The sequence below is a fragment of the Natator depressus genome, chromosome 8 (assembly GCF_965152275.1).
Source record: "Natator depressus isolate rNatDep1 chromosome 8, rNatDep2.hap1, whole genome shotgun sequence".
In the NCBI taxonomy this organism is placed as follows: domain Eukaryota; kingdom Metazoa; phylum Chordata; order Testudines; family Cheloniidae; genus Natator; species Natator depressus.
This window is the reverse complement of record NC_134241.1, coordinates 81275703-81419881: the sequence shown is the minus strand read 5'-3', so window position 1 is coordinate 81419881 and position 144179 is coordinate 81275703. Positions and strand designations below refer to the sequence as shown.

The following is a 144179-nucleotide window of genomic DNA, read 5'->3' as shown; positions in this document are numbered from 1 at the left end:
GGGTGATGAGCGTCATATTAACATGTAAACAGATAGATTAGCTAGCTAGATGTAGATGGGAATGCAGCAATACTGTTGCTGGTAGTATTGGACTATATCTGAATACAATTTACATAAATTAAAGCTGCTTGCTCTGTGATCAGTTTTTCTATAGGCAAAGTGAGCCTCCAACGTCCACCTTTGTTTACCTGATTAGATCCAGGCCCATCAATTCTCTCACTTCCATTCATATTCACTTCCCATTTCATGCCTAAACATCACAGGAAAAAGTAGGCTACATCAGCCACATATTCCTGCTGAAAGAAAGAAAGAAAGAAAGAAAGAAAGAAAGAAAGAAAGAAAGAAAGAAAGAAAGAAAGAAAGAAAGAAAGAAAGAAAGGTGCATTTGTCAGAAGAGAAGAGACGAGTATTCCCATCTGTCGCTTCATTGTAAAGCACAATGTGGGAACAGTCTTCTCAAAAGAAATTCACAACATGCACTATGTACATTTCCATAGGTATTCAGCAAACTAAATTCTGCAAATGTATGTGACCTACTTTATTTCAGACTATTTAACACCTCACGGTATCCCTACTGCCAATCAAAATGACAACTTCAAATGTTATATATGCCCTTATCTGAGAAGAACTGAACAGTTGATGGATGACTTGAATAAGACTCAGAAAAGCTGTAGGAGAAAATGAGATGTGTAAGAACTAGATTTTACAGCACTGTTGCACAGATGCATTGCTGGGGGAAAAGTACTGTTCATTCTGTTGACGTTTGGCCAGACTGAGGCATACAAGGTAGACTGGTGCCTCTGAGCATAAATTTAACAAACTGAGTTACAATTTAAGATCATTTTAATATTCATATTAAGGGCAGCTGAGAGTCCAGGTAGCACCTTTTCTGAGTAATTACAAAAAACCCAAATAGCAAAGCTTCATACAAAACACTGAGGTGCTAGGAAATAACTGTCAGCAGTCATAACGTATGATGCACACTAATTTTATGGATGCAGATGCAAAGAGAAGGGAAGCCAAATGCTTTTGGAGTTAGCTACTGCTGTGCTCTCAGTACAATTTAAAGAGGTCTGCGCTGACTACTGGACCTTATTTCAATGGCTTTGTACCAAGGAAAGTGAGCCTTGCTGTCCAGTACATGCAAGCTGCTTAGTGGCATGTAAGCATGAATTTAATAACCAGAGCACATGTATAAATTAGAAATATAGTTAGATTTTTGGGTTCAGTATTACTCAGTGGATGTGTGCTAAGATAAAGGGATATGAAGAAATATTTCTGGATTCCTTTTGACAACTCTACTGCAGGAAGGGGAAGGATGGTTTTGTAGTTGAGGTACTCGCCAGGGACTGAGGAGAACTGGGTGAAATTCCAAACTCTGTCATGGACTTCCTGTTTGATTCTGGGCAAGTCACCTCATCTGTCTGTACCTCAGTTCCCTGTCTGTGACAACGGGTCTTGTTTCTTTAGCTTGTAGGGTTTTTGGGGCAGGGGTTTTCTCCCACTATGTGAACATACAACATTTAGCACCATAGGGCTCCAATCCCAGTTGTGGCCACCAAAGTACACATAATGATAATAATATTACATTGGCATGGCTGAGAGCTGGCTGCGTCTTCAACAGATTCCTTCAATGAGCTGTGGTTAAGCGGAAAGGCTTACATCATTGTTTGAGGGTGCTTCCCTGCCTAGTGTGTGTTCGATTAGAAAAGGATTTGGCTAGTGCACCCAGCATTACAAACTCTGCAAAGATGGCACGAAATAGATTTAGAGCAAACTTCCAGTTTATTTTTCCAGCAGGGATTTCTCTAGTTCAGTGGTATACAACCTTTGCAGAGCTGAGAGTCACACGTCTCATGAGCCCAAGGGCCACAACTAATTTACGTATATATATTTACTAAATCTGCACAGATGTCGTGTCAGATAGTATCCCCATGATGCATTTACAATATGGAACTTGAATACTTCAGATATATTTTGCTATCTTTAAAACTGTTTTTTCTTGCTTTTTATTTCCCTTTCCCCCCATTTTATTCCCTTTTCTCTATCCATCTGCCACTTTCCTTCTCTCGTGTAGTTTTCTCTTTCTCCCTTTTATTAGTCTTCCCCACTTTCTTCTGGCCTTTTTCCTGTTCCCATTTCCCATTCCCTTTCTCCATCCATTCCTTTTCCCTCTCCATTTCCCTCAATACCTTTTTCTCACTTTCATTGCTCTGTTCACTACTCCCACCCCATTATTACGCAGTTCCCTCTCTCCACTACCCCCTTTTGCCCTCCTCTTTCATTCTTTTGTTCTCTGTTGTCCTTCTCCAGTCTCCTTTTTTTCTATTATTCTTCTTGTCTCATTGTCTTCTCTTCCTCCTCCTTTATTCCCTGTCCACACTCTCCGTGTCTTTTGTTACATTCCTGCTCTCCTTCCTCATTTCCTTCTCCTTTACAGCCCATCTCCTCCAATGTCCACTAACTCATTCCCATTGTCCCACATCTCCTACTCTTTTTCCTAGTGGCACCTCTGGAAGGCTGGATCATGGAGTGAAAACAAAGCTCCTCTCCATTACCTAAACCTCTTGGTTGCTAGCATTTTGTTCCTGTTCCTACATCACACACATTCTACATAAGTTTTCCCAGTGTCAATAAGTCAAAACTTATACCAAACTATTTCCACTGTGTACTCTTACAGCTCCAGTCAGAACAGAGAGCTCAGAAGGAGACAAAGCACAAAAGAGTTAAGGTTCAGAATATAGTTCACTTATAAAAACATAAAAATATCAGTTATATGGTAATAGTTTCAGTAATTATAAATATTTGTAGCTATATTAAAAATAATCCTAAAATTAAACTCCAATGAAAGCTGAAGTTCCTACACCAATCTTAAATCTGTTCCAATATCTCTGGCTTCCCGCAATCATGCAGCAGAGAGTTTAACCACTTGCTACACGAGTTTTGATACATATTTGTGATATAGCAATGTATTTGCTGGGGGGATATGCACATTCCTTTGCAACTTGGCTTTTCACAAGGGTTGAAAGATCTACCAATGAAGACTGCAAGGACCAACTCCTGGTCCATTGAATGCCATGTGGGTTTTACCATTGGTTTCAATGGAACCACAGTTTGGCCCTTTCAGTTGTGTGGTTTTTTTTTATTCAGTGTGTTGGATGGAGAAGATACAGGTCAATCTATGGCTTCTATGTGGAGAGTACTTCCTCCAATCTATGGACTATATTCAATATTCTTTCCCCGGTCACTTGACAGCCCTTGAAGAATTATGTGATGTGGAGACAGGTTACAGTGGGATGATGAGCTTTTTCTCTGTCCTATATTTATAAATGAAGATGGGAAGTACAGTAGTTTCTGGCCATTAGTGAGGAGTTACGTTTTTTGAAGTTCAGTTATATGAGATTTGTTTTGCAGCTAACAAGATAGTATATTGAAAGAGTGAGTGCCTATGATCTGTATTGCAAAGGGAGTATGGAAGTCAACACTAAAGGTGGTCCTCAGTGTACACTTGAAAGCTTGGTGGAATATGGGAGCAAGGTTGAAGTTAGTCTTAACGTTGAGGAACTCCAAAATGGCTAACCTAGGTCTAATGTGGCAGTTTTCATTGGGGATTGGTGTCTGCTACAATTTTACACAAAAGACTTGAAATTCAAGAATAAGCAAACTATTACACCAATATTTTTCAGAGGAGGAAGGTAACTTGAGTCATTTTACATGTGCCCGTGTGTGTACACACAGACAGAATGATGCTTTCTAGTAGGTCTCTCAACTCATGTCAGAATGGTCTAAAAAAATCTAAAAAATACATTTTTGCAAAAGTATCTTGTAAAGGGGCTGTGCTATTAAGAGCAACTTTTCCAGCTTCTTATTCATTAATAAAAGTTATCTATACGTGAAAGCTGAATCTTTTTGTTAGTTAACAGTTGTCAAACACTGTCTAGCATGCTTAATGATACTTTAAAAATATAAAACAGTGCTAATTGGTGTCTAATCTGAAAGCAATTCTCATAGTTTAAGCCTTCTTTCACTCTTTTGCGGGAATACTTGTGTGTTTTTAAAGAGGAACTGATTGCCTTGTCTAGGGAGTGAATTATTTTATTCTTCTGTATTAACAATTCATGAATGATGTCAATAGCTGCAACATGATCTTCTTCTCCCTGTCCCACCAATAACCTCAGCTGTGTCCTGGAGTCATGCCACATCATGCCACATCAATCAATGGTCTTCATGGTCTGTAGCATAGACATATGAACTGTGGCTATGTTCTCTTTTGCTCTCTTGACTTGTGGGAGTTGGAGCTGTGCAAAAATGAATTAACTGTTACAAAGTTTCCCAGCATCCTGCTGTTTATGTGATTTGTAAATTACATTACTAGAAAGAAAAAGGAATATGTGTTTTCAAAGTGTGGGCAGAGATGGTGATAGCCCATTGGGGGCCCTACTTTTGGGGACCTTCCCTCAAACAACACATACTAAAAAAGCGAATACAGGGCCCCATTGAGCTGCTTGGGGCCCTAAGCAATTGCTTAGTCTGCTTACGCCTAGCGCTGGCTCTGAGTGGGGGTCATGACCAGGTGTCAGGAATTCACCATAACTATGCCCTTTCCCTGTTGCCCATTGATAGGGATGTCCTAGCAAAGCCAGAAGGACATTGTGGGGAATCAAGGAGTTCTTTATAGTATTGGAAAATTTGAAAACCACTGGATTAGAAAGCTAAAGAGCAGCTGAAGGGGGTCAAATTTTCAAACCAGACCATAAAGTTGCACACTCCATTTCTGTTCATGAGCAAAACCCTGCATTTGCATCCAGAAATGACATTTAATTATACACACACAAAACTGGGTAAACAAACATTAAAATGCCTGATTGGAAAAACAAAAACAAATGCAAGATTATATGCAGACAAAAATTGTATGCTCAAATTGGAAGGTGTAAATTTAGGCCTTGATATCGATCTGAAGTATGTACATGACTTCCTCCACTTTTGTCCTCTTTAACTTCAATGGGAGTGCTCACAGGAGCCAAGTTAACTTAAATGTTTGCAGAATCACAGCCCAAGAGGCTAGATTGAGACCACCTGCAAAAACTGTGGCATGATTCTCATCTGATTTACCCAAGTTTTACACTAGAGTAATTACACTCACTTAGTGTATGGCATGGTGCATAATAGATAGATAGATACATACACACACATTGAGGGACTCTAGGCTTTCCTACGTATATAACAAGTCTGTTCAACAGACATTTCTCTCAGTTTCATGATTGCCTTTGGTATGGATGCTTGAATGGTTAGCCACAGTGGGGAACATATTGTGATTTAGAAAAAATAATCTTTTTTATGCCTTTCATTAAAAACAACATTTTTGATGACCGGAGCATCCCTAATAAGGCTTTACAAACAAAAGGTAACTTTGGTTGCCAGACAAAAAGAGTGAAGAAGCAAATAAGTGAAGCTAGTTTGAACAAAAGCCGCTGTGGCCTCTGATATGAAGCATTTGATCTCTCTGGGGAGGGAGGAGATACAATCTATCAAAAACATGTTTTGTAAGGTAGCAAGCCATATATCTGAAAATATAAAATCTGAGACGACTCCTCTTATAAATGAACTTGGGAGAAGAAGAGCTTGAAGACAGAGCAGTTATAAACAAAGGACAAAATGAAAGCAGTGGCAGAACTGCAGGGCACGTGAATAAAGAGGTAGGAGATCACCAAAAGGGAGCATGAGAATAAATATCAGTCAATGGGATGGGTTACCCAGGGTAAAGGGTAGACTGCCTCAAAAACTAAATCCAAATTTCTTGAACATCTTAGCTCCTAATGATGCAGAGCATGGTACTGTTTTTGCTTTTCTATTCATAGCACTTATAGCCGCTATTCATAGTGTATATTATGATTTTACATTTCGTTTTTTTCTCTTGCTGCTTATATTGTCTTTTGCTGATTTCTATTACAATAATTAATAGAGAAGTTGTACAATAAGAACAAAACCAGGTCAGTTCAACATGACTGTCTAGAGTATGTGTCCTTAGGATCCTTTCCCCTATCATGTTGATTAAAGTACGTTCAGATGCATTCAGTACTCCACTAATATATTTCAATCATATTTTGATTAAATTCTTAATGTGTGCCTAAAGACCACAATGGAGATCAGCCCCCCTTAGCCCCCTGCTATCTTAGGCACTGTACAAACATATAGTTAGATACAGTCCTTGCCTCTGAGAACATACAGTCGAAGTGGACAAGACAGATACAGATCAGGGGAAAGGGAGCTGAGAAACAGAGCTGCACAGGAATTAAGTGACTTGCCTAGATTAACATAGGAAGTCCATGGCAGAGCTGGGATCTGAAGTCAGATTGCTCAAGTCCCAGTCCAGTGCCTCTTCTGAAAGATATTCTACAGCACATGTTATACAAATTTTCCATGCTGACCCCCTTTGCTCACAGTACTTTTTTGGCTTAGAGTCCACAAAATGTGTTCTGCATATGAGCAGCAGCAAAGTAAACTTCCCCACACTAGCCCGTCAGTTGCTAGGGCTGACCATTTCCTCTTAGGACAGGACCATTCTTTTTGTTTTCATGACTGCACACTGATTAACATTAACATCAGGTCCCTGTGGTCTCAGTGGCACACTGGTTTTATGTATTGTGGCATGACCTCCTCCTTTCTGGGGCACCCCTTTCTGAAACCGTGTAGCAAAGTTCTGTAGCAGTTAATGGATTGCAAAATCATTTAAGAGTATGTGATTTTGGTGAAGTCTGTCTCAACTGTATTTTAAGCAGAGTCTACACGTTTAGCAGTTTTTCATATACTTGCGCTGTGAATAGATCAAATGGTAAGATATACACAAATGTTTGATTTACTTTGTAGGAATGAAATGCCACCTGGCATGTGTACTCAGTTTGAAAGGAACCCTGGCTACCTCACATTCCATAGACATGGGTTGCAAAAAGCTCCCTTTGTCTACACATTCCTGGCATGGAAATGCCACAAAGGCAATCAAAAAAGAAAATTAAAGATTTTTGTTTCAAGAAGGAGATTTCTGTGGCTAAATTCTGTTTTGGATTATCTGATTTCTGAATCACAAGTGAACATGATTAAAGCTAATGGAAATTACACATGCGCATCCAGGGAAGTGTACACCCTAACTGTGCACATATCTGCACTAAACTGTGCCCAAACATTATTAAGTATATTGTGGGGTAACCCTGTTAGATTCTATTTTATACTTTTAGGGCAATCATATATTTCCAGTCGAAGTTACTTATTTTAGTTTGAGGGAAAACAACAGAACAAGATACAACAAAGTAAAGTCTTCACATGAGAGCACAGTGGTTTTCAAAGATGATGGGTTTTTTTTAGCCACCCGGCTCTCAGTAATTTCAAATCTCAGTGTGGGTGCATACGTCACCTTTGGAACAAACTACATCTGAACTGAACACAAAATGGCAGCTGCCTCCAGCAGACAACACAGATCTAGATATTTAAAGTGCCTGTACACAGAAACAAAATCACATCGAGTAGCTCCATATGCCGCAGCAGGGATAAGAAGTCTTTTCTAGCACTGACTTATATGATTATATGAAAAACAGTGGTTAAGGGCTGCATTTTACCTCAGTTTCTGTGTGGATCCCATTAACATTAATAGGAGTTCACTATGTGTACCAAAAAAGAATATACTGTAGTAGATATTAGAGTGTGCTTCAGTTTTAAAGGCAGATTGCTGCATGACCTGATGCACTAAAATAGTTAAGTCCTGGGTTGTTTCAAAATGCACATTCTCTTTAGCTGTCTTTGTTTGTTATCGCTGTTTATATCTTCAGCCCTTATTGTCCTGGAACAGCTTTGAACAGTTATAAAAGTAAATGATTTGAATATGACTCAAAAGAGTAAATAAACCCTTACCCTGCAATTGTTCTAGGCACCCGAAAGAGCAAACAATTATTTTGACAGGTAGACAGGAGACAGGTCAAAGTGGTCTGCTGAAAGTTTGCTTTCAACAGAGGTCAGCAATGTAAAGCTTTTTTTATTTCATGATGACCTGACAGCATTCACAGATACAGACTTCATTCCCAGGGAGAATGTTTGATTTCTCATAGGCAGCTGTTGGTTTGTCCATATCTTTTCAGTGGTGTTTTGTGTGTGTGTGTGTGTTAAAAATAAGTGTTTGTTTCTGAATCATGCTGAAAAATCATTGTGAAATCAATATGAAAATCATGATTAATTTAAATCCTTACCTGTCTTTGATGCGGCTTCAATTTGGACAATGAAACTAGGCAGGTCAGGTTCACTTTATATTTATAGTCAGTTTCACTTTCTGCTTCTCATTGTTGCACTCACAGCTTCAAAACTGCAGGTCTGCCAACCTCAAGCCTTCAGAAATCATGTCTCAGTCCCCACAAAACCACAAGATTGGCTTAAAAATAATAAGATTTTAAGTAACAAACTTTGGCTTCTTTTTATTTTTCTTCTGGTCTTTGAGCCTTTAGTGGGCACTTGAAAACCACAAGGGCTAGAAGTTTACTGTTTTTAAATGAAAACTGAGGTTCTCCTGCATTCACTTGATTCCAGCAGCTTTAAGCAGAACACCAAATCAAATATCATAAGAGCTGGCAATACTGAAACTGCAGGGGAATATTGGAATGTCAACAAAATAGTTTTCATTCAAAATATTCTGTCAGTGTTGTGTGGGATGAGCCAGTGTCCCTGAAAACGTGGAGTGTCCCTGAGTCCTAGTCCCTGTACAAAGAATGGTGTCTTGTGCTTTCAGTACCCCTTCCTGGGCAGACTGGTCTACTTGGAAGAGCCACTGAGCAGCTGAGCCCGTGAAACTGACACAGAGAGAGAGCGAGCAGGAGAATGAGTGCAGTGGATAGAGAGGAGACAAAACAGCAGCAGTTAGAGAGGAGACAAAACAAAACAGAAGTAAAAATACAGAAAACCCCCAAGAGGGGAGCAAGAAATAAATGGAGAAACCAGAACAGAGGGATTATAATTTTAAAAGGTGCTGGCTGGAGAGATGACAGTGTGAGCCTCCTGACACAGCACCTCACCCAGTACAAGGCTGCCTAGTGCCCACACAGGAGGGTTAGATACACACACACACAGAGCTGCCTCCATACATAGATTTTGAAGGACATTCTGACCCACTGAAATGAGCTACCTACAGCATTCAGGCTGGATTATTCTCTTTATCTATAGATTGCGGATGTATTACCTTCCCTGGCCTCCTTTTAAAAGGGGCCTGCGAGCAACTTGCTCTGAGGGAGGAGGCCCTTGTTAGTGCAATTCCATTGGAGAAGCTGGTAGGGAAGCACAAGGCACAGAAAGTTCCTTACAGTTAGTTACACAGTGATGTACAGATCACCTCGGTAATAACAAGGGAGAAATCGACTTGCTTTCTAAGGGCCTGATCCAAAGCCAATTAAAGTCCATTGAAAAACTCCCCTTGACGTCAGTTGGCTTTGGATCAGGCCCTACAGCCAAAGCAGCACCTAAATCCCCAGCATGACGTATAACACTCTCCTGGGAAGGAACGTATTGTCTGCAGAGAGCCTCCAGTTGTACAGTTCATAGGAATGCAAGGATCCAGCAGAGCCTTTAGTGTCTCACAGCACATATCAGCTCTTCATTAGCAAACATTCTTCCCTTTGAAGATAAGGAAATACACAAAGGGCCAGATCCCCGGCTTGCGTAAATCATTGGAACTCCATTAAATTCAGTGTTTAAAATCCTCTTTTCTGGAACCACAATACATAGTAGACCAAGCTCATTTCTCGTGTAATTCGGAACACTCTTTCTTATAGTTCTTTATGAGACAGATGGGTCCTCAGGTGAGATTTAAATGACTAGAGGGCTTTGCACACTAGTTTAGGTTAAGCAGAGCTTGTTCCAATTATATTTTTTCTTGCCTTGCTAGATGAGTTCAAGTAGCTCTCCTTAGATACACCATCATTAAACAGCCAATTACAAGTCCATCTTGGTAATTCATGGGTACAGTAAGAATTGCAGTTCTTGGCTCAGGATGACAGTAATGCAGCAATGCAGGGAAATAAGGAAAGTCAGATCTCCTTCCCTTGCACAGCCTCCCAGCATGTCATCTCTAAGCAGAGTGTGTGTGTGGGTGTGAGGAGGGAATCTGTGTGGCCTCTACTCCCCCACTTGATGTGACCAACTAAGCAGGGAGGTGTAGAACCTTGACTCCAGCCAGGGGAGCACCAGGGGACACTAATTACTTCTTTTCTGGAATTCACAGTTCCTTCCTGGGGCTCCTCTTAGGCTGATGCATCTATATGCCACCTCCTCTTAGGGTGATGCATTTATATGCCACCTCATATTCAGGGCATCAAGCAAAGACTCAGTCTAACGCTTACTGATGAGTGTTGAAAGCATAAAGAACAGACTCTTCCCTCACACTAGTTTTACACCAGCATAAATCCATTGAGTTCCCCTGTGTCAGTTCTGAATACAATGCTGTTGGTAAGAAGGGAATCAAGTCCCTGGAAAGATTCCATTTGGACATGTTCTCACGGGATTCTCCAGAAACTGCTTTACTATAAAGGTAATTTGTGTGGGGATTTGTGCTGAAGGAGGAATCTTTGTGGTATGGGTCCAAGGCTTAGCCCTTAGAAGCTGCAACATGATGGACCACAAGCGCGATATGTATAAATGCAACGTAAGGCAACATCATACACTTCTCCACTGAATTCTAGAGGCGCTGACTGAGCAACACGTGTTTAACTTAAAGTATTAACTTAAATTCCATTGAGGTCAATGGGACTTGCTCAAGTGCTTCGTTGAATTGGGGCCAGAGTGAGGTAGGGTGAGGCTCCCAACTCTCTCCAACCTCTCTCTAAGGACACCTATTCCCCCCCGGCAATATCTTCAGCAGTGACTTCCTGAATCTCTCAAGCAGTGACTTCTGCGAAGATCAAGAGCCCACTACCCCGCCAGCCAACCCTCATGTTCCCAATGGCCTTACCTCCCTGACTGTACAGCACAAAGCTGCTTCAGGGTTTCATGCCAGGAAGTCACCCCCAGCAAATACAGAGAAATAGTTGGGGGTGGTGGGTGGGGAGAGGGCGGGGGAAGGGAATCTAAAGGTAGCTATCAGAGGCTTACCTGTTTAACACCTATGTTATGAAAAATGCCACTCATATTAAGCCCAGATTTACTCCACCCTGAAGATCTATCACGCCATTACTGTACCAGTGGATATGCTGACTCTTGTAGCTACCCAACAGAGTTTTCAGAAAAAAAAATATCCCTATATAATTCCTTGCTCCCATCTTATCCATCTATCTATCTACCTGGGCGTTTAGACTGAGCTCACCACCATGATATCTGAGCAATTCCTCGGCTAGTTTATAGTGTGCCCCTCATTTTGGTTTTTTTCTTACACCTAGGCTGACTGAGAGATATGATCTTAGTGCCATTTCTTCAGATTAGTTAGCTTTCTAAGCGTTTTCCAGCAGGTGGCACTAAAACACTGGGCCAGGGTACAAGCTGTATAGCTTACTTCTCAAATCTCATCCGTTGGTAAAAGCTCTACAGGGTCAGAGGGCTGGTAGATGGAAAAGAAGGTGTATTTGCAAACAAAGAATATTTCATCCTTGAAAAAAAATGAACACTGTATAAGTTTAAACTACTAGCAGCATCTGTCTTGAACTTGCCCTGCTAGTTGAGAGAAATTACATCCTTCGTACATGCACATAAGTGTGTGCGTGCGAATGCTGTGGGAAGGTCAGAGTATGTATATGTTTCCTGCAAAGAAACAAGTCTTATGTCTGGGTTATGTACTATCATAATGAATCTGCAAGAAACCAGAATTAAAAATGTATTTATCATCCTCAGGGATATATTCTCCTCTGGATGCATGGGGATTTGTGTGCACACTGTAAGCCCTATTAGTGTTAATGGGAATTATGTGTGTAAATCCCCAAATCCCAGTGCACAAAGATGAGAGTGTCCCCTCAAGGGTCTGAAATATGTATTTGAATTAAACCTGGCTGTTGGGAAACTCATCGTGCTGCTGCTGTTATTATAAATTTATACTTACTAGGACTAAGTTTCACCTGAAACAACAGAGCCTGAAGTGCTATTTGTTCCAGCAAATTATTTTGTTAGATGTGATAATCAGTTCACAGCAGGACTGTAAGTGGCTACTCAGATTGTTGACAATTCTGGGTCCCGGCCAGCTCAAAATAGCCTCTGAAGCTGTTCCAAAGGTCACAGAGGATATTCCCAAACCTAGCTCCTAAGGGGAGGTATCCCTGGGTAACAACCAAATAATGCTAGCTCCAGTTTTCTGCCTCTGCTCCCACTGCCTTTTCCCGAGGAGTGGAGTTACAGATCTGCCCACCTCACTCACTACTTATGACAGTCAGGCACATGAGAAGTACATCTGTGGCTGAGCCCCCTGATATTTTACTGTGGAAAGTGGGGGGAAGAGTGAGCGTGTCAGGGAAGGGGTTTAAGGGGACTGGAGGCCCTAAACAGGCTTTTTTTGGCTGGCAGCTCTACTGGAGTTTAGTTAGGGTCACAACAATAGCATCATGTGGCCCAAGGATTCTTTCTCCTCCCCCACAAACAAACATCAGCTTTGATATTGGTTCAAAGAAGGTCCTGCTCTTCTGCTTACCTTCCAACCCCAATTCAGAGGTAGTGGCAGAGTTGGGCTGTGTCATAAGGTTCATGCAAGCTACTAACTAGGCCGCAGTACTCCTTCAAGCTTCACACCCTGGATTGTGGAGAGGAAACAGGATCATGAGAACAGTTACAAAATTATGGGAGGAAGGAAATTCACGGACTATCTTCTCTGCCCTCCTTCCCTGAGCTGCTTCCAAAACCCTCACTGGTTCTCTTGGTTAGCTTACCACAGAGCAGCCATGTATATAACCCTGTGGCTTGCACAGCCCAGATGTTTGGCTGAAACCCTTTGCATCTAACACACCAGGGTGCCTACATTTAAATAACATTAACAGATACAATAAAATACTAATTCATTAAAAAGAAATTAATTAATTGAACGTTTTAGATTCAAGCAATTATTTTAAATCTCAGCCTTCTATTGTGAGCCAGTGAGTGAGTACAACAAAAGTTCTGTTAAACCTTGAAATGGAATAGATGTAATTTCATTCCTCATTAAAAACACAGTGAATAGCTGCAGCAGCATCGCGGTGTTCTTTGTAATGACTTGTTTCACTGGTGGATCAAATAGGCTGTTGACAATGGTTGAATGCAACTGACAAGCTCTTCTAATAAGATAAAAAATTCTACATTTTATTGATTACAAAGTAGCAGTGCTAAAATTGTGTTTTTGTCCCTTTAAATTTTTTATTGACTACAAAATAAAGGCCCTTTGCCTTTGAAATTGAACCTTGCCAGGGTATTACAATGAATTATAATCCTAACCTATTTGTGCTTCCTCAAAGGCTTAAAACATTTGCCTTCATGGCAAGCATGTTGTAAAATGCCTGCATTTGCATAGATATTTTACAGGGCCTTCTATCCCACAACTGTAGAGGATTTAAAAAAAGGGGCCAAGTGAACTTAGAGTCTTGGGATATTAAAAGCTATGCTAGAGAATAGCAGAAATTATTTAAAGAGGCTCTTTGATTTGTGTTATGGAGGACGTCAGACTTCTGGTCCCTTCTGCTTTAAAAATCTATCAATCTATGTTCCTGAACTGCTTGTGCACTGAGGTCAGAGTCTCATAACACCGCATGTTAACAACAACAACATTACACTGTGTCTTTTACCCATAAAGCTTCAATGGCACTTAAATATTGAATTCTCTGATACTATTTAAAACTTTGCACGTTCAACCTCAACCCAACATTAATTCAGGGGAAAGCAAGGGAGGAATCGTGTGAGCATGTGCACACACACACACACACTTTCTGCCCACTGCTGTGTGAGCAGGCAGATCTGGGAAGGACTGTTTTTTTAATACAGGCCTCCAACTGCCTGAAAATGGTCTTCTTACAAAAATCAGCCAACGACTCTTTGCTAAGTGTATCCTAGCCATAGAGCAAACTATCTGTCATTGATCTTCTGCCACCTGTATTGAGACCTGCTTCCAGATCAGCACACCTTGTTTGTTAGCTGGAGCATGAATTTTGCTGATTGGAAATTGGATTTAAAATTCCGAGAATGCTGTTTGCCACTAGCTGTGGGAACTTAGTGTTAGCAAGGCTAAATCCCGTGGTTAGGCATTTAAATAAGTGACATGATTCCAAAGTTGGTATCTGCAAGTGCTCGGTCCCCTTCAGTGTCAGGTGACTCCTTTCAGTGCCGAAGGGCAGGTCTACACTACAGCCGGAATCGATGCTCTGAGATCGATCACTGGTGGTCGTTTTAGCGAGTCTTGTGAAGACCTGCCAAATCGACAGCAGATCGCTCTCCAGTCAACCCTGTACTCTACCCCCTACGAGAGTTTCTCCCATCGACCCCCCGAAGTGTCGACCCCACAGTAACTCGACCTTTGTTGCTTAGCGTAGGTCGACTTACCGCGGTAGTGTAGACATAGCCTTGGTATAGATGGAGGTGACTCACGAGCTTGAGAATATTGGCCTAGGTACACGGTATTGTCATAACCAGCCACTCAGCCTTAGAGGTGGTTGGTGGAGAGAAGCTTGCTATGCTGCTGCTGCTCATTCGCTCTTTGCCCAATGGATAAGCAGAGCCCTTTAGTTTCCTGCTTTGTCAGTCTAGCACTTTCAGTTGAAGGGAAAAGAAAAATTTACAGTGCCTCTCAGAAATAGTGCATCTCTGTTGGGTGGCAGCAAAACAAATAGAAGTTGAAAGTAAACGCTTTCTACTGGCAGACCTGTCCCTCTTTCTGTGCATGGAGTTACATTTCCCTTTAGCCAGCAGCAAGGAAAAAAGTTCTGCCAGTGAAATTAGTTATTTAAAAGTGTTCACACTTTAACTCTTTATTTGCTTTATCCCACTACACACAAAATGCAATAGTGTGTTAAATGACCCTGTTTTCTTCTGCCTGACTTTAGTGCTGGGTTAACAGAAAATAGATTTTTCCCTTTAGCCACACAAGAGCTACAGTAATGACAGCAGCAGTGCATGCTTCCCCATATAGTCCTCCTGGGGTGTGCCCTGACCCTGATCGGGAAGGGCCACCGCCAGAGGTGACAGGGCAAGGCAGCGCTACACCATTCACTTAGGACACATACTGCCAGGTACATCTAGTGGAGAACACATCTGGGAACCTCGGATCATACATCTGGTATAAATTAGTGTAGCTCCTCTGCAGCCAAAGAAAGGAGCTACATCGTTTGACTCCAGATGAGAATCAGGCTCTCAGTATGTAGATATCAGGCTCTAAGCCCTGCAAATATTGAAAAACATTGTTCAATACATTGAGTAAATTTTGTTTTACTAATTATCTGATTCTTTTGCAGAGTCATAAGGCTAGATTCTGCTTTCATGGACACTGGAGTAACTCAAGAGTAACTCCATCAATCCACTGAAAGTGAGACCCAAATCAAGCTTATTGAAGCAGACATGTTGGAGATGTTAAAAACTTGGACTGAAAAAAGGGACAACTTTTTTTGTGAAAAGTTTTGTGAAAAATGTTTCCATTTTTCAACTGCCTCTAACATTTCCATTTGGAATGCAGACTCCTACTCTTCTGGATCAGCAGTTAATAAGGGCTTTTGAAATGTTATTATTTATATAGTACATAAAATGTGCAAGGCATGTAACAAAACCTGCATGAAGACTGGGCCCTGCCCTGAAGACCTTACAATTAGTAGATGGGGGAAAGGATGTAACATACACTTCAAAGGGCATGTCCACGCTTCGCGCTGGGGCTGCAAGTCCCAGCTTGAGGAGACATACTTGCACCAGCTCTTGTTGAGCCAGCACTCCAAAATAGAATGCAGGATGGACTGGTCACCCCAAGTAGTCCCCGTCTGAGACCCTAGGCATGTACTGCCTCTCGTGCTCATACAACTGCACTCTAATTTTAGCGCACTACCTCCATGAGAGCTAGAGTGAGCACAGTTCTTTGAATTGCACCCCCAGCTCGAAGTGTAAATGTACCCAAAGTGACATAAGGAAAGTTAAGCACCAATCTGGTTGGTTTTGCATTAGTTTGTTTTTAAAATGCATCCATTTTCTGCAGCTCCATCCTCTCCCCATCTGCCCCAGTGCCCTGACCTTGTTCCTCCCCATTTCGAATAAACTCTCCCTCTCCCTTTCCTTTCTGACCAGCATTCCTCACTGCTGGCTGTAACTTGGTGATAAAGATACTCATATCCTCAGCCATCTGGAACTAAGATCAGAAGACACTGGGGGTGATGTTAGAGAATTAACTGATTGGTGTAAAACAAAAGAAAAAATGTTGTCAGGAAGCTAAGAACTTTTGAACCCATTTAAACAAATAAGTGGCAAAGGAGCAGGTTTGTCACAAGAATACATTTTGCAAGATGCAAGCCAAAACATGTAGGACAGAGAGCAATCAGACGGAGCCTTCTGAAACCAATGTTTGTTGGAAGAATGCATCTGTGTAAGGAATAAAAGTTCCTGTCTTTCAAAGAGTAAGATAAAATAGGCCAAATTCTGCTGGTAGGTCCACCCTTTGCAAATTCACGCCAAAATCTTTAGCTTGCTCCAATTTGAAACACATGCAAGGACACAAGGAGGCGTCCCTGAATACTCTCTTTTTGGTCTTCCCTTTACAAGCATAAAGCTGGTAAAAAAAACATGCTATATAAAAATAACTATGCATTTACCGGTTTCTATGCAGTGCCTCATTTTATTTAGTAACAACTGCCTGGAATTTCCACTTTTCCATCAGCACAAATAAAGTTAATATGTTCCTCTTTCAGTAGCCTCCAGAGACTTTACTCACTGTGGCTCCAGATGGATTTCAGAATTTTCTAAAATTTTGCTGCCCTGATAAATGACAGATGTGGGAGCTATAATTTGGTGTTTAGGCCCACTAAAGTAAAGTGACAGGCTTACACACAGTTAATGGGTCTGATTCTGCTCTCCCACTGAGGGCTGGGTACTTCAAGATGCTGAGTATCTCCTGAAGTCATTGGGAGTGCAGGTCACTCAACAATTCATAGGAGATGCTCAGTAGCTTGCAGAATTGGGCCCTTATATGAGTTTTACATCAGTGTAAATCCTTTTATTTCAGTGGAATTGCCCCTGATTTACTGTATACTAATATAAGTAAAATCAGAATCAGACTCAGTGTTCTTGACCTTAACTGCTCCCTCTCACTGGTCTGGAAGCTGCAGTTTCAGTTGAGAGTGGACTGATTCTCTCTCTCTCTCTCTCTCTCTCTCTCTGATACAACACATTCTGGAAGCAGAGACAAAGTATGTTTCAGATTTACAGTCCCTTTAGCTCTTCTTTCTATAGGAAGGTGGAAATCTGAAATGTGACCAGTGTCAGGGAAAGGATGTTTACTTTGGCCATCATCCAGTAGTACTGTAGTAACTGACAGGCAAAGCATCAGAGGTCAGCTTGCTGGACTGGCACTACAAGGGCTGGAGAAGACATTGTTATGAGCTGGGTTAAACCTTGTTATGGGTTGAGTTAAACCTCACTGAAATTGTTGTGTGAGCATGCCCTTCACTTAAGATAGTTGTGAGAAAGTTAAAGGGCCACACCTAAAATAATAGAACTGGCGCAGGAGTTCTGGATCATGTGGGCTGAGGGGCTTTTTGCTGAGTATTATTTTGTGCACGTGTGTGTGAGGGAAGGGAGAACATACAGAAACTGAGGACAGACACAAACAGTAAGAGAGTCATAGGGAAAAAGCAAGAAAGCCAAGCAGTAGCCTGTGAGCATGGTTTATGACCTTGGAAAAAAGCTAGAGAGACAGCTGTTTGGGGTTGGCACTGGCTAAAGAGGATTCAGTTTGTAAGCTAAAAAACTGTTCCTTTTGGTCTTGGTTCTTCCTGCAATTGAAGAAGCAGGACATAATACATTCCTTTTAAATAAACAAGATTGAATAAAAAAATAATAATACCAGACTCCATCAATTTCGGTTTCCACGTGGAACATCCCTAGGACCCTGAATTCTGACTAGCGGCTTAGGTCAAAAAAGGAAACAATAATATTGCTTTGTTGTCACTGCATAAAACTCTTCATAAAATCATAGAATATCAGGGTTGGAAGGGACCTCAGGAGGTCATCGAGTCCAACCCCCTGCTCAAAGCAGGACCAATCCCCAACTAAATCATCCCAGCTAGGGCTTTGTCAAGCCTGACCTTAAAAACCTCAAAGGAAGGAGATTCCACCACCTCCCTAGGTAACGCATTCCAGTGCTTCACCACCCTCCGAGTGAAAAAGTTTTTCCTAATACCCAACCTAAACCTCCTCCATTGCAACTTGAGACTATTACTCCTTGTTCTGTCATCTGCTACCACTGAGAACAGTCTAGATCCATCCTCTTTGGAATCCCCTTTCAGGTAGTTGAAAGCAACTATCAAATCCCCCTCATTCTTCTCTTCCACAGACTAAATAATCCCTCAGCCTCTCCTCATAAGTCATATGTTCCAGTCCCCTAATAATTTTTGTTGCCCTCCGCTGGACGCTTTCCAATTTTTCCACATCCTTTGCCAGGTGCTGTTCACCTGTCACGTCAGTACAGAAAGCACAGAACAACAGTCACTTGTATCACTTCCCATAAGTATTGCTTGAACTATGAGGGGGAGAAAGGAGTCTACAATTTGTAAAATGCACTCATTCCCGAATGGCTTAGAATGTGATTTAATTACAGGCATCACTTTGCAGTGGCTTGTGTATACAGTTTACAGAGTCTAGATCATTGGCCATCCAGAGATCTTACTAATTCAGAGAACAGTGGCCTCTTGAAAGGCCAATTCACTTTTTAAAAGTCTTTAGGTTGCTTTTGACAGATTTTCACATTATTCACAAAGAGAGAAAGTACAGAGTGTGCTTCAGTTCATCCTTCTCATTGCACATTATACCATATCGAGGTCACCTCTTTTGAACAATTAGGATATATAGAGGTAATTTGAAAACTAGATAAGGGTAGTGTAAATTTTACAGTCCCTAGTGTAGCATTAATTACAGTCCATCGGTGTCCCAACACACTAACACATCCCTCCCTTGTGAAGTGTTATACCACATCTGTTGGCTAAACACCTTCACAGAAAGGCTGAGAGGCACTAGCATTAATGGCATAAGAAGGGGTATATTACAACATGGTGCAGATCAAATGATCAGTTACTGGGATAATTTCAGAACAGGCAAAATTTCCGGTGGCAGAACAAACTTTTTGGGTATACGTTTGATTATTTACTAGTGAGGCTACTGATTGGTCAAGATCTAGAAAAATATTACTTTCCCATCCCCACCCTGAGTTTGTGAAGAAGGAGGGGCTGAGGAATATTAAAAGTTTTATCTTCAGGTAGTTTTGGCTAGCTTCCGTAAGCTATTTTTTAAGATTTCATAGTCTTAATTCACTTAGCTGTCCGGCAATGAGGCAGCAAGGGAGGGGTTACTAGCACAATCACCTTGCTTGGTTGGAGGCTTTATTATGTCCTCAGGTGGAGAGGTTGTGCCTTTAAAGGCACAGTGGGTCTGTCAGCAGACAAAGGAGAGGTTACCGGCTTTTCATCTTGTCCTTCACTCCTGCTGTCCAGAAGGAGCAACAACACCAGAAGGAAAGATAGACCGATCATCAGTTGGAGAGCCATTACAGTGAGAAACATGGGCAGGTAGTCAATTCTCGGCACTTCACAGCGGTGTTGATAATTAACAGGACTTGATAAGGGTTTTTCAGCCTGGGGCTAGGGCGGTTTCTTGCTGATGGACCTCTATGTCGATCCAGTCTCCTGGTTTCAGCAAGTGCCAGGGCTGCTGTATATAACACATTTCGTTAATGCCTGACAATAATTAAGCATTGTGTTATTCATTAAATGACTGTCCATCTGAGCCAGGACCAGTAGGGGTGCAGCCAGTAGTCACATCGGGTGCCCTGTTAGAATTTCATGAGGGCTGAGTCCAGTCTTTCGATTGGGAGTGCCCGTCATATTTATTAATGCTAATGGGAGGGCATTTGGCCACTTTACATTTGTTTTAGCGCAGATCTTGGCCAGTTTATTTTTTAAAATCCCATTTTGACGTTTTACTGTCCCGGCAGATTGCAGGTGGTGAGGGCAGTGGAGATTGTGTTGGATCTGTAAAGCTGCACATAACTTGTTATAATTTGTCCAATAACATTAGGTCCACTATCACCGTTGCTACTCACAGGTATGCCAAATCGTGGTACAAAATCCTTAAACAAAGTTTGACAACAGTTTTGGCATTTGCCTTTTTACAGGGAAAGGCCTCAACCCAGTTGGAAAATACATTAATTAAACTAACACACTTATAATTACAACATTTAGACATTTAAATAAAATCAATCTGAATATTTACAAAAGGTCCCCAGGAAGGGGGATGTGCTGCCTGCCTAACCTTGACAGCTTTACCAACACTATGTTGCTGGAAGATTACACACTGTTGGCAGTATTGCTTAACGTATTCCTTTCTTTACAAATACCCTTGCTGATTGCAGGCAAAACTGAGGAATTACTTCCCATATTTTCCTGTATTTGTTTTATAGGCAGGTCAAGTTTCAATGGCTTCTATCTTTATTATTTAGGTGATTTGCATTAACACAGGCATTCTTGGCTTGCTTTTGGATTTAAAGTTATCAGCCGCTTAGAGACTTTGTCTCAAAAGGACACAATTAACTTCTAACTTTTAACTTTTGCTTTTAAAAACGCATTGATTTGAAAAGGAAAACACAACCCATGTTGGCTCCCCTTTGGCAAAGTGACCATTGATTACACAGAGCCACCTTAAGACTTAGTGTGGGGCATTGACTACAGCTTTTATCTGCTATTTGTTACCAAAACAGATTTAAAATCTTTTTCCATTTTCCTGTCTTTGACTGCCCTGCTGCAGCCACAACTTTGGTCTTTATTTAAAAACATTTTAAATCTTGTAAAGCATTATGTCACCTTAAGGATTAAATACTAAATACCAAAATTAAACAACACTAGTTTCTTTTGTTTGGCAAAAGTATTTGTTGGTTTTACAATTTTTAAAACAACACCAATTCATCTTAAACTTATAAAACAAAGATTGTACACACCAGGAGTGGGTTTTTTTTTTAGCAAATTTGACTAACTTGTTCATAGTTAAATGATTTCACTTAAATAACCTTTTGCCTGGATTATTTACAGAAATTTTTTCCAGAGAAATGTGCCCTTTCTCCAAAGGAATGGCTGCAAAGAAATCAAGAGTTTTTTTCCATAACACCTTCTTTTAATATTTGTACAAAGTTTTACTGATTAATTTCCTCCAGTAACTACAGAGGTAACCTCTCACTTTCTTTTTTTAACTTTTTCTACTGTGGTTGCCCGCTTGTCTGGGCCCAATGCTTTTTTCTTTTTTTTTCTTTTCTTGTTACATTATTTCTTTCCATGGGCACAGGCATTGTTTTACTACCAATTTATCAAGGAGGGTGGGATTTTTGATTAACTCCCCTTTTATTTATTTATACACACCTATTTACATACACACACATTTAGTCCTCATATCGAGATGCATTTTATTTAACAATAACCTTAATTCTTTATGTCCGGACTTAATACAACCTTTCCCTTATTTGAGGTGGTAACAACCCGTCAGCACCGGTGTTTTGCAGGAAAGGATAGTAGCAGGGCTAGGGACAATGGGAAAGGTAGGAAGAACAGCAGCATTAACAGCACAGTAAAATGGGGGAGTTACACTCACTGGCCATAGGAATAATGACTCCTTGCTGAATGCAGGAGGTAAGAACAGGTTGGATTTTCCCTTGGCCTGTTTTGATAGAGGGTACTGCTGCACCTCGGGAAGGGGTCTTGCTGGGTTCAGGCGAATCATAATGGGTTGGGCAGACCCAATGCACCCAACCTGGTTGGCATGATCGGCTCACAAGGCTTACAATGTTGCCTTTTGCAACGAGGAAGGGCTGGGGTTGATCTTTTCCTGTAAACTGCCAGGACCTCATTGTGAGTGGGATCAGGCATGTCCAGATACACACCATTTGGGGTACAGAAGATTATACAATTTAATTTACAGAGCAAGTCTTTTCTGAAAAGGTTAGCAGGTGAACAAGGGCTTAGGAGGTCAAACAAGGACATGACGGTCAAACAAAGGACCGATAGAAACGGAAAGAGGCGAAGAGACGGGGTGGCGAATAAGAGTATTGCCCACACCTTCCGCTTTTGGATCGACCAGGGCGGTAGGGACATTTACTGTATCCAGTGGCCCATCTGCTTGCAATAGTAACACTCACCATCACTGGGTCCCTAGGGGATGTGGACTGTGGGGACCTTGGTTTGGCCTTCCCCTTCTCCCCCTTGCGATGGGCGGCTATTATGGGGTCCCTGTATGTTCTGGAGCTGGAAGGTCATTAACATAGTTTTAATGTGGCGGTGAGAGTATTTGGGTTTTATTCAAATTCTTATTTTTACTTTGTTTACAAGTGCTAATTTTTGCTTCAGTCAGCTTTCTTTGGGTAGACTGTGAGAATTTTATCGAACAGCTTCTCCCTGATTTTATTTAACTTTTCCTGGTCATGGCCTGGATTTTGCTTGGGCCACTGAGCTTCTTCACAAAGGTGACTCAGTGTTTCCCTAGGCATGACCCCTCATAGAAGCTGGTTTAAATCTGCCCTTGTAGGGTTATAACAGTTTATAACAATTTGCAATTCCTTTTTGAATTTAACAGGGTCCTCTCTTATTTTTGGAAAATTTTAAAGTAAATTATACAGTTTCATAGGAGACCAAGGTGCATGTGCAGACATTGAGGTCTCATGACCCGAAACACCAATGCCCTGGAATTGGCGCAAGGGGAACATTTCCTCAGTACGGGGAGACACTGTCTGAGGGGTGAATGTAAGGGGCTTCTGTTGCTTAATATTTCTTGCTGGCTTAGCTGGATTTAAATTCTTTACAATTTTCTTTTTGTCTCTTTTAATTGTGTTGTAAGTTTCTTCTGGGAGTCCTTGAGACTCCTTATTTGAGATTCACAGCACCGTTTTTTTTCCTTTTGTGTCTTCATGCCAATAGAAATATGCTTTACACTGACATTGGCCAGAAGCGCACATCTGAGGTGCACCGTCTTGTCAAGGTCAAAACTTTCCCTCCAGGGGAAACCATAACTTTAAATTATCCCTATCCCTGGTATACCAATTTTAATTTTTCCAGAAACTTTCAAGTGAACTAGTGTGTGCCTTTTGGCGGGTCGTGATTCTTCTTGACTCACCGGCCCCCATTTTTTACCTGGCAAGGCGGGAATCCCCTTGGACCGTCCGGCCCCCAGTATCCGGGGCCTTTTCCTGGCAAGGTGGGGATTCTCTTGGACCCTCCGGCCCCCAGTACCCAACTCATCACACTCACACAGTGAAGGTTTTGTTTAGGGCCTCCACGACAGTCTTACAGCCCCCTTCAGCAAACCCCCAATAAATCTGTTTTATCCTGTATAAACCTTATACAGGGTAAACTCATAAATTGTTTGCCCTCTATAACACTGATAGAGAGATATGCACAGCTGTTTGCCCCCCCCCCCCCCAGTATTAACACATACGCTGGGTTAATTAATAAGTAAAGTGATTTTCTTAAATACAGAAAGTAGGATTTAAGTGGTTCTAAGTAGTAACAGACAGGACAAAATGAATTACCAAACAAAATAAAATAGAACATGCAAGTCTGTGTCTAATACAGTAAGAAAACTGAATACAGATAAAAACCTCACCCTCAGAGGAATTCCAGGAAGCTTCCTTTTACAGACTAATCCCCTTCTAGTCTGGGTCCAGCAATCACTCACACCCCCTGTAGTTACTGTCCTTTGTTTCAGTTTCTTTCAGGTATCCTTGGGGGTGGAGAGGCTATCTCCTTAGCCAGCTGAAGACAAAATGGAAGGCTCTCCCATGGGCTTAAATTGACTTTCTCTTGTGGGTGGAGACCCCTTCCTCTCTCCTATGCAAAGTCCAGCTCCAGGATGGAGTCTTGGAGTCACCTGGTCAAGTCACATGTCCATGCATGACTCAGTTTTTACAGGCAGCAGCCATGGTTTGTATGCTACCTTGAACGTCCTCATGTAGACTTCTTATGTGGATTGGAGCCTTCCTAGATCCATTGTGCATTAAGTGCTTCTTGTTTGGGCACTTAATTTGCACATTCCTTTCTCAAGAAACTGACCATATGCTTTACTAAGGCTACTTAAAAATCAAGCAAGTACACAGCCAATATTCATAATTTCAAATACAAAAATGATACATGCATACAAATAGGATGAATAGATTAAGTAGATCATAACCTTTACAGAGATATATTACATGGCATATGTAGCATAAAACATATTCCAGTTATGTTATATATACATTCATAAGCATATTTCCATAAAGTCTTATGGGGTGCACCATCACACATGGCTAGAGAGAAGTTGCCCTTATTCAAAATGCGCAACTAGCCTAGGCAGCAAATGCACTTTGAGTGTCCATGACATGAGAGGCAGCATTTAAACCACAGCGAATCAGGCACACCCCTCACAGGGAGGATTTCCCCAGAGGGAACAGAGCAAGTTTCTATAATCAAAAATGTGATTTAAAAAAAATGTTTTTAAACAAATACTAAATGAAATACTACTAACAAATTAATGAACTAACTACTTAATTAAAGAGAACCTCTGTAATTTCTGTGGTAGACAAGAAGTGGACACGCTAGCTCTGTCTCAGGCCGAAGCAGTTGAGAAGGAGCTGCCTGGGTGGTTTGCCCATGCAGCCTGATATAGCCTTGGTGCAGGGCACAAGGAGACGAATGGCACACACACAGGCTGAACGGACACTGCTAATGAAAATCTCCAATTGAGGGCACACATGCCCCAAGAGTGGAGGACCCATAGGCATGCTACTTGAAGAATAACATTTTCTCTACAAGTGTTCCAGCCATCCCCATTTCCATCTCTTCCCACGCAGCAGCATCCAACAACTCTCCAGCAAGCAAAATGAAATGTTGGTTCCTCAAACTATGAGCCTATGGCCGCCACCCTTTGGATTGCAGAATTTGATTGGAGCCTGGAAAGAAACTGTGGGCCCTAGGTGAGAAAAGGGTTATGAAAGCTGCTTTGGATCCCTCCTTTGAAATTTCAGGGATGAGCAAAATGAGTAGGGTTTTCTTATGCTTCTGAACACTATGGGCCAAATCCTGAAGCCAATAGGAGTTATCCTGCAAAACTTCAGGAATGACAGAGCACAACAAAATGTGAGAAGGAAGGCTGTGGTCTGTTACAGCATGCACCATAACTTCAGTGAAGGGCAAAGCATGCTGCACTAACCCTAGCTTTTCACTGCCTCCATAGCACCAACAGCTAAAAAGCAGATGTAGATAACCTGCCTTTCACTTTAGCACCAGGCATGTCAAATGTGCTGCAGATGCTGCTAATTTCTTTTAGCTCCTAACTCCTTGGGGACAGGAACCATGACCTGTGAAAGAGTCACAGTGGCTGCATGATTTCTAGATCATTTTTGGGCATGATATTTTTGGGGATTTTGCTAATCCCTCATGGAACAAATTTGCAGATTATGTGTTGGAACCTGATCTTTCACCACTAACATAAATGAGCTGATGCTAAACTACAGGGCTTAAGATGAACATTTAGAAGTGTGTCAAGGGGGAAAGTAGTATTAGAGGGAAAGTATGTGCATTAATTAACAAACGAAGGAAGGGATGAAATTAATGATGGCTAAAAAGTAGCTGAGATACCAAACTTTAAAAAAAACTCTTAAAAAATGCCCCCAACTCTATATAATCAGTAAATAAGGAATAACTAATGAAAAATCACTACTGATAATGAGCAGATAAGGGAATACTGTACTTGGAGATCATGAATATACGCAGATCCATTAGTACAGATAATAAGCATCCTGATCATGCAAATACTTATACATGTGCTTAACTTTATGCACATGAGTAGCGCCATTTAAGTTAATGGGACTACTCATGCATAAAGCTGAGCAAATGCGTAAGTGTTTGCAGGACTGAGATTTAGGTGCTAAAGGAGAGTAAACAAATTGTATCACTGATAATTATTTTTGAAACTCATGGGGAGCCAAGGAGGGACCAGAAATCTGGACACTGTAGAAGCAATATTCCAAAAAAGGGAGAGAAGTTGATTCAGGAAACTACTACCTTTAAGTCAAACTTCTAGTCCCAGAAAAATAATGGAGCAAATATGGAGGGTGGGGGAGGAAATCACTATCTAGAGTATAATTAAATGATGGATAAGAGCAATGTTAGGGGGCTTCTTCCTTCACCCACTTACTTCCCTGGTCCTTCTCGCATGAACAGAGAGCAACAATACCCGAAGTCCAAAGGTGCAAACAATTCGATGTTTATTGGGGTGAACTTCCAGCAAGTATGATTCCAGTTTCCTTCCTTAGTGTCCTCCTTCCCAGCTCTGATACCACAGAGCCTTACACCTGTGTCCTTTTTCCCTTTCCTGCCCTTAGCCAAACATGATTCTAATTTCCTTACCCCCATTCACTGTTCCCATTTCCCCCTTTAGCAAAACGTGATTCCAATTTCCTTACCCACATTCCCTGTTCCCATCTCCCCCTTTAGCAAAACATGATTCCAATTTCCTTACCCCCATTCCCTGCTCCCATCTCCCCCCCCCCCCCACACACACACCCTCACTTCCTGATTGACTGCAGACTATATAGTAAAACTTGAGTTCGGCTTAGCTATACCTTAACCAATCCTTTTCCTGAAATTTAACTAACCAATCCTAACATATTGTAACATGATTATGTAACCAATTATATCCCACCACCTTAATTAGTTTACACCCAGCAAAATTAATTATACAGCAGACAGAAACAATCACAGAACCAGACAGAGATTATACAGACAAACAATAGCAAAGTGGGAACTATAATGACAAAACAATACAGAAGTGAGGATTTCACATCCCAGCTATTGATAAGTGAGTTCTTGCCAGACAGGATGCTATCAAACTAAGTTTCCTTTTACATTTTCTATGCACTTCCCTTTCTCTGGAGGTGATAGGCACTATCAGAACAGGACTGTATTCCTAACAGCCCAATAGCACCTTATTTCAATGTGACTAGGTTGGAATGTGAGGATGTGACCGTTCACTTCCCAGCTTATGGCTGCCTCTGTTGCTTAGCCAAAGGCCTTAGCCTAAGAACAGGGCCTCAGACTGTCACAGTAAGAGAAGGCCCTTACACCGGCAGACAGTGATTTTGATTCTTTCTTTTATACCTCTAACTAACCAAGTGATAAGAATACACCTAAATTCTTAAAGTACAGGCCTTTGCAGACAGGATATAGGATATCTATATCCTAACAAGCAACATGGATCTATAATGAACACATTGTGGCAGACAAGTCTTACAAATTGTTCAGATTGGCTTGGGTTTATGTGCAGTGAAGGGGTTATACAAATACTTATGAAACATACAAAGGATTAACTCAGAAGGAGATTTCTAGGGTGTTGCTGTAAGGATTGGTGAGAGTAAACATCACCTCAATGAAATTCACAGATGGTACTTAAGTTTGTGAGTCTCCACCATACCCTCCGAAATGTTAAAGAATAAGTACAATAGGAAATAAGAATCCTTACCTATTGGAGGAGAAGAAGATACAGCAGACAGTTGCAAAATGGCTGTTTTAGGGCAGCAGTTGCTTGCATCTGTCACATTTAAAGGGCCAGTAGCCCAGTAGCTCCTCAAAAGGTATTCTGGGAAAAAGGTCCTAGAAAAGTGCAACCACACACTGGGAGATTTGGTAATCTCCAGGCATTCACAGATGAATCAGTGTCTGTGTAATAGCCTACGGACCTTACTCAAAGCCCATTGTAGGCAATGGAAAGACTCCCACAGACATTGGAGGCTTTTGGATGAGACTCTGTGTCACACACTCCTACTGCCTGCTAAAATTGTGTCTGACTGTGAGTCTCACAAAACATTTACAGCTATTAAAAACTACTAACAGTAGCAACCAAGGAACAGCTTGCTTCAATTGCTTTAAAGAGATAGGATTGTGTTTCACAAGGAAATGATGTGTAAAGCTTTACAATGGAGAAGTTGTCTGTACAGAGCAGATTTAAGTGCTTCCATCTCCACTGAAGTTGACGAGTAGATGCTAAATAAGGTCAGCACAGTTTGTATCCTTTACACATAGGGAGGTGTAGAGACCTGCGTGTATTGTGAAATGCTTTAGCAAGTTTGACATTTTTCTTGAGGTGAAAGAGTGTCAGTTCACTGAAGAGGGTACAGTTTCAATCCTATATCTACCCTAACAACTTCATTTGATGTAAAATTAGCTTTTCCAGTCTGGTTTGATGAGGTGGCATCTTCACTTGTGTGCACCGGAGCTGCCGAGTGGCACAGTGAGGGAGTTACGTGTGTCTGAATACAAACCAAAAAGGAGGAGCTCAGCTGGTGATGAGAAGCTGCCTAGCCCCCTCTCACCTTCCCTGGATGGAGGAAAATGTCGGTATTTTTAATGAGCTACATTTTGGCTTTTAGATCTCACTTGTAAGATTTCCCAGGAAGGGATGGGTCTTCCTATGTTTTCATACAGCACCTAGTAGGAGGGGGACACTTCTCCCGAGTGGAGTCTTTAAGGGCTGCCACAGTACAAATAATAAACAGTATTTGATGCTAGAATGGTATTGAAGCTGTGGCTCCTGGGGAGAGGTGCCTGAAGCATTCTGCTTATACAGGGGCAGCACTCATTCTGCCAGCGGCCACCCTATGCAGCAGTGCTCCTAACAGCCGGTCCAAAAAGAGCACTATGTGCTACCCACATAATCTGACCTGGCCACACCACCTTGAGGCAGAGGACCACTGTTGGGCTATCCAAGCCTCTCACCTCTTCTTTAATAGACCACTAGGTTACCCATACTGCTTTCCTTGCAACCACACAAGAAAAGACTGAATTTAATTCCCTATGCAGTTAACAATTTATCCAATTTACAAATGAGAAAATGGCCTATGTGAGAAGAGAAAACTTCCTTGTATGGGCAGACCCCCATACTTATGAAGAGTAGTTTGTAACCACATGGCCCATGTAGGGAATATCTACATGTAAAAATAGTACACAATCACTCAGAACTGAGATATGCGAGGTCTGACTATGGTATATGTAAATAATTACCTTGCTCACCTAAGTAACATTATATCCTATAAATAGTAATAATAATCACTATACATTAATGTTGTGCTGTGAATGCCCATGATTGACAAGTGGGACTAATAGTGGAATAAATGGCCACACTGGGATACTGCCATTCATGAAAAAAATTAGAGAATTGAAAAAAAATTGGGAAGGTTTTAAGTGTAATTTGAACAATATTTGCGGTGGTGGTGGCACATACTTGTTTCTTCACAGCAGGCAAAGATTACAGGTGGTCTATTCTGCAGTGTTTCTCTTGCAGCCTGAAACTTCCAAAGCTAGGCTGGCTGTGAGGATAATTATCTCCTAAATGCTGCAGATTCTTTGAAATTCACTTTCAATTCAGTGAGGAATGGAGGTGAAGTAATTATTTACAGAATGAACAGGTCTTTCTGAACCTAGATCTTATTTATAATGTTCTGTAGCACATCTCCAAATGGAACAGTGAACATAAGCTTTCATTGGTTTAGTAGAAACACTCCCTCTCTTCCAGCCAGCACAATTTCAGAGTTGAATCTTAACATTTTATTTTTATCTGTCTTGTTCACTAATTTTACCCCCTACTGGACCCAACTGGAGGTGCCACACACTTTCAAAAACTCTTAATCTGTACGTCTCAAAGGAACTTAACTCAGTCAACAGGTAATAAGCTGGACTGACAAATGGGTCATGCAGATTTCTTATTGGCACCGCAGTTTGTTCATGTTATACAACTCGCCGGAGTATGAGTTTTCTTAGCAAAGCCATAGATAATGTGTAGGTGGTGTTTTCCATTTGGATATTTCTGTTGGTTTTGTTGGTTACAGTCTATGCTTTGGTTGGGGTAGAAGCACACAGAAATGAATTTTATTGTAATTACTCTGAACCCAGAATAACATTTCTTAAATTGCATCTGAAGAGGCGGAAAGGTACATCAACAAAACACACAGACTCTAAAATATGATTCGACATACAGACATATTTATGTGGTACAAGATTTATTGATTACACCCTGTCATATCACAGGACCTCTGCTAGTTTCATTATTATTTCATTACTGATTAAAAATGTGGTTTTTTATCATGATTTTATTTTTCCATTTAATACATATTAAAGAATAAAGCAACATAGTTTGACTATGTGGTTTTATACCTATTGTAGTATACAGTATTCTTCATTTGCTAAAGGTCCAATTCTACAAAGACTTATGCATGTCCTTAAGGTTGCAGGATTGGGATCTCCAAGAGAAATACAGTGTGGTAAAGTCTTCCACATATCTCAATAAAAACTAAATCAGTCTGTCAGTGACAAACTCATTGGTTACCTGAATACTCAACACTAATTACACTGCATGCAGAAACTACTCAGGTGAAACACATGAATCTAAAAATAATTAAACAAATTAAACCATAGGAAAATGGTCAGTACTCAGGTAGCTTAACCAAGGGAATAGCTATTTTCCAAGAGATTTGGGGAGCAACTAGAAAGTGCTGTGCCAGTATCCCATGGGAATTGAATCTGGTTCAGGACTCCTGTCTGCTCACAGATCCACCATGACAGGAACCGTCTCCTCTCTTCCCTACCCTGCTGGCTCATTCAGTGACAGCCATCTTCCACTAGTTGCTGAGTCCTTTCTCCCACCCTCAGCCCAAGAAGCAACAGTATGTACTTGCCACAGAGGCTGGTGTAGACCACAGAGCAGCTGAAGAACAGACTACCACCAGAGCTGGTCAGGAAGTGAGAAACTGGCTGCTTCAATGTGTGGCTGAGGGCCAATTTCAAATATTCACAGTGGTAGATGGCTAAAGGTGAGGGAAAGGCTCATTCTGGCAATAGTATCGGAAATGAGAAACTTGTGTGGGATGGGGCATGTGTTGATAAGGTGACTGATGTGCCCAATACAATTATATTTATCCTCATTATTTAGTGAGGACAAATATATTAAGGTCCTAAGATTTAAGAATTCTAAGAGCCACATGATAGATCTTCTCTTAAGTGCATGGATCTGTCATCAGTGCCTGGGAGGAAAGTAAAGTATCAGAGTAAAGATCTGACCCATGGATTGGACAGCAGAGTTTCGCTCTAAAATATGTTCTTTAATCATAAAGTCCATTGTAATGTAAACACTTTGTGGCATATTTTCTTTCAAAGGTACTTTTTCAATCTCCCTGAGCATACTGAAGTCATTTTACAGTTAGTAGAGGTGTTTCTTTGCCCAGACAACCTTAGTACAGGTTACACATTTCTATATGAGATAACAGATGATGCATTAATAGGGATTCCTGTGAAAACACATATGTAAGTGATATGCATCTGTATATCCCTACAGCTTAAGGAGAATATACAGCTAGCAAAATAGATGCAGCAAAACAGCTATAAAACTTGTTTCTTTATTTCCTTAAATGAACTAAAAGAAACATGTTGAAAGAATCAAACAAAACAGTTCAGTTTATTAACATATTTTACATACAGGTGACCAACAGTAATTACTTCTCTCTGAAAAAAAAAAATGAAAAGAAGATTGCCACTTGAACTTTCAAAAGAAGATTTTGACAGAAACATACAATATGTTTAATGGGAAATGTATTGTAAGTAAAGAGTTCTATGTAAGGAAAATAGATAAAAACCAAGCAAATTTGACCATTGCTAAAAAGCCTTCTTAGTTATAAATAAAATTATTAAGAGGTGTTCTTCATTTCAACAGAAAAAAGACAGTAGTAGAATTTTATAAACAGCTACATATTTACACAGCCCCCTACCAGTTATGGTACTGGGCCTGATTCTTTAAGGTGCGGGGCACTTCCTGAGAAGGCAGTGGGAACTGAGGGGGTCTCTGCACCTCACAGGATCAGGCACTTAAAAGGATGATATGACAGCAGACCTTATAAGAGGACAACATTGGAAATGCTGAAGCAACATGTTTAGACTGCAATCATGCAAAACTTATACGAGTAGGCCCATTGACATCAACAGAATTATCATGGGCTTAAAGTTAAACACGTGTAAGTGCTCGCAGTATCCGGGGCCCGGATGGAAGACTATTTCATGTAATAAAAGAAGCAAAGGAATCTGCTGTATTTACAATATATTTTACACTGAAACTAAGGCACATACCCTTGCATTTACACTTATATTGATTTGCCCTTGTAGCTTATGTTCCTGCATTTTCATTTGACAAATAAGGTCAGGATCCTCAAAATTTGTACCAGATGACAAACTCATAAAAACATTTATTTTCCAAAACCTTCCCAAGTCACAATGCTGGATATAGTAGACATCAATCTTTCAATAGTTAAATAAAATCAGCACCAAATTCTTGTGAAGATATTCACAAAAGAAATTGGACTTACAAAATGTCTAGTCCAAGTTATTTTATCAGACCAGGCCTCAGAGAAATTCCTTGCAAATTAAAAAAAAAGATTAATAATACAACTATATATTTGGAAGGAAGAAGAGAATTATATGAAACCACAAAACATTTTAAAAATCTACTTTAAATTGAACAGAAGCTTGGGCTGAAGCAGACCTGTCTCTATGAACACTTTAATGGAACCCGTTCCCTGTAGATGGTAATACACAACTTTATGTGAACAATCTCATTACCACAAAAAAGGCAACAGGCATGTTTCCACTAGCAAAGTGATTAATAAAATCTGCTGTGCCAGTTGGTTTTTTCTCTCCCTCTTTCTCTCTCATGAACTGCAAATATTTCTAATATTAGAAATAAACCCTAAACTATGAAAAGTCTCTAGCGTCTTTAGGAATTCTACTCCTTTTCTCTTCTTGTTTATGATATTTGTTTTATAATAATCCAGCTTCTCTTGTGTATGTATACCAATTGTACACAGTATAGTATAAATACTGTGCATGAGTGCACATTTAAGTACAATGCCTATACTGGAGAGACAGTTATTGAGTTAAGAGAGGTAACTGTTCACTAGGTCATTTCGTATTTTCACAACGCTACATATTTCAAAATAACAATAATAATGTCTGGTCTCCTCTCTTCTTCCATTGTACTGCTCATACATACTTTTCTTCCATTTACCTTAAGCAGCTGAAACAGCAAGGGACATTTTTGAACAACCTATAGTATTCTTCCTGGATCTGAAATGAAAAGATGGGATTAAAACATGACAAATTTATTAACAGATTAATAAAGCCAATGTTCCATTTTACTTGGTTTTAAAGGTGTTCAATACTAAGGTACTGATTATGGCATTAGGAAAGGACACCAAAGACTAGATAATCTTCGAACACAGTACTGGAATGTGAACAGTAAGCCCCAGTTCAGATCCTAATTGAAAAGAATGAAGACCAGATTTATTCAACCTTTTAAATTATTTCATAGAGTAGTTGCATTGTAATCATTTTTGACATTGAAATGCATTGTTTTTAAAACCCTAAACCTGGGAGAGATATCTGAGAAGATAAGAATTTGGGGTGAAATTCTGGCCCCATTGAAGTCAATGGCAAAAGTCCCATGGTCTTCAGTGGGGTCAGGATTACACCACTTATGCCAGAGGGCATGATCCTGTAAACACTTATATATATGAATAACTTAGCATATGTGAACACCGCTCATTGACCTCAAAGAGCTAATTCAGATGCATGAAGTTACTCATGTGCGTAAACGTTTGCAGGACTAGGTTCCTGATTTTGTTGCTATATATGAATATTCACATACAACATTTCCCACAGGAAAGATGGTACTTACTTTTCTAGATAAAACACAAAGAAATATGAAGATGAACATCCCCTGAAATGCATTGAAAATTGTAAAAAGATACGCAGTGACCACTGATCCCTGGACCACATGGAGCACCCCAAAGATCCAGGTAGCTCCAAGAAGGAACAGGAGAGCAAGAGCACCCCGAGCACAAGACCTAAGCAAAAGAAAAACATTGCAATCAATGTGGTGACCTATATCATTTTCTTCCTCTAATCTTTCCTTTGAAAAATGAATGCTTCACAAAGGTCTGAGAACATTTAGCTTTTTGCGGTTGCATGGTGTATACTTTAGGTTGTGCTGCAGTACTATTGCAAGAATACGCTCACAGTCATTGTAGAATAGTAAAAGGGTAAAACTGGACGGATTTAAAACATTGGCTTTCTTAATCTTCATATAAGTTTCCTCTGGTGTACTGCAGTGCTGTATGATTTGATTTTAAATCTACTCTGAGTGTAATTCCCCAAGGTAAATCATATGTCTGTTATGAAGTATTCTCCCCCCAAAACCAGGAAAAATGTACAGTATGCTGTTAGGTGAGCACATATGCATGGCATCAAAGGGATCTTATGGCTTCCTCATCAGAAAATGGGGCCAGCAGTAAAACAATGCACTCTCTTTAAAAAAAAAAAAAGATTTTGCTTTTACAAAGCAAATAACTTCACATAGTTCCAGCTCAGAATATTGCTGCCTTAATATTCTATACATTGATTGGCTGTGATTTATTTTTGCGAACATATTGTATAGCTCCCTTGCTCCAGCAAATTACAATATGTTGTCTTGGAAATGAAACCACTCATTACTTCCTTATTCATTCTTAGCCCAGTCATTGCAGGACTTCCTTAGAGCAGAAGACATTTTTAGCATTGTTCCTCTGAAAATGAATAATTTTCAACTTCATTAAAACCAACTCACTACATGAAGCTATGAAGGATGAGGGATAAAAGAAAGTAATCAATCAAACAATTTCTAAATCTTAACTATAAATCTTGGGCAATGCATTGAAACTGCAGGAGTGTTTCTAAGCAACACAAACAGTAAGTTGTTTTCAATGTTCCCTGTAGTACACTTCAGCTTTTCCTGCACAAACGGTTTTCAAGGTCCCTATAAATCAGCTTTAAAGAGAGAGAGTTGATGGAAAAATCATAGCAGCATGCAAGGTAAAAATCCTGGGGAAGGAAAAAGAAAAGAAGGAAACATTGAGCCTCATTGTACAATTTCTTCACAGATAATGTGACTCACTGAGAATTTGGTTTCTTCATATATTTAATATATGTCTCTTTACTCAGGGAGAAATCTTTCAGTTCTGATTCAGGCAAAATTCATGAAATCAGTTTTTACCCGAGTAGGGGTTGCAAGATCTGGTGCTTCAAATGGAGTGGAAAATTAGGCCTTTAACCCTTACCACCAGCCTTTAACTTGTTCTTTATAAAGGGCCAGATTCTGATACTCAGCTTGTGTAGAGCTTGTTTACTCTGCAAGCTGTCCCACTCATGTCAGTGGGACTATCTGAGGAGAAAGACATTGCTCAATGTGAGCAAAAGATGGCAGAATCTAGCCCAAAATAAATTTAATGTGATAACAGAGAATTAGTTTTCTTTCTACAAACCATTAAAAAAATCCTTGAGTAGGCAAATTCATTATTTTTGGAATGACTACTTTAATTTCTGATTGTATTTAAAGTTATGCACAGTATAATTTGTGTTAAAAGGGAAACTTACCTTATATTTTCATAACAGCTAACTTCGGGCTTTAACATTGCAGTGTGTTGAAATACTTTGTAAATAATCACCCCAAAAGCCAGCAAATTAACCTGAGGGAAAAAATGCTTTTGTTTTTAGTTCAGACTGATGTGCAATATCAGTTGTATGTTTAAATAAAACAAGTCAGATAAAGATTTCTGTGTACATGGACTCTGAAGAATCTGTTGTTGGGGGCAAAAACCCCTCTCTCTGATCCACTTATATTAAAAACAAAATTATGAGCCCTGTAATAAACAATGATCAAACAGGTTTGTAACTCTATCTCACCTAAACAGTATCACTGACAGTAGCCTGCAAATGTTTTTATTGATTTCATTGAGAAATCTCTTAGATTTTTTGCTCAAATTTTTTTCCTCTGTGGGTGTGTATATATATAAAAATAAAATCCTACAGATTTATCATTGTACTCTATATTGATAAAATATATGCTTTTTCTTGCCAAATGATATTAATGGCATCATATAATCTGAGGTCTTTAGGGTGAGTAAACTTTCAAGCGGAGTAAAAAACAGAGGTTTACACAAAGAATTTCAAAAATAACTTTGATTGAAGGGTTCCTTGCTGGGTATTATGTGTTATATTTATGTTTGTTTGACTGGGGAATAATTTTTTTGTGAGATTTTTTTGGACCTGTTTTATGATTATCGTGCTTTATTTGTGGTTGAAACAGAAAAAAGAACTAAAAAAGAGGTTTTGCAAATGATGCTCAATTTGCTTGCTTGGCTAGGCTTCAATGAGCTTTCATGTTTAAATTTCTACTGCATTTCTTTTCCAAGATATATGGGTTTGCGGTCTTCCTTTTTTAAATTTCTTATTTTGGTTTGAAGCATTTAACATCAGCATCTATTAAAAATGTTAATAAATTAAGCAAGTTTCAGCTGGATGTCTTCCAGATTCTATTTGTAGATGCTTGTGGGTTACAGCTGTAGACTGAATAGAATTAATACCTCCCTCACTTGTTTCTCCAGAATGACTGTGTATTATTTCCCCCCTTCTCTTCCTTTTTTAAAAAAAGCATTATAAAAGTGCAGCATCACTATTAAAGTATCAGTTTAATTTTCTAACATTTGCTGTGTATGGGCTCAGAACAATGTTGATTATGTTGGGGGGAGGGGTGGTATTAGGTATGTTGTTAAATGCAGGCTCTGCTTTAATTAGCCTGCTCTAATACAGTAATAATGTATTTACAATTTGATAAGACAGGAGAGAGAGCTGATTAGTAGTTTAGGGAATTAATTCTTCCCTAAATTGAAGGGAATACCTTGCACTTGCGTAGATCAGGAGATATTTTCTGAAGCTACTTACATTTAAAATTGTAATCTATAATATCTCCCAACCCAGCAGTTTTTCAAAGTTAATTATAAGTAAGTCAGTACTTGTGATAATTATATGCAGGGTTACTTTTTATCATATATTTGCTGGTGAATAATAGATCAAGTAACTTGGTATATACAGTTTGCATAGCCAATCTAATGTATTTCTTAAAATACTGTCTAAAAAGTAAGGTAAAATGTGATCCAAATACTGTACGCAGAGAGAATACTCATGCTAATTTCTCTATAAAGTGGCCTAAGATTGGAGACCTTTGAGTCATGATTCAAAGCATGTGGCCTAGTTTCTATTCGATGGGCCTGCTACAAAACCCACCAATGCCAAATGAGAGCCTTTTCCATTGACTTCAGTGGGCTTTGTAGCAGGGCCTATTGGCCAAATCCTATTATTCCTTGCCCATAGACAAAAATGTCCTGAAAAGTGAGAATGGGGCAGCCCACAGGGAGTAACTGGGAAAGGGGTGTGTTGGTGAGGGAAGATTCCATTTCCCTGGATCCCAATGGGATTCCCCTACACAGACCATTGACTCTGTCTATTGAGCAAGGTACTAGGATTTGGCCCTCTGCACTAATGTGATAACCATTAATTCTAATCATTTGATTCATCAATTAATTATAAAGGGAATAATCTGCATGTATCAAGGGAATGGGTTAGGTTAACGTTGGCTTCATTGGAGTCTGCTGTCAGAACACAGTTATTGTCTCAAGTAGCCTCATAGGAGGTTGTGTTACAGGGTAATGACAGTGAGCTTTACTTCTGAAATTCAGGGTATTTTGCAAGAGTTATTAAAATCCTTAGTAGGTTTTTACCCCATGTTCTAACATTTCCAAGCACTCTGTACATAAAAAATAATGAGCCAAATACATTTGCAATGTGTATAATAAAGTGAGAATGCTCAAAACAGTGACTTGTATGCAAATTTTCCAAACCCTAGCAAGAAACTTCTTGGACTGCAGCTTTCCCTGTTAGATGACCCAAGAGTAGGTGATAACAAAATATTTGCAATTGCCACCAAGGAGCCACATTTTTCCCAAGTAAGGAAGGAAGTTACAGTATGTCTTGTTATAAAGTTTGTTTTCAATATAACAAAGGCTGAACGGCTTGAGAAATTGATGCGTGTCCTGACGGGGGTTCTGTGAAGTATGTATTTGTTTTTGGTCTGCTGTTCTAACACTATATGATCTAATGGGGGAAAGGGGAACTGTAATGTCCCCTAGAGATAAATCAGGTCTGGAAACTGCATTCTCCTGCAAAAAACAGGGGAAACTGCAACGTACACTTATAAAAACCAGGTGCTGCTGGGCAAGTGGCAAACTGAATTCTTATTATTCCACTTTCCTCCCTTAACATCAGACACACAAATTAAAAGCTTCTGACATAGAGCCCAAACCTGCAAGGTGCTGAGCAGCCCCTAGTCCCAATGATTTCAATGGGAACTGAAGGTGCTCAGCAACTTGGAGGATTGGGTGCTTTGCAAGTACAGCTTTTGAAATTACTCTGACTTTTTAGAAATAGCCTATGAAGTTCAATGACATAAGTGGTTCAAAGAAGATAGAGCAGTGGTTCTCAAACTTTTGTACTGGTGACCCCTTTCACATAACAAGTCTCTGAGTGTGACACCCCTTATAAATTAAAAACCTTTTTTAATATATTTAACACCATTATAAATGCTGGAGGTGAAGCAGGGTTTGGGGCGGAGGCTGGCAGCTCGCAACCCCGCATGTAATAACCTCACGATCCCTGGGGGGTCCCGACCCCCAGTTTGAGAACCCCTGAGAAAGAGAAACCGCCCCTACCATATCATCTACAGCGCGTTACCTGTTTCTAAATGCATTTACAAAAACATATTTAGCCAGACCTATCTTACCTTCTAGTAGCATTTATGTGCACTGGTATATTTGTGGTTCTACAGCTTTTTATGTGAACAACAAAAAAAGTGAAGGCATGTGTAAATGAAAAGCCATTGAAAAAGGAAAATTAGCTATAATGTATGTTATAGAGGGAGACAGCTATGTATATGAACCAATTTAATCTCAGATTCCTCCAGCGAGAGTCAGAAATCCAAATGACATCCTGGAATGCTGGCTTTTACGTTAGGATCCATGATGGATCAGAAAGATATCAGACAGCTCCATACTGGGTACACAACTAAGGAAACTCAAGGAGCATAAGTTATTTCATCTTTTGTTGGCACCTTCCAGACATTAGACAGCTGGCTTTAAATGCATTTTGTTGTCATACAGTAATAGAAGTGCTATATTTTGATTTGTCCAAACACACCCTTCTTTGTAGGATCCTCCATATGCAGGACAGGAGGTGTCAGAAATCTGAGATAAAATCCTGGCCCCAATGGCAAAACTCCCATTGACTTTAGTGGTGCCATGATTTTACCTAAGTGTTTTCTGGAGGAATAGTGGAGTATCAAAAGATTTACAGGTAAGAATCGACACTACTCTGAGCCCCATCAGATGCATAACTCACTCTGCAGTTTAAAGATGGCCCTCATACATGTATGTCATGGTCTGGATGATGCCGTCCTGGAGAAAAACTCATAGGATTAAAAAATATGCAAATTCCAAGAAACCCACAGAGGTCTCAACTAATCAGCTTGTCATGAGATGGGGTTTGTTTGCCAGTGGAATCAACAAAGGGATGCCCTTCCAACCACAATTATTCCATGATCCATGGAGAAATCTATTTGAAGTGGTTGTACTCTACTTGCTTGTCTACCTCAGCCCTGAGTTAGGAAGGCTCCCTCTGAAGCCTGGGTGTCATTGCTTCCCTGCCTCTGCTCTCCTACCCTTCCATTGACAGCATGGAGTTGATCTCTGAAGTTTTCTGGGAACTGGTGATATAGGGAGACTGTCCAACAACAGTGGTGTGTGGTGTCTGGGTACAGCAAACATGCCACTCCAAAGACTCAGAAAAGTACTGAAAAATAGCATTATGTTATTGTCTAAGCAAATTAAAAACTTCCTTGTTGATCTCTAACTGTATGTTTCAAATTGTGTAATCATATAAAGATGATCACATAGGTTTTAAAATGCTAAATGCTCCAAGCTGTTGGAGTCCTGCTAATAGCATATTGCTTAGCAACTGCTATGTTTTAAAATGATCATTAATTCCACTGTTAAAATGTTAAAAATGGAGTATTTTATAATGGCAGAATAACAATGTTGTATCCTGGAGTAAATATTATGTTTCTGCTTCGCATTATATGAAACACTTCTGTATTTAGCATCAAATGCTAATTATTTTTTGATGTGTGCCGAATGTTACAATGTATAGAATGTATTAATGCATGCAAAATAACTGCCTGATTCTGCTATCCATACTTATGTTGAGTAGCAGCTTACTCCATAAGTAGCCTTTACAAAATCACTCTGACTACTTGAGGAGAAAGGGTACTACTCAATGTGAGTAAGGGTGATAGAACTGAGAGCTTACTGAGCAAGGAGATTTGCCATCATTTTGCTCCATCAGTTTATGTTACAGCTTTCAGATTTTGCAACCAAGAGAATACTTATTTTTTGTAACGTACAGAATGTGTGGCACAAGAGCAACTGATTGCACAAATATATACAGTGGGTTTCTGCCAGATGCTTTGTTATAAGGAAGAGCATCAGAATAACTGTTAAGATGAAATTTCCCAGGACTATCTAAACTTAACGCTTTATAAACAAACAGAGCAGTAATAGTTTAATTTGAAGCTAAGCTTTTTGAGGCTATTTCAAGTACAAATGTATTTACCGAAGAGAAAGGGAGTGTGTACTTTCATAAATGCTATTCTGGTCTAAGAACACTGAAAACACTGTTTAGCTTTTCACAAGATATTAAAGTCCTTTGAGTTCCAGACTCTAAGGCTCTCCATCATTACAAAGCAGAGCTAGTACAATAAAGAAGGAGCTAATTCTAAAGATTCAGACATACTCGTTCTGATTCAGTCTGAGCACTCCACATTCAAACTTCAAAAATGACGCCCCCAAATCATTCTTTTTTCCTTTCTCAGTCTCTGTCTCAATAATTGATGAAACCATCTATATGCTGATGTCAGATTTCACAAAAAAGAATGAGAACATTTCTCCTGCTGCTCTCTTAGGCATATACTTGAATTTTTTACATACATCAGATTGAATTTGGCTCCTTCAAACAATGTCTGATGTTCAGCACAGTTGTACCTGTATCATTCCCTTCAATGACCCTTATTATCAGTGGTGGAATTAACGAGTCTGTGATGGTCTGAATTCTGCCATGAAGCAAGAGAGAGAGAGAGATCTGTCCGGGTACCTGACTAATGGATGGATAAAACAACAACAGTTAGTGGGACATTATTTCTGAAAGGGTAGAATAGAGTTAAGCTGCTAACAATATAACAGTTCAAGCTTCAAATTGAAAATGTATGCCATCTTAATTGCATAAAATTGCACACAAGCTGGCAGTCAAACAGTCTGGGTTTTGTTTCCTGTCTGATTTCTCTCATTATCATCTCCCAAATGGCTACAACTTCTTAAATGCTTTACTTATACAATAGTAACCTTACACAGCAGTGGAAAATGTAGGGAAAAAACTAAGCATTTGTTTAGAATAAAGGAAAGGTCTGCAGTGGTACATGCTAGATTTTGTGACTCTAATTGTCTAAGTAACTTCACTTATTTAAAAGTATGAATATGTGCTGGTTGAGTTCATTTCAGACCCTGTCTCAATAATTATGACATCTTCTCATAAAGTTTTGTCGCTATGAATATTTCATAATCTTTTTTAAACACCCCAAGCTGTGGATTTAGCAATTTGATAAGTGAGGAGTTGTCAACATTTCTGAGAACCCTTTTAGGGAGGCCTCAATAAATAAATAAGTGGTTTTCTGCATTTCTCACGGGAGTGTATAGCTTCTGTTCTCTGAATCACTCTAGATTCAATGCAGTGTGTCAGTGGATTGCAGGGGGCTAGATCCACAAAAAGGACTTTCAGTATTGCCCTGTTTAATGCCTAGGGGCCCTTCTGCCTAGTGGAATCCGCAGCACTGAGTTAGGCATCCAGGGTCCCTATATGATGCATGGGAAGAGTTAGACACCTAAGAATGGGATCCACAAAAGCTAGTAAGCTGAGCAGGGAACCACTTAAGCTAGCTAATAGGAAATGCTGAGCAGGGGAGTATGCCCTAACACCTGCCCTTCAAAGGTAGTGAGGCACATCTTTCCACATAGGATTCACAGCCAGGAACCCCATCCTGGAGTTAAATGCTGATGCCAGGTCAGTCGTTCCACAAAGGAAATGAGGATATTGACATGGTAGTGGTGCTGAAGTCCCTGCTCTGAGTCAGACAGCATGAAGATTTGGGTCTCCCATGCAGGTGTCCTGATCACTGGACTACCACCACTTTCTCCCCTTCGGTTTTGAGTAAGATTCATTCCAGGAGGCTCTGAAAGCACTTACTGGATGGGGTTCCACAGGTGACATAGGCAGGGAACACCTAGTCTGAGAATCCCATTGAGGCTTAGATACTGATTTAGGTAGCTTTGCACACGCCACGAGCAGAAATTTAGACAAATTTGGAATTTAGGTGCCTAAAGGGTTTGATGACAGTTTTGTGGAGTTTTGAGGATCTAAATTTTGGATATAGGTGCCTACTGAGGCAGTTAGGCTCCTAAATTTCTTTGCGGCTCTAGCCTTGATTTACTAGTTAATTCTGAAATAGCTTTCTTTAATGTTGATCCTGCAGCCAAGGGTGGACTTCTGTGCCAATGCAGAGCTCCACTGACATCCATTGGACTCCATTTGGGTATAAAGGTGGCCTGCTTGTATTCTGTTGTAGGATTGTGGCCCATACTGGTCAGTATATGAGAGAAACTAATAGTTCTGATAGGTATATATGAATAAACTATTTATTAGATTGAATCTGCCCCCTTTTCTGCAAAGAATCTGTACCCTTTGGGACAAGTCTTAGGCACTTCTTAAGTCCCCACACACCTTCATCAGTGCAAAGGGGATTTAAAGCTGCCTTAAAGCAGTGCCTGAAGATTTCCCTTGCACAAGGGCATCTTTAACTGGTGTAGAACTGGCTACACAGGGGTCAGCCTTGCTCCAGGACCCCAGGCATGGTGGGCATTAGGGGGTGTGCAGGCTGCTGGGAGGGAGAGTGCCAGCTGTGGGGCAGAGTGACCAGCAGCATGACACCTGGGGATACTCGAGTCAATTGGCAGCCTACAAATACAGGGTGTGTGTGTGAATACATAGCAGACAGTCTCCTCCTTCCCACAGGTGCACAGAGTGCTGCTGTGATGCACAGGGAATCTGTTTTTTTTTTAAAAAAAACTAGATTTGTTCATTATTTGATGTATTATTTATCAAACACATTTTGACGTATGGATTGCTCAGCAACTATTTGTTATGATGTGTTCCCTGAATATTCACTATTTCAGCTGTGTGACTGGTCACTTAAATCACATGGTATTGTTTCTGATCCCAGGTTGGATGACTCGAATCCAAGGAGCTTTCAGGGGATGGCCATGTGACACTGCCAATGAGAATACTCCTATGAATCTGTGGTCACGGGAGTATTTGTAACATTTCTTCTGCAATCATTTTTGTGAATAAAAATTCCCTCCTGAGAATGTTTGTGAAAGATTAATCGAAGTAGTAGAGTGGAAGCAAATTCCCATTTGAATAAATACTTATGCTCATGAATATTTTTCCATAGAATTCACCCATTGATGTTGGTGTCAGAGAGATAATCACAGCTCATCATTAGGAAAAGTACAGGGGACATCACTCTTCTCCGTAGATTGTCTGAAGCAAACCCACATATTCCTTTTAATGAGCACTTTAAAGAGAGACAAAGTAAAGTAGCTCCAATAGCATTTTAAGGGATAGAAAAGTAAGAGAAAGTCATCCAAATGTCAGTGGCTTCAGTGAAAAGCAGCATGAAGGTGAAACACACATGTGGATATGATTTCCATAGCTAGAAAAGAAACAGGGTGCTGCGTGAAAATGTGGGGGATTGGGCTGGCTGTGGGATGCAGGGTTGCCGACTTTCTAATTGCACAAAACTGAACACCCTAGCCCAGCCCCTTCCCCAAGCCCCCACCTCTTCCCTAAGGCCCGACCCCCACTCACTACATTCCTCTCGCTACGTGGCTCGCTCTCCCCCACCCTCACTCACTTTCAAATTGGGTAGGGGGTTGGGGTGCAGGAGGGGGTGAGGGCTCTAACTAGGGGTGTGGGGTTTGAGGTGCAGGAGGGGGCTCCAGGCTGGGGGGGTGGGGCCAAGGGATTCAGAATGTGGGAGGGAGCTGCGGGTTGAGGCAGTGGGTCGGGGTGCAGGAGGGGGTATGGTCTCTGGGCTGGGGCCAGGGATGAGGGGTTTGGGGTGCAGGAGGGGGCTCAGGGATGGGGCACGGTCTTATCTCGGGTGGCTACTGGTCAGTGGCATAGCGGGGTTAAGGCAGACTCCCTGCCTGTCCTGGCACTGCGCTGCACCCCGGAAGCGGCCACCAGGTCCGGCTCCTGGGCAGGGTGGGGGAGAGGGGCGGGAGGCTCCGTGTGCTGCTCTCACCCACAGGCACTGCCCCGCCGGCTCCCATTGGCCGGCATTCCTGGCCAATGGAAGTGCGGAGTCAGTGCTTGGGGCAATGGCAATGTGTGGAGCCCTGTGGCCCCCGCCACCGAGGAGCCGGATCTGCTGGCTGCTTCTGGGATGCAGTGCGGTGCCAGGACAGGTAGGGACTAGCCTGTCTTAGACCCGCAGCACCACCAACCAGACTTTTAACAGCCCGGTTGGCGGTGCTGACCGGAGCCACCAGGGTCCCTTTTCAACTGGGTGTTCCAGGAGAAAACCAGACACCTGGCAACCCTAGTGGGATGATGTCACAAAGTCTACAAGGGTAGCTTGCACCTGACCTACATTCCTCTCTTTCCTTGGATGCTTTTCCACCAATTTAACTTTGATGAGTGGAATGTTCCTCCAGTTACCATGTGTGAGCATGGGCCTGGAGAAAGTGGCAGTGGGCCCTCCACATGCTGGCAGAAACTAAAAAGGGGCTGCCAGTGGGAGTTGGGGCCTTTCTTATACCACTGCTAACAACCTGAAAGTGCTCTGCATCCACCAGCCTATGGGGTTGTCTGAGAAAGAACCTTTTAACTCTGATAAGCAAAGTTGAAGATTGGGCTTTGTGTGGCAATTGCTTCCATGGCAGAGCTCGTTTGGATTGATCCTCCCTCACATGCTCCATCCAGGGTGAAGCTGGTCACCATATTTGGCGCTGGTAAACATTTTTTTTTACCTGTGGTACCACCATCCCCTCCCCCTGGAGCATCCAGCTATCAGAGTTTGATGTTCTCAATGTAACAACTTAATAGGAGCACATTCCCTTATGGTGGAAATTTGTGGCCTGGCCTCTTGCTCCAAATTTTCAGCTTGGAAAAGAGGCGACCAAGGGAGGATATGATAGAGGTCTATAAAATCATGAGTGGTATTGAGAAAGTAAGTAAGGAAGAACAAGGGGCCACCAAATGAAATTAATAGGTAGCAGGTTTAAAACAAACACAAGAAAGTATTTTTTCACGCAATGCACTGTCAACCTCTGGAACTCCTTGCCAGAGAGTGTTGTGAAGGCCAGATCTATAATGGGGTTCAAAAGGGAGGAAGATAGATTCATGGAAGATAGGTCCATCAATGGTTATTAGCCAGGATGGGCAGGAATGGTGTCCCTAGCCTCTGTTTGCCAGAAGCTGGGATTGGGTGACAGGGCATGGATCACTTGATGATAACCTGTCTGTTCATTCCCTTTGGGGTACCTGCCATTGGCCACTGTCAGAGGACAGGATACTAGGCATAATGGACCTTTGGTCTGACCCAGTATGGCCATTCTTATGTTCTTATGTAAATTATTTGCAGGTGCTTGGGAACAGGTGTATGAAGGATGATTTGGGGAAGACATGCATGAAGGTTTGGGTCTTCCTCTCATGCACAAGTACCAGGGCCTCAATGAGAAAACAGTTACCCCTCCAACACTGGTAAGATTAGGGAGCTATAGTTTGGAGGCTGCATCTGATTGGTGTCCATGGCAGAAGGTAGGTGTCCTCAGGTTTTGTGATTATTTAGCACAGCAGGGTTTATGGATTGCTGAACAACACTACAGTCTGAACTACTGTATTTCAATCAGGATTGCAGCCTTGATCTTTAAATCAACTACCAATTTTTTCCACTTCATCCAGAGAAATGGAGTAGTGGAACATTTTTCTGAAAGGTGAAAAGGTGACTATTAAGACTTACTTTTCTGGAGAATAAAAAAGCTATAGAAAGTCCTTGAAGAAATTAATTGCCACTAAAAGGCAGACTTAATAACCAGAGTAGATATAAAACAAGTGGTTAAAATGGCTTATAGTTTCTGGAAGATGCACTCTAAACACTAGAGACCAAACAATACACATCTGTGTAAGAAATGTAAATCGGTATCTATAACAATGTATTAACCTCTAGGAAAGCTTAAACTCTAAGGAGCATAAACGCTAGCTGAAAAGTGTGAGCTGGTGGTAAAGTTTGTTATGGCAGGTGCTGGAGGTCAAGGAACCTTTTAAATAACTTATTGTAGGCTATCAAGAATACTAGCCATGAACTTCACAGTTAGAACAGAAATAATAATATCAAAATCTGAAGAGACAATGGGCCTGATTCACCATCCCATTAGTCCAGTTGTTGTTGTTGCTTTTTAAACCAGTGGAACTGCACTGATTTCAGAGGAGTTGCACTGTAAAACTGGAGTGGCAGAGTGGTAAATCTGCCTGATATCTGAGGGCTGAGAAATATTTTTTCTGCTGAGCGTATTTTCAACATGAAAGATGTGATCAATCAGAACAATCCAGATTAAAGCATTAAGTATGGGAAATTTGCTACATGGGAAACAGTGCAGTAATAGTTTTGTCTAGAACCTCTTTTGCATTGATTACAGCAATATTACTAATCCTGAATCAGCCTCAAATGCACAGAACTAGTATGAAAGCTGCTGAATACTATTTGATGAATGCACTAGTCAGTTCATTTGACCATTTTTGTTGAATAAATAATTTGACCAAAGCAGCAAAATTCATCAAATAAATTATCTGATGCATATATTTTTTTAAGTAATTGACTGGCTCTAATGAATATGAAGGCAGTCCCTTAATGAAAAGCATTAATCTACTGGTAGCCTGCTTTCATCATTCACATGTCACTCTTCTGAATTGTGCAACTGCAATCTGTATATTTTATTCATTTACCCATTCATTTATACACATGAAGTTCAAAATCCTATGGTCAATCACTGCAATTATTAGAATATTTCTATTGTACAATGTATGATTCACACATACCATGGTATGTAACCTATTGCTTTTCAGCCTCTGTACCAGATAACTGGTGGATAGCTAAAATAATGCTGATTTTTGAAAAAAAACAAACAAACAAAAAAAACCACTCCAGAGGCGATCCTGGTAGTTACAGATCATTAAACCTAACTTCAGTTCCAGGCAAACTGGTTGAAGCTATAATAACAGAACAAGGAGTAATGGTCTCAAGTTGCAGTGGGGGAGGTTTAGGTTGGATATTAGGAAAAAAATTTCACTAGGAGAGTGGTGAAGCACTGGAATGGGTTACCTAGGGAGGTGGTGGAATCTTCTTCTTTTGAGGTTTTTAAGATCAGGCTTGACAAAGCCGTGGCTGGGATGATTTAGTTGAGGATTGGTCCTGCTTTGAGCAGAGGGCTGGACTATATGACCTCCTGAGGTCCCTTCCAACCTTGATATTCTATGATTTATATAGAGGCATTATGATATTTTCTGTCTTGTTATCTATCCCTTTCTTAATGGTTCGTGACATTCTGTTTGCTTTTTTGACTGCTGCTGCACATTGAGCAGATGTTTTCAGAGAACTATCCACAATGACGCCACCATATCTTTTCTGAGTGATAATTAATTTAGACCCCCATTAGTTTGTATGTATACTTGGACTTACATTTCCCAATGTGCACTTGTCCTTCAGATTTCTTTTGGCCCTGTCATAAATATAAAGGGAAGGGTAAACACCTTTAAATCCCTCCTGGCCAGAGGAAAAACCCTTTCACCTGTAAAGGGTTAAGAAGCTAGGATAACCTCGCTGGCACCTGACCAAAATGACCAATGAGGAGACAAGATACTTTCAAAGCTGGGGTGTGGGGGCGGAGGAAACAAAGGCTCTCTCTCTGTCTGTGTGATGCTTTTGCCAGGGACAGAACAGGAATGGAGTCTTAGAATTTAGTAAGTAATCTAGCTAGATATGCTTTAAATTCTGATTCCTTTAAATGGCTGAGAAAATAAGCTGTGCTGAATGGAATGTAGATTCCTGTTTTTGTGTGTTTTTGTAACTTAAGGTTTTGCCTAGAGGGATTCTCTATGTTTTGAATCTGATTACCCTGTAAGGTATTTACCATCCTGATTTTACAGAGGTGATTCTTTTTACTTTTTCTTCTATTAAAATTCTTCTTTTAAGAATCTGATTGCTTTTTCATTGTTCTTAAGATCCAAGGGTTTGGGTCTGTGTTCACCTATGCAAATTGGTGCGGATTTTTATCAAACCTTCCCCAGGAAAGGGGGTGTAAGGTTTAGGAGGATTTTGTGGGGAAAGACGTTTCCAAACGGCCTGTTTCCCAATTATATACCTTTTAGACGTTTGGTGGTGGCAGCGAGATAAAGTCCAAGCGCAAAAGGCAACATAGTTTGTATCTTGGGAAAGTTTAACCTAAGCTGGTAAAAGTAAGCTTAGGAGGTTTTCATGCAGGTCCCCACATCTGTACCCTAGAGTTCAGAGTGGGGAAGGAACCTTGACAGGCCCAATCCTCTAATTTGTCTAGGTCCCTATGTATCCTATACCTACCCTCCAGCGTATCTACCTCTCCTCCCAGTTTAGTGTCATCTGCAAACTTGCTGAGGGTGCAATCCACGCCATCCTCCAGATCATTAATGAAGATATTGAACAAAACTGGCCCCAGGACCAATCCTTGGGGCACTCCACTTGATACCGGCTGCCAACTAGACATGGAGCCATTGATCACTACCCGTTGAGCTCGATGATCTAGCCAGCTTTCTATCCACCTTATAGTCCATTCACCCAGCCCATACTTCTTTAACTTACTGGCAAAAATACTGTGGGAGACCGTATCAAAAGCTTTGCTAAAGTCAAGGAATAACATGTCCACTGCTTTCCCCTCATCCACAGAGCCAGTTATCTGGTCATAGAAGGCAATTAGATTAGTGAGGCATGACTTGCCCTTGGTGAATCCATGCTGACTGTTCCTGATCACTTTCCTCTCCTCTAAGTGCTTCAGAATTGATTCCTTGAGGACCTGCTCCATGATTTTTCCAGGGACTGAGGTGAGGCTGACTGGCCTGTAGTTCCCTGGATCCTCCTTCTTCCCTTTTTTAAAGATGGGCACTACATTAGCCTTTTCCCAGTTGTCCGGGACCTCCCCCGATCGCCATGAGTTTTCAAAGATAATGGCCAATGGCTCTGCAATCACATCCGCCAACTTCTTTAGCACTCTTGGATGCAGCGCATCCAGACCCTTGGACTTGTGCTCATCCAGCTTTTCTAAATAGTCCCAAACCACTTCTTTCTCCACAGAGGGCTGGTCACCTCCTCCCCATGCTGTGCTGCCCAGTGCAGTAGTCTGGGAGCTGACCTTGTTCGTGAAGACAGAGGCAAAAAAAGCATTGAGTACATTAGCTTTTTCCACATCCTCTGTTACTAGGTTGCCTCCCTCATTCAGTAAGGGGCCCACACTTTCCTTGACTTTCTTCTTGTTGCTAACATACCTGAAGAAACCCTTCTTGTTACTCTTAAAATCTCTTGCTAGTTGCAACTCCAAGTGTGATTTGGACTTCCTGATTTCACTCCTGCATGCCCGAGCAATATTTTTATACTGTTCCCTGGTCATTTGTCCAATCTTCCACTTCTTGTAAGCTTCTTTTTTGTGTTTAAGATCAGCAAGGACTTTACTGTTAAGCCAAGCTTGTCGCCTGCCAAATTTACTATTCTTTCTACACATCAGGATGGTTTGTACGCCCATTGTACGCCCACATCTTGAATACTGTATGCAGTTCTGGTGGAGGATTAAAGGCAAGTTTGAAAGCTGCCGGTATATATAGTTTTATATCTGAAGATTCTGTTGCTCTATCTGTTTATCTCAGAAGAAAAGTAGCATTTCTTTTTCAAAGTATGTAATTGTTTTGTGTTTTTTCTCAGAGATTTCTCCACTGATTTTGAATGAATTAATCTTTCTCGGAATAGAAACCTTGGAAAGCCTTATGGAAAGAAACAGGGCTTACTAATTTAAAAGGTATTTCCAAGTCCTCATTGCCTTGGAAAGAGCATACAATTGTTACATTCCCCGCACCTAGCACACTATTCAGGAAGGAGGAATAGCAAGAATGGAAATAATGCCATCAGTATCCATTCCACAGAACTTAGTACTGACTTCATTTCCTAAATCAAGCATTTCATAAGATATTTTCTATTTTCTCCTTGGAGAGTTACCTGGGTTGAGGTTTTCAAAGTAGAGCAGGCAAATTAGTGAATCCCCTGAAGTACTTTGAAAACCTTCCTGTGTATTTCACTTCTTAATTTCTGTTTTACCACCCAATCAAAACTATCAAAAAGTCACACAGCAACAAAACAGTCCACTGTGAATGGAGTACATTCCCTCATGGATTTAGTAGTGTGTGCACACATGGTTATTAACAGGTAATAATCAATGTGTAAGAATATTGTTAAAATAAACAGTGTCAGAAGGCAATTTCATTGCATAAGCAACCACAACAAAACAATTGTTGATGTGATTTCCTGATCTGCTACAGCCATGTTGTGCTGCTCCACGGATGGAAAGGGATTGGAAACTAGTCAGAGTGGTCTCTTCCTGGAGAGGGGAAATTATCTGGTTGTGTAAAACTGACATAGTGGGTCTAACCCATTCCAATCTGTGCCCCATGATCTTCTTTGTGTAGGGGGCATGGCAATCAGGTTAACACTGTATATCACATATTCCACCTACTACTGGATGATTGGACTGCTTCTGGGGTCAAAGGTGACTAAACATAAATTAGAGCAGTTCTGATGCTACTCTAACTTATGCCAAGGGCTGAGCGGGCTCCATAACTGGGGAGCCACAAAAGTGGGGTCAAGTATCTTTGCATCTTTTCTTAGGTCCTGCACCAAGCACAGCTCAGTTGGACCTGAGAATTGAAACTCATATGTATATACTGTGACAATTTTTATATTTGTCACAGTATATACATATATATTTATATTTATATATTTATATTTTTATATATATTTATATATCCCATAGTTTTATAGACTGGAGTTTCCTGATACTAACAGTGAATTAATCTAAGACATAGCACTGCCAAGAAATTAATGATAAAAGGAAAAACTGATACCCCTCCCCCCCAGAGATATGAGGATGGGAATGGCAAGAACAAAGAAATGTGGACCTTGTAAGTTATCCTCTCAGAAGAAGTGGATAGAGTCCATAAAGGAGGCAGGGGAAATGGCATCCTAAGCCCGCAAAGCCCTACGGGATACGGGAGAAAACTGAGTCTTAGTGAGGAGTTGTCTCTCCTCACTGCTCTTCTTGCCCCCTTTCAGCCCTGACAACCTGTCTCCTGCAAAATATACTTCTGCACTACTCTGATGCTGGAGTTACTCTCCACTGGTCTGGTTCCCATGTAGAAGTTAGAATGACTTGAAATTTGCCTCTGGCTTCTGTGCTGGGCTTGGAAGGGATGGGTGAGTGGGGGCTATATTGTCCTGAGGGAGATTGTCCTGTATCTAGTAGAGTTCTTGCAGGAACGATGCATAACTAGCACGACAGAGCTCAAGATTTGGACCCCTAACTTCTGTGGGAATTTTCGGTACACACATAATGCAAGTAGAATTGGGCCAAAATATATCTGGTACTTTATTCAGCATTAAAGAGGTTAATATTTTCACATATGTAGTCATTGCTTAAACTCTTTTGCTTTCACTCTACTCATATTGAGCACTGTCACTTTCTCCTTTTAAAAATCCACAAATTTATCACCAAACACATAAAAAATTAGCTAAGGATTGTAACTGAACTGACAATAGAGGCCATAAGGTCCCCACTATACCTTCTCCTTCTTAGAGCTCCTGCTATTGTCTGATCACTGTCAATCTTCTTATATACAGTGATGCCCGATTACAGATGGAATGGTTTGTTAAACTTCAAGAGCATTTCTAGGTGCTGTAAAGTACCAAAAGATGTCTTATTTAGAATGGAACATATAATACCTGCCAAATTTGCAGGTTTGAAACCACTTCCAATAAGAATTAAAAAGGCCCTCTTCCGATCTGAAATAGGGCTATCAATACTTGACTTGTCTGCCCACGTGAAATAGAGGGTTCTTGTCGTTGACATCGCAATTTAGTTTAAAATAGCTTTGATGATGACAGGGTACATAGGAAAGATAAAACCATAAAGATGACAGTCTAATCTTCTAAGATGACCGATCACTGATAAAAGATTAAGTAACGGAACATTTCAAATACTAGATTATCTGTCTGTTGGCACAGTGTCTGTATACACCTCCTGCTGAGCCTTGCTGAGATACCACTTAAATGTGAAGATGTTGCTTCTTACAGACTAAAAATGCTGCACTGAATTTCTCAAACTATCAAGTTAAAAGGAAGAAAAAAAGTATAAAGAAACAGCCCTGATCTGCCATGGAGTTTTGTTAGTCAAACATTTGTTTTCCAGGCTAGCAAATTATTTCTATGCTGTACATTTAGATGTACAGCATAGAAATAATTTAGAGACACTATAAAAATAGTCTAAAATAGTCAATCCTGCCCTACAGTTAGCACTCACAGATAAACTGCCAATAGTTTAGTGATTATTAAACACCTTTTATTATCAGTTTTATGAACTATAATAAAAAAGGAAAATTATACTTACAAGAATTATTAGACATGCTGGTCCTATAAAACTCCATATAAAGTTATTCTTTGTGCTGAGCCAACATCTGAAAAGTAAACAGCACAGAATGTCTTGAAATGTGCCCAACTCCTGCATATACTTCCTCTGCATTCTTACACCGTTACTGACTGAAACAGACATGTAAAACGCAACTTACACTTCGGTAGTGCCGTAATATTTATATCCTAGCGCTGCTGAAATTCCGACCACCACTGCTGGACTCACGTAACCAAAGATATAGAAGTTCTTGTGTAAGAATCCCTTGTTGTAGATGACTCCCACAACTATAAGGTACAGGTGTATGCCTTCAATGCACATCCATGCAAAAGCAGCTAAAAGGAAATAATGGAGTAATCCAGCAGTGATTGAACAGAAGAGCTAGAAAGTCAACCAGAGAAAGCAAAGTTATAAATAGTAATTAATTTATTACTATTATAATATATGACCTGGAGCTCTGTTTATTAATAATTATGCCAAAAGGGTATCATCACAGTCCAAATTTAACCATGATTTAGAGATACTTGGCCTAAACAGAAAACTAAACGTCTTCATTATTATTTTTCTGTAGCAATCTGTAGGGCAAAGAAAATATATTTAACTTTTAAAATCAAGCTGTGGATATGTCTGTGTCCCCCTGCCCAAATCACATCTACAAATGGACACTCTTGACCCCACAATTGCTGTTTAGTCTATATATCGTGCTGAATTAATCAAGATGCATTTTTCCTTTAGATACCAAAATTAAATTGCCTGACAAATCATTATTTAAAGTTTTATTTTAAAGCCTATGGACATGCTTTTAGTAAACAATGCTTGTAAAATTACACTCCTCAGTCAATCAATACTGGAGAGCTGTCTCAGGAATTTCAAATGATATTTTTCAATCAATTTAATCCTGTTCTTCAATACATGAAAAAAGAGAAGATGTCAAGCTAATTCAAAAATTATAATTATTAATATCTTACATGTACATAGCAACTTTCTCCTGAGAATCTCAAGGTGCTAAAGAGGTCTTTTTACATCACTGAGGTAGATTATGCAGGGATTACGTCACAACCCCCACCCCTACTGACTCAGCCACCTCTGGTGTGGTACACATCAATGCTAACCAGCAGTTTAAGGCAGGAAGTGAAGAATACCATATTCACTTGAAACCACAGGATAATTTAGGTAGGCAGAATATATCTAGCTGAACTATAAGCTTCCCAGGAAGCAGGGCTCAACATTCGTACTCCACTGAAGAGTGTCATGGGATGATTTAGTCGGGGATCGGTCCTGCTTTGAGCAGGGGGTTGGACTTGATGATCTCCTGAGGTGCCTTCCAACCCTGATATTCTATGATTCTATGAGGTCTTAAAAAGAACAGGAGTACTTGTGGCACCTTACAGACTACCAAAGTGACAGTGAATGGTCAAGACTTCACTTTTAGATCTTATCTGATAGATGGCACCTCTAGCAGCACAGTGTCTTTAACACAAGACTGGGGCTTTGATTCAGGACTGACTCTGAGGGAAAAGTGCCATCCATTGATTCACCAGCATTGCTTTGTACAGCACCTAAATGCTTAGTTGGTGGAACTGTTAAAGGCCAAAACCTTAGGGTTGTGAAATAGCTGAAATACCAACCACCTGGAGGCCAAGTTCTCAGATAGTGTAAACTGGCAAAGCACCATTGAATTCAATGTAGCTACATCAATTAATGTGGCTCCATTTCTTGAACTAAAGCATGCACAGAAAAAACACTTTGTGTTCACCATAAGTACTGTGGAGACTAGGAGCTCAATAGCACCAGAACATTCATATTAACATCAGAAACTATTGCATGCTATATGGAAAATGGTACTTTATACCGTATATTTACTTTGCAAAAATGTAAAAATGAAGGAAAGACAAAGGCTACACACCTTATTATTGTTCATATTAATTCCAACAAGAAAGATCAGTTCTGCCAGGAAAAGGCTGCAGCAGAGATTTTTGTGAATTGTCGTTCTAGTGCTTTGAATTTCACTGAAGAACCAGAAGGTAAAAATACACATGGAGAGGCAAATCAACGAAATAATTATTCCTAGCTGAGTGATTCTTGTAAGAATGTTATAATTTGTAACACCCTGGGGGGAAATTATAATATAATAGTTAAGAGAATAACTGTGTACCTTGTCAAAAAAGCATCATTCTATAATATAGTCCCTTTTACCTTTTTACAAAACATACATCAAAACTGTGTGTAGGGTTGCAGTGCAAATGCATACTTTTGATCGTCTCAGAATTATTTTTTTTTGAGGCAGATATAATGCTCTTATTGGAAATGCTCTTATGCTATTATTGGAAAACCAATAATAAAATAAATATTTCAATGTTCTTAACACCAGTGATGTGTTATTTCCTTGCATAATATCATCTGAGTATTGATATCTGGTAATATGACTTTTAAAAAATCTGATCTATTACTAAATGATAAACATATTGGCAATAGAAAATGTATTAATATATGACATTAAAATATTACCCCATCAGTGACTCATTCATATTTGCCTACATAGCATAAGGGCATCTCTTTTCTTCAGTGTAAACATGAACAATAAAAGACTTGGAAATCACAATTGCTTAAATCAAATGCTAGTTCAAGATACATAGCATGGAAATGGTCTAAAATATTATGGGCTATTTTTAATGATTATGTGCACGTATTTTCTGTTCAGAAGGACAGTTACATTGGCTACTTGGTATTCAGCAAAAAGAACCTCTGAAATACGTGACCGCATAAGGACAGGCTGTGGCTGGCCATAAAGTATATCTAAGTATGGATTCTAAATACAGGCCCAGAGATTATCCTCTTTTTAAAATAAACTACACAAGGACACCTCAAAAGTCTTAAATTTGAACGGAAGACTTAAGATGCTATTTAGCAACTAAGACGCACCCTCTATCAGTCTGAAGTGCACAGTGTGGAAGAATTGTCTCAGCACAACGTACTCATGCTAATGCTCTTCTTATCGCCAATTCTGATGACTAAAAAAAGCTGCCTCCCAAGGCTAAACCTAGGCTCTCTATATATCCTGTATGGATTCCAAAAATCTTAGGGGCCTTTTAATGTAAGTGGGGCCCAAAGTGAGGGGTCATTTTCACAATTCTGTGATGTTTGTGAGAGTCTCTGTTTTAATGTTCATGAACTCAGTCCTGCCTTGCTATTCCTATACAATTTTCTGACAGTGCTATTGCAACTCAGGGGATACATTTAAAGGAGACATTCCAGATTTTTAGATACCAAGACAAATATATGACAAAAAGCATTGTGAGAAAAATCCCAGGCCATATGTCTTGCTGACCACTTCAGATACCAGTTAAATCTCATTGTAGCCTTGAAGTGGGTTTTGAAATAAAAAGCCACAGACTGCAGGTTTGGAACAAGATTCTTTCCTGCATCACTGTCCTGTCATACTGCAAAATGGACACAAAGAAATTCAGACAGAAATGGGAGGAATTGTGTTTGCACTGTTCACAATAAACTGTGTGTTTGCTGAATGAGGAAAAAGAGATGGAACCAAAAGGAGGGTTGGGGGAGGGAAAGTAGATTAGTGGTAATGAAAAAAAAAACCACATTAAATGAGATCTAAGTATCTGGTAAAACACTAAGTGAAAAATAGCACTTACAACAGAGCCGCCTGAAGACATCAAAACAGCAAAATGAGTCAGATGATTACATTTGCATGAGGTATGAGTAGTGTTGGAATGTGTCAGCTCACAGCCTTCGGTAGACCAGTTGCCATTCATTGTATCTGCTGAGTAGTTCCAAAATGCACATTTAATATCCTTATCTGCAGTCTGGAAGAGAAATAAGATGTTTTACTGATGGTGAAAGGCAGGAAATTTTCCATCAAGAGACTCTTGTTACATTAGCCAGAACAATTCATTAACCATTGTATTTTACTGAAGGAAGGTTCAAGAAAAAAATAAAACCCCAAACTAGACACAACCCGCCCCCCACCCCAAACCAACCCTCAGAATATAAACCAAAACATAAAACAAGCAAACAAATCTATCCCAGGCAATTAAAAATGGCACAACATTGAAATACCTGATTCACCTACTTAACAGCAGACTAAACAAGCTGGACTGACCCAATTACCCAACCTTCCTGGCACTTAAAAAGGTGTCAGAATCTTATATCTGGTACACAGCTATATATACATACATACATGCACCTACTGAATGGAACAACTTGCAACATTACAGCCACATTGCTGCCCCTATCCTACCCAACAGAACAGCTTGGTTCCATTCTTTCCTTCTCATTTCCTGCCTCTTCATTTGCAGCCCCAAGGCAACATGGGTCTTTTCTGTTCTGTCACACTGAAGACCTTGGGCACTTGTAAAGCAACCTGGGGTGCCTCCATCTACAAGTAATGTGAACTAGAAAAGGACTTGAGGCTTAGCTCACTGCTCGTAAATGATCTTGTGTTGCAATAGTCACAGCACAGGGAGAAAATAGATTTCTCCTCTACATTTTATAAGTCCAGCCAGAGGGTTGGGTGGGCAGGGGAGGAGGAGGAGGGAGTCAGGTTAATGGGTACTTAAGGCCATTTCTGGCCCAACGTCAACACACTGACATCAAATGTGATGCTAGCAACTGCCAAGACCCATATTATTATTATTTGTATTGTGGTAGGACCTCGGAGTGCCAGTCACGGTATGGCATGGGCCAGGGCCCTGATGTGCTACATTCGGTAATGTGCACATAACAAAAAGGTTCTGCAGTCACTACTCCTATGGAAATCTGCTTCAATCTGATTTGAAGTGTTTCCCTTTTATGGATATAGCTCTAATCATCTGACAAACTGTTGGCGAGATTATCCTAAATACAGAAAGGTCAGAAGCCGGAAGGATTCTCTGATCACACTCATAACTTTTTCTCCACCTTTACAGCCCAGTGACTCTGTAGTTATTACTGTTGACATATTCTAGCAACATTTTCCCATGGTAGCCAACATATCCTGCAGGTACAGTTATATCACATCAAATAATTACAGTACTGTTTTCCTTTCTTCAGATGTTGATTAAAAAAAAATCTTACCTTGAAGTACTTTAAAGTAAATGTTATTTTCTCAAGCTCATAGAGTGTAGGTGGATTTGAATTAATTGCAACAGCAATAACTGATGAGCTTACTGTCTCTCTCTGCTCTGAACTATCTTTCGATGAGGAGTTTTTAGATGATGAAAGCAAAGGACCAATATTGCTATACCTCAGAAACACAACTGCAACAGTGCCTATCAATCAAACAGACTGTGTTTAGTAGTTTGTGGGGTTTTTTTTTAATAGTAGAACAAAATTGAAGACATTAAGGAAACAATAAACAATAGACATTATTACTGCTATGGCATAAAATATGCAAAACAGATGGAATCTTTGTGGAATACTTACAAAAATGGTTTAGAGACAGTGAAATATAGCCTGATTTCAAACAAGGTAATAATGTCCATTGGAATTAAAAATGAGTGTTTATATTGGGTATTCCAATAGGGTAGATGCATATTTTTTTCTGGAGCAACGTATACTTGAAGCAGTACTACCTCCGGCTGCAGGTCACGTGTCAGATCTTGTAAGATAAACAATGTTAATATTGAGGGTGAAATCCTGGCCCCATTTTTAAGTCAATGGGAATGTGGCCATTACTTTTACTGCACCCAGGATTTCATGCCTGGTCAGTAGCTGGATAGGAGACATGCAAGGCACAGAAACCCACAGTAATACGTAGAATGCTTCCTCCTGAGTCAATATAGATACCATGTCCTTCTGTGGTGTTTGGGAGTGAGGTTTTGATTGGCTGCAAACCCAGGTAAAGATGGAGAAAGAACCCAAGGTTGGTTTTGCCAGATTTGGGGCACTAATTCTGGTGTTCTGGCAAAATTCTAATTTCTTCTTATTATCCATATTTCAGTGACACCATAAGGCCCCAGCTAAGATCAGGACCTCATTATGCTAAGTGCTGTCCAAACACATAGTAAGAGAGTCCCTGCCCAGATAAGCTTACAAACTAAACAGACAAGATACGATACGCTAGTGCAGGAAGAGGACACAGAGACACAGTGAGTTGTGAAGTGACTTGCCCAAGGTCACCGAGCGGATCTGTGGTTGAGCCAGAGACAGAGCTCGGGTCTTCTAAATCCCAGAAGCCAGTGCCCTACTCATTGCACTACGCCAGCAGTTCTCAAACTTCCTTACACTGTGACCCCCTTCTGACACCAAAAATTACTACACAATCGAGGGCACAGTGGAGGTGGGGCTGTAACCTGAGCTCCACCTCCCAGGGCTTAAGTTGAAGCCTGAGCCCCACTGCCCAGGGCTGAAGCCTTTGGGCTTTGGCTTCAGCCCCAGGCCTCAGCGAGTCTAACGCCAGCCCTGGCAACCACATTCAAATGCGGTCGCAAACCACTTTAGGGTCCCAACCCACAGTTTGAGAAGCGCAGTACTACACCATCTCCCACAGATCATTTTGATACATTATGCCTGCCAAAATTCTCCACCTTGTTTCAGCTAGACATTTTTTCTTCACTGCCTGTCCTAAAGTGTTATACAGTGGTGCCATGTGCTATTACACAGCTGATGTTTTTCAGTTTAGGGGGATAGATTGTCATATGTGAGGGGATTTCACATAAATGGTATATTATCCCTCTAGGTTCTCAGTATAGCCACCATCACTTTCGTACGTCTCTGTATGGTACTCCCACCACAGCAATCAGGGTAACAGCTTCTTGGTTTCAAAGGACATTTGGCGGGGTATTATTCAGGAGGGGTAACTGAGTCTGCAAGTCATTCCTTCCACTTAATCCAACTCTGACAGCTTGTAAGCTTGTCTACTGTCTTGGCTTTCTTTTTGCTGAGGAGTGGGTTGAGATGCGTGGGAAGGTTGGGAATGGGAAGTTTTATTGTGCTGCTGATCAATTCATTCCTTGGGGGTTGGGGTCAGTCTGGATGGGTTAGTTACACTTGGATCTTACTTTACATATTTTTAATATACGTACATGCACCTCAAGCTTTAAGATAACTACAGCAATATGCTTCCTTGTAAAGTGCTTTAGATGTGCCAGTATGATCATTAGTATTTTAGTACATTTAAAACATAGTTTAATTAAAAAAACAGAAATGGAGGGCTGTACTCATACAAAAACAAGAGGCATAATTTTCCTGTGGTGCATTACACCAGTGGAAGCTGTAGAGCAGATAGGATACAGGGCTAGACAACAAGATGTTACAAATGCCTTTCTCTATTGCTATCAACATCACAACTGCACAGTTAGTGAATTATGCATCTGATTTTTGTCAGCAAGTAGGTACCAGGAATGCTGCTTAAACCAAGCTATTGTTTAATGGCTTTTTCTTACCATTAGAATTAGGTGATTCCTTTTTCTTTGGAGATATCTTTATATAATCTCCTCCCATGCGTGCATGAGGGTGAATATGTTTCGTGTGGTGCGAATCAAAAGCCAAAACCTTGAGAGCTGTAAAAAGAAAAATACTATGCAAATCACTTCCATTACAGTCTAACATAATTTTACAGTTAGGTTAATAAATGTGACATCGGATTGCATAATTATTGTGAATTTTAAGAATACACCATTGTGCCAAATATTTCAAGGAGAAATGCTATTAATATGGTACATGTTTGCTTTAAACCTCTAGACTTTGTTATTCTAATGCATACATTTTTCTCTCATACCTTTTATTCTTTCCATGAAAAATATGGTCTTTTATTTACTTTGCATTAAATTAGGCACTGGAAAGAATAATGTAGGTTACTTTAGGAAGAGCTATTGCTTTATTAAAAATTCATTTCTGAAAGGGACCACAAATCACAATTATAAAAAGCAAAGGATAAAATGCTCCATTGAATAGTAACATTTGAAAAAGCCGATTTCTGAAAAGTGAATACCCTCACAGTTATCATTCCCTGGTATGAAATGCACATTGCACCATGACATAATGATGTGTGCTGTCAACAAACAAAACAAAAACAAACAAACAATCATTGCCCCTCAGGACAAAAACTACATTAGAGGACACTGAGCTCTTTACTCAGTTCATTATAGTGCAGAGTTTCAATCACCAACAGTGGGGAAAAAAAAGTCAATCAGGCCTTAAAGAAAAAGAAAAAAAATCTAAAACTTGACTGATGGGCTAGAATCACTAAACTGGACCATCTGCATTGCTTATAGTGCAGCACACAAAAACAATATGAGCTTTTCAATAGACCAGCTGTCAGAAAATGTTTGTCAGGACATAAGAAATAGTTCTTTGCGGCTGAAGTTTTGGATAGCCTGTAGTTAAAGAAGCTGTGCCATGAAATGCAATGGAGAATGAGATATTATTGTGGGCCTGGTCTCAAAAATAAGTTTGTGAGAAACACATCAGCATTGTGGGTAAGATGTTCGTAGTGCTGAGTAGTAATGGGAAAACTTCAAAAGGTTTAGAGCTTAGGTTCAGTTTGGATAAGTGCCCATAAATTCAGATTCTCAAACAAAACTTTGCCAGAAAATGACTGAAATTTTCAAAGCTCTCCATTAGGTCCCTGTATTAGCATCTGCTCTCTTTCGGGTGTGGCCTAGTAAACCGCTCCCACAGTTGGCCATACAACTGGGTCCATCTGTGCTACAAATTACAAATGCAACAGGCTCCCTGGAGTGTATGAGACAGAATGAACCACTGTGTTCTCTCCCTCATTTCATCTGACAGCAGCAAATCTCACTGAAGTGAAAGAAGGAAAAGGATCTGTTCTTCCTCAGAAACTGAGGCAGGTTTTTTCTCAGTATCATGGTGATATCATTTTAGGGAGTGGTCTGTAAAGGGTGAGATTGATGTGACCAGGGGAGAGAATACTGGATTTTACTACACCAGACCAGGAAACCGGGTCAATCAGAGGATATATGAGTTACTCTGGAAGGAGCAAAGCAGAATGGCTGGTCACAATCAAAAGAAGGGAAACAATAATTTAGGCCTGGTCTACACTGCGGGGGGCGGAGGGAGAGGGGATTGATCTAAATTACGCAACTTCAGGTACGTGAATAACATAGCTGAAGTTGATGTACTTAGACCTACTCACCGCGGTGTCTTCACTGCGGTGAGTCGACTGCTGCCGCTCCCCCATCGACTCTGCCTGCACCTCTCGCAGTGGTGGAGTACAGGAGTCGACGGGAGAGCACTCGGGGGTCAATTTATTGTGTCTAGACTAGACACAATACATCGACTCCCGCTGGATTGATCGCTGCCCGCTGACCCGGCGGGTAGTATAAACATACCCATAGTCTTAGGATAGAGTCTCAAAAAGTGCTCAGCACTAGCCTTACTCTGCTCCCACTGAAGCCTATAGTAACACTGTTATCTTCACTTCGTCACTGACTTCAGTGAGAGGAGATAGACCAAAGCTGAGAACTTTTGAAAATCCCACTCTTAGTGTCTTCCTAAGACCACAATACAGAAGACAAGCAACTGATACGTGGAGTGAGATAGTGGAAAGTCATGAAAGCCAAGTTGAGATCTTCTTCAATATGCTTCTCTGAGCTTTTCTGAAACTCAAAACACAGCTGTACCATCACCAACACAGGGCTGGGCCTTCAAGGCACAGACTAGTTCAAAGTTTGTTTATATTGCTTTTCCTGAATCAAAAATAAAACAAAACATGGCTTGTAGAGTTCTGTTAGCAACTCTAATTTTCATTCTGTTGGCGTTTTTAATGCATCTGTTCAAGATGTACAATGATTTGCTAAAAGATAACTGCCACTTTGGTCATGAGTGAGGGTTGAACTGGGAAAACTTCAGAGCTGAAAGCATGATCCGCTACATCATCCCTCTAAGAACCAAGCTAGATCTTCAGCTTGTGCACCCGGTCTTACCTTCATTGAAGTCAATCGAGTTAGCTGATTTACATCAGCCGAGCGTCTGGCCCAAAATCTGTAGGTGTTTTTTGGTTGCTCATACAAACCAAAATCTGTGGGGTTCCCGTAACACTACTTTAATCTCAACAGTTTATACTGAAAAAACTTCATAGTGTAATTCACATCTAAAGTATCACTTACATTCATTTTCTTTTTCTTACCCATTTCACTTGCATTAACATCTAGCTGTGTTGTCTTTTTGAAGCTCTGTGACATGAGCAGCGTTGCCTGTTCCGCAGTATGCATCAGCTTAGTGAGACTTGTTCTCCTGTTATCTGTAGGGAGTGCTTCCCAAACTGTAATTTTTTCCTTTTGAACAAAATTGTTCACGGTGTTAACAAAAACCTGTCAGTATAAAAATATTTTTGAGCACAAAAGCCTTATGCTATTTATAAAAGAAAAAAATACAATAGTAAGGCTCAAGTCACTTACATTAATAGTCATATTAGTAAGTGCTTCCTTGTCAGAAATTGTGTTATTCATGGTACTTAGTGATGGGTAAGATACAGATAATGCTTCCACATATGAAATCACATCTACAGGTGAAAGTTGTCCTACAGTGTTCCTATTGATTTCTTGCAGGAAAGCCAAGGGTTCTTTTATAGTCCTAATCTGAAAGAAACAGGAAATCAGTATACTTAGGAGATTCCACTGGCAATTCAACCAGCAAAGCCACAACAGGTGACTTTTTGAGAACACAAGAGTTGCACAAACCATGGGGAAATAAATTAAGGATTTGTGTGAATTAGTGAATAAGGGCCAGCTTCTGCACCCAAACAGGGCACAGCAGGTCAGTGGGTCTACTTATGGAGCTACTCCAATTGATTAGGCATGCCAGAATTTGACCAGGCAAATAGACATGGTAAAAGTATAATACATAACCAGCATACCGTCTTAATTTATTTTGACCAGTATAACTCAGTTTTATTTAGAATAATGCTCCATTATGTACTAGTAAATGTTTTGTTGCATATTTTGTAAAAATAATTAAGTCTTAGTAGTACGGCAACTTACCTACAGCCTCTTCTGTTAAATCTTTGCTGAGAGGTGGAAACAGATAGCCAGTTTTTTTAAAAATGAGGACTATAAAGCAAATTACCAAAATTCTATTGCATTCTTAATCCTCACTGCTAAGGGCTGAAAACTATTAAATTACTTCCCTACTGAAAATATTAATATAAAATAATTAGATGGAAATGTTTGTACACAAATGTTTATAGTAGTAATGGGCTGAGACGATTGAGATCTGGATCTGTATGAGGTTTAGGCTAGGGTTCTGAATTCAGTGTCATGGCTGAATCAGAGAAGGGTTTCAGATTTCCTGGCACTGAAATCCAATGAGATTTCATCCCTAAATAGTAGAAACTTAACGAGATCATCCAATTTGGTGAGATTCCTGTGACCTCAAAGGTGAATATCCCCTGAGATAGTGCTCTCGTGAGATCCGGACTTTATCGTTGGTTGCATCCTAATGGAACTGGAAAACAGGCCTCTTCCTGTTTTTGATCTAACTCAGAATCAAAACTACAGGGGTAGGTTCAGATCCAAGGGCTCAAATTTAAAGCATTAATTTTTCTTCAAAATTGAGATTCAAGGTTTTGACTCAGTTTAAACACAGGTTTAAAACCCTAGTTTAAATACAGGTTTAAAAACAGACAGCCATTCGGTTTTAAGTTCAGATGTTGTACTTATTCTGTCTTCTCTACTTAATTTACAGTAAGCATGTTAATATAATGTATACCTTAAAACTGAAGAAATTAAACCTCTTATGTTAAAAGACTGGGTTCTTTTAAATCTGATCATTGAGGCAAACTGCTTGAGATAAAAAGCAAACACGCCCATGGTGATTCACTTACTCAGTCAAATCAGAAACAGATAGCCTTGCGGACTCACCAGTTTATTTAATTTGCTGTTTGAAATGTAAGCTTCTGGGTAAAAATCTGGTTCCCCAGTTCTTTCACATGCAGCCTAACACACAGTGTTTTGAAGGAGAGAAAAATATTGGTACCCAAGTGTATTATTGCTCTATTTTATATTTTGTCACTTGCCTTCACTGCCTCTATAAATTATCTTTCTAGGTTTCATTCAGAACAAACAAATAGCTGCATATAATTAAATGTAGAAAGGTGTAATTTCAAGAATTTGCCATTCAGAAACTGTTGAGTGATTACCACACTTCTGAATTCTATGCAAAACATGATTTAGTTCACTGGAGATACAAACAAAACAAAGCTTGCAGGCAAATTAACACTGCGATTCAAATACATAACCCATTTCAAATAAGCTGGAAGTATTAAAAAGACTTCTATATATATGCTTATGTTCAATTATATCTTCTTCAACCATTTGTTAAAAGCGCCTCAATAGATATTATAATCGAAATAACAGTTTTAAAAGAGAAAAAATAAAAGAATTTGTAAATTAATCTATAAACCATTGCTACTTACTTCAGCTAATGTTCTAGTCATATTTTCAGTTATACAGTCATTATGTAACTTGCACTTTGCCTTTGGATTTTCTGTAGAAATTAAAAAGAAGACTAATCAATTACAGTATAACAGTTCTTATATAAGAAAACTCAAACCTCTACAGTATTTGGAACTTGCACATGCATATGGATCATTCACAAGCATAAACTATTAGGACCTGATTCTGACCTCACTTACTGGTTTGACTTTGCCACATTCTCTGCTGGTTTCAATGGGAGCAACTCCACTTACTTCAGTGGAGTTTTGCTAATTTACACCAGCAGAGAATTTGGCCCATTGACTCATTGTTTACACTGGTATGAGTGAGAGAAGAAATTGGACTTGTACAGTTTAGAATACACATCAACACAATGTCAGGTTGGGTCTTCAATACAGAACAGATTTCATCATATTGTTCAGTACAAATATATTGCTAAGAGTACATCTCAATGATATTCTTAGAAAATGTAGGTGTGAGTGTCTTGCCTCTTTTTCATGTCTGGCTGATTAATCTAACTGAAGATAAAGAGACACTGGTGGGTTTCTCAGAAGATGTAGTTCTATAATAACACATAAACCTTTATAATATCATTTACCTTGGCAGGAAGTGCCATCATTTGGCTTAAACTGTAATTTTCCTGTGGATGGTTGATAACCTTCCTTACAGGAGCAGTTATATCCTCCATCCACATTTTCACATTTCGCATGATCTCCACAGGCAATAGTTACTGCTTCACTGCACTCATCTATATCTGCAAATATTGTGAGAAATTGAATTTTTTATTAAGTATTTAAAGACTAACACTTGCTGCCTTGTTGATAAGTTATGCATACAGCAATTTCACATCAAGATTTCACAAAATAACATTAAAGAAAAAATAGCAAAAAGCTAAAAAAGCCAAATTGAATGGCAAAGACATCTGCTAATTATATCACTTAGGGTTTGGGACAATAAAGCACAATTAAGCATCTCTTTAATATTAAAAATATTCTTCAATAAGAGACTGCTGATTTTTTGCACAGCTATAACAACTTCTTTGTTGTTGAAACTGAACTGAAAAAACCTTCTTGTACATATACTGTATTTTTCATGTTTTAAAGGTGAGTTTACAAGTTAATTCAACAATATCAAAATACTAGACGATGTATGATGAAAATAATCTAAAACCTAATTTTTCTACATATCATACTAAAATAGATTGTACTACCTTATTATTCAGTTAGGAAAGACAGAGGAAACTGGTATACACAGCCTTTTGATTTAAAATCAATGCTTTATTATTTTAGTATTTAAAGGATCAATTTGCCTGTCTGGTTAATCTAATATTAAAGTCAAAGGCTCTTCAAAGTGCTTGACTTGTCTATTTTATCCACATTTAAACTTAATTTCCCTACAATTGATGATTCCTTCCTAATTAATTTGGGTAGGTAAGTTCAGTAATTCAATTAACAGAGTGAGAGTGGGTCAGAGAATTAAACTGATGAATTGTTGGAAGGAACGCTGTGAACTGATGGATTTGGAAAGGCAGGGCAAAAACTGATTTGATGCATGGGAAAGAGGGTCTTGCATTATATCGACTGACTGGGGATAGCGACCAAAGAATTCAACTGACACACTGAGTCTTGGAACTATACTGAGTAATTGTGAGCAGTGGGGTGGGGATCTGAGAAATTATGTACTGGGGGAGGAGGGAAGAACTGAACAGGCTGGAAAGAGGAAGGACCAAAAAAAGAATTGATTAATTTGTAGTTAGAAGCAAATACATGTATAGATTTAGAAGAGGAGGGGCTGAGAATTGAATTGAAGGCTTGTGGACGTGGAAAACAGAACTGATGATCTGGGGAAGGGGCCAAAATTAAACTGGTGAATTGGGGATAACTGAATACATTGGACAGGGGTTGGGGGGAAACAGTGCTTGTGGGAGAGTGCAAACATTGATGAATTGATTGAGGGGCTCATGCTGATAAGAGGGGCTTAGGAGAGAACAAGTGAAGAATGGATGGGGGGACTACAAAATAGGCTTTTAGTTTTGAGGAACTGATCATTGGTTTTCAGTGCTGGTACTGTTTAGATTAGAGAGTGGATTTCTGGTGACAGTGATTCTGTGAGGCAGAGAATGTGTGAGGCAAAAATGGGTAAGAAAAAGAAGAATGACTGGATTTGGCACAGAAAGGGGAGAGTACTGATAAGGAGGAGTGGGAATACATTTGTGGAAAGTAGAAGTCAGGGTATGTGGACTAGAGAGAGAAGGGAGAAATTCAGGGAATAAAGAAGAATGGGAGACATTTGGAATTGGAAGGAAGAGAGAAAGTTAGGGAGGGGTTAATACAATAAAAAAGAAATATTAGAAGAACAGAGGAAGCAGAACAATGAGAATGGAGGGAGAAAAAAAGATTTTACTTGTCTGAGTGCGGGGAGGGAGGCAAAGATACATAAAGGCATTTGAGGAATACTCAAAGGGTTTCTGCTTTTGGTGGGAATCATTTGTTGGTAATTTAATAGAACATAATTTGCCAATGGCAAGCATGTCTGGTTAAAAAAATCAGATAAATGTTTTAAAAAAATCTTTTGTACATGGAATTGTACATGGCATTTGAACATTTAATGGAGGAGTCTAATAACCATCTCACCCCACTTTTTTTTATTGCTTTGTCCACGGTCCCCCACAGCCTCCTATCTTCTACTGGTTTCGACTGAGGCCTTCCTAGACAATTACAGGGTGCCACAATCACACTGGAAGGCATTAAGAGTTATCTTGAAAGATCAAGTGTGAGACTAAGTTGCTGACATCTGTATTATGTTGATAATTCATTTCTATACTTAATTAACAAATATTGAGTCATTTGACTTCAGCATATGGGCTTTTGCATTATTTATATCTGAATGGTTTTTTATGACCTGCCTGCTGAGGTGTCAACCATGTCAAATCTCAGTGGATTGATAAAAGTGAGGAAAACAAAAAGAGAAGTACCATGTGAGATATTCTTACACAAAAGGTAAATCATAATCAAATGCTGTCATTTGAACTCATGGGGCCAAAGACACTAGTCCCGGCATTTAAATAATCCATTCACATCAATTAATTGGATGGCTCTTTTTTGGAGCATGTAAATGTCACTCAGTGTCCCACTACTGTAACATAGATGCACTTGGATTAAATTGAAGAGCCAAGGGTGAGAAAACAATGACAACACCAGTCTGCATAATGGTTCCACAGATGAGCCTCACCTCCAGGGATTTTCTTGGCCTTCTCAGCTATGTAGAGAAGGATGTGTAAGTCCTAACAAGATCTCCAGCATGCAGCTCATTGTGAAATATCAATAAATGACAAACTTCACAACAACCTGAAATGCCTGATTCGAATGTGTGCTAAAATAATCTATTAATAGTTTGATTTATAACAACACTTATAAAGTTGGTATTAAAATCAATAGATGACTAATAGCAACCTTCCTTTCCTAAAAATTATACCTCCTAGAGATGTGCATAAATAATTGAACGTATTCGAGATCATCATTGCTAAGTATCAGGTTGCTATGTCACTTACCATTACAAGTTTTTCAAGGTTATTATACTTGTCTTGCAACATATGATAATTTGTTTTTCATAAACCCAAATCATTTATTTGTCATTATTAGGTATTTATATAAATTACCTTTCCTTTCATACTGTTGTCACATATTAGTTGTAATGGAGACCTTAATGAGGAAGCAGGATTTTAAAAACAGAAGTGGAAGCTCATGGACAAGGCATCAAAGATGCTAAGGACATACAAAACGACTGAGGAGTATATACAAATAGTTTATCTGCAGCTAAGTTGTCTATACTGAATGAATTTATATGAAACCTAGCTAATAGAGTGTTTACTGGAGAAAATAGTTACTGGAGTAGATAATTAAAGGTACTGATCACCTTCACATTTTCTTTAAATCAATATGATTTGCAGGTGCCATCAAGGATTTTACTACCATTTCAAGGTAGATTGTATGTTGCTTTTAAAAAGGTTAACAGTGTCAATTTAAGTTTTCTTCTGTACTTTTTGCAGGGTTTTGAGGGGGTCATTCTATTTTAGATGAATATGCAACTTTAGACCACACAGGAGACAACAGCTTGTCAATGCTTTTAGAAAGTGATCCATTTCCACCTGAGGTTTATAGCTAGGAGCCCATTCATTCTCCGATTATCTACAATCGGAGCAAGTTTGGGCACCAAAAGCCCAGTCTTGTAACTCTAACTCACATGAGTAGTCTTTAGTGAGAAGATTCATAAGTGATGGTTGAAGGACTGGGCCCTTTAACGAGAAGACCATTTGCCATGGCTCAGCAAGGAACCCTCCCTTTCAGAAAATATTCAAAACAAACTCTGGAACTGAGCTTCGAAGCCTTTATAATAGCTCTGAACAGAAAGAAATTTTAAAGCAAAATCCCCCAAAATAACACCACGAGCACCAGTTAGCTAGCATGAAAAGAGATGTATAACTTTTTATTATCTTTCTGCTTTTTTGTCACTGCTCGTTTACTACAGCAGGCAAGATAATTCCAATTAATATAAAGGTAGTGAGAATGGTTATTATGTTCAGTCTTGCCAACTACGGGATCATAGCTATATTTCTTTGATTCTTCATCAGCCAGTCAAGATAGCTTGATGTCTCCATTATAAATTATGCTTATTATTAGCTTGTAGGGTATTGAAAAGTCCACTGGTAAAGGACCAGATGTTCCTTTCGGTTCTGTACTGTGGAGGGGAGCAATGTACACAAAGTGGATTCCAAATTGTCCTAAGAAGGGCATATGCAAAGTGATAACAGCTACGTGGCATAATGCCATATCCCTGCACAAACGGCATTCTAATGTGCTATGACAAAGAAGGGCATACGGCCAATCAGCTGGGGGAAAAGTCAGGACCCGAATGCAGAAGTGCATGCTTGGAAGTATGGTGCAACTTCTTCCAGAAATTGTGATGCAGAGATGTCAAATTCATTCTGGACAGGAAAAAATTCTATTTTTGACCCCTCGGGCTGGGGTTACAATTTAGGGCTCCATTTCCCCATTGACCCACAGCAGAACATTCACTAATATACAAAGATCAAGGGTGGAAAATGGCTTTTATGTAGTAAATAAGCTTATAATTGTTATTTAGCTTATATTGAGCATCACAAGCGGGAAAATATCCTCATCTTCAGGACCACCACTATTTCTACTTTGCGGTTTTTTCATTCTCTATTTTCCCTTCTCAATTTCTCTGTCCCTTGTCTTTGTGACTCTCGTCCTTTCTTCCCTCTGTTTTTCCTTCTCTACAGCAACCTCCAGTTTTCTTCTCCCTGTGGGTGTTATCATCACCCCCTTCCCTAATCTATCTGATATAATGATCAGCCATGAAAAACTTACCACTGATATGTAAAGTGTCATCATTAGATATTAGAGTTAACAGCCCAATTAGATTAATGGTGGGGAACTGCCATCTCCCAGAACCAGTGTTTCAGGCTATCTTTAGACCCAGGAATACAACATTGCATCAGTTATGCTTGCTTCACATTTGAAAGGTTAACATGAAATCCCAGATGGATAGAAACTTTTTGTTTGTTTGTTTAAAGAAAGCTTAGATTGTGCAAATTCAGAATAGTCCTGTGGCACCTTATAGACTAACAGACGTATTGGAGCATAAGCTTTCGTGGCTGAATACCCACTTTGTCAGATGCATGTAGTGGAAATTTCCAGAGGCAGGTATAAATATGCAAGCAAGAAGCAGGCTAGGCAAAATGAGGTTAGTTCAATCAGGGAGGATGTGGCCCTCTTCTAGCAGTTGAGGTGTGAACACCAAGGAAGGAGAAACTGCTTATGTAATTGGCGAGCCATTCACAGTCTTTCTTTAATCCTGAGCTGATGGTGTCAAATTTGCAAATGAACTGAAGCTCAGCAGTTTCTCTTTGAAGTCTGGTCCTGAAGTTTTTTTGCTGCATGATGGCTACCTTTAAATCTGCTATTGTGTCTAGGGAGGTTGAAGTGTTCTCCTACAGGTTTTTGTATATTGCCATGCTGCTTTTACAGATCCAGACTAACACGGCTACCCTTCTGATACAAATTCAGAATGTGTCTTGGGGCCACATAAATACATCAAGTGACAGCACTGTCCTAGTGCAAATTAAGCAGCTCTGACTTGTACAGCATAGCCAACACTACTAGATTCGTATTATAATACTGGTGTCCACTCCAGACATATGGCACTGCCTGCCACCTAGGTACTCCACTAGGGTGCTATTGTCCGTGTGTAGAAGACATGTCTGAGACCTCTCCCCCCTGTAGCAGATCCATGGGTTACAATGTAATCCTCTATGGCTTCCTCGATAAATTGCAAAACTGAATTTATTTATTTTGTACCTGTATTTAATGGCATAATATGCCACGAGGTTATTTTTGTTTTGGAACATGTCAACTCCATCCACACTGATTTGCACAAAAGAAGAGGAAAGCCGACAATCAAGGACCACTAGAGGATTACAGTAGAATGTCTACACTCTGAAGAGCAGGGAAAAAAGTTTATTATTAATTTATAATACCTTAGGCATGGAACAGGACCCCATTGAGCTAGGTGGTGTACAATCACAGAACAAAGAGATGGTCCTTGCCCCATCTAGATATTTACAATCTAGGACAGAGGAGGGCAAACTATGGCCCGCAGGCCACATCTGGCCCGTGGGACCCTCCTGCCTGGCCCCTGAGCTCCTGGCCAAGGAGGTTCGCCCCAAGCCCCTCCCCCGCTGTTCCCCTGTCCCCAGCAGCCTCAGTGCACTGCGCTGTTGGTGCAACGCTCCGGGCGGCCGGGCAGCGCAGTTGCAGAGCTGCAGCCTGACCCAGTGCTCTGGGCAGTTCGGCTGTAGCGCCACCAGCCACTGGTGCTCCAGGCAGTGCGGTAAGGGGGCAGGGAGTAAGGGGGAGGGGTTGTATAGAGGGCTGGGGAGTTGGGGGTGTAGATAGGGGTTGGGGGGGTCAGAAGGCGGGGAACAGGGGAGTTGGATGGGGAAGGGGTCCCGGATGGGGCAGTCAGGAAGGAGGGAGGGGGTTGGATGGGGGGCAGTTAGGGGCAGGGGTTCTGGGGGCAGTCAGGGGACAGGGAGAAGGGGTGGTCAGATGGGGCAGGGGTCCCGGGGGAGCCGTCAGGGGGTGAGAAGTGGGGTGGGGTCGGATAGGAGGCGGGGGCTGGGCCATGCCTGGCTGTTTGGGGAGACACAGCCTCCCCTAACCGGCCCTCCGTACAATTTTGGAAACCCGATGTGGCCCTCAGGCCAAAAATTTTGCCAGGCCCTGATCTAGGGTACGACTGCTTTGAAATCAGGAACTTCAGCATGTGTAGGCATATCCAAGCTAGCTTGGATCTAGCTAACTTGAATAATAATAGTGAAGCTGCAGCAGCACAGATGGCAGCATGGATTAGCCTCTTGAGTACATAGCTAGCTAGACCAATGCTAGCTCAGGTATGTCTACACATGCTTTAGTCACACTTACGGCTGCAGCGTAGACATAATCTTAGTACAGGAAAAGGGACAACAGATGGATATAGACAGACAAATGTAATAATAAAAAGTAATCTTTCTCAACTGGCAAAAAAGTAAAGCAAAGCTAGGAACAGTCAAGTAAAACAACTTTGAAGACATGATTTCTGAAGCTTATGGTAAAAATCAAGACATCTTATAGAAACAGGTAATTTTTACAGCTCATTGTGCTCACAACATGAATCCCAGATAACCTCAGAACAGATTCACAGCAACATAGTAAAATGGAAACATGATATCAGGATGTGAGAAACATCAATGAAATTTTGACTAGATCATTCTCTAGCCTAATATGCAACTATTTTGCTTATATTTGGAATGGTAAGAAAAGACAGACATTGTCAGGACTGTCAAGCTTTGGAGAGAGATATCTGGAACTAGATATAAATCAGCCCAAAGATGATATACCTGTGTAAAGAGGCAGTGGATTTATTGCTTGTTTTCCCATTCCCAAAAGATTATCACAGCACAAAAAGAAAATTACCAAAGGATTGAAAAAAAGAGAAATAGTTACAATTCTTCCAATGAAGGGCAATCCTTAAAGACTGCACAATTGTTCAGAAATAATATTTTCCCAGAGAACATTTCCTGTCTTGTAATCCTAAACGTGATACATCAAACTGCTACAGAGGTAGAAACTGAAGGACTGCACAGAAGGTAGGGTAGATACTCATCCTACTCACTATCTTAAACCAGAACTGAAAAGAAGAATCAGTGAGGGATGAAGGGCTGTTTGGAATATTGCCCAGAGTCTGGTGCTGAGGTGTGAGCAAATTGAATGTGGCTGGGACAAACCCTAAAGGCCATTCTGCTGGTCCAGGATCAGTGGATTGCCTTGAATTCTGACCAAATCCCATCTGGCCCCTGCCAGGCCCATTGTGTTGGTAGAGCCAGGAGAAGGTGGCATAAGGTGGAAAGAATGTGGGCCACCATTTGGCCTTAGATCTACATTCCTATATAAAGCTACTGCATTCAGGTTAAATCCTGAAGTTCTGTTGAGGTCAATGGGACTTTTGTTGAGTAAAGATATTAGGAAGAAGTCTTTAGTTGTTGAGACACAGGGGCTTGAACTGGAATACCAGGTCTGTGCCACTCTGAATTATGGGAAGCTCTCATCCAAATTGCACAGATCAGGGCACCTGAATTTCTTTTACTGGATTTCTCTAATTAACAGGATGCATAAGAAATAAGTGACAATTTAAAGCTACCTGGCTGACATTATAGTAACTTACCCACACAAAAGGTTCCATCATTAGTTACAAACTTCTCTTGACCACTGCTAGATCTGAAACCAGTTGCACACATGCAGTAATAACTCCCCACAGTATTGGTACAGTTGGCGTTCTCTCCACAAGGTTGTGTAGCATTTTCACATTCGTTATCATCTGTCAAGACACAAATTACATAAACATAATTTTCATTTGCCAGTTAAATAAAATAATGGTTTAATCTGGACTCCAGTATTTTTTATTTATCGATGTTGAGACTGACATGCTGATTATTTGTTTAACACTGGCCTCACAAATGCCAAGGACTTAATCATGCTCAAAGCCACATAGGTATCCAAAGTAAAACCAGCCATGTATTAGAGGAGAACAGAAATGCTTGTACTAAACTAATGTTCTAGCAGGAATCCCCACTTCCAAGCCACATATCAGGTCAGATACGCTCATGTTTAGAAGATCTGCAAATAGAGACCTGGTGTGATGTCCTGGGTCTCAAACCCAGGCCTGAGAGTGCCCAGACAGCTGTCGCATTCTCACCTCCACCCAATGTCTGCTGAAGGCTGGTGGGTTGAGAAGCTAATAGGACAACAGCCTCAGCCAAGGCACCACACACAGGTGCCTGGACTGGAGGATTGCCAAGCTCCACTGATTGGTTCAACCATGCCACGTAAGCCAGAAGGAGGCATAGGAAGTTGTCTGAGCAATTAGGTGATTCCCTGTTGCTGCTGCATTGGATCCTGCTTGTGCCTGATTCCTTCATTCTGCACCCAACCCTGTTCCTGATTCCTTTTCTGCTCCTGGCTTCCCCCTGCTTTTGTTCCTGCTCACCACCATGTTCCTGCTCTGTGCGGGATCTTTGCCTCTCTTCCAGTTCCTGTCCTCTTGCCTAACTTCTGACAATCAGTTACCAGTCCCAGCTCTGGCTCTGGTAATTGGCAGTTGACTCTGGTGCTGACCCTTGACTTTGTTCACTGACCTGGACACCTGCTGTACCCACTAGACCTGACTTCTGCTCTGATCTTCAGACAGTTGTCCCAGTCCTCAACATGTGGATGGTGTCCCGAAATCCACATATGGAGGATGGGCCATGGGCAGGTGCCAAAAAAATGTGCACAGATATACAGTATATTGTTCTCCACTTCCATCCTTCTTGAGATTTTTTGGAAAAGAATGCATTATCTTTGCTATGGAGCCTTCTCTCCTTAGGGTCCTTGGGACAGCGAATGCCAAAGAGCAGAGGGCTTCTGCCAGGGGCAAGTGTCCTGACCTAGATAACCTTCATCTCCCACAAATTCTGGAGGATTCACCAACTATAAAGGCAGGCCCACTGGTATATTTCAGAAGGGGGCCAACACATGCTCCTAATGGAACAACAGGGAAAGAACTTCATAAGGGTATCTTTCTGAAGATTACCCCTCTAGACACCTTTCTTGTGGGTTTTATCATGGGGGTGAGGGAGGAGAAGGGGAATGATCTAAGTGATTTGACAAAACATACTAAGAAGCCAATTGAATCAATACACACAATACAATTATTTCTTCTATATTCTTCCATACACACTGCATTCTGGATGTTCTATACAATTAAATAATCCTCTGACCAACTTTAGGGAACAGTGCAAAACCTTCCTCTTCAGTAAAGTATATCCACTATAGCAAGAATGACACAACACTGATACCTCCATCCACTCAAATGTTCCTCCCAAAACTCCCCCCCAAATCCTGAAGCAAAAGAAATAAATTAATCAAGCAAGAGCTCCCCAGAACCAAAAAATACTCCAAGAAGAGTTTTTCATCCTAAGAGAAGGAGGCCCTGGCTATTCTCATGAAGTCCACTAGGGACTTTGCTCTTTCTGTTATATGGAAGATGCTCAGAGCCTACAATGATGGGGAGCAGTATAAAACCCTAAGATATAGCTACTAATTGCAGAAATATAATTATATTAAGAGGCATGGTAGCAGGGAGAAAAAATGATGGCAAGTGTTGCAAACCTAGACTGTTCTCAGTGGTAGCAGATGACAGAACAAGGAGTAATGGTCTCAAGTTGCAGGGGGGGAGGTTTAGGTTGGATATTAGGAAAAACTTTTTCACTAGGAGGGTGGTGAAACACTGGAATGCGTTACCTAGGGAGGTGGTGGAATCTCCTTCCTTAGAAGTTTTTAAGGTCAGGCTTGACAAAGCCCTGGCTGGGATGATTTAGTTGGGGATTGGTCCTGCTTTGAGCAGGGGGTTGGACTATATGACCTCCTGAGGTCCCTTCCAACCCTGGTTTCTATGATTCTATGAAATAAGGTGTTTTCAGACACAGGTGCCAGCAGATAAGGACGATACCAGTGTGCCAAATGAGTTGTGAGAGTGGCAAGAATAGAGTGAGCTGACATTTGTAAGGCTATAGCAGGGACAAATTTCTGCCTTGTAACTTATTCTGAACCCCTGGAATAGCTCTTGCACAGGGACCTTTTCAGATGTAAAGTTAATGGGAAACCCTTTTACTACATGTGATTTAACACACCTTTCAGTTAGTTCACAGTGCAAATGCCACTCAGGAACATCAAATGGATTTACAACATTCTCCAGGGGACTTTGGGTCAATGCTAATGAATGGATTACACTCATTATAACTAATATTGTAATTTAATTTAATAAGGAATCCAAGTGTAAAAGCAATTTGCTAATGTATGTTAACAATATTTATTTTATGGCTTTAGCAGCTGTACTTCTGAGAAAACAATAGAGAAGGGTGTGTGATTTGGCTCTCACTTACAGAACACTGGTGTACACCCGAATTAACTGCAGTGAAGTAATGGAATTGCATCGGGGGAAAACTGGTGTAAATGAGATCAGAATCAGAGCCCAGAAACTAATATTTTAAGATATGAGTACTTCATGATCTGTGGCATGTTTCTCACTCCAATGACAAGCATGCTAGAGTACATGCCATAGAAAACTTTAACCTTCACGTTGTTTTCCTTTAGAACTCACCCTCTTGGGGACAATGACTGTGACAATGGAATTGCATTTTGTGTGTGTGTGTGTGCGCGTTTGGTGATCTTGCTCAGCATGACCTATGACTGTGATGCACACTATCCATTAGAATCCTAGCCTTTCAGCTGAAAAAATCAGTGTGGCTATGAGTGCGCCATACAAAGTCTGCTATTAAAATCGAAAACTATTGTGTTGGGGCAGGCAATGCAATGGTTTCTAGAAGATAAGACGCAGTGGTTTTCGAAAATGTAGGGTGGAACCCTTGGAAGAACAGAAGCAGGTAAGAAGACTGGCTACATGGAGATTTATTCAAGGCTAGGGGGAAATAGGGCTGAACAGACAGAGGTCATTCCATTTTGTGAGTGGAAAAAACAAAAACTCCTGCCTGTGTTTTCTAGTGTCTCAGACATAAGAACGGCAGTCCTGAAAGCCTGGCTGTATGACAGCTCTCAAGTGGCCCAAACACTTGAGGAAACAAATCTCTTTTTTAATCACCCTACAAGCCTGGCTTGTTTTCATTCATCTGGCCTGACTAGCTAATGAGCACAGAATTTTAGGTTGCTTACACAGAGGCATCGCAGGAACTCCTTACAAGGAAGATCATAGAATCATAGAATCATAGAATATCAGGGTTGGGATTATGAGAAGATTATGAGAACTAACTTCCCATATCACTTAACGTCAGATTTACATGGATGCAACTCCATTTACATCAATGGTTCTAATCCTGATTTGCTCCCGTATCATCGACAGCAGAATCAGGCCTGAACTATGTATAATTTGATCCACATGTCTATGAGGGTCCTAATAACGGTGTACAAATATTTGAAGTATCTCAGTACCAAGGAAAGAGAGAAACTATTTAGTATTGAACCTACAAGTGCTGACGTGATGCACAGCAGGAAGCAGATGACTATTGCTCTCCAGCACTATCTGTAAATGAAGGCTATGACTATGTACAAGCGTGCAGAGAAGTAAGTCTTAAGCCTCTTGTATGTTTCCTCTTTACTCTGCTGTAACAGTCCAGGTAAAATGAAGTGTAGGATATAACAAGACAGAAAATGTGTGTGTCTAATGACATATAGGAGTTAAGTGTGAGCCTTAGCATCCTTGAAGACAATGGACTATGCACGTGCTGTTAAGATACTGGATTGGAGCCAGAGTTTACTGGATTGGAGCCAGAGTTCTGAGCTCCTTGCAGGATAGAGCTCCTAGACCAGAGGAATTTGGTGGTCACACTGCATTGTTTTCGTTAATGCCTGATAAAATTCACCAATTGTTCCCTGCCATGGTCATTACCTTTCCCTCATGCTTGCACTGTGCAAGATAAACTTTTCTGATGTGGGACAAGGCATTAGAAATAGGAGTAATAGGAGAAACTATTACTATTGGAGTTGGGGTGGTCATTTAGACTTGCGCAGAGTGGGTGCAAAATCAGAATGGCAGCATTTTACAACATTTTGCATATCGGTCAACAGTGACACAGGGTGTGCAGTAGAAAATTAGGCCAAACATGACCTTAGCCATCTCTAACCTGGCCACCAACTCTGCTTTCAGGAATACATAAAGTTTGACATAATCTAGATTGGAATGAAAGAAACCTCAAAGTCATCTGAAATGAAACCTAGCAATTTACATGTCAAACACAAGCAAAGCGAGCATCTGAAGTGCTAATATGATATCAATGAAGACTTGACAGTAAACTTTCATTTAGCTTTTCCTACAAGCTCAGATTTCATATATGTGAAATTTTGAGTAGACCATGCCAGGGATATAATTTAGTGGACCAGGTCCTGCTCCCATTGAAATTAATGGCAAAAGTATCACTGACATCTGTGGAACAAAGGGGATGCTTGCTATGGAAAAAAAAATCACTGAATTCCTGCAAGGGACAGAAAGGGGATGTGTTTTCAAGAAAAAAGAAATTTCACATAAACTTTGAATTGTCATATTTAAGTATTCTGCTTGACTTCACAAAAATATTTAAAAATCACTAACAACAAAACATATTTTTCAATTCTTTTTATAGTCAAGATATTGAGCTACTGTATAAAAATATCCAGTGTGAAGCCTAGGAGTTTAAAGATGTTTTCCAATTTTTACATAATTTATAATGCTATCAAATTTGTGGTTTATAGGGAGTCAGACAAAAATCAGGATTTATAGATTAGATAATCTCTAACCCCTTCTTAAACAAACTTGTTTAGCAATATGGACAGAAAGAAGGATATGCTAAATGATGAACAGGCATATGAGCCATTTGCTTTGTTGCTGCATAATCTAATTATGACATGTGCATGCACAGTAAAACAACTGCTGGCAAAAGAAACCCATGAAGCATTGCAGGCAATATTTCAGGAATGCAAACTGAAAATCAAGGGAAAGAAATGACACAAGCGAAACAGGTATTGTTTAAAGATTTTTTTTAAATAACTGAGGAATAAATATGAATGACTTTTAGAAACAAGAGTGGTCAAATTACAAGGGTAATTCTTGTGCCTGAATGGTAATGTGTCATTCCAATCTATTTGATACACAAGATGTTCACAGAATCGCTGATCAGTCTTGAATTCATTTTTTTAAGCAGAGTTCTATAATATTTGGTATGCACTCAAATTGTTATAATTAAATATCACAATGGGAGGAAACCATGAATAATTTGTGACTTAGTTACAGGAAATTAGGTTTAGGTAGCCCAAAGACCAAAAAGGACTGTACATGGGGGCATGTACATGTGTTACTATAGGGTAGGGTGGTTTTTTTTGTTATAAGTGTAAAATAAAAGTGATTATACATGCTGGTCTCAAAAATACAAAGATAATGGACATCTATTTTCAGAGAACACTTTATATTTTATGATGCATGGGCATATTTATAGTCAAACAAAAATCCAGTCAGTTATTGGCCAGACTCAATTTCTCGGCTAGTTTACAGGCTATATATAAAGATGTTCTAAAAGAATAGGTCTGAGACACTGATGTGCTTTTACTTGCCCGCTGCATTTTGAATCGGGGTGATGTTATTTCTGTATGAACAGTGCATGACATTAGTTCATGAATTAGTTTTTGGATTAGAATTATAGGGTCTAATCCAAAAACCACTGATGCCAAATATGTGTCTTTCCATTGACTTCTGCAGGCTGTGCATTGGACCTCCCCACCCGCAACCCCATAGCTTGTACAACTACTGTTAAAGAAAAGCTATAACTATGTCTTTCAATGCAGTTATGAGAAAGTTTTACATACGGAACATTTCTTATGCATGAACTCTAAATTGTGGATGAAATACAACTTTTGGTTTAAAATAATAACTTATGTGTCTTGATGCCACCATGTTACTGAAAAATGCATCGTTGTGCTATTCAGCATGACTTTAACAATCTGAATTTATAGTACAAAATTCTCCATCCCCATTCCACTCGATATTTCAGTTTCTCTGGCATTACCCAATTTTAGTGCACCATGGAAACTAAATTACAATCTCCAATATGGCTATATTGGAACTATTACAGTTACAAAATGATATCACTGGTCAGTAATATGGCAGTAGCTAAATAGAAGCCCCTGAAGTGCCAACCCTAGTTTAAACATATGGTTTGATTTGAAAAACCCTTTTCATTTTTTTCTTGAAAGAAAGCATGAACTTTCTGGGGGGAGGGATAGCTCAGTGGTTTGAGCATTGGCCTGCTAAACCCAGGGTTGTGAGTTCAATCCTTGAGGGGGCCACGTAGGGATCAGGGGCAAAAATTGGGGATTGGTCCTGCTTTGAGCAGGGGATTGGGCTAGATGACCTCCTGAGGTCCCGTCCAACCCTGAGATTCTATGATTCATGGCAGTTAGCCAAGCAAAACGACTGCCTTCAAGGATTTTCATTAAAAATTAGAGAAACTCCATGATAAACTTTGTTACAGTGAGAACAGCTGGTTAGCCAAGGAGTCTCAGGTTCAGACCTGGCATATTAGGCCTTAGCCAGGAAGCAATGGCATTATTTTTCTTATTAGAAATTTTGAAATGAACCACTTTCATTTTTTAAAGAGAGAGAGAGAGAGAGATTAATACTTTTGTTCTCCCCCAACCACAAAATATTTCTACAACAAACTCAGTCTTCTTGGACCCACCCATAGCAAGCCGCTTGCTAAAATGATGCACTGAGTTTTAAAAATCAACAATTGAACAGGCACAGTAGCTACTTGCCATAAAGGCAGTTACACATTTGATGTTATTATGGCTCATAAGATACACAGCTCATACTGCTGCTAATGTTACGCTCGCACCTTTGTCATCAGACTTTCCTCCCTCCCCGTATCGCCTTAAAAGAAGCAATTAAAACAGAGGATCAGATTGAGCCCTGATTCAGGCCAGCGTAAACCAGGGTCCCTGGTGGTCAAAAACCTGTCAGGATGGTTGTGACAGCACAAGCCTGGGGACTAGCGTGGAACCATCACAGTCTGAAAAATGGACAGCACTGGCTGGGAAGGGAATGTAGCCAAGGTGGCTGGGGAATACACTGATTCATTGCATTCTGCTGTTCTCCTTTGACAGCAGCCTCGCCTGCTAGAGCTCCTGAAAAGCCTCTGGGGGAAACTTAAAGCTGACCTTCTCCAGCATAACCCCCAAGAGAAAGCAGTGGTTGAAGTGCCTCACTTAACCCCTCAAAAGCAAGGAAATGAAGGCTTCCTGTAAAACAAATTCCAGTGCTACTCACCCTGCTGTGCTTTGCCTGTCTAGAGGTCTCAGAACAGCGAGCGATCTTACATACAGTGCTCATGTGCTGCAGTACAGTATATCTACAGTTGTAAGAGACTGACCCGAGGATGGCAATCTGCCTTTCTTTTCTGCAATATGTTACCATTAATGTTAATTTAACACAATTTATTTATGATTCTTAAAATATTCAGCATTTAGGTTTGGTTCAAATCAGCAGGAAAGAGCAGATGCTTAGATGAACCATTTGAGACTGCAAAACTGGGCTGGAAATCTCATTAGGATTAATGTCTTTCATAATGGGCCTGATTCATCTTTGACCTCTGGTGCCTTTGCACCAGCTATGCTGGCACAAAGGGAATACACAGCAGCCACACAGCTGCTATGGGAAATACCTGTGCCTCTTTCCCGCTGTGCTTTCATGGCTGTGCACCTCCTTGCAAGAGTTTATGGCACTGGAGATGCCCCAGGCATTCTAATAGCATGCTGAGGTCTTTTAGGCGTGTGGGTATAATGGTTCCACATCCCAGTTCCAAACTAACCCCGGAAAGCCCTGGAATCAGTGAGGCACAAGTCTGCCCTCTCAGTCCCTGCACCAGGCTCTGCACTGATGCATGGGCAAATTGAGGCCAGTATTTCTTGTGCTTCTAGCTGAAAAATGGGGCTGCATATTCCATGTAAACAGACTCTGAGGTCCTGGTTTGAACCTTGAAGTGCAAAGCAGACCCCACAAATGAAGGACAGTGGGGAGGAAAAGGGTTACACTTTTTTGAAACCAAAAAAACATTCAGGATGGTTTATTCAGAGCTTGGGCAAACTCTGGAGAGGTTCTTATGTTACCCAAAAAGCTTTCCTCATTATTGTTTGTAAAATCAGACATTAAAAATTAAATGTGAAATGCATTTACTATTGGGATAAATGCTAGTGATGAGAAGTGTCATTTGCTTAGCTGCACAGAACAATGCACTTCTCCAATGTGTGTGGAGTATCATGAAAAGAAAATCTATAATCTGTGATCATTCATATGTGGAGAACAGATTGAAAGAAAAAGAAAACATCGTTAAAATGCTACTCCTTGACTGGAAAGAAAACATTTACCCTGCAAAGCATCAACTGGGACTCAAGAAGAAGAAGCAGGTTCTCAAATTAGTCAGGTTAGAGAAGGGAAAGTGAGCATGGGTATGGGGGGGAGGGAATTCAATCATTTTAGGATCCATGTGAAGTCTGGAACAACTGCGTACGATCTCACTGTTCCCACACAGAGAGGGACATGTTTATTTAGCAGCGTCCTGGGCACTGTCACTCCTCTTCCCTCAGAAAGTCCCGTGAATGTGTGTAGGGGAAGGAGATGTGTCACACCCTCCCCACCTTGGCATGATTCACCAAAAATGTGTGGAGGTCTGCAGCACTGTAGTGTTGAGGGTGGGGGTGGCAGGAATCTCAGAAGCAGCAGTGGACCGGAGAAGACTCGGTAGCCCATCTCCTTTACAGCTGCTTGGAAGCTTATGGGTGGTTCCAGAATTCATGTGAAGAAACAGAGTCCACTGCCTGTTTCACTTAGGTGACTCCTAGCCCCCTCCCTGTTCAGAACAATTTGAGGAAAACTTCACGAGCGGACATCACAGAGAATTCCTCCCTCTGCTGTGAATTTTCCCACAGGAGGCGGCAACTCCCCCCACCCTCCAGGAACCCAATAGCATTGGCTGTTCTATGAATTCATCACAAAGCAAGCAGAAATTTGACTTCAATGGCATTATGTTAATTTACACCAGCAGAGCATCTGGTCCGGTGAGATTGTTACGACACAGACTGAAAGAAGAAGAGAGAGTGACCTGTTTGTAAAAGCTTAGTTATAACAGAAAATGATGAGTCACAAATAAAATTGAAATGCTGGCAGTCCAGGTTAGCAGTGAGTTGTCTGAATTCTCAGTCTGTGACTGTGAGGAATGGATTAGTTCTCTGGAAAATGGGCTGATGGAGACTTGACAAGAGGAGATGAACAATGATCCAATTTCTACTGAGCAGTCACATGCATCTTCTATACCTGAGTAGTTACAAATACACTGAATTTATTTGGAGAGGATGTGAGCAAGTGAGACACCGTCATGCGTGTCTAAACATTTTGGTCCCACACCAAAGATTACAGAAAAGAACACAACAGCAAGCAGTTTGATTTTAAAAAAAGAAGAAAAGTTTATGCTCTGGGCAACACTCTCCCAAATTTCCAGACCCTGATCACCACCAGCCAGGAAATGCATCACAACACTCTGGCTTACAAACCCTGTCATTGCAGTGTGGATAAACAAGTTTATACCTTGAATTAGGCAGACATACCTACAGCTTTATCTTACAAGCTATTCATAACATAAAACAGACAACAAAGGGCTTGAGATAAACAACACTGCATTAGGCCAACATATATACTCACATTTTGTTTATATAGGTTCAAATACTGGAGTCCTCAGCCTGTCGACATTAGGCCCAAATGGCAGCAGAAACTGCCCATTTCCAATTTGCAGGTGGGAGCTGGAGTGGGAAGCACTGAGGAGAATTTCACAACTCCTTGCCTGCTAGGAAGCCCCCCTCAGGAGCACGGAGGGGAGTTTTGAGCGGGACTGGAGTTGGGCTGAGACCTAACTGTACTCTAACCATGCGGTATGAAATGGACTGTGCTCCCTGGCTATAATGAGCTATATGGGACTACTCACATGCATAAAGTTAGGCACATCCTTGCATACACTGCTGAACTGGGGCCTACTGGACGCAAGGGAAAACCACATTCTGTTCTGGTTTGGTCCATTATAGAGTTAGAGGCCAGACATGAAATTTGGATCCAGAGTCAGGTGGGGATTCTGAACTCCCTCAAAGGATGGGGATGGGTGTTTGGATTTAGCTCAGGCTCATCTCCACTGAACTCTGAAAAAAAGAGCATTTTCTTGCATGAACTGCACTATCACTCCCCCCAGGTGATATGATGTGAAATGGCAGTACAGCCTCCACATTAACCTGGAGTGAATGGATCCACAATTTATTCATATATTTATATTTTAAGTGTGGGAAGAGTCTGGTACCGAAGTGGGGTCAGATCTATAACTCATGGAAATTAATGGAAAGGCTCCCATTGACTTCAGTTATTTTTTATCAGGCTGGTGGAGACAAAAATGGCACAGAAACAGAAGGAAGAATGAAAAACATATGGCCCATACTCTTCTCATCACAAATGGATCAAGTTTCCAAGTTCCTTCCTCAGGGAAACACAATCTGGCATGCACCCTTTGTCAAACATCCCACTTGGGTACTGGACACAACATGCCTGAGACATTATGGCAAGAGAAACCACCATCAGATGCCTGGATTTCCTCCACTGAAAAAACTGAATTAAAACAAGGTGATGTACTTTGGAATTGGAGTACATTGGATGTGGCTTGCCAGCAATATACAGGTGTGAATGTTTTTCTGAACACTACCAATAAGGGTTTTGGAAACTTCCACGCTTATTATATTAAGTCATTCTCAATTTGTGTTTTTTTTTTTGTTGATAACCAACTTATTTTCATTAAATCACATCTTCTAACCAAGAAGTAAAGAAGCATATGTACATTCAGAAAATGTTTTCTTTTAAAAGGAAAGTGAGAAGTGAAGCAGTGTCTAGAATTGAGAAGGATTCTTTGGTTGACAACAGTGTCCACTGCAGCATTAAATATGCAGTCCAAATGAATGATTAATTTCAGCAGGGTAACTAGAACAGTATTTGTTTTAAAACTAAAAACAGACAACATCTCCACTGTAATTTCTTGTGGACTTCCCACTGTATTTTCAATTTGCCATGGTGCAGATATTATACCAGCATTACAGAATTAGAAGGATCAGAACCTGTAATGCTCAATTCTAAGTGCACAGTCTCAAATTAACCCTTTTTTGGCATTTGGGAATACAATGGTTTCTTCTAAGAAATGAACACCAGAATCCACTCTACAACAACATTCAGGAAAGTCAGAGCTAAGGCTACCATTCAGCCCTTAATTCACTCTGTTGTAGCTATTGCAGAAGACAGATCACCCACTTCTGAATCTTCCAGATGCAGAACTGTACGATTTATATGATCTTATGAAATACATAAGCCCAGTAGCACAAGTTCAGGATGGAACATCAGCCTACATGTGAATTTACTTTCTTTTGCATGTTTAAAGCAGAATCTTTAAACCAACTACCCTCAGAAAAATGGTTTCACATCTAACTACTAAGTACCATTTTATGTACAGCACAGGTTGTGCGCATCTGCAAAGGTAGTATCGTTGTATGTTTGTGTGTACGTGTACCCTCAGCATAAGTTAGTGGATCTCTCAGGCTGTTCTAACTCATATCAATTGCTAGCAGCTCCAAAGGGGCTGCAGATGCAGTCAGAGGCCAGAAAGGCACACGTAAGCATTGGCCACAGCCCCTTTCCTCGAGCAATCCCCATCTACTGGCAGCATGAATGGGGAGGGGTAAAAGAGCCCTATGGAGGCTTCAGGGTGTCGTCTGTAACCCAAGGTGATACTTCAAGATTGCCTATGCCAGGAGTGGCCATCCTGTGGCTCCGGAGCCACATGCGGCTCTTCAGAAGTTAATATGCGGCTCCTTGGATAGGCACTAACTCCAGGGCTGGAGCTACAGGCGCCAACTTTCCAATGTGCCGGGGGGTGCTCACTGCTCAATCCCTAGCTCTGCACAGGCCCTGCACCCACTCCACCCCTTCCCGCCCCCTCCCCTGAGCCTGCAGTGCCCTCGCTCCTCCCCCTTCCCTCAGAGCCTCCTGCACGCCACGACACAGCTGATCGGGAGGTGTGTGGAGGGAGGGGGAGGCGCTGATCAGTGGGGCTGCCAGTGGGTGGGAGGTGCTGGGAGCGGGGTGGGGGAGCTGCTGGGGGGCTGCTGACGTATTACTGTGGCTCTTTGGCGATGTACACTGGTAAATTCTGGCTCCTTCTCCGGCTCAGGTTGGCCACCCCTGGCCTATGCCAACACTACACAGCTTAATTGATTAACAATATTTTGGGAAGGAAAAAAATCCATCTCTGCTGAAAACTTATTTGATATCATGATATTAGATGAATTTAAAAGTCATTATAGGAAATCTCAGCTCTGAGAAACAATGGCACATATAATATGAGCCATTTGGTACCATCAGTGTGGAAACAGAACTCCTGCTTCACGTCACTGGGTCTTCCACTTAAAAACTGGTGCCACATTATGGCACTATGTATGACATATATATAATAGTGTGTTACCTTTCTCTTTAGAAATGCCAAGCTTTTTAAAAACAAATTGCTTTAAAGTATCTGAAATAAAGTATTTATTAATTTTCTTGCTTGCTCTTAGATTGAGGTCTGTTATAATAATACCCTCTGTCACAGTTTGGGGCAACTGTATTCCACCCTCTATGGTCTATTGAGGGTACCGACCTTCAGGCTTCCTGCTCCCCAGCTGTCGCTGTCTTGGGTGGAGACTCACATCTCCCTCCCTCCTGACCAGGTATATTTACAGGTTGCACATTCCCTGCCTACACTGTGAAGTCCCCAGCAAGTCAGGCCTACTTTGCTTTTCTCCTCAGAGGCTATAAATAGCATAATTCCCCACAGTTATAAGTTACCATCCAGCTTTCCCTATGCAAGCACATTAAATTCTTATGATGAAATCATTACAGAGAAAACATATTAAAACAATGAAAGAACTGACACACGTGCTAATAAGCTTGCCAGAGATCATTCCATCTCCAACAAGGGCTCTGGTAAGAAGTCAATCCTTCAAATCCCACAAAGGGGTTTTCCTGAGGACACAAGTTCATAAGTGCCTTGGCTCAAAACAAGCACATCATGAATCTGAAGTCACCCCTATGTACTTGCTGGGCCTTTGATCTTGTCCTCATGCAATGGTGACCAGCAGACAGAGGTCACCTCCTCATGGTGAAGTTTCAAAAGGCTGTTTTTTTGCATTACCCCTGGGGATACCTTTGTGTACACCTCCCCTTAAAGATTTCCTGGGAAACCCACTTAACAAATTCTTTCTTGTCTTGCCTGTTGTTTCCAATGGTCCTTTGAAGCTAACAGCACTTCCCAGGGTTTACATTAGGCATGTCTCCCCCCTTGAGACGTTACGTACAATCCCACAATAACACAAACATTTGCAGTTTAATATAATTAACTCCTAAAATACTCCAACTTAATTCAATAAGGTTTGTCCTGGATATTGCAGGAAATTGCATATCTGTCTCACCCTCCATTCTGGGTAATAAAATAGACCAAAAGATGTGGTAAAAATTGCATTGACAGAAATAACGGTTCAAATACAACAGAAGCCCTTAAAGAAGGGCCTTCTGAAAAAGATATTTGCTCTATGTGGAGCAGCATTCACTGATTTCTAAAACCAGGAGCTAATTATCCTCTGTGTGGAGAAAGTCCTTTTCAGAGATCTGTCTGGGTATCAGAGATTGAGACTATGATATGCTTTAGTCAAACATTAGTTATGGGGCTCACTGCAGAGGTAACTGGATGAAATTCTATGGCCTGTGATACACAGGCGGTCAGAATAGATGATCTAATGGTCCATTCTGGCCTTAATCTGTGACTTGATGAGAGACACTGAGCTATGTCACTGTGTCTCCTTTGTTATTAAGGCTGAGTTATTAAAGGAAAAACAACCCCAGTAAATAAACCACTTGATGTTAGCATGGAGTGGACATTTTTTTCTTAATTGCCTCTGCTTCATTTTTTTTTTCCGACTACACGTGAACCATAAAGCTACCATGTCACCAACTAGCTACATGATGACTCCCCTACTATTAATGTGACTTGGTGATAAACAAAATGCCTTCTATATTACTTGTAAGCCATTCAGTTAAATGCTCTGGAATTCAGTAGCTTCACTATTCAATAACAGACTAACTCACAAAAGGAAACCATTTCAATCTATAATTGAGAAAAGCCATTACTTTTTGGAAAAGTTCCAGTCTCCAAAACGGAAGATATCATGTACGGTCTGGCAAGCTGAGACCTAGGAGGAGACACCCAGACTGAGGTATTCCGCCCAGAGGGAAAACATCCCAGCCATACTTCAGCTAGACTAATTACTTCAACTATAATAACTACTGTAAGTATTTCTAGCTACTGTAAATACTATAAGTATTCAATCCCTTGGTGAAAATCCTCTTTAGATAAGGAGTGTGTATATTACTGACAGTCATGTTCTTAGACCTGGACCCTAAAATTACATTTCTGGTAACAGGGGTCACCATCAAAAAGATAGGGCCTGATTGTCCTATACCTTACTCTGCTGTGAATTAGGACTAAGTCCATTGACATGAATAGAGTCACATAGCGTAAGATTGGGAGAAACAGGCCCCTCTTCCAAGTAGTAGCAGATTTTTGGGTTCTCACAAGTCAGTTTCCTCTTTGGAGCAGAAATTGGTGATTTGGAGCCATGTATTTGCTTAGTGCAATTTGTTTATTTACAAAATGAACACCTGCTTGGTTTTCTGGAGCAGAAGTAGAAACAAATAGCACGTAGACAACACTCTCTGGCAGAAACCTCAGGCTGGACACCTGTGCCCTGTCCAAGAAACAGCTCTCTTTCCTCTGTCTCGGGACTCACAGTATATCTACACTGTTAAAAAGTACACTCTTAAAACAGGTTAGCTTAGCCAAGTTAAAATAACAACCAAGACACAGCAACTCAACTTTTAACTTGGGTTAGCAGCTTGGAGTTCAACCTGAGCTGCTAAACTGAGCTAAAAACTATGACTTCACTGCTCTTTTAACCGAAGTTAAGAACACACTTTTTCCCCCCAGGGTAGACATATCCACAGTCTTTGCCAAAACTGACGACTTTACAGAACAATTTTCCTCTTACAACCCCAGCTTATGAGCTTTACAGTTGTGTAACCCTGGCAGCCCCAAGCTGCCTTGAGACCACATGGTTTGGTGAGCTGGGTTTCAGCCCTCCTTTTGTGCCTGTTTTCAATACAGAGGATTCTCAAAGCTTGAACTCCAAGGGTAGAGTGAGTTAACCCACTCGTCGATTCCTGTGTGTGTAGTTAGAATATAAGAGAGACAAGGTGGGTGACTGCAAACGTGGTTTATGACATCTTAACTCTTTCCATTGGGTAGCTTTGCCTTTGATGGTTACCTCAGTGTTCCCTAATGGCAACCCATTAAGGTATTTGTCAATAGTGATTGCACAGTGGTTTCAAATACCAATAATGTACCTGAGCAACTTATGTAAATAACCTTGTTAGTTATTACTATGTTTGCGCACACATGCACACACACACACACGCACGCGCACACACACACACACACACAAATGCTTGGCACTGAGATGTGAAACTCCCAGTTTATACAGTGAGCAAGCTTGAAATGTTTCCATTTCCAAAAAAAACTATTAAAGGTTTAGAAAAAATGACCTACGAGGAAAGACTGAGAAAATTAGGTTTGTTTATTCTGGAGAAGAGAAGACTTGGTGTGGGGGGGGAGGGGGAGGAGAGAAGCATGATAACAGTCTTCAAGTATGTAAAAGATTGTTATAAAGAGAAAGGTGATACGATGTTCTCCTTAACCACTAGAGGACAGGACAAGAAGTAATGAGCTTGTGGCAGGTTGTGGAATCTTCAAAAATTGTTGGAAATTTTTGAGAATAGGACAGACAAACACCTGTTAGGGATGGCCTAGATTAGACCTCAGTGGTTCAGGAGTCAAATTAGCAATCAACATTACCCACAAGAGCTGCAGTAGTGTGAATTCATTGTTTCATTTACTCTCTCTATATATAATTCTCACAGCAAAATGACTAACCAAGTATTCTAAAATTGGTTAATAACATATTAAAAGTATCCTATTTGGTTAATAACTTAGATTGGTTAATAATTAAATCACACAGTGTTTTAACATCATGTGCTCCAAAGAGACGCAGGAGACACACTGAAGAGACACTCGCAGCTCCTGAGCCTCAGATTGAGTATCACTGGTCTAGATAATACTTATCGTCCTGAGGGGACTGGATTAGATGATGTATCGAGGTCCCTTCCAGTCCGACATTCATATGATTTTGACAGATTCTACTGGCTTGAGAGATAACTTGCATACATATAACAGGGAATACTGCTGAAACTCGTAGTGACACTTCAGGGTTGTGTAACTGCCTGCCCTGCAACACTGAGTGCCTTCAGCGCTATGCTGCTGTGGCTCACAGCCCTAATACCAACAGCCAGTCTACAATCCTGCAGGACTCACCCTGGCTTCCACCACCCAGTTACTTTTTGCAAGGTGACCGCAACACCCTCCCAGGCCTGAATTTTCCCCAACCTGTCTGCCAATGTGACAAACTGCTGAGGTTCCCAGAACTGTGAGATACTGGGTTACCCCTCTAAGCCTCAGCAAGTAAGAGTTTTGCTACTGCTAAGATGAGTGACAGCTCCCTGCCATACCAGCTTGCCTGCAAACTCTTCAGGACTCTGCCAGTGTTAACAAACAGTACACTGCAATGACTGAGTTCCCAGAGATGTCTCCCTGCAGTGTCGAGTCCCCTCCTTACTGAATACTTACAGAAGTTATTTAGTTTGTTGCTCTTTTAAAGAGTCAAGACACTGCAGGTCATTAACTTAACTGGGGTTTGACAAACACTCTTATTTCAGTCACAGCACTGAATAGGTTTATAGCTCCTGAAAATATAGTTTCAATCTTAATTTAGGACTTAACTTCACCAAAATTAAAAATGGAATTTGATTACATTTTATCCAGTTTGGGTGACTTCACCTTAAGAAAGACAGAGATTAAAAAGGTGCAAAACAATAAAATGGGTAAGAGGTATAGGAAGACAGATATGAGGACATGTTGCAAAAATTACTATCATGTAGGTTGGAAAGTAGTGACTGAAGGGATTCAAAATTATGAAGATTATAGCCAAAACTAATAACATCTGTCCCATAATCTGAAAGCAAAGGGGAAATAATGAATTAAAGTGGCCATACATTCAGAAGAAATAAAAGAAAAATACACAGAATATAGTTAATACAGGGAACTCACTTCCACAAGAGGCCATCTAAGTAGTTGTACAGCATTCTCTCCTGTGTTGATTGGCTACTTGCTCCAACCCTCTCCCATTCCTTCCCTCAGTCTGCTCACTTCAGCCTCACTCCCCACATGCTCCCCCTTCCTTCCCCCTCTCACCTGCTCTGTCCTCTTTTCCACTCTCCCTCCCCTTGTCTTTTTATTTAGCTCGTCTCTGTCTAATTCAACCCCTATCCCCCCTGCCATCCCCCAAAGTGTCTTGGAACTGCATGTTTCTTGTCATCACATTGATTTCTCTGCTCAGATGTTATTTCCCTTTCCTAGGATTGCCAAGTTTGGCTGGACGTATTCCTGGAGGTTTCATCACATGACAATCTTTAATTAAAGATTAATCTTTAATTCCTGGAGACTCCAGGGCAATCCTGGAGGGTTGGCAGCCCTACCCTTTCCACTACCCTTGAGCACTTCAGAGCCGGTACTGTCTATTCCAGTGCCTAGTAGAACCAGGCCTCATTCTCTATTGGTCTCTAGGCACTACCGTAACACCCATGGTTATTACAGTAAACTATCATAATCATACCATTTTATCTCTACCAACTAAAATAAAAAGAATAACCAAATCTCATGCTTTGTGATCTTTTGTGGGGTTTCTACAGTACCATTTCCAGCACTGCACAAACATCTGGGTGTGTTGGTCAGTTTCCTCTCTGATGTATTGGTGACTGCCAGAGATAGAAAACCAAATTAAATGAACCAGTGGCCTGGAATGTCATGCTAAAATTCGAGGGCAAGATTCTTAACTACGTTCCAACTCCTTTGTGCCTCATAAAAGGTCCAGAATGGCATAAAGGAGCTCTGAAAGGTCAGGGAAACTGCCTTCCAAAGACCCTGCTGCAAGCCCTGGTGCAGAGAGTAAGCCAGAGCTGGGGTCAGGAGGGGAACATCAGGGATGAGACCACAGCATATCACACTGTAAAAATTCCAGGCAGCACTATGACTCAGGGAAGTTGCTATAATTTAGAAAGGCCCCAAGGGCTGTGTAAGTTATACAGGGGGCCTCTCCAGTCCCCAAAGCAGCCCAGTTCACGGGTAGCTTAAAGTCACCCCTCCTCGCAGACTGTAAGTTATGTGCTGTGCCTAAGATACAAGGCAAAGAATCTTACTGTTATTTCCTATGTTAAGACACAGTAAAGAACAAAGAAAAACAGTTCAAAATTAGCCCAGTTTTAGGTCATCTTCAAGGTGCAAGATAATCATGATTCTCTTGAGGAGCTGCACATTCCTTTAGTGCTTGTTTTAGCCAAAGGCTGTATCACTCTGTTGTTTTATGTTTAAACACAGTCTATTGTGACAAGCCATCGAAGTCTTGAAAGTGTCTCATCTTTATTTCAGACACTACTTTGAGCCAAGTGGTAAAAAAGGTCAACACAAGAACCTTAGAATTTAAGTTGTTTACATCCCACATATAAGGTGAATAAGGGAATGTGGCAAGGACATCCAAGGGAGATTAAATGAGGCCATTTTTTCCCAGTTGTACTTTAAATGTTTTTGTTTCTGCCTACTGTGGCGTTAACAATGTCATTGTGATATCCAGTGAAATTCCCTTATTTAAGTCCTTTCTTCCAAAATGCTTAATCAATCAAAGCACAGAAGTTCTCCATCATAGGATAATTGCAAACTGGCATGCCAACAGAGGGCATCCACATGCCATCCAAACTGGCATGCCAACAAAGGTCCTTGGTTTCCTTATCTATACGGTGGGCAGAATGACAGCCATTTTATTAGCTGAGAAACTGTTACCCTCACCAGATAAAAAGCTGTGCTTTGCCGCTCTGATGTTTTCTGTCAGTGGAACAGAGCTGACTGTTTCCGCTGCATATTTAAAGGACGGGTGCAGTGGCAGCATATGTTGCTTAACAATAACGTTGTACGGAAACATCTCGTGAAAAGAGATGAGCAATGTACTAATTGCACTTCAACAGAAAGAGAAAAGAAAAACTCAACACAATTTCTGCTGCAGTTACTTTCAGTCAAGACATAATTGCAGAGCCATCTTTCTTGTCTACATTCGTTCCCCTGAGGGAAGAAGATAGCCGGAGAGAACATTTGTTCTGAGAGGAAAGCTAATTGGGCAATACACCCCAAAAAAGTACACCACCCAATATTATAAATCCATAAAATATTTAGTAGATTAAAACAACAATTTTGGAAAACATGATAAAGGGAACCATTGCTTATATTTCATAGTTCTCCACAATAAAAACAAATATTACAGCACTCAGAAACATGTATCTTACTTCTACATGCTTGGTTAGAGCATGCAGACCTTGAAGGCTAACAGAAAAATCTGTCATGCAGAGCAATATGCAAACCCATTTAATTTTCTGTTGAAATCCTTCCTGACAGAGTGGACTTCTCTTGAATTTCAAAACAGCCAGCCTGTTAACTAAACTCTGAAGGTGGATAAGTCTGCTTGTCAACGCTATGCTTATCTCACTACACTATCACCTTGGCAATAATTATATGAAGTGTTGTAGACACAATTTTAAAATTCAGCATTTGCCAACTGCTAACAACAGTCACCCTGATACCTTCTACTCTAAGTATAGAGGGAGAGCTGCAGCACCTCCAATAGCACTGTGTGATAACTGCTGGGAAATGCTGACTTTTGAAGGGTGACTACAGTGATGTGGAAGGTGTGATATTCTTGTGGATACCAATTGGATAGTTTGGAATGATGTTCAACACAATACACTGGGCCTCATCATCTTCTCCACTGGCAACACTCAGACATAGGAGGTTGTCCAGGGTGGAAGAAAGGAAAAATGATCTTGTGGTTAATCACCAGACTGAGACTCAGGAGATCCGTGTTCTGTTCTTGTCTTTGCCACAGACTTTTAGTGTGATGTTGGGCAAATCACTTAATCTGTCTGTGCCTCAATTCCCCATCAGCAAAATTCTTTCTTTGTCCTTGTTTATTTATTCATAATTCCTTTCAGGCAAGTACGGATTCTTACTATGTGTATATATAGCACCTAGCACAATGGGGCCTTGATCTCACTTGGGACTTCTTGCTGCTATTGTAAAACAAGTAATTAGTAAATAGTAGTAACAAAATATTGCAAAGTCTCCCTCCAAATTCCCATGTTGTTGGGTGAAGGATAGTAAAAGATTAGGCCAGCTTGGAGTCCACTCACATTAAAAACTAAAGGTGGAACTCCCAAACTCTGGAACCCCTGAAAACTGTGCAGAACTTGGAACATCCTTTTGAGGCCCAAGAGAATTTATAGACTCTCTGCCTCTGCATTAGCTTCTGAACTCCTTGTTACTGTCCCGGCTCCCAGTGGTGCAGTTCCATTGGAGCTGAAACAAGGTTTCCACAGCCAGTGCCTGCTCCCTTGGGTTTTATTATTTTGTTAGTGGATTTGTGGATGATGCACAGTCCTAAGGCAGGACCTTAACCTGTAGAAGATTGATCAGGATGAGTTCTCTACAAAGACATTCCCTCCATAACGAAACACAAAACTTCAGGCAGTGGTGGATTTAAGAGATAAATTTTAGCAAGAAAAAAAAGCAAATGCTAGACATACTTTGGGAAGCATTCCCTGTGCTATTTTACTGTGAACAACGCCATGATGCTATAAGGATCAGTTGCTTTAGAAATATTTAGATTGCACAAAATTAATAGTCTCATGATATTTAGTATTTTTCTACAGCATTAGCTCCTGGAATCATGTGATTACATGACAGTTTTAGTTTACATGAGGAGAGAAGACTCCTCCCCCCAGCCCTCCCCCAAATTCTAACTCTGTGGCTGCAGAGAAAAGGATCAAAAACCAAATTTTTAAAAAAAATCTCATTTTTATGCCAACCTCATGACTTTTTGATACCTGACTCATGATATTTTGAATGCTTGATCAAGAGTTGTTGCTACTTCCAGTGTGAAATTCTCAATACCATCCAGGATGTGCTGTAATTCTTTAAAATTAATAAAAGAGAAGTATGCCATTATTCTATCTATCTCATTCTATTAAGGCCTCAAGAACTAATGTCTGGGAAAAGTATGGGCAAAAAATTATTTACTTTATCATCTCTAACCAGTCCTTCAAACAATAACCACTGCAGCATTCTTGATCAGGCCAGACTAACTAATGTCTATTATCTGACTACCTAGCTAGGGTGACCAGGTGTCCGGTTTTGGACTGGAACACACAGTCAAAAAGGGACCATGGCAGCTCCAGACCACACCACTGACCAGGCCACTGACTCTCTGTTTGGTGCACCGCCACGCCATGGTGTCTGTCTGTCACCCCATCACTGGCACCCAGGAGTTCAAGGTATGTGTATCCCTATCTCCGAGTGCTGGGAATGGGGCTGCACCCCCATCCCCCTACCTGCATCCCTCCCCTATTCCATTCTGTCCTGCCCTCCACACCTACCCATCCCAGCCCTGTATCCCTTACAGTGCTCTCCCACCAATCCTCTTCACTTCCCAGAGTTGCCACCCCCATGCCCCTCACCCCCGACACCCTTGCACCCCATTCACCTCCATACACTGCTGAACTCTCATTATGTCCTTATACACCTCTGTGCCCCTCATGTCCTCATGCACCTGTAGCCTTCTGCCTCTCCCTGCATCCCCATCCACTCCCCTGCATCCCCATCCACCCCCCACATACCCCCCAATCTCTCTCTTCTCTCCTTCACTGCCCCCTCTCACCCCCACCCTGCTCTCATCCTTGGCCTCTTTCCCTCCCCATCCTCTCTCCTCCCCCTCATCTTTTCCCCTCCAGCCCACCTCCTCCCTTCCCAGCTGGGTGATTTAGGCAGCCCCTGGAAAAGTGTATGAAAAAGTGTCTCTGTATAGGCAAGTGTGTGCATACATGCATTGTGTGTGTGTAAGAGACTGTGTGTCTTTGTGCAGGGAGGTGTGTATATTGCCGCATGTGTGTATACCTGTGTGAATAAAATTTGCAGCCTAACTCTTTGACTTTTGTTCATTTTGCTGGCTAGTGCACAAAAAAATTGGTAACATAAAATGTATATGTATTCATTTCATAACAAATTTTTAAAAGAGAAGGGAACTCTAAAAGAAATGTATTATTTCTTAAAAAGTGAATGTTGTTGACTAGTAATTGCAGAAGAGCCAATGTATCATACATTTCTCCTCACCTTTGTCTAGTTACATTATAAACTCTTTGTTGCAGACTCTCTCTTTTTATGTGTATGTCCAGCACCTACCACCCTGGATCCCTGATCTTAGTTGGGGTCTCTAGGCACTAAACAACAACTGTAATATTAAATAATGTGGAAGTATATGTGCTAGTGCATTCTAGATGTGTACACATGAATACTGTGTGTGTATCTGCATGTAGGTGTGGGAGTCAGTTTCTACAGATTTATTTATATAGGTATCTGGATAGGTGTGCATTTCTATGGTTGTGCTCTATGGCAGTGGTTCTCAAAGCCGGTCCGCCGCTTGTTCAGGGAAAGACCCTGGTGGGCCGAACCGGTTTGTTTACCTGCCGCGTCCGCAGGTTCAGCCGATCGCGGCTCCCACTGGCCGCGGTTCGCCGCTCCAGGCCAATGGGGGCTGCGGGACGCGGCGCGGGCCAAGGGACGTGCTGGCCACCCTTCCCGCAGCCCCCATTGGCCTGGAGCGGCAAACCGCGGCCAGTGGGAGCCGCGATCGGCCGAACCTGCGGACGCGGGAGGTAAACAAACCAGTCCGGCCCGCCAGGGGCTTTCCCTGAATAAGCGGTGGACTGGCTTTGAGAACCACTGCTCTATGGATTTGTACTTGGGCTTCAGGAGTGGGCCTTTAATGGACCCATTGCAGCTGTGATAATGTGTGGTCCTAATTCCACACATAAAATTACAATAATTTTAGTGAACAAAAAAACATGGAGCTGATTATGAAAAATAGGAAGAGGGGAGGGAAAGAATCATGAAAACCTTTGTGAATTTTTTTTTAATTACCCTTTTTGACTACATTGCTGCCAGCTCTAAGATCCTATAACGAATAAAACCTGAACTTAGCATAATACATCTGTCAAAACAATAAATATGCCTGTTTGGGCCTTGCAGTGAAAATGAGCATGTTTCCCCTATACATTTTCCTCTCTACATTTCTTACATCTCTAGGTGGTGGGCTAACGGGGGATGGAATGAGTTGGGGGCAGGGCAAGAGAGTTCGGTTTTCTGGAATTAGAAAGTTTGCAACCCTAGCTCACACTTGTCTACTTGTTTTACAAAGAAAAAAAGTATCTATGGTTACCACTTGCCGGGCTTTCTTTAAAATATGGAAAAGGTTTTCTTTGTCTTGTTTCTGTCTGCTGCTTGACACCTGGCTTGAAGCAGGGTAGCAGTGACAATCCCACTCCTCTTCCTGTCTCTGCACTTATTAGAAAAAGGACATGAGTTGGTATTTGGAGCGGAAGGGCACAACAAGCAAATTTAATTGGCATTGGGAACAGATGTGTGGCAGATATGAAGCGTTTTGTGTAAATCATAAACCTCCATTATGAATTGTAGCACAGAACCACAACACCGGGGTGGAAAGGATCCTTAGCTGAAGAGGCGGCCTAGCATTTGTACACATTGTGGTATAGTAAAGGATTATTAAATTATCTAATAATCAACCCTTTAGACAACGTACTGTATGTGAAAAGAAAATCAACCACCAGGATTTTACAACAACAGATGCAAAACAGACATTTCTGCCTCCCTCCATACTGGCAAATTGGTTGCTTTAGTGTGTTCCATTTGTTGTCCTGCCAATTGCTGATCTCTTGTCAATTCAGTCTCAAACTTGGAAGAAAATTAAAAGGTTTAATGACATATTGGTTTCTGTATTTTATCTTTGAAATGCAAAATATATTTTTCAATGTTCTTAGTAAGAAAATTCCCCTCCCCACACCCAAAAATTGCAGCAGGAAGATATTGAACTAAATGGAGCTTTGCCAATTTACACCATCTGGGAACTGGCCCATTGTTTTTCTGCATATTAACATAGAAAGTATTATTTATGTATTTAGATCTCGACACCTTACAAATGGGTGCATATCCATATGCTTTAGGCACCCTGAAAATACATACCCGTGTTTTCTTTTAACATCTTTTAACATACCCAAAGAAATGTCCCTTAGAGTAGCCTTGAATAGCCAGACTAAAGACAACCCAGACACCATGACCAAGAAATCAGAGGAGAAATGAAAAATGATAGCAGCAACTACTGCCATAAAAACTTGCACCAATGAATATTAAAATGATGGAACCAGTAAGTTGGCCTACATTTTAAGGAGTAGCTAAAATACCAGGCAGGTCCAATATCTCATTTTATAAGTGACAATAGTTATACACCATTTATCAAAATACATCATAGAAAGAGTCTTTGAATATTGTCACACAGCCCTGGTTGAACTCCTCCAGCTGGACACTCACTAGGCTGCTGTGTTTGGGTTCTACCATACAAAAACCATGTGCGTCCTTTGGCCTGAGTAGGTAATAACACTGTTTCCTTGGCTACTACTTCCTAGGCACTAGCTGTCTGTTTGTTACCCCTTCATGGAAATGAAGGCCTGCAGCCCAGCTGCCCTGGACCCCAGGACTAGTGCTGACACCCCATAAGCTTAAGCATACCCTTTCCCAGAGCACCAGTCTTGTGGCCGCTCTAGGTTTACAGTTCAGTTCTTCAGGGACACCTGATGGTGAAAGCAAACTGACACAACTGACAGACTTTGTAAGCCTCCCAAAACACCAATCACTCTTCACTTTAGCTGGCCCAAGAAATATGAAGATCTAGACAAAATAATAAATACCTATATGCCTTTCCCTGCCTCAGTTTCCTCACCACTTTTGAGTGTTCTTTGTGCTCAGGTCAGAATCCTGTAGTAGTCCATGATCCCCACTATTGCACACAGCTTCTCCTCTGAATCTCAGAGTCTCTCTCTTTTGGGGCCAGTTTCCTGCTTCTTCACCTGTCACGGAGTCCCCGGGCAATGCTCAGGAACTGCTCCCTATGAAGCCAGTCAGGACTCTGGTGAGGTCTCCTCTCTGTGAGCAGACTATCTGCAGGGCAAAAAGCTTGCACGGCTTCCACCTTCCTGGGTCTGACCTCTGAGCATTCAGCATCCTCTGCCCTTCATACGCTTCCCACAGTGAGTCCGCCCAGGTGAGGTCCCAGGGAAGCCAGAGGGTCCTGCACCCCAACTTCGCAGTCAGACGTGACTCTTAGTCAGCCAGTTAAAACAGAGGTTTATTAGATGACAGGAACATGGTCTAAAACAGAGCTTGTAGGTACAGAGAACAGGACCCCTTGGCCAGGTCCATTTTGGGGCTCAGTGAGCCAGACAACCACATCTGCACTTCACTCCTCATCCCCAGCCAGCCCAAACTGACTCATCCTCCAGCCCCTCCTTCTCTGGGCTTTGTCCCTTTCCCAGGCCAGGAGGTAACCTGATTCCTTTGTTCTCCAACCCTTTAGCTATCACTTTGCAGGGGGGAAGGGCCCAGGCCATCAGTTGCCAGGAGACAGAGTGTCGGCCATTTATGTACATTGGCTGTTTGCTCTGCAACAATTACACCCCATTATCCCACCACCTAGAGATGTAAGAAATGCATAGGGGAAACTGAGGCACCCCTAAAATATTCAGAGGAAACATTAAAAACAGTTCCACTTCATCACATCACCTAGTCCTGAAATTAAATAGGTCCCCTTTGCTATGAAAACTTTCCCCTCTCTCTTGTTCATGCTTCCTTTGTCTCCCTCTCAGACTCACCCAGTCTCCAAGGCTTTAAAAGCTAGCATCAACACCTTGGTTCTTTGTCCTGTTCTGGGGAAATTCCATTACTCCATACCCAGGCTCTCTCCAAACACTCTGTCCAGAACTGGTTTCAGTCAGGTTTCAACAACCCCATTATTCTATTATGGGCTAGATCAGTTCAGATGGTGGTAATCATTTATGATTAGCCTATTCAAGGCCATACACACCTGATGTGCTTCCCTCATCCTGGACACAAGGGGTATGATTTAAGAACACAGTAAATGATGGGCATAAGATATAAGGATACACACAGTTCATAAAATCAAACTGGAATTCCTAAGCTGTACATAGCTTAGGAATTCCCCCAAACTGTCACAACTATAAAGAGGCAGGATGGCCCAATGGTTAGGGTGCTAGCCTCGGACTCAGTCGGCTGGGGTTTCCTGTGTGACCTTGGGCGAGGCACGTGGTCTCTCTTGCTTCAATTCATCATCAGAAAAATGTGGATAATTGTACTTTCCTACCTCCAAAAGTGTTGTGAGGGTAAATGATTAAAGACTGGGAGCTGCTCATATAATGTGGTCCATATGAGTACCTAAAATAGATTATTTACATAAAAAGGAGGGCCTGATTCTTCTCTCACAGTCACTAGTGAAAGGCTACTGGTGAAAATGATGACAGAATCAGCCCCACAGTCTGTCTCCTTATCATATTTATTGTTTTTTCTTAGAACTAATCAGCAAAAATTGGAATAGGAATAAAATACACAACCTTCCTCATATCACAATAAAACTATAGTTTGGGGGCCAAATTTCCTATTTGGGCATACAAATGTAGGTATCTAAATTCATAGGCCTTTGATCTGCCACCAGATCATCCCCTGTTGGTGCAGATTTTCCATCTACTGTTTGGAAAGGAGCTTTAGCTGGCTCACTGGCACGGTCCCCAATTCTCTGCACCTGTGGGGTCCTCACTGAGGTAGTAGGTAGCATAGGCACCAACTTCCTCACTTTCTTGTGGGTGCTCGACCTCCCCTCTGCCCCGTCCCCGTCCCCACTCCACCCCTTTCTTGAGGCCCCACCCTGCCTCACCTCTTCCCACCCCCATTCCAAACCCTTCCCCCAACCCCAACTCCGCCCGCTCCCTGCCCTATTCCAACTCCTTCCCCAAATCCCTGACCTGGCCCCGCCTCCTCCTCTGAGCACACCATGTTCCCACTCCTCCCCCTCACTCCCAGAGTATGCTAACACTGCCAAAGAGCTGTTTGGCAGTGGTTGGGCAGGAAATGCTGGGAGGTAGGTGGAGGAGTGGGGACGCGGAGCACTCAGGGGAGGGGCAGGGGGAGTGGGTGAGGGGAACTTGGCTGCTAGTGGGTGATGAAATTCAGAGCTGCTGAGCACCTGCTACTCTCACTGAAACCCAACAGCTGATCGGAGCCACCAAGGTCCCTTTTCGATCAGGCATTCGGGTTGAAAACCGGATGCCTGGCAATCCTAACCAGATATCTGGGAGCAAAATCCTCAAAGTTACACTGTCACCACCAGCTTCCTAACTGAGTTGTTTGAATAGGCAGAGGATGTTAACTAAATTGGCAGCCAAATTCCAGTGCGTGGAAGTGACAACATCTGCCTTTCTGATTGTCTGCTTGTCAACAGAGGAAGTATGTCTTTCTGCTGCTCTATCAACCATATGGAATGCAGGTCTGCAAGAAACAAAAATCTTCTGTGTGAGCTAATGTTGTTTTCTTCCAGGAGCTAGATCAAGATTTTTGTAGCACGGACAAAGTGTCCACACTGTCCTTTCAAGTCAGACCTTCCATGTTTTCAACACCATTGTTTTCACAAGGAAATCCTTGATGCTGTTCAAAATGAAACCCATTATCCTTTTGAGGAATGTCGTTTGGCGAGAGAGAGAATAAAGATTGGGGAATGAGATGCAGAGAAAAAAGGGAAAAGCGTTGGAGAAAGATGACAAGAGATGGCAGCAAAGGAAAATAATGTTTGAAAATAAACGAGAATGTTGGGACCCCTTGATACAAAAGATTAGGAAACCCACCAGAGTTGGTTGCAAATTAGCATCAGCAGCAATAAGTTAGCATTTTCCTAATTTGGCACAGTGGGATACATTAGTTTGCACTACAGCTCAATTAGGCACCCACTTGAGAGTTAATCTGGGTTGGGTAGACTCCTACACTCATGCAGAGTCCCACTGGGTCCACACAGAGTTTTTTCCTAGATCAGAGCCTGAGAGTGCGGTCTCCCATGATCCCCACTGATGCTGAGCCACTATTAGAGTTTCCATCCTGTCATAGCCAATTTTCTCCATTTGATTTTCTTCCTGCTTCCCTCCTGCCATAGGTTCTTGAAACTGAACCATGTCACCAATTTGCTGCCAGCCAGTGGTAGAATGTATAATTCCCATACAAAAATAATTCCACCAACGGTGTGATCCGGCAGTCCTCAGGCGAGTACAACTCTCACTGAAGGCAGTGAGAGTTATGCCTGTGTACTGCAGACTTAAACCACAGGATTGGCCCCCAAAGTGGGATCACAGGTACAAAGGTTATCCTCCTCAACACAGCAAAATGCACAGATGGTACAAGAAGAGAATCACAGATTAAAGGTATACTATACTAGAAACAAATGCATCACATTTCACAAACAGAAACTGGACATTAACCTTATGATCAGCTTCTAAAATCACCAATGCAATGCCCTGAATAAAGCAGTAACACAAGCATTACCAGAAAAATGAAAAGCCAAGACCCTTTCATAAAAAATAGCAACTTTAGGAACTACTGAAATGAATGAAAAATTATGGGCCCTCCACTGTAGTCCTCATCTCCGCCGTTATCATAGAATACCAAATACAATTCCGGTGTGCACAATTTAAAAGGATGTTGAAAAAATGGAGAGGATACAGAAAACAGCCACAAAATGATTTGATGGCTATAGAAAATACCTTACAGTGAGAGATTTAAAGAGCTCAGTCTGTTTAGTTTATGAAAAAGAAGACTGAGCAGTGACTTGATTACAGCATATAAGTATCTTCACAAGGGCAAAACTACTGGGTACTAAAGGGCTCTTTAATCTAGCAGAGAAAGGCACAATGTGAACCAATCGCTGGAAGCTGAAGTCAGATATATTCAAGTTAGTAATAAGATTTTTACCAGTGAGGGTGATTAACCATTGGTGCAAACTGTCAAGGAAAGTGGTGGATTGTCCACATACATGGACAGAGTTTCATACCAACACAGGGAACCTGATTCAGCCCATAATCTATTTTGGTTTTTCATGCTATGTGGGCTAGAAAGTAGACAAGAGAGAGAGAGAGAGAGAGATCCACCTCCATCTCTTGATGTTTTCAAGACTGGATGCCTTCCTGGAAGATGTGTTTTAGTCAAGCACACATTTTTGGACTCAACACAAAGGTAATAGTAAAAGTTAATGGCCTATGACATACAGGAGATCAGACTAGATTATCTAATGGACCCCTTTGGCCTTAAAACGTATGAATCTTTGAACCTCAAAATGTGTTAGCAATCTCCAAAGTAAAAGGAGAAGGAAAGGGAGAACAAGCCTGGCAGTTATCTCTAGCAAGGCTACATTCAGTCCCATGTAAAATAATGGAACAATTATTAAGGGGTGAAAACATTGGGAAGAGGATAATAGAATTATGACCAATAAGCAGCTTGGATCATGCCAGGAAAATGTAATTGCTTTTTTGACAGTTACCAGCTTAGTGGATGGAGTGAACACAGTTGCTGGAACATATCTTGATTTTAGTACAGCATTTGATAAAGAGGCTCTCAAAATCTTAATAGATTGATATTCTTGGGTAGAAGTGCTGTCATGTGGATTGAAAAGTGGTTGATGGAATGTAAACAAAGGATAAGGATGAGTCATGACAAATGACACTGTACTGAGTTGTGAAGAGGTGGCCAGTTGGGTTGCCACAGGATTCGGTAGTAAGCCCAGTTTTATTTTACATATTTGTTAATGTTCTGGAAGAAGAGATGAACAGCCTGTGAATTAAATTCACAGATGATACTAACTTAGGAGGTGTTGTTAACATCAGTTAGGCAAGAGAAATAATACAAAGGCAGGCAAAAAGGTTAGGAACAGCAAGAGTCAATGACAATATTTACATGTACTAAATGTGAGCATCTGTATGTCCTATGGGAATATTTGGGCACAATTAGGGAGTCTCACTGACAATTCGTTCATGCCTAATCAACAACTGGGGCAGCTATGATAGCCATACCATGACACAAAGTCCTCTGTACAAAATCTCAATCTAGGGATTTCATTTCTATAGTTCCAACAGTTTTTATACTTGGAGGTGCCTGGATTTTTTTTTGGTCTAGAATCAGTTTAGAAAGCTATTGCAATGAAGCCTCTTGGGAGCAGATGTCAGAGCCTTGTGTGTTGATTTCCTGTTGAAAAAGAAATCAGTGACACAGAGTGTTGACGTTTTCTTAGGGTTACTAACAAGAAGATTAAGGGGTGACTTGACTACAGTCTATAAGCATCTACACGGGGAACAAATATTAATAATGGGCTCGTCAGTCTGGCACAGAAAGATATAATATGATCCAATGGCTGAAAGTTGAAGCTAGACATATTCAAACTGGAAATAGTTGGTAAATTTTTAACAGTGAGAGTAATTAACCCTTGGAACAATCTACCAAGGGTCATGATGGATTCTCTGTCTCTGTCAATCTTTAAATCAAGATTGGATTTTTTTCTAAAAGATATGCTCTAGAAATTATTTTGGGGAGGTTCTATGGCCTTGTGCTACAAGAGGTCAGACAACGTGATCACAATGGTGCTTTCCAGCCTTGGAATCTATGCATCTACTTGTTTTATTTACACTATATGCACCAGTCCTTGAAAAGAAGTGGTCCAGCAGGCACAAAAGCAATCTGCTCTTTCAGGAATCTCAGCACCAACACAATGCCCAGTTTCCTGCAAGGATTTCTACCCAACAATTGATTGGTTACACAGATTAAGGCAGAGAGTAACCTCCCTTGCTATTTGCAAGAGCTTCTCCAAACTCAGTCTGACTCATAAAACTAACAATGCACCATTCTTCAAAGACTGCTTATACGAGAAGAAGAAAAAAAACTTGTTAGACTGTATGTAATAGTGCCATCTGGTGATTCCATCTATAATAGCAAATTTAGTACCTTTGGGTACTTCACATTTAATGGGTATTTTTGAGATTTCACTATCATTTTTTGTGTTTTACGTACTGTGTCTTCCATCTCGAATGAATGAGTTTTCCATAAAAGGCAAGTCACTATGCTTTGCAATTTGTCCATTTACATGGATTCCTGATCCTTGCTGATCAATTTCCAGTATAAGAATGTGAATGTAACATCTTGTTATACAGTGAAATACACTCAATTGAGGAGAGTGCCTGCAAAAAACTCTGTGCCATTTAAGCTACATGGTAGACCAGCCACCACATCCCATGTGCAGCAGGGAGGGGAGGCTTCAAAGTGTGTCAGAGAGGGGAAGTTCCAAATGGGTTGATGTAGCTGGCCGGGAGAGGGGCCAATGGAGCAGATCATAGCATCTGAGAGATTATCCTTTGATTTTCATGGGGTCTAGATTAGATTATTGCAATGGCCAGGAATTGCAGTATAGGGGCTGTGCCTACAGAGTTGTGTCATAGAATCATAGAATATCAGGGTTGGAAGGGACCTCAGGAGGTCATCTAGTCCAACCCCCTGCTCAAAGCAGGACCAATCCCCACTTTTTGCCCCAGATCCCTAAATGGCTCCCTCAAGGATTGAACTCACAACCCTGGGTTTAGAACGCCAAAGCTCAAACCACTGAGCTAACCCTCCCCCCAGTAGCCTGTCTGTAGATTGGGATGTGTGAATTTCTTCTCCAGCATCTCTTGCTTATATCCCTGTCCAAAGCCATTTTAGCCAGCTTTGTGCAGGGCAGAGGATATTTCAGCCACAGGGAATCTGATTTTTTAAATATATTTATGGAAGCCAAGTACCTCATAAATCAAATACTGATCCAAATTTTGGACCAGAAGGTTTTGATCTCTCAGCAGATTTCAAGAAATGTAGATATCATTTATAATTTTTATTGTATTTGCACATGCATATAGAAAGAGATAAGATGTATTTACCAAGAGAAAATATAGGAATCTCTCTTGCCTCTACTTTGTAGCCCACACAGCATGCAAAATCGAAACAGATTATGGGCTCAATTAGACCCCCTGGGTTTGTATGAAACTCTGCATGTTAGGATAATCATCATGTTTATCACATTTATCAAATTGTAGCACAGCAAAACAGTGATGTATACTGCATGTATAAACACTCCTACATATGTTCATTATTCAGTATTAGTATAGCATGAAAAGAAAAATAAAGCAACCTATTAAGGATTGCAATTGCCTTCTCAGAAACAGTGTCTAACCTGGCCATTAACAAAATACAGATTAATTATTAAAAAAAAATGTATAAGACAAATGGTATCCCTAGTGGAGCCCTGCAAGCCAGTGCAAATTTAGAGTAGCTTTAATGGTACGCTAAGTTATGCCATGGATCAGGGACAAAAAGAGGATGAAAAGCCACCATTGTTCCCCTCTTTTAGGTGCCCTGAGCACTGCTCCTGCATACCGAAGGATCTGGATCAGAACACCTAACAGGGTGTAGGACTAAATCAATGACTTTAAAAGAGATTCAATTTTTCAATCTTTCAGATCTGCAGAATTGCCAGTGTCCAGTATTACTTGCAGAGATTACTTAGGGGCCAAAATTATCTGCAGAAGATGTTTAGCTATATAAGCATCTGAGTAAATACAGGTTTTGTTTTCAAGCAGTATTATCGGTTTCACCAGATAAAGCTGCCACTTGAATGTTTCGTTCTGAAAACAAATGTTAAATTTCAATTAATTCTCTTTCTCCTTTTTTTTTTTTGGTTTCTCATGCTGTAGCGAGGGAAGATCATTGGACCAGATCCTCAGCTGGTGTAAATTGCCATAGCTCCCTAGAAATCAATAAAGCTATGTTATTTTACATGGTGCTGAGGATCCTGTGTGAGGAGAGCTTCAAGTGGAGTTCTGCGCAGTGGCCACACATTATCTTGCACACTGAGGATGGGTCTCTGTGCTGGCTCTGAATAGGATGGAATGGAAGGCTCTTGCTGGAAGCAGACCGGCTGAAGTGATTACGCAGATCTAGTGCCCTAACACTCCATGCAAGTGGTGCAGAGGGATTGAAGCTGGAATTCCAGCCCACAGCCAGGGATAGCAGCCATTGGCAGCAAAGGGGCAGTACTGCTGTCTTGTGCATTGGAGTTTGCCATTCCCTTCAGCCACTCCCACCCTTCACCCGCAGCAAGCCAATTACTCTGTTTTTCTGCAGGCTATGTGAGTTCCACAACTATAAGAGGGTACCAAAGATAAACACAGGTTTATAGTGGGAATCTGATGAAGTGTCTAAAGAAAAAATTACCAATGAGGGGAGGCGGATCCTAACTAAGTGAGGAAGATACATGTGGTTAAATTGACTGTATCGAGCACAATAGATGAATCATGATGTGATGGTACTATTGGAAAGGATGTTATTGATGGAGCTGTCAGCAAGTATTCTAATAACAAGCCTTCAATTTCATGTTTATGGGGGTTTAACCACCAAAAAAACCCAAACATACGTAACAAGAAGGAATGTAGGAAATGTTCAGTATTGTGCTGTTCAAAAGAAAGAAAACTGTCCCTCTATGTGCACTGCAGCTGATAAAAATTGCCAGAATGCTTTTTCTCCATTTACTGACGTTAAACATTGTAATAGTGTAATGTCCTTATGATTTTCTAAATCTCATCAATAAGGAGATTATCTGCTTATTTAATTATTGAATCTCTTGTGGCAGAGGAGTCATTACCACTAGCAGATCTAACTCATCCATATATTTCCCTCCCTAATTAAAGGGTCTTTGCAATTTCAAAATAAGTAAATCAACAGTAAAAACAGCTAGCACACAAGGCCATAAAATGAAGGGCCAGATTTTCAATTGCTCAGCACCCACAAGCAGGACCATATTTTCAAAACAGCTCAGCTCTCATTTGGACACCTAAATTAGAGCTAGATTTCAACAGTGCTCAACTCTCAACTTTTTGGAAACTCTGCCCCAACCTATAGGTATATGTTCTAAGGCTGTTGTGGCTTGTAAAAGTCATCTACATGTCACTGCCCCATTACATTATAGTCAGCATCAGCTCCCCCTCAGTGGACTTATGATGGAAGTTTGGCATACAGTATCATTATAGTGATCATGACTGTTACTGATTCAGTAGTTCCTATCACTAAAGGGAGAGTATAATTTACATGGCAACCAAGTAAATCAAAGGGGATTTTTTTTATCATAGTGCCACAGAATACAGCTAAAAGCTGACCCAAGGGCTACTGTCTGAGTTCCCTCACTGAAGGCCAGGTGTCTGCTCCGCTAACCAGAAAATGCAAAAGTGGGGCTTAGTCGTTTCAATACAAAATGAAGGGAAAACCCTAAAATCCTGTCTGGACAAGCCATAGCATGTATCCACACTGCAGAGTGGCTCTCTTAATAGCTGTCAACAGCACTTGTGTTTCAGCCTGTACCTGCTGACAGGCCAGCTAGCTTGGGTATAAAACACCACCACGCTCGAGCTAGAGGTTTTTGTGTGTGGATGAAAGGCAGGCTAGGGACAACAAACACTCAAGAGCCCAATGTGTGAGACCAAAGAATCCAGCCCAGATGCCAGTTGGAGCACCCCCACGGCAAGCAGCATTTGGCAGTGCATGCAAACCAAGAGGATGTACAAAAAATTCAGCTAATGAATGTTTTCTTTGCAGCACACAGCTGTGTAAATATTACCTCAATATCTCCTGCCACATCCCTCTCACTCTTAGACATTGTGTGTATAGTGATACAATGGAACTTAGCATTTTTGTAGCCCACTGTTGTATCCTGACACACCTAGGCCATAACACATTTGAGCTCTTAGCCCTGCCTGTGAAAACAACAATGCCACATGATGCAGACTATGACCTCATTTTTCTAAAGACGGCTTTACTAAAACGTTCCAGGATCCTAATCATGCAAGTAGGTCTAATAAAAGCTTAATCATATTTACAATTACTGCAGCAAGATTTGCATGACACCCACTTATTATACTGTGGTAGATGAAAAGGAGCTGAGCCAGGGCCATGCCCCATTTACAGCTGCAACCCAAGTTCATTTCTATTCAGATTAACCTACATGAGAAGCTGTGTTAAGTTATAGAAACTTTCCTCAAATCTGCTTTTAAGTCAATATTCATTTGAAGCTATTTGCCTTTCCTATTTTCTCTGTGGTTGTTATGGAGATAAAATTCTCTCTGTATGCATTATGTATCCTTTATACAATAGGACAGTGAAGCTGACATTTTTGCATCACTCACTCACCGTTTCGAGACAGATGCTTGCACCACCATGGACATAAATAATGAAATACTTTATGCTTTTTGGCTGGACACAAGGAGCCTGTTGATTATTGAGCAGCCTCAACTTCCACTCACTTCCCCTCTACACTATGTGCTAATTTTGGGCCAGTGGAGCTGCGTAAGTGCAGATCCAGTCACCCCTCCTCAGGCTCTGCGCTACCTCCCGTATTCCTCTCCATGATGATTTATTTAAGTGAAGGGAAGCTTCTGCTGTAATGTGACCTCTCCATACAAAGGTGGGCTGTGGGAAGCATGGCACAGACACCAGCTATGCTAGCTCTGCAACTGTTTGGGGACTCTCTCCTGTGCTATGGAATCCTCATCTGGGGAGATGCTGGTGATTTCTGCCCCTTTTATGCTGTGGTGTAAAGGAGTGGAATGGGGGGCAGCGGAGTGGTGTTCCTCTGTTCAGATGGGACAGGAATGAATTTTCAGAACTCATCCTTTATTTGGCCTCTTGCACTTTGGCTATCCATTGGCCTTTGCAGAGCAGCTTCTTAGGGATGAGAAACAATCTGTTATACTTTCAAAACGCTACAAACTAGCCTCAAATCCTTTTCAGACACTGTTTGCAACAAATAAATATTAACTATATAAACATGCTCGTCACCATCTATACTTATGCCCTCCCTCAAGGTAACTTATTTAGATAGCTGTCTATGTGAATAGCTTTCATTATGAATAAAGCATAAAAGCCAGTGCATATCCGCAAGAACTATTTTTCTATATTGAATACCTCTAACATAAAGGAAGATTGGATTTGACTGTTTTTGAACAAATAACCATTTATTGTGGAGGATTTTCATCCAGTTTCATTTTCTATTTTGAAGAAACAAGATCCTTGTGTCAAGGTAACAAAGGGTCACATTAAATCATAACTAAAATAATGAGACTATCTGCCACATTGGTTTACAGAGACAAGGTGAGTGAGGCAGTATCTTTTACTGGACCAACTTCTATTGGTGAAAGAGACAAGTTCTTGAGCTTACGAAGAGCTCTGTGTAAGCTCGAAAGCTTGTCTCTCTCACCATCAGAAACTGGTCCAATAAAAGATACTACCTCACTCACCTTCTCTCTCTAATATCCTGGGACTAACATGGCCACAACAACTGTGTAAACAACATTGGTTTTCCCACAACTTCAGACTGTCACACTTGCCTGAACCTAAACTGGGCCAAAAATTCAGTCCCAACATCAAACAAACATAACATTGAAAAGCCACCAGAAAAATTCTCTGGGCAGGTTTCTGCTATGCACAGTTGCTGCTACGCACCATAAAACTGGTGCATTTTGCCCCCATGCTGAGCTGCAGAGATCTTCTCCTCACAAGGCAATCCACTGACACAGAAGTTCTTATGCCAGTGCCAATCCACCTCCCTGTTGCTGGCATGGTATAGAATAATGTGAGCGGTCAAGATGGCCTTTCACTACATCAATTTTCTGGTGTTTGGGGGTGCGGGGGCCTAGCAGAGAGTGTAAATTAGAGGAGCCTCAGCCAAAGGTGTCCGGTTCTGTATACAAAGGCAGCAGGATCACAATGTTGCTCAACTCCTGAAACTTCCTTTGCACATGCAGCCTGACTTGCTCTGTGGCCAGCACAATTGTAGCTGTGGTTCTGTCCCTCTGTGTTTATTCAGTGTTAATTCACCCACAAATCTCCATTTTTAAAATGATCATGAATCTCTTAACCTTAGCTCTAAATCCCAAAGTAATCACATAAGACCCTACCCATTAGACAATGAACAGAGATTATTCAGTTTCCTTGTACCACATCAAAACAGCAGCTTCCTTCCTCCCAGTGATTACAGTTGTGATTAACTGCAGGGTTCAAGGTGAAAAAATAATATGGTTCCAAGCATATATGGATTCCTCTAATCACCACAAAACACAGTGCCAGATATTTCAATTAGAGTATACCAACGTCACAAAATCAATTTCTTATCAGCCAAAAACACACATACCATAAAATTTTATTTTCAAAGCATAATCTCCAAATTAAATCTGTGTACCTAAAAAAAATACACAGTACAAAAAACTAGTTCTTGGGTTCCCATATTCACAAATGGCACCGGCTCTGTGCTCTGTATTTAGAATACAATGTTTGGTTAGATTCTAATCTTCTTGGAGAATGTCATTATCTCTTTTGACGGCAAATAGAGGCCCAAAGTATCGATTTCCTTCTTAAAGTCTTTTATCCATACAAGCTTTATACAGGGTTAGACGTCCTGTCTGCCAGTAGCTCAGTTGGCAATTTTTCACAGTCATACACAGAAAAATTGTGTGCCGGCATATCATCCTAGATAAATTACACATTTCAGATGAGGTTTGTATGCACACCACCACCACCTCTGCCCAGTTCATACAGGGAAAAACTAAGAACAAGTCCTCTAATGTTAAACTAGATAAGTTATGCAATGGGGACACAATAAATTGAACAGACCAGGCCAGCCACGCATAGAGAAATAATTTACATACTTTATGGAAAACAGCAAGGTACCTGCACAAAAATTATATCATTCTCTTTCACATGTATAATTCTTTGGGATCCTACTTTAGCTAACACATTTTTTCTCAGCTCTCCGCTTAGCCACAAATACAACTGCGGTGACTAACAGTTGGCAAACTTTACTACTGTCTAAGTCTAGGTACTGGATCTAAACATCTAAAGGTAATGGAAATTATGCAAGCAATTCCTTCCCATTAAACCTTAGTATACATTTTATCTTTTCAGAAAGTGTTAAGTCTTACAACATAAGTAAAACAATAGCAATTTTACATTTCTTTACATTTTCTTGTTAGAAAGATAGCTTCATATTTTTGTTCCAAATATTTTTCTAGGGAATATTATTGCATGTAAATTCAATTTCATACATATCTGTATACACACATAGGTGTATACTCACATTAATATACACACATTAATACATAGACACATGCTGGAAATACATACCTTCACTTTATTTCAGACAAACAAGCTAGCTATACATATTTGTTACTTCTGGACCTTGGGACCGCTTTACTTTTGATACTAGAGATACCGGATATAAAATCATATCTCTGGTAGACACAAAGTAGAGCAGACTCTAAGATAATACATTTACAGCTTCTTAAATGAATTTCCCCACATCCTCTAAACATGTAATATGTTGATTGATTTTAGAGCCACAAAGCAGGATGAAAAGGATCTTTCTTAGAGAAAGGAAGTCAGCAACACTTGGCGAATGTTAAAGCACATTTTAAATTAAATGTGTAATCCATATTTGGATAATCAACTTGAAGGTTTAGGAACATTTCTGAGAAGGGGAAAATAACGCTTTTCTATCACATCAGCTACCCACCTTTTTTTTAGCTCTAGTCAGAGGCCACCAGAAGCAATTTAAAAGAGTAGGGATATGATTAAAGATGTGAAAAGAGGAAGTTTTGTTCCTTCTGGCCCATTCAGAAAGTTCACTTACTGAACTTTACTCATGTTCAAAGTATGATTTCAAATGAAATAAAATATAAATAAAACAAACAAAAGAGGATTTTTTTTCCGTCATCTGAGATACATAACTTGTAGAACATGTAAAATCTCATCATTTCTTCACGGTAGCCTGTTTCATAGGACCTATTTCCATTTTAAATATGCACCCTAGCCAAGAAACAACATGCCAAATTATTTTCAATTTGTTCAAATCCATCTGTTCAAATCCATATTACTTAGTGCTCGTATAGTGCTTTTCATCCATAGATCTCAAAGTACTTTTTCTAAAGTGGATAAGTAATTGTGATCCTGGGAGCCCCTTAATGCCAACTGGCAGAGTACCCAACATACTGAAAGTCATATCAGGTATGACACTGTCCCCTGTTGTCATAATACGTATCAAAAAGATGTCTTGTAAGCAATCATACGTAAACTGGTGACATGCTGATCCCGAAAATCACTGAGTGATGTATGTATGGGTTACATACAGGGAGTTATAGATGTGTGCTTAGAAATATGTTCTTCAAATGTGGTTGAGCGGCAGTGCATACATTAAGCCTACCCTAGACAAAGGAATATGGTTTCCCCTTTCTGACCGGCCTGATAACAGGCAGAGGACAATTAAAGTACATTTACATACAAGGTAAACAACCTCATCAAGCTAACAAGCAGGGATAAGACAGTTTAACAATCATGCCAGGGGACAGAATCTGCATCCCAGGAAGCCCTGCTAGCCCTTGAGTCAGACACAATGGACTTTGGGTAATATCAGAAGAGCAAAAAGACGTTTTAGGAATCCATCACTTAGGGAACATGGGGAACAGCATCCTCTGAGCCTGTGAAAGCTGGACCTCCTGGCCAGGAGGGCTAGGGCTGCTGGTAAATTAATGGAAGTAAGAAAACTGCTTTAGACAAAGATTGTAACTTGCTAAAATTAAGTTTTAGTCTCTATAAAACGTGTTTTGTTTTGTTGTAACCATGACTGTCTCTTTTTCCTCTTGCTTCATATAATTTAGATCTCTGTTCTTTGTTAATAAACTTATTCTTAGTTTGACCATAAACTATCTCAGTGCTGTTATATTGAATTACAGTGTGAGTTCTCAGCTAAGTTAACAGGCTGGTGTACACTCTGCTCTTTGGAGGTAGTGAACTTAATAATTTCTGAGTGTCTAGTGAGAGGGGACTGGACACTGCAGAGAGATGTCTCTGGGGACCTGGCTTCATTGATCATTGCCACGAAGGCAAGGTTTGACTGACAGAGTCTTGAGGAGTATGCTGGTAAAGCAGATGGGCCATTGTGGCAGGGAGCTGACAAAGTCTAATCTCCAGCAAAGCTCACTCCCGCTGAGACAGCGGGATAACACAGTGGCTGACAGTTCTGGGTCTCCTCAGCGGAGCATCCCAGTAATATTATCCTCATTTTCCATATGGGAGAACTGAGGCACAGAGAGGTGAAATGATTTGTCAAAGGTCAACCTGCAAGTCAGTGGCAGAGCGAAGAATAGAACCATGTCCAGTGACTGACTCCATGCCCTATCCACTGTACCCCTCTGCCATTTGGTATGAGGACAGATATATGCACTTGGTTCTTTTTCAGCTAATCTATCATCTGGATCCTTGCAGACATGTGTCTTATCCTGAAAGAATGAACCATAATCATATTTTAAAAAAACCTCATCCAATGAGTTGGATGACATACACTGAACAAAATTTTAAGATCCAGGCCAGCATCTTTGTTGGGATCCCACACAAGGGTTTTGCATTCCAATGTCCCTTTGCTTCCCTGCCAGCTCTGTTCTTGACAGATAGCACAGATTAAAATTAATATGAATCCTTAGTTACCTCATCCTGTTGGCGCCCAAGAAGAGCAAAGATGTGGAGGTACAATGTAGTGGGCTGGCTCACACCACATGCACATCCATATCCACAATGAACATAGAATATCCTGGATTTTCTTCTGATGTCTCCAGTCAGCCACCTAGGATGTTAAGATTGGGTTGGCTGCTTGGGAGAGCTGATAAAATGAGTGCAGTGTTTTTTATTTTTGTTTTTGTTTTTTGTTTAGGCAGAAATTCAAATAAATAAATACATTTGAAAAATCAAGTTTTATGCAGAAGGTCATACTTTGGACATCTCAGCCCTGACAGCATCAGTTTAAATAAGACACAACTAAATAATTTGTCTTTTAAAGTGTTGGCCTTTTAGACAGGTAAATATAGCATTCTCCATCAAAGAATGTCATGTTACAATTATTAATAAAGTAAGCCTCCCTCATCTTGGGAAAGGAAGTATGATTATTCCCATGTCACAGCTAGGAAAATGAAACAATAACATGCCCAAGATCAGAGGCACGAAACATTTCAACAAATATATTTTTTTCTATCCTGGATTTTCTTCTTCAGATTTTATATTGCTCATCCAGAATCACATATTTTCTTTAGAGAGGAGCCAATAAAACAGAAGCCTTGGTGACATCTCATGTACAGAAACTCTTCAGAAGAAGTTGTGGCTGCCTAAATCAGCACCATGCCTACAACTGCCCTTTTTCCGGGAGGCAGAAATAGACTTGGCCCAGCCGTCCTGGCATGCTTTGAGAATGCTCTGAGCATGTGTAACCCACTCACCTCCTGGGTGTGTTGTTCTGTCCCATCTAGTGGCACCGAGACCACTTAGAGAGAGAGATTAATGAGTCTGCTCTACAGCCTTAGCTAAGAGTCAGCTGGCTTTTAGCTCATGCAGTAGAGGCTCATGCACTAAGCTCCAGAGGCCCCTGATTTGATCCTGCCCACCGACGACCGGGGTCTGTTGGCGTTACAAGTGGGGGCTCGTCTGGGATTTCAACTGGGAAGTCTCTGAAGCTTGGGATGCGCTTCCTCAGCTAGGGGAAGTATGTAACCCACACACCTCCTAGGTGTGGTGTTCTGTCCCATCTAGTGGCATCGAGACCACTTAGAGAGAGAGATTAATGAGTCTGCTCTACAGCCTTAGCTAAGCGCCAGTTGGCTTTTGGCTCATGCACTAAGCTCCAGAGGTCCCCAGTTCGACCCCACCCACTGACGACCAGGGTCTGTCAGCATTACACACGCTCAGTATGCCTCAAGTTTGCTAATGAAGCTGTTAGTCCATGTGGAGGAGAGGACTGGACACAGGAGTTAAAGTGCTCATAACCCCTTGGGACTCCTTCACAACTCAATGTTGCAGAACTGTGCTTCAGGTCAGCCTTTCCAGCCTCCTGATCTGCAAGAAGGATTGACTTTCCTAGGTCAGCAAATTTCAGAAGATCCCTTACATTATTTACTACATAAAGTACAGAATTTTAATAGAAGCACAAAGAAAACTTGAACCCATATCTGTGTGCTATACCATATTCCAAAGTCAGGCACCTTATTCACAAGACTATGCACACACTTCACTCAGCTAGCCCCTTCTCCCCGAATGATGATCAGTCTCCCAGGAGGACCCTAACTAATAATATGAATGTCAAAGCCAGCCAATATTAATGTAAAGAAAAAAATTAAATTACTTTCAATAGAAGCTAGGGTTTGAGTACAATGTGTCGGTACCAAGCTTTTCATTACTTCAGATCTTCATGAACAACGGACTGAGGACTTGATACCGCAAACTCCTAGTCAAGTGAGCAGTTCTTGCCCATTGACCTCAGCATAACTATTCTTGTGAGGAATAGTTTGTAGGCTTGGGACTTTATTTCACTTTCATCTTATTTATAGCTAAGAAAGCCTGAGCTGCTGTGAAAATGATGAGGAGGTGTAGTACCCAAATGGTGGCCTACAGATAGTACATGGGCTTACAGAGGTCAGGAGTACACACAATGCTTCTGGGAACCCAGGGTGAGTACACTCAGTGATAGCCCCTATTATATTTGTACAATTTCCTTCTTCACAGACCCACAGCCTCTGGCCAGTGCACAGGAAGTGTAGACTACTCTGAGTTGCATGCATGGATGTCAGCAATGGTGGCTCCTATCTTTGCACTACTAGGACATGATCAACCACATGGCCTGTATCCTGCATTGAGGGATGATGGAGCAAAAGGGTTTAATAGATTTCAAGGACAGAAGAGACCATTAGATGATCTAGTCTGATCTTCTGCATAACACAGGCAAAAGAATTTTGCCCTATTAACCATGTATTGAGCCTAATAACATGTGTCTAACTAACGCATATCATCTCCCACCTCCTCTGCACTATGCTAAAGCTGCTGTAATTTGGCCTTTATGGTTTCTGGTTACTGATACCAGTGAGATGGATTTAGAAGTGGGTGGACTGGATCTTTTATGTCAGTGGTTTTAGGCTTTTTGGTAAACATAGAAGTAAAAGCTTTGTGATATTTGATGTGTATCTGCTGCTAACAACAAAAATTATCCTTTGCTGGGCCAGCATTTAGACTAGACTGTTTGCTGCTAAAGACCATCTTTTTATAGAATAAAAATGACTAGAGACAGTGGTTTTATAGGGTCATGTTACTTTATAAGGAAAAATCTCTCTGGAACCCATACACCTATACCATTTAATGACCATAGGGACACTGATGAATCAAAATGAATTCAGTGACTGCCATGAAGGCTGGATGATAGAATATGACAACATCACATTAGGGTGATACCTGGTATCTTGCAGGAGAGATCATCTTCAGAGTTGGCTAAAGCCATAAAGCCAACACCGTGCCTCTCAATAAAATGAGACACATTAATAATATATATCTACATTTGGATTTCCAGTAGGCTTTCAATTTGATTTAGCTGAATTTAGGTAAATTACCAACAATCAAACAGGGCTTCTGTATTTTGGTATAAAATATTACTTTACACTGTGATTCTAGGAAACTGATAAATATTACTCTATTGCATATTGAACAGAGAGACACGATAGCTTTTCAGAGCCCTGTGTCCTACTAAAGTTTAAAGTTGTCTTGATGGCATCATTCCTTACTCACTATGTCTGAAAAAACTGCATCTACTTTACAAATAAGATTGATTCATCTTTTAGAAGGCTAATTGTCAATGGACATTTAAAAGGAAATCTGGAGGGATATTGTGTTCCTATTTTTCCTGCCTGCACGCTTGGAACAAACAGCACTGCTTCATTTTCCTGCCATATTTTAGAAAGTTAAAGTAAACACGGTGATCACACTGTTTACTTTAATTTTCTGCAGTGTGCCAACAAAGCCGCAAATTGGCAGTCAGCATGCAAGAGGCAGCCAGTGTTGAAATGATAGAGCTGCTTGACAAAGCTTAAATGGTGCCAGGCCATTTTTCTCTGTTTTAAAAATAAAAGATTGACTTCACTTAAGCTTCACTTCCGCACTCTGCTTTTCTCCAAAGGTCTGAAAGTTTTTTGGAATGGAGGAAGTCAGGATTGCAAGCAACATGTAATTTACGTGGCCAGTTCTGTTCTCTGTAGCTTGTAAGGATGTTTTGTGTACAAAAGAAAAAGGTCACCCTTTTTATATAAAGAAAAGGATTTATGAAAGTGGTAGATATATTCTATTTATTTGTACAAAATCCACAGAAATCTTGCATGAAAGAAAGTTAATTCTCTGATAAATCAGTCCTATTTGGTTATATTTTCACCATAATGCTAGCTTCATGCTTTACCTTGATGTTAGCTGTGCAAGTTCAATTACAGATGTCAGGAAATATGCAGGCCACATGCATTATATTCAAATAATATACAACCACATGCATTATATTCAAAATATACTCCCACTATTATATATGCCTCCAAACCGAGCCCTGGAAGGCAAATGGTTACATTCTGTAAGGTCATTCTCTCTGTGTCATATTATAAATAGAGAGTTAGAGACATAGATCTTTTACAAGAAATAAGAGAAATGTAAGGTTATTTTGCAGCAAGGAAGTGTAAAGTTTGAAAAAGTGACTCATCTGTAGCTTTCTGGAGGATTATATGCAGACAGAATTTATCACTGGGTAAATTATAATGCTAATACATAAAAGATGCCAGTTCCTGCAAACAGTCATTCCCATAGCTATGCTCACTCCTACACATATTCCCACTGAAGACAATGGGACTAGGCACGGAAGTAACTGTTTGCAGGATTGGATGAAAGCATGCTTCCTGAAGGTCCAAAACATGACCTAATTGAAAACGCCTGAAATCTGGTGGGAAAAAATCCACACGGTTCTAAAAGGATAATTATTTTAAAATCCATGATTTTGACACCAGGAAATTAAATTCATATATATATGTGTATCTCTATCTAGACACAGTGAGTCCAATAATTTTGTGTGCTCTGCAGTCACTTAGCCAGCTGGCAAAGAGAGGACAAGTTAACCAACAAACCCCATTCCCTAAGGTATGCTGACATCAGTGATTCATGATTGATCAATGATAGTGCTGGGAAATAAGTAACAGGACTATATTGCCTTGTGCTCCACAATAAACTCAGAGGGAAATGTCTAAGTGTATCACATTGAAAAGACAGACTTGGCAGGGAAATAATTTTTACAAGTACTTAAAAGGTGTTACAAGCAATTGAGTGTAAAGAGACAAATTAAAACCACTTAGAAATAATTGAAAGTGTCCCTTTAAATAAAGAGGGACAGTTTTATATAAACTGACTTGGAATTAAACTGACAACGGGTGTGTTTTGATGTTAAAAGCATTTTACAGAGAGAAAATCATATCATGAAGACAAAAATGGAGCTTGAACTTCTTTTTCAAAAGAAAGAGCTACTGTGGTTTGGTTGGTTATCAGCAAAAAGATGCAATACAGAGGAGAAGATAGGCTTACGCAGTGCAACATTATTCATGTTAATGACAGTAATTATGACTGTTACAACCTTTCTAAATAACAAAAAGGGCTAAAATTCTTACATAATGACATTATATGCACTATTTAGAAAAAAATGCTTATGTTAACGCATGATTGATGGTCTGCTTTGAAGGTGACTGAATTATCATCATAAAAGCCTAAAATTATTAATTGAAGAGACATGTGTAGCTTGCTGTGCTGCATGCTCTATCTAGAACAATAAGATCTAATATATCACTAAACAACTGCAGCTTTGCTCTACTTTTTTTAGCTTAAAGCTAATTATGATGGGGTGTAGCCTGACTACATTTTTAATCCTTTTTAGAGCCTATCCAATTAAATTGAACCTGTTTATGCTATTAGAAGAATACATACAGTGTTGACAATGTTCTGCATAACACAGCCTCTCTTTCAGAAAGAACATCCCACATATGAACTGCGCTATTAAGCTGGAGGGTAAGTGACTTTGGTGATTTTAGAGGTAGTTTGTTATAGAAACTGTTGGTCTCACCCAACTGAGGCCTCTAAGGGGATGTCTACACAGCAAAGAAAAACCCACGCTGGTCCATGCCAACCGACTCGGGCTCGCAGGGCTCAGGCTGTGGGGCTGTTTCATAGCTGGGTAGACTTCTAGGCTTGGGCTGGAGCCCGGGCTGTAGGACCACGCAATGGGAGGATCCCAGAGCTCAGGCTCCAGCCAGAGACTGAAAGTGTCCATAGGAATGAAGCAGCCCTGCAACCTGAGGCCCACAAGCCTGAGATGGCTGGCACGGGCCAGTCCCAGGCTTTTCTTTGCTGTGTAGACACACCCTAACAGTCTTGATTTCACCGTGATGCACCATGAATCGGCCTGGAAGCTGCCTTGCTTGAACACTTTTAGGAATTTGGTTTGAAGGATTGAGCTTCCTGACACTTAGCATAACTCTATACAGCTAATCAAGCCTGAGGCTTTGAGAATGACTGATACTTTTGTCTTAAACTGCAGCTGGTGTAATGGTAACCAATAAGTGTCTCTAAGTCTTTGGGGGGTGTGTGTGTTAAAATAAACAAATATAAACATTAAAAAAACCTCAGACCTTGGGGAGGAAGGATAGTGAAAGAGGAGATAGTGATCTTTGCTGTGAATTTAATTGCTGACTCATAATTGCTCCTCACTGAAAAAATATCCTAGTGACATGATAATGGGGTAGAAGGAACTGTGAGTTGCAAATAATATTAATTGAAATTCTTGGATTTTTTTCATTGAATAATTATTCACAAATAGAGATTTTGATTCTGCAAACATGTATTGAACATTGCAATCAATTAGATTAACTGGTCTAGTGGATAGATCATTGGACTGGGATTCAGGTGACCTGGGTTTTTTGTCACTACAGTTTTTCATTAATTGATCAGTTATATTTACACTTAAACATTCCCTAGACACATGCAGGGAAGGCAGCTTTCCCAGGCAAGCACCTTCAAGTCCTTTGCTTTCATAAAAAGAAAGTAAATTTCTAGCCTTTAGGTTTATAAACCTGAATCAAGGGCTCCCAAGTGCAGAGATGTTTTCTTTATTTTGCTCACAGCTAGCTCCGTGCCTTTGTTTCTGCTCAGAGCTTTGCCAAGGTGCACTAGGGGAAGCTCTGACCAGGGTTACAGGGTTACATGAACTGGTTACAGTTCATGACTGCTATTAAAGATGTAGTGAGCAGCAGTGAAAACCGACAAGAACCAGGTCACAGTGCTGCAGCTGGGCATAGCCCGACGAGCAGCTGGAGCAGCAGAGGCAGGCACTACAGCTATTCACTGCAAAGGGCAACTCACAAATGAAGGCTGGGGGAGAGGAAGAGTATAGAGACCTCACTTACATCAGCCTGAAAGCAGAGAGAGGGATAGAGTAGCAGGACCTCCCTTTCTCTCCACATATGTTGCAGAAGCCCAGAATGCTGAGAGTAGAGATTGGGATGGGAGAGGGGAACAGAGAGAAAGAAATTCCTTAGCCCTTCCAGCAGCCAGAGGGATATGACCGGAGATGAGGGAAACTTCAAAGTAATCAGATACCTATCAGATACCTATGAAAGATGGAGTCCCCAAGGGACAGATTCCTGTTAGGAATCCCAGCTTACTTCCCTTTCCAGCAGCTGGGGTGAAAGGGGGAACATTGGCTTTTCAGTTATTAATATTAGGTGTCTAGAAAAGTTGAAAAGCCTTATGTACAAGAGAATCGGTGTGAAGGAGTGTGGAAGTGGCAGTATTGCCTATCCAAGCTTCAAAAATACTGAGTCAGGCTCTTCCAAAGTCATGTCATTGTCTTAAAATCCATGAGATTGGCTTAAAATAATGTATTTAGGACTCTTTTTATTTGTCTTCTGTTTTATTAGTCTTTAGGGTTCACTTTTTCAAGCTTTTCTCCACAGAAAGTTATTTTTTTTAATTAAAGTTGAGACTCTCACTTAATCACAGGGCTCCAGGATCTGGGGCTTTAGGAAAAACATCAGATATCATGAGAGTTGGTTGGTAGCACTGAGGTGGGCAACAGTGGAAAAAGGCAGACAATCAATGTAGAACTTGTGGCATCTTAGAGACTAACAAATTTATTTGAGCATAAGCTTTCGTGAGCTACAGCTCACTTCATCGCATGCTTTGCTCAAATAAATGTGTTAGTCTCTAAGGTGCCACAAGTGCTCCTTTTCTTTTTGCGGATACAGACTAACATGGCGGCTACTCTGAAACCAATCAATGTAGGTGATCTATATAACTATTCTTTCCATAAATTGTGTACTTCTATTCTTGTAATCTTTCCAGGGGGTGGGGGAAGAGGAGGGCATAAGGACAAATAGCTGACAGTAACTTGGGGAAAATATATAATTATCTATCATAGGAAAGAAAAGACAAAGTGGAACAAAGTCCAACAGGGAAAGCAGGTCTAATAAAACAAGAGAGATGTAATATGGTAAATTACATTAAAATATTAGATAGAAAGTTGATTGACAAGTTGCAATAAAATACAGTACCCACTATTACTTTAAATTACCAGGGATAGCACTTCAGTTTTTTAGCCTTGGTAGCATGTCAGCATAGGTATTATTCTGGTTATAAATTTAGTCCTCAATAGGTAGTGGGTATATTTTTCATGCCCTGTAGCAATGTACATAGGTAAAATATGTTTACCGTGACAGAAATGTATGCCATTTCCTGTGAATCCTGGGGAGCAATAGCAGCCTTGCACGCCACCCTTAACTTCACACTCCGCATCTTTATGGCACGTCATGTTGCAGTTCGGAGAAGTGTAGCCATAGTCCAGCAGACTGGACACAAACACTGAAACAAATGTAAACCATGTTTGTTTGTTTCTAAAATGCATACTGAATTCTAAAATCAGATATGGGCAGGACATACCCAGCCAACTGGGGGCGTTCCAGCAACCAGACACGTAGACGAACACAATATGTTAGGGAAGAGCCAGCACAGCTTTTATAAAGGGAAATCATGTCTCACCAGTCTATTAGAATTCTTAGAGAGAATTCTAAACCCAAACATGTGGTCAAGGGTAATCCAGTGGATATAGTGTACCTGGATTTTCAGAAAGCCTTTGATAAGGTCCCTCACCAAAGGCTCTTTAGCAAAATGGGCACTAATGGGATAAGAGGGAAGGTCCTCTTAGGGATGAGTAACTGGTTAAAAGATAGGAAACAAAAGGGTAGGAATAAATGGTCAGCTTTCACATTGGAGAGAGGTCCCCAAAGATCTATAGTGGGACTAGTGCTGTTCTACAAATTCATAAACGATCTGGAAAACAAGGTAAACAGTGAGGTGGCCAAGTTTGAAGATGATACAAATTACTGAAGATATTTAAGTTCAAAGCTGACTGTGAGGAGTTACAAAGGGATGGTACAAAACTGGGTGACCGGGTAATAAAATAGCAGATGACATTCAATGTTGATAAACGCAAAGGGATGCACATTGGAAAACATAATCCCAACTATACATATAAAATGATGGGGTTTAAATTAGCAGTTCCCATTCAAGAAAGTGGTCTTGGAGTCATCGTGGATAGTTCTCTGAAAACATCTGCTCAATGTGCAGCAGCAGTCAAAAAAGCTAACAATGATAGGAACCATTAGGAAAGGGATAGATCATAAAACAGAAAAAATCATAATGCCACTATATAAATCCATGGTATGCCCACACCTGGAATATTATGTGCAGTTCTGGTTGCCCCATCTCAAAAAAGATATATTAGAAATGGAAAAGGTACAGAGAAGGCCAAAAAAAATAAAAAAAGATTAGGGTCCTGAACAGCTCCCGTAAAAGGAGAGGAGAGATTAAAAAGAGTAGGACCTGTTCAGCGTAGAAAAGATATGATTTAGGGGGCATATGATAGAGTTCTATAAAATCATGAGTGTCATGAAGAAAGTAAACAAGGAAGTGTTATTTACCCCTTCATATAACACAAAAACCAGGGATCACTAAATGAAATTAATAGGTAGCAGGTATAAAACAAACATAAGGAACTACTTCTTCTCTCAATGCACAGTCAACCTGTGGAACTCATTGCCAGGGGATGTTGTGAAGGCGAAAATTAGTATAACTGGGTTCAAAAAAGAATTAGTTAATTTCAAGGAGGATAGGTCCATCAATGGCTATTATCCAAGATGGTCAGGGACACAATCCCATCCTCTGGATGTTCCTAAACCTCCGACTACCAGAAGCTGAAACTGGAAAACAGGGGATGTATCACTCAGTAAATTGCCCTGTTCTGTTCATTCCCTCTGAAGCACTTTGCACGAGCTACTGTCAGAAGACAGGACATGGGATTAGATAGAGCATTGGTCCAACCCAATATGGCCATTCTTTGTTTTTATGTAAACATTAAAGAGTATGGTATCACTGAAGTGGTACAAAGGATTGAAGCTCCAGTCCTGTAAAAACTTACTCAATGAGACTTCTTACATTGTCAAAATTCAGTATACATTTAAGCCTTTGGAGGATTGGAACCTGTGTTCAACAAGCTTAAACTGATGATCAACATAAAACGTGCATAGTGGAGTGGGAAAAACCTTTGAAAGGTTTTCAAAGCTTTCTACTCATTCCCATTGAAGAGGCAGATACTTGCCTTTGTATCCAGAATTATGTGTAATCCAATTGGAGTGTAATCCAAACTACCCAACAATAACCAGATGAAAAATACCAGTGAGAGTTTCCCCGATGAATTTTTAAACCACGTCTACCCATATCTAGTTAACACAGAACATAGTCACAATCTGAGAGAAGATTTAATTCCCATGGAATAACATTTGTAGCATTATCATTTTAAAAAACCCTCCAAATCATTTTAAAGGAAGTCTTTTTAAATATCATGTCTGTGTTCCAAAAGTGCTACTTCTACATTCTCCCACTAAACGATTCCTGAATTAAGAAGCTGCTTTCCCATTGTATACATGTGTATAGTTTTCAACACAAAGAAAGACAGAGGAACTGCTGACTTTGAGGAAACTAACAGTTCACAAAAAATTATACATGCCCACTCACATAAATATAAATCATTAAGAAAACCAGGCAGCTAACACTGGAGGGGAAAAACACTTCTGACTTTGTACTTTATAAACCATGAGAAAAGACATAAGGAAAGTTACAAAACATAAAGCCCCTTCTTGGTACTCCCTTCCCCTGCAATTCTGCTTCTCTCTACCAAAATATCATGCTGGATACTTGCTAGTCTAGTGTTACAATTACAGCTTTCACTGCCCCTGAAAAGTTCACTGAAAAGTTGCTTTACTGGACAAATAAAAATTTCATGAAAAACTCAAAAAATTAAAAATTACATATTTGTTTAAAAACTATATACAAACCAAATCAATTCATTTCCTCCCAAATTTCATCTTTTCGTTCATTTATTTTTACTGTTCAGAGTATCTTTCAGATATCAGAAGCAAAAAAGCTAGAGGAGAAGTGAAGTCCAAGAACATCCCTCACCAAGACAAATCAATAGATTTGGCTTTACAGAGCAAATTACAGAATGAAATAAATGCAAGCATTTGAGGGATTCAGAGAGCGAATACCGATGGCCTTTGAGATGTTGGGGTTACCCTGATGCGATGGGATAGTCAAATGCAGCAGCAGCACTAACCAGAGTTCTGGGAAACTTTTTAATCATTGTTACCCATGAGTTTTCCCCTCAGCTGCCACTGACTCTGTCCTTTGCCTAGCCCCTGCAAACTTGTCCCCCAGTTTCATCTTTCCAACCCCCCACCATCTTCTTCCACCTGCCCCTCACTTATTTGGGAAGGAAAATCACCTACCTAGGAGAGGGAGTAGTTTCATTGGCGGTGCTGCTATGCAGTGCTTGGCGTTGAGCCCCTGTGTAATAGAAGAACCTGCCCTGCCTTAGAATGTATGAGCATGTGCGAAGTGCCTGTACACGCCCATTAGGAACGTGAAACCCCAGTGAAGCTGCTGGCCTTACCCTGCCCTTTACCCTGGGCCTCATTTCCCCCCACAAAAAAACTCCTTAGTGACTCAGGAGCTGGAGAGGCAGGGTAGAAAAGGAGAGGAACAGATCTGCAGGGGAAGATAAGGAGCAGATGAGAGAGCATAGGGGAATAAGCAGGCAGGGGTATGGTATGGAGTAGATCAGGGGGTGAGTAGGCTAGAGGAGTAGTTTGAGGGGCTCAGAGGGCAGTGGAGGGATGGAGAAGCAGATTGTTGTGGTGGTGGAATAGATGGTGGGGGTGGAGGGTGGCAAGCCAGATGAGGGACAGATCAGTGGCAGGGAGGGTGGAGGCAGATTAGATAGTGCAGTGGGGGTGGAGCAGACCAGGGACTGGGAGGGTGGCAGTTGCAGAGTGTAGAGAGGGAGGGGTGGTGGCGCAGATTGGAGCAGGGGAATAGTGGACAAATCACAGAGGATGGGAGGAACAGACAGACTGAGGAATGCAAGGGGTTGGTAAGCAACTCAGAAGCTGCTGCAGGCTTCCCCTGGCTAGTCCCTGTCAGAATCTCTGAGAGAAGACCCCGGCTGCCTGTAGTTGCTCTTGTCCCTATTGCTTTCCTCATTTTGAAGAAAGTCCTGATTTCTGCCAGGCTTTGTCACTTTAAGGGTAACAGCCTGAGAAAAAGTACAGGAAATCCACTGAACTCTGCTTTGTGAGGAAAACAAAGACATGGAGACAGGGAGGAAGGAGGCAGGAAGACAAATACAGGGCTGGGAATGTCAGGAGTAGAAGGAGCCAGCATTTCTAAGGATTTATGTGACTGAAGCTGAAAGTTATGCAGTAAGGCGTATTCAGGAAGGTTGATTCAGCAAAGCACTTAGACACTTGTTTACTGCTAATGATTGTCATAATCCCATCCCTAGTTAGCAAAGCATGTGAATCAACAGGATTTAAGCATGTGCTTAAAATTAAACATGTGCTTAAATCCTTTGCTGAATCAAGGCCCGACCACGCAAGGAAGGATGGATTATTCAGACTAGGAAGATCATTATACAAAAGACACCCTTTTTCTCCCTGGAAATTCATGGTATCTTGTATTGAAATGGTCACTGGTCTCTTGTCTCTGGCCTCTAGTTTAAAAAGGCAGGAAATGTCCCAGGCAGGCTAGGATACTGTCATCATCCCAGCTCAGACAGTACTGCTGAGCTTCCTTGGACTAGGGTGGCCAGATGTCCTGACTTTATAGGGATGGTCCCGATATTCAGGGCTTTTTCTTGTATAGGCCCCTATTACCCCTCACCCCCTGTCCAAATTTTGCACACTTTCTATCTGATCACCCTACTTTGGACCCAGGCATAGAGATTAGAATCAAAGAAGGTTAGACCATAGGTTGCAATGGTAACTTCTGATGAACGGCTTTGGATGTGCAGAGAGCATAAGGGAGATAGATGCTAAAAGCAGAACAGAAGGTGTAGGTTGTGAGGGAACTGAAAATGATATGAGGAACTCAGATCAGATTGAGTAGGCAATAAGGGAGCCAGAGATTTAGGAATGTATGAATGTGATCTTAATACTGGGAGGTGTGCATTATTTTTGCAACAGAGTACTGGAAAAATTGCATGATGTGTCAATTGGATTCTGAAGAGAATAAGATTGCAATAATCAAGGATGATGGAAGGATTTCTGTGGTGAGAATGAAAAGGAAAGGGAAGATTTCAGAGATATTTTGGAGATTAAACCAGCTGGATTTACTGATAGTGTCTACCAGTATATGGGGATAAAAAGTAGATTGTCACATAACAAAAGAAAAGTAGGTAAAACACATGATAATACAGGTTTCAGAGTAGCAGCCGTGTTAGTCTGTATCCGCAAAAAGAAAAGGAGTACTTGTGGCACCTTAGAGACTAACCAATTTATTTGAGCCTAAGCTTTCATGGGCTACAGCTCACTTCATCGGATGCATTCAGTGGAAAATACAGTGGGGAGATTTATATACACAGAGAACATGAAACAATGGGTGTTACCATACGCACTGTAATTAGAGTGATCAGGTAAGGTGAGCTATTACTAGCAGGAGAGTGGGGGGAAGGGGACCTTTTGTAGTGATAATCAAGTTGGGCCATTTCCAACAGTTGACAAGAACATCTGAGGAACAGCGGGGGATGGGGGGGGGAAATAAACATGGAGAAATAGTTTTACTTTGTGTAATGACCCATCCACTCCCAGTCTTTATTCAAGCCTAAGTTAATTGTATCCAGTTTGTAAATTAATTCCAATTCAGCAGTCTCTCACTGGAGTCTGTTTTTGAAGTTTTTTTGTTGAAGAATTGCCACTTTTAGGTCTGTAATCGAGTGACCAAAGAGACTGAAGTGTTCTCCGACTGGTTTTTGAATGTTATAATTCCTGATGTCAGATTTGTGTCCATTTGTTCTTTTGCATAGAGACTGTCCAGTTTGGCCAATGTATACGGCAGAGGGGCATTGCTGGCACATGATGGCATATATCACATTGGTGGATGTGCAGGTGAACGAGCCTCTGATAGTGTGGCTGATGTGATTAGGCCCTGTGATGGTGTCCCCAGAATAGATATGTGGACACAGTTGATATTTCAAAACCTTCACTGTCATAGTGAGATGTAATAAAAATATTAAATCGATATATGCACGATCATGTGTATAGACAGAGAGGGGCAGGGGTGTGTGTACACATACATACACATCCCTGTGGATTTGAAAAGGACATTCAAATAAATGACATGTGAGAAGGTGACATGGAGTGTCAGTCCTGAAAAATCTCTTCCACTTTCCTACAAACAAAGAAACAAACATAAATGATTCATGACATCATGGTAAAGAAAACATATACCTTCATTTTCATAATCCATATAAGGCTCAATGTGACTCTGGTTCTTGCCCTGCTCCTGGGACAGTGCAGTTTACTCAGGCTGGATTGCCCATTCTGATGTGGCATGTACGCTCTCTTCTTGCAAATGTTAACAAACTTACCTTCACATGCAGCACGCTCATGATACCTGTAAATAAAGCAGCCTCCAGCAAAGCACAGACTTAATAGTTAACTCATTGTCCCACTAAACTAGCTATAGGCATAGCTATAGCTATAGCTTGATAGCCTTTTTTACCAGAGATGTATATTTGCATATACCCGATTAGCAGGTTTTACTGAATATTTTAAAGAATAAGGCCCCAGTCCTACAAAGATTTATGCATATGATTAACTTTACGCATGGGGAATAGTCCCATTTGTGTATTCAGGATCAGGGTCTTCGTTAGGCATGAGCATATGTATATGTACAGATGAGGGTCCCTAAATTTTAAATTCTGATTTTTGATTACTGAATCACAGAGATTGAAGTATCCTGTGTCAAACTGTAAAGTTCTCAAATAAACAGCTGTGTGTTTGATGGGAAGACATCAGTCTCCTCTTAGAGATCATTGGATATGTGCCAGCCTTTGCATTATAAAGTTTATTTACCTACAATATTTTTGAAAGGTAATTAAGATGCTGATTATGCAGACAATGTTATAAAGCTAACACCCCATTGATGATGAATGGGAGTAGTTCTTACTTCCTAGGGCTTTGTCTTAGTCAGCTTGCATAACAGATAAAAACAGAGCAATTGTTTTATTCCAAAGACCACCTACAACATCAGAAAAAATTAGAAATCACGTAAATGAAGAAGATTAGGGTGTCCAATACCCTTCAAAAAGAACCTTGCAACAGACCTAGGATGCCAACAGGTGAATGACTACAGGCAGTCTAGCTGTGGTTTTGCAGATCATATAAAAATGTAGACAGACACACTGCTTTGAATGTGCTCATTTATAGATCAGACATTAAATTTGGACATTTTCCGAGGGGTGTTCCACGCCCCACAGAATATATTAGAGTATTGTACATTTTGAGGCAAGGTCTATCACCTTGGGTTTTAAGCATGCATATGTGTGTCAGGGACTAAAGGTCCTACCAAGTCCAATTAAGGTCCTTGCATTCCCAGCCCACATGCTGCTATCTCCAGCATACTTTTACACGTTCCCCTCTTCTCACATTCTCACACACACCGAGCTCTGCTCCGGCACACACAATGCTAGCACTGTCAGAAACTTTCATCTATATATGCAAAGAGCTCAGCAGCCAACCAACCACACACAAACCATACACTCTTTCTGTTTCCATTACTGAAATAACTAAAAAGAGCTGGTGAATATTTGATGTCAACAGTTAAGAGTTATCCTAGTTGTTCTTTTTTATTTTCCCTCTTTTTTTTCCCCTGACAAATGGAAACTTGCTCAAACCATCAATATTTCTGCCAAAAAGAAATGGATTCAAACACAACAGACTGAGGAAGCAATGTTTTGGGAAAAGCCTTCCTTCTTCTGATTCTCTTTTTGTAAATATCAAACTAATTCAACTGTTCTAAACCAAATATACTAAAGGAATTCAGATAGTCTCTGTGCCACTTAGGAAATGTTTCATTTATCTAGTCACTGAAAAGGGCAGTTATGCCATTTTTTCCCCAGGCAACACAAATCTGAATACAATTGAAAATGTGACTAGTGTCACACCAAAATAAAGAGTTTCCTGGGTTTCCAGAAGTTATTTTCACGAAAATATTCAGCAAAAATTTTCCCAGAACACACAGGTCTATCACAGAAGCAGTCTTTGCAGCTTCTCCTGCTTTCCCTCACCTCCTTATCTTAATGCCTTATGAATCCTTTTCATTTTATGTGCAAACATCATATAGCATTGGGACAAATAGGACTGAATATACCCATTGGGATGATGTACCTAGCCAATCCTCCAGCAATAAACACACACATCCTACCTAAACCTATATGGCTGACTCCAACTATAGGAGACTGCAAATTTGAATGGAAGAAGCCAATTTCTCTCTACTCATTCTTGTTTTGCTCCAGTAAAATACATGACAATATGAGGCTTTATATGTGAATTTAATGCTTGTGAAAGCCAGATTAACAGCAGTGCAACTGCAGTCCTCTATTTTCATTCACAGACCAGGTACAGGATGGGAAGCAATAATACAAGGATCCTCACAAGCAAACTCTTCCAGGGATAAAGTAATTTAGTTCCCATGACCATTTACCTTCTACTGGGACTGGCAACAAAGGTGCCAACCTTAGGTTCAGTGGTGGTGTTTTTTGTGATACAGACACCTCTCCAGAAGGATCAGGACTGAGACCACAAATTCATTTTACACAGAACACTGAACTAACTTCAGATGGTAATGACTTTTAGTAACTGCTGATGTGAACTCATTTTGAACTGCAAAATTAAAGGTGAAAGGCTCATTTATTATGGTACCAATCCCTTAACCTAGAAGTTTCCAACCTGAGGTCATGAACAGTTCCAGGGAGGTCATGATTGCCTCCTTTTTCTTTATGGCTATGTCATAAATATAAAGGGAAGCGTAATCACCTTTAAAATCCCTCCTGGCCAGAGGAAAAATCCTTTCACCTGTAAAGGGTTAAGAAGCTAAAGATAACCTCACTGGCACCTGACCAAAATGACCAATGAAGAGACAAGATACTTTCAAAAGCTGGGAGGAGGGAGAAAAACAAAGGGTCTGTGTCTGTCTCTGTGATGCTTTTGCCGGGGACAGAACAGGAATGGAATCTTAGAATTTAGTAAGTAATCTAGCTAGGTATGTGTTAGATTATGATTTCTTTAAATGGCTGAGAAAATAGCTGTGCTGAATAGAATGAATATTTCTGTCTGTGTGTCTTTTTTGTAACTTAAGGTTTTGCCTAGAGGGATTCTCTATGTTTTGAATCTAATTACCCTGTAAGGTATTCACCATCCTGATTTTACAGAGGTGGTTCTTTTTTACATCTATTAAAAGTCTTCTTGTAAGGAAACTGAATGCTTTGTCATTGTTCTAAGATCCAAGGGTTTGGGTCTGTGGTCACCTATGCAAATTGGTGAGGATTTTTACCAAACCTTCCCCAGGAAGTGGGGTGCAAGGGTTGGGAGGATTTTGGGGGGAAAGACATTTCCAAACTACATTTTTTTTTCACGAACCCAGATAAAGTTTGGTGGTGGCAGTGGAAGTCCAAGGGCAAAGGTTAAATAGTTTGTACCTTGGAGAAGTTTTAACCTAAGCTGGTAAAAGTAAGCTTAGGAGGTTTTCATGCAGGTCCCCACATCTGTACCCTAGAGTTCAGAGTGGGGAAGGAACCTTGACAAGCTAGTTGAAAGGAAAATCCCTAAACTACGGAAGAGGAGTCTTGACAATTTATTCCGTTGGGATACGTGAGAATCTCTGCCTTAGCCCATCTAGATCATTCCATCACAACATCCCAGCCCAAATTTCCACACAGTTATCCCATACTGGCTTTTTACTATCATTTTCTTTATTTAGAACCTGGGCTCTCAAACAAGGTTAAATTAGGCAGCATATCTTGAAGTCCTTACTCAGTTAAATTCCAATTGGCTTGAGGAATGAATAAACACTGAACAAGGATCTCAGGATTTAGCCCTATTTTTTTCACATGATGACATGCAAGTCTTATAGATTGTAGGATACAATCATGCACTCTGAAAGAGATGGACTAAAGACCCAAATAGTTCTTTTCCATCTCTGAGGTCTATGATAGAATGAACTGTTAGTAATGCTAAAAGTTAAAATGGTAAGTTTATAAGGTGATTGATTTTTTAAAATAACCTATGGCCATTGAGCTGCAGAATATTCTCTGATGTATAGATGCAGGAACAGGTAATTCTGTACAAATTCTCTATCTGTTCAGGTAGACAAGCTGTTTCTATATGACATCCTCTCTTTCAGTGCTTCAGGACACAGATGTGCATTGGGAATGTCTACAGGGGAAGTTGGGAGGAATTTTGGCCCTAGTCCATAAAGCACGAGTCACTCCATGGAGATTACTCCACGGCCCTAACAACCACTTCATAAGGAAGAGAACCAGAGGATCTGTGTAGGAGTGAATCCTCCAGCTCTATCTCCATCTGCAAGTCTGCACTGTATTGCCAGTTCAAACTTCAGCACCCCTTGAACGTCAAACCATGCCCCTGAGGGGCCAGCCAGCTTGAGTTTAAAGCACCACCTAACTCAAGTTAGAGACCTGTGTGTATGCTCACAAGAGTTGGGTTAGGGTCACCACTTGAGTTATACCTCAAGCTAACACTACAGTGAAGCAAGTCCTGAGACCACATGAGGAGTAAGGTAGTGTTTGGTGTAAGTGTGGCAGAATCTAGCTCTTTCTTAACTATTATTCTGTTTGTATTATTGTTCAGGAAGTTCCCTGAAAGGTTTGGTGGAGTGTGTGTATGTGTGTGAGGGGACTTTGTAAATATATTTTTGCCATCTAAGATGATGATTAATGTATAGAACCAGTGGGGTGATTTATTAGTAATAAACCCTTCCACAGGGCTCCACACATGTATTTGTTTGACTCCTCCCTGCTTTATTGCCCATATAAAAGGCTTCCCTGAAAACATATTGCTTTTCTTTGCTATTTGGTTTTAAAGCATCATTTACCTCCTCCTTTCTTTGGTACTTTAGAGCAATACCTGAAAGTAATATTTATCTCTGGCCCTATTATTGTTTAACTCTGACCTTTCAAACAGTGGGATAATTAACCATGCTCTATGACAGCTTAAAGTCTGCCATTCTTTCCAGAATAAACCCCAATTTTCAGGGGATTTATAACTCCGCTATAAAAATGTCCTGGGCTAAAGCTTGACAGACAAGATCTGTTTTTAGTTCCATTTAGATGTGCTAAAAAAAAAAAGTCTTAGTGATTTTAGATTTTATTCTTTAGTGTGTTGCCATAGTTTCCAGCACGGAACATAGGAAATGTCAAACAGACCTTCAGAGCTCAGTGAAAAGGCAATTATGTGTTACTATAACTTATGGGTTAAAAAGTATCTTCTCTACCCCAGCTACTGGATCCTGTTATGGCCTGAAGAATCTTTTATGATAAGAGATAGTAAATAGGAGCATCTGACTGGCTTCTGTTATACTGTACATTATCACATAGGCCCTTATTACTCTTCTGATTTTCAAACTAACTAAGAATGCTTTTAAATCTCTCCTGCATGCCTTAAGCCGCTGATCATGTCCGTTGCTCTTCTCTTCACCTTTTCTATTCTGACTATATACTTTTTGAATTGACTTGCCCAAATTTTGAAAGCAATCATCAAAAATAAGAATGCAACTATATCACTTACTACAAAGTGTAAATCAGTGTAGAATCTGGCCAAATGTCAGTGATATTTTTTACCATTTATTCTCTGTGTTAAAATTGATCCCTGTGCAGAGGCCTATGCACCAAGTCCTTTTTCAATAGGGCTTAAGTGGGACCTAAGCAGTGCATTGGATTTGTGTTGGCTCTCTGCATAAGGGTAAGTGTCAGCCTTTTTGCTTTCTGACTGCTGCTATGCACTATACCCACCCTAACTCCTAGATCTGTTCCAGAGAGGTTACAGCTAAATCAGGTCCCATCAATATGTGCAAGTAGTTCCAATGATTTTTTCCAGTGTTCATTATCTTGCTGTATCTGCACTGAACTTCATCTGATATCTTGTTATTCAGTCACCTATGTTTTATTGGCTCTGTCTGCAATTCCTTGCTTTATCCTTTGGTTTATATTAACTGAAATCATTTTGCATTGTCAGCAAATTTCAGCTCTTTGCTATTCATCCCATCTCCCAGATCATTAAATATGAGAGGTGAGCAAATAGTGGAGGAAATGATTCATGAATATTTATTTGAAGTCAAAAGCAAATTTCATTTGACACTATATGTGACCATTCCTTCTTCACTTCCTACAAATACTTAAGTGATTTACTAGTGCAAATACATGCCAAAAATTCAAGTTAAGCTCACAAATAGTCACCTAAAGCAAAATTCTAATTGTACGTATACATGTAAAAGTCATGCTGTACATGTACAGGGTAGGAGTGTTCCAGCTACATTGCCTCTCCTTTCTCCTCCCCCACAATACCCCTATGCTGTGAGGGCCAAGGAGTCACTTCTCGGAGCTATGTGCCACCCAGAGACCCCCACATGCAGGAGGAATCTGACACCAACTACGTAAGTGGCATTATAGCTGTTGTGTGCCACCAAAGAAGTGCAAATCAGTCATAGTGAAGCCAGGAATGCCACTCCAAGTCCAGAGGCCCCAAGTTTAGAGCTTCATTACACCAACTCCTCAATCTAAATGGACATGACATGACAGACAAAGGGTGGGAGGGAAAACAGGGAAGTGAAGTGAACTGTCCAAGGTCAGTGGCAGAACAGGGAATAGAATTCAGGCTCCTAACTCCTAGTCCAGTGGCCTTTCCACTAGCCCCTGTTGCTTCCAGTTTTCCCAGGCATTTATCGTCCACTTGCCACACAGGTGTCTGAGTGCCTTGCCCTGGGACTTTGCTGTACAATTAATACAGCATACATTGTAAATGTTTACAGTTAATACAGTGCTATGCACACTAAGAGCTTGATTCGCTACTCGCCTCAGCCAAGCTTGGATGGAGTGACAAGGTGAGGACTGCAGGGAGCTGGTTGTGACACCCTGATTCATAGGGGCCCGGCCTTGGCACTAGTTGGTCTGCACAGGGGCAACCCTAATTTATTCCATGTCAGTGGAGGGTTGGGCACAGAGGAACTCTGCTATGCCCTACTTCCCTGTCCTGCTCACATCAGGCCTTGGAACATTCCTAACCTGTACCTGCCTTCCCCTGGTGCCAGGTTGGACGGGCAGCTGACACAGGAGGTGGTGGAGCCATCATCACCTGATCTGTGCCAACTGAGAGTTCCCCTACATGAGGGGAATTCTCCACTGGCATTCTCCAGATGCTTTAAGGATTCTTTGGCCTCCTTACAGTGTGCAAAGTGGCCAGAGCAGTCAAGAGAACCCAGCCCTCAGAGTTATTCACTGAAGAAATTCACAGACCACGAATACATTCAGCAATTCAAAAAGCTGCTTATAAACAGAAAAAATAGGTGAACTTCATTAGTTACAAATCATCACTGAATACATTGAGAAATACTGAGCTTAGCACCGGTCCCTTTGAGCCCATTACCATCTTCTTATAGACCTGTGAACGGGCTGTTTATTCCTAATTTCTCTATCTCTGACCTTATTTTATGATCAGTGACTAGATGATCACAAATTCTCTTAAAAACCTCTTGTAAAGGTGTGACATGTGTACTAGGGGAGCCAACTGAGGTCACTCAATTAGGATGAACTGCAAAGAGTGGGGCAGACAATCCCCAAAGCTGGTAGATATTCTAATACTTAGATTTACCAAGCCAGCACAAAACAGCTTCTGTAATACCTCACTGGTTACCCAGAAGCCAACAACACAGTTTCCTTAAAGTAACCCTGCCTTAGGCCTCCACCCAGACACCCAAGTCAAATATGATGAGGATTACTGAAAATCTTATTCATCATATAAAAAAGTTCTACGAATCCCAAAGGATTGGACACATTACCTCCCAAATTAACGACTAGTCCAGATCTTACACAAATACATGCTTACAGCTAATTCTTGTCAACTAAACTAAAATCTATTAAAAAGAAAAGAGAGAGAGAGTATTGGTTAAAAGATCAGTATACATACAGATATTAGTACAATTCTTAAGATTCAGATTCATGGCAGAGATGGTGAGCTTTGCAGTTGCAAAGAGTTCTTTCAGAATTAGTTCATAAGTTATAGTCCAATGTTTATACTCAGGGAGATCCAGTCAAGACTGGAGATCTCAATCTTGCGCTTAAGCTTCCCCTGCATGAAGCATCCAGCAGATCTGAGATAAAAAGGATCAGGCCCAAAGGGGTTTATATACAGTTCCAGGTCTTCTTTGACAGCTCAGAATTCTTAGGCGAACAATGGGCAATCATGGCGACTTTTGAAGTAGACTTATCTCCTAAGCATCACTGGTAATTAGTTACACAAATTAACATATGGCAATTATCCATTAGGCAGTCTATCACAGATTTTAAAGAGACATACAATGACATTATTGCATCCAAGGTTCATCTAAATGTCAATATTCCCTTTTGATCTCTGAATCAATAGCTATAGTGACAGACAGGAACTGTCTGTTTACATGGCTAACATTTAACAAGATTTGAGTACACACATACAATTAGTATCACCTCTAATGTCTAACAATATAGGTTTGCATTTCAAAGTTCTAGCCTATCTACCATGGAATGGCCCTAATTACCATTTACATACCTTTCTAACATCTCTCTAATGGTTGACTTTGGGTCAATTATCCTGCAGGATGCTTAACCCTTTTCGGCTATGCGGCACATTTTGTATAAGATTTGTTGCAATTGTATAACAGTGGTAGCAACAATTTTAATTAGACAACGTCACAAGGGGTCTTTATAGAATATTTCTAGATAGGCCAGATAAATTACATTCACCAGCTCTGCTTTATCCACTATTTTGCTATCAGTCTCAAAGATACTTCTGTATCAAGTTAGGGAAACACAAAATGGAGCTTTCAAAATGGAGCCCTCTCTTTCAATTCCTGTAAAACTCCAATAGAAATCTTATGGCTGGATTGTATTGCTTTGCACCCTTAAAGCCACATTGAAGTGAGTATGGTAAATGAGTGGAGAATTGGGCTTAATAGGAGTAAGAAGGCAGTAAAAACTGCAAGCTTTGGACCTTTACAAAAGTCAGGCCATCTGTTCCTCTAAGTTACACAAATGCATCCTTATTGTACAACTCTGTGGAATGCATGGGTGAAGCTGAGAGAGGAAGTTGACTTTTGTACAGGTATATAATCAAATGGGCTTGCGTTGGTGTGGCTAAGAGAAGTTAGTCTGCCACACTGATTTTTATCCCTATAATTATTATTTATTATTTGTGCAGTACCAACAAGGTGCTCTCCAGACAACTTGAAGAGTAATCATTTGTATTACACGAGGGTCTAAAGACCTGTCATATTAATTTGAGTGGAATATATGGGCCCAAACATGACCTTGTCACTGTCCAATATTAAATACTGTTAAACAACATTTGGTGTTTCATATATAGACTTGTGCCTACTTAGCACCATGACAAACACATTAGGAATTTCATACTAAAGGTTAGAAATTTATTGATTGAAACTCACAAAAGGAAAAAAATTAAAAGAAGATAAAAAGCATTGATGCTCAAATTGAGTGTTTATGCAAAACAATCCAAACTTATTAAAATCTCTTTCTAAAGAGGATGACTATTGGGTAAAGTCTTTTATTCTGTCAAACAGTCCCTCTTATTGGGAAAGAAAGCTTTAGTTCTGTCGTTCAGTTTTGTGTTGGTAATAATGATAATCACTTTCCTGTCCAGACAGACACTGACGGGAGAGAAGAGATAGGATAGGAAAGATGGGGGAAATGCAGATTTTGCTGATTTTCTCAGGATACAGGGTGGTTGGTCAGTCATAAGTGATTGCTTTAGTCTGGCAGGTCAGCCATAACAGCTGTTTTTCTGGATACTGGCTTGCCGCCCTGGTCCGGGACATTTGGTCTGGTCAGGTCCCTCCCCTGCCAAGCAGAACTGGATGGACTATCTCATCTTGCTGCACTGATACCACGCAGTGCAGTTGATTTCAGATCAGGTGAAAAGTAGAGAGAGAGGATGGGGGAAATTAGTGGGAGACAGAAAGAGACAAAAGAGGGAATCTCTCATGTAGCACCAGGTTGGGTCCTGGATGGGGCAGTGATGGTGGTCTTCACTGAGTCTTCACTGGAGTATTACAATAAAATTCCTTCTGGTGCAGATGCAGGGGTGGTAGAAGTTCCCTTTCCGTCCCCCCAACATCTATTCTGGGTGTGATCACTGGAACAGTCCATCCTCTCATTATTCTGCCCACCATTTAGGCCTAATTTCTGAAGCACCAGTTTTGGTCCAGTGATTTCTAGTTCCCTACTCCTTTTGTATTCCAATCTTGATTTAACACAGTCATTGAGTGGTATGAGTAGACTCTCTCTATTTAAATTAATTCAGTCTGTCTCCTTAAATCTCTTCTTGTTAACATTTGTTGTTATAGATTATTGTGTCATTTTTATGAACTTTCACTCACTTTTCACAGTTGAACTTACACTGAAGGTAAATTTGTAGGCCCAATTATCACAACAGGCCCCAACGAAGATTGTGCTAGGTGCTGTACAAACACAGTAAGAGGCACTCTCTGTCCTGAAGGGTTTATAATCTCAATAGACAAGGCAGACAAAGGGTGGGAGGGCTCAGAGAGGTGAAGTGACTTGCTCACAATCACACAGCAGGTCACATAGCTGGGATTAGAATCTTGGTCTCCTGACTCGCAGGCCTGTGCAGTGCATGTATTCATTAGCCATGTTACGTATTACTCTTTAAAAGAATATTGTGAAATGGTTTTCCCAGCACAAAGGTGAGCCACAACAATCTTTAACGCCCAGGATTACCCTGTGCTTCTTTTAAAAGTGCTCTGTGTTCAGCATCCTCCGGTCCCCTGATATAATTACAGTTCTGAAAGCACATGACATCTTTTAATAGTAGCTCAGCTGCTTAATTCTTTGATTCCTTCAGAAGCTTCAGATAATTTGCCTGAACTTTTGGGTCACTAGTCTATGTGATTTTTAAGTCAACTGTAGAAATCAGTAGAAGTATGATTACCAAAGTCAGGATGAAAAATATTCTCTGGTGCTTTGTAGTATCATGATGAAAAGCAACAAGAAATACATATTTATGACAGTCTCACAGTAGTACCATGAGTGAGGTTCCTGGAGAGCCAAGCCACCCAATAAATCACTGAATAATCCCTACACAAGCCAAAGACAATGGAAGTTTTGCTGGTGTGGAGCTGCAGGTTTGGTCCTTCAAAAGAACTGCACTATAATGAAACTGTTCAAGTTCTGATTGAGCTATCTCCACTGAAATGTTCACTGATTAATGCAAAAGCTCTCAGATGAACTATTTTAAAATAACTATTTCCAATAAATATTGCTGTTAAATTTTTATCTCTCAGTGGCTTGTCTGTGGGGTGGTAAGGAAGCAATTTGCAGATGTGCAGATATTCATATGCAACTTCCTTCAATGAAACGTCTTTGTAGTCAAAATGAAAAGGAAATTAAATTGGGATTGCATCTTTTGGATGTGAAAGTGCAAAGGTTCAGGACTAAATTAAAATAACACTAATTTTGACCCACAGACAAAGTACTTAAGAGCTTTCCAATAAAGACATCAGCTTTATTTTGTACTTATTTCTTAGTTTACATTGTTTTAATTGTTTAATAAGTAAAACAATTACAGATTTACACTACATTTGTAGCCATATTTATGATAATCTGGACCTTTGTTTCATGCCAATGCATTTGCTTGAATTTCCTCATGCCAATGCATTTGCTTGAATTTCAGTGATGTTATTCTAGTCTGTGGGACTTTAAACTATAATTCCCCCCCAAGAATTCTATGGCCCCGATCCTGCACTTATGCACAAGAGTAAATATATGCATGCAAGAAATTCCACTTAGTTCAGGGGAACCACTCAGGCATGTAGGATGGGGGCCTATATTTGCATTTCTATATTTCACGTTGTTTGCCAAACCTCATCCTTTAAAATCCTTCCCTAACTATCTTATGTCATCTTTGCTGTAGTATTTTCAAAGCCTCCTTATCATGTAGATGGTTTTCTTAGAGATTTAAGGACAGATCCCGAGGTCACTGAAGTCAACGATTTATGCCAGCTGTGCATATAACCTCAAAGTCTCATCTTTGTAAATATGCAGTATGATGGATTTATTCAAACTTGTGAAAAAGAGGTCAGATAACATTGTAGTACTGTATATCCCCTGTTAGTTTAGAAGGCTGAAATTAATTTTTATTCACTGCTTATGCTTTCTACACTGAGATTGGAAAGGTTGATGGGTACAATATAGTTTTAAATGATGTATCTTTTTTATGCTGTTTCCTTCTGTTTCATTACTATAGGATTTGAGTGGAACCACATGATTATAGTCTTAGGTTGTCATGCAAATGCACTCATTTTGTTCCATTTCCCATTCTCCTTACTGTCCTTGTCAATACGATGGATAAATCTGGTGCTGTTTTCTGTTTCTGATAGCCTTGTAAGACTGTCATCAGTGTGGATTAATCTTGTGCCTGTGTTACCACAAAATTCTGTTTCCTAACAGAGAGTTATCATTGAACTTGAAGCCCAATATACTTTACACTAAGTCTGTAGTGTCAATCCTGCAACAAAAATAGTAATGAGAGCTAAAAATGGCACAAAATGAATCCATTGTTATCAGGATCTTTAAATTGTAATTTCACGGCCTTCCTTGAATGCAGTATTTACTGAATAATACCGAGGAAGAACATGGCAAAATAACTGATTGGAAAATTCAACTTTAAAATGTCACTTTAAGTAAATTTCCAGATTGCTTAATCACGTGACTATAACCATAGTCCTGAGTATTTCTAGCATACAAGCAATTCCTTCAATAAAAGCCATTATTCAGACAGGATATTACTCTTCAGCACATAAAAGGAATATTAAAAATAATGGTAATGGCTGGTCTTAAACCTAGAAAAACAAAATTTTCAGGATTACAGCTTCCCCATTTAATCCCTTAACTCTACTCTTTGTGCCTAGTTATTACATAGGTTTGAAATCAGAGTGTGATGTTGTATGTCATGTAATTTAATTCCTTTAAGCGTTGAGACTCACTAGTCTACGCTATGGGAAAATGCACTTCAAATATTGCTTTTAAAATATTTTTATGTTATATATGTAAGAGATTCAGTGAAACCACAATTTTTAATGTTCCTTGCACTCCTATACAATATATAAAGGGCCTAAGTGACATGATTTAAACCAGATTTGCAAAGGGCTTGCATATTAAATTCTAAACTAGCTTGACTTTTTATTAGTGTATAAAGGTCTGTCTATATGGGGATGTTACATTGGATTAGTTTGTTTGCTCTAAGGGCAGTAAATTAACTATGTGGAACTGAAGTGTGTGCACTACTTTGTTATGTCAGTTTAAGTTGCTTTCCCTGCTAATCATTGCATCTACATAGGTCTATGCTTGTTTGAATTAACTGTGCAACATTCTGGGCAGATATCTCATGGTGTATTATACCACTGCTAAGCTCTATGCAGGGCATTGTAGGAATGCTCACTGGAACCTGTAGGAATTCTGGGACTTTAAGTCAAATTTCCAAACTCCCATGATTCTCTCTTGGCATCTCATAATTCATCTGTATTTTGTCAGGGGGCATGTGCATCTCTGCAGGCTGTCTTTACATTGGGGGATGTTAGCAGGGTCTTGTTCAGAAACACAATGGACAAACCAGGGATATGCAGCACTGCTGTTTACCAGGATGGTGTCTCCAGCTGGTGCAGAAGTGGAAGGAAACACTAGCTATATGGGCAGTCTCGAGAAAGTTGCATTGCTTTGCAATGTCCAAGCCCAAATAAAGTACTATCTTTGCCTTAAGTTCTCTTTGATGATATCCACAGGTCAGCATACAGTAAAATGACAAATAAGTAGAATCCTGCAGGAATTGTTTTGAACTCAGAGGGTTCCAATACCCATGACTGTCTTATGATTACTTAAAATCTCCATGTATCTTGAAATGTCTGCAAAGCATGATTTGGGCTATTTACCCTCATAAAATTTCAAGTTAGCTAAAAACTTAGTAGAGTAATGAAATTGTGAGACAAAGAATTTTTTTGATTGATTTTTATCTTTCTATATTTGCTACACTAAACATGCCTGACATGCAATGCATTTGATTTTTTAACCTGCATGGGGCAGACATCTTGAGCAGAGTAGGGTGGAAAGTTAGGAAGGTCACAGTGGATGGTGTGGGGGAGAGAGGGAGAATGAGCAGGGAGCTACTTACGAAGGTGGGGTTGGAGGTAGCAAATACGGCTGACGGTTGCAGGATTTGATACTGCTGGGAAATAAAGATTTTAAGCTTTAAGTCTCTGGCATAGATGCCATTATGAGCACACCGGGAAGGGACAGGATTAAAAGTTGAGCATGCAGAAAGATGCTCCTAGCTCCACCCCTATGCTGGTGGACAGGCCGTACCTAGAACAAAGGTGTTTTGTAATACAGCACATAATGCTTACTGGTAGAACTCCCCTCTGCAGCATTTTCAGGCTGGCTGCTGGTAGAGCTGCCCTCCAGGGCAGTTTCAGTATGGCTGCTCACATGGGGGTTTTGTGTAATCTCTGAATCTGCTAGGTCACATCCTCTGGGTTGGACCCCACGGTATACATGGAGTCAAGGGAGCTTTCCGTGCGGTCCTGGATGCTTACTGTGCTG

General features: G+C 40.7%; 1 protein-coding gene across 1 annotated transcript; it reads right to left on the bottom strand.

The window, feature by feature from the left end:
* Positions 1-30253: 30253 nt before the first annotated feature.
* Positions 30254-126870, bottom strand: ADGRL4 (adhesion G protein-coupled receptor L4). Its single transcript, XM_074961460.1, has 16 exons — positions 126736-126870; positions 123605-123754; positions 74221-74373; positions 66035-66190; positions 65418-65488; positions 63403-63582; positions 63132-63315; positions 60424-60540; positions 58115-58308; positions 56695-56865; positions 54948-55151; positions 53202-53422; positions 53024-53090; positions 35667-35758; positions 33934-34102; positions 30254-33323 (listed from the first exon to the last, which is right to left on the bottom strand). The coding sequence occupies exons 1-16, from the start codon at positions 126755-126757 to the stop codon at positions 33261-33263; spliced, it is 2214 nt and encodes a 737-aa protein (XP_074817561.1). The 5' UTR covers positions 126758-126870; the 3' UTR covers positions 30254-33260.
* Positions 126871-144179: the final 17309 nt, after the last annotated feature.

Excerpts from the sequence above, each read along its gene's own strand:
- ADGRL4 (XM_074961460.1), bottom strand. The coding sequence starts at position 126,757 with ATGAAACTACTCCCTCTCCTAG. Across the intron at positions 60,541-63,131 it reads TGTTAATGCAAGTGAAATGG|CTCTCAAGGTTTTGGCTTTT; the intron begins GTAAGAAAAAGA and ends TTCTTTTTACAG. Across the intron at positions 34,103-35,666 it reads AGCTGTTATGAAAATATAAG|GTCTTGTGCTCGGGGTGCTC; the intron begins GTAAGTTTCCCT and ends TCTTTTGCTTAG.